Consider the following 130,239-nt stretch of genomic DNA (forward strand, 5'->3'; position numbering starts at 1 on the left):
TTACAGGGACAGTCCCGATTTTTGCATCTTTTTCTCACATAGGCACCTATTATCCCCCTCCCCCCACCTCCTGTCCTGACACTTGCTATTTGGTCAGCCTAAGCATATGTGACCCAGCAGAGATCTCAGGTCTCCCAGTAAATTATAAGAGCTGAGAGGTACACCCAAGAATATTTGCATTTTCCCATTATTTGTTTAGAGATGCGATTTCATGAGGTGCCAGGAGCGACAGTACCTAGTCACTAATAGATCTAGCTCCAGAGAAGAGTAGAAATTGGAAACACCAGAGTACCAGCCCAGGGAATTGAACCCTAAAACCTCCATGCTACTCATCTAAATCCAGTAGGGACCGGAAGTTGCAACAAAGGCTGTGTAGTGACCTAGTGCACAAATCTCCACATTACAATTAGTACCTTTGTTGACAGGCACAGGAGAGGGACCAAACACTGAAGGGGCCACAGAGTTGGACTGATTGATTGGTATTTTCTATTATTTAAATAGCAGCAGCATGTAGAGGCCCCAGCCAGGATAGGAGGGCCCCATTGCTGGGCAAACGCATGGCAAGAGACAGTCTCTGCTCTGGAGAGATTGCAGACTAGACAGACAAGGTGTGGGAGGGGAAACAGAGGCAGAAACAGGGGAAGCAGGAGGTTAGTGGCGCAGCCAAGAATAGAACCCAGTCTGCAGTGCCCTACTCACTAGACAATGCTGCCCTTTATAGCACCTGATTTATCTTCTGACTCATGGAGCCCTCCAGAAAGGCTGCAAGCTCTCTGGGGCAAAGTCCAGTTTTCTGGGAAAGGCCTAGCACACCTGGGCACTATGAGATAATAAATAATGACAGTGGCTAAGATCTTGCCCCCGCAGGTTCACACATGGAGGAGACTCTGCACAGATCTCACCTTCCCAAGTGAAAGGGGCGGGGGCTCGGCTCAATGTGTAATGCCAGTCCACTCCTTGGTAAACTGGGCAAGCAGAGAGGGCTGGAGACTGAGAGAGCCAGGATGGGGACAGACACTAGATTGTGCACACTGTCATCCTTCTAGTCTTGCAGTTCCTAAGGATCCAATGGCACTGCACGACCAGAGAGCTTGGGGACCCACCAGGGATCGGAGCGGATTTTGTGCCACTGCCCCTGGCCTCGCATGGGTCACTGTGAACTTCCAGGCTTGCATTCAGACCCTTGCATCATTATGGAGACCCACTGACGGTCATAGGTCCCCTCCACTGGGGCACACCCAGCTTGTATAATCAGGGCCGTAGAGAGCCATCCTGCAAACCCTTACTCATTTGTGCAGCCTGTGACTGCTCATGTGAGTAAGGGCTACTTGTGTGAGTAACAAGGTTTGCGGCATCAAATCCAAAATCAAACACAAATGATTCACCCATGCAAAGAATACTGCAGCCTTGCACAGCACTGACCGTGACTGCTGGTGTGGTTTTAACGGCAGTGCTTGTTGGCTGTTACACTAGAAAGCAATATAGCTGTGTCATATAAATAAGGGTACTGTAGCTCTTTATACCTACCACTTACAGAGAGGAGAGAAACAGAGGAATATATCTCAGGTGTGGAGTCCCACCCACCCACCCACAGTGTTATTTGGCTGATTTGTTTAAACACACAAGGAAAGTACCCTTGAAAGGAAGAGGCCTGGGGCAGAGTCACTAGTTCAGTTATCTGTAGGTCCCAGGGGAGGGATGGTGGGGACATGCAGCCAAGAAAGCTCCAGAGAAGGTTTTTCACTTACGTGTTTTCAGTGGGAACATCTGGGAGGATAGAGCAACTCGAAACAATCGGCAACGATGCCTTAAAAAGAGACTGTCAGGCTGGCGCAAAGTAAATGTGGATTCAAAGTGATGTGTCTATAAAAACGCACCACAGAATTCTACAGGCATGAGACAAACCTAGTGCTGGGTCCTTGGTTTCTTCATGTCTGCTTTTCAGGAGCCTGGATGCCACTGTGAGAGGCACTGTGGCAATTAGTAAATAATAGTAATAATATGCTTCAGTTTATAATGTTCTTACAGCTCTGCTGGGTCAATCTGTGCAGTCCTTACTCAGACAACACATCTGTTGACTTTAACGAGAGTGAACAAAGCCCTTGTCTAATCTAGACATAGATCTGAACCAGAACCGCAGATCCAAACACCCCTACGCTTTGCTAAAGTGCTGCTTTTGGCACCTTTCCGCAACGTACATGTTATTCCTTCTGCTTTCTTGGCACCAAGTCTTTACATTGCCTCTGTCAGCAGAGAGAAGCAGCCATTTTGAGTTTGGTCCGGTGAAGACAGTCAGCAGAGATACACTTTATGCTGTCTCAAAGAGCCGGCATAAAGTGTATTTTTTAATAAAAATTGATTTTATTGATTTTATTGATTAATAAAGTGATTATTTTTGTTCTTTCTTGTTTTGTTATTCTCTTAAACTAAACTAAACTAAACTAAACTAAAGGTCAATCAGGTTCTCCCTGAAGAAGTTGTTTGCTCTTGGTGTATGGAAAACATAACAGGGAGCATACCTATCTGGACCACAACTGACTATGTTATACTGTATCAGGGGAAATATGTTTCCGGAGCCTATTGGAGCAGGTAAATTACTGATAAGATCCAGTATCATTGCGTCAATGACCAAAAACCTGGATTCAGACTGAGAAGAAAATCATGAGGGATTTATTCATTGTTGTGTCAGGCTCTCTGAGGTACCACCTGGCATTGTAACAGCAACCCCAATAGCTTCCTTATTGCACTATACCATTTCGGTTCCTGTTTCCTGTGCATGTGCACTCTGCATTTGGGATTTTTATTATACCTTCAGGGTGGTCTGAATGCAAGCAACAGCAGGTGAAATTACCCCATCTCCTGGGGATTACTCCAGAAAGTCAAAACCATGGTATTTTCATGGAGCTGCTTTTCCAATGCACGTTTTGACAGCTAGCTGTGAAAATAATGGAGCGAGCGTTTTATGGCTCTTGCTGGCTTAAGAATTTCCTATGCTGGTTAACAGCCAGAGCATTTTCTGGCTTGATCCTGGCAATATCCCTCTGACCAACTGTGGAAGGATCGTTTATACAGTATATCTGAAAATTAGGCCTTTGTGCTCCTATATGGGAGAAAACAGTAGCTGCAACGCATGGAACTTATCTACCTGGCTGGACTGTATTTGCTGATACACACAAATGTCACACAAATGATACACACAAAAGTCATTAATGCTTTTTTGAGTGTTTGAAGTTGTAGATAGGCAAGAGTGTCATTTCCTCTCTTGTCATTAAGAGCTGTTTATTTTTCACCTGTATGCAAACAACCAGGGCAGACAACGGGCCAGATCTGACCTCACATGCCACTCCAGCAGTGCAAGGGAACTGTAGAAACAGCTCAGGATCTGGCCCAACTTTTAAAACAAACCTCTGAGTGGTTTGAAGTTTTCAGCTTGATTGATCTTAACGTTTCCCCCATGGATCGATCCTGCTTTCCAGAGCGTGAATTTCAGCTCCTGAGGGTTTTGCAAAGCTGAATGCAAAAAAAATTGTTTTTCACTCTTTGGTTTGTGCGGCTTTGCTACGCGCACCTTGAGTTTTGCTAGAGTAAGCCCCAAAATATAAAGTGAAACTTGGCCCAAAACAGTGAGTTTTGCCTGGTGGTAGGCCAAAATCGTGCAAATGCACCTGTCCACAGAAATTGTCCCAGTTGTGAAGTTGTGCTATAAAAGCAGGAAACTCGTTTTTCTTCTAACAAGCATTTAATATTTGCTGTTGCAGCGGGACAGATAGAACCACTCTGCTAAGTAATTGGCAACTCTCTGCAGAGTTTTCTAAGGAACAGGAAGTCATACCCTTGGCCCCCAGTCCTGCAGTCTGTTCTGCAAGAGTGCACCCATATACCCATTGGGAGTCTAAGGATACATTTACACAGCCCAGAAAAACAAACGAACGAAACCCCACAGCCGTGAGTCTCAGAGCTCCGTGCAACTGACTTGGGCTCATGCTGTGGGGCTAAAAATAGCAGTGTAGCCATTTGGACTCAGGATGGCACCCAGGCTCCAAGACCCTTCCTCCTTGCCAAGTTTGAGAGCGCAGGCTCCAGCCCGAGCCCAAATGTCTACACAGCTATTTTTCACCCTGCAGTGGGAACCCAAGTCAGTTGACCGGGGCTCTGAGACTTGCTGCTTGCAGGTCATTTTTGGATGTGAAGACATACCCTTAGGTAACAGAACTGGTGCCAACTCTCGTGATTTTATCATGACTCTCATGATATTTGATGCTTTTTTTAAATCCCCAGCTTCTCGATTCATGCAATTTGGCTAGAATCTCAGCTTTCATTTGTTAAGAGTGCATTTCTAGCAGGGCTGTCGATTAATCGCAGTTAACTGACATGATTAACTCAAAAAAATTAACTGCGATTAAAAAAATTAATTGATATTAATCTCACTTATAACAATAGAATACCAATTGAAATGTATTAAGTATTTTTGGATGTTTTTCCTATGCTTTAACCCATGCAGGGCAGGGGTTTAATAATGACATAGCGATGGATCCTGCAAGGTGCCTAGTGCCTCTGAGCACCCTGGGTTGAGGGAGCTCCTTACTTCGTAAGAATGAAATTCTTGCTGCCGTTGTTTCATCAGAGTGGACTGAAAGAAAGATCAATTTGCCAGTGTCGCCAGCTCTTGCAGTTTTATTGCAAGCATCACAATATTTGAAGTTTTTCTGAAAGTCCCTGCTCCTGGAGTCCTGTGATGGCATGAGAAGCGCAGCTTTCCTTAAAAAGTACATTTCTAGACCTCACAGTTATAAAGAAAAGCTTGAAAATGTAACTCACACACACACACCCTACCCCCTACAGCCTCAAGTACTGGAAAGTAAATTACAAGGTCAAAAAAGTATTTAAAAAAAGGTCATGATTTTTAAACTGATCTCATGCTAGATGGGGAGGGCTCTGAATTACTATAGTGAATTCTTTCCCAGGTGTCTGGCTGGTGGGATTTGCTGATATGTTCATGGTCTAACGGATCACCATATTTGGGGTTGGGAAGCAATATTTCCCCAAGTCAGAGGGGCAGAGACCCTGTGTTTTTGTTAGGTTTCAGAGTAGCAGCCGTGTTAGTCTGTATTCGCAAAAAGAAAAGGAGGCACCTTAGAGACTAACAAATTTATTTGAGCATAAGCTTTCGTGAGCTACAGCGTAAATTTGTTAGCCTCTAAGGTGCCACAAGCACTCCTTTTCTTTTTGTGTTTTTGTTGTCAGTTTTTCGTTTTTGATTTTTGCCTTCCTCCGCAGCGTGGGGCACTGGTCACTTGCAGGTTTAAACTAGAGTAAATGGTGGATTCTCTGTAACTTGAAGTCTTTAAACCATGATTGGAGGACTTCAGTAACTCAGCCAGAGGTTGGGGGTCTATAACAGGAGTGGGTGGGTGAGGTTCTGTGGCCTGAACGTGCAGGAGGTCAGACTAGATGATCAAGATGGTCCCTTCTGGCCTTAAAGTCTATGAGTCTATTCTGGGGTCTGACACACGATTTTTGAACACTTGTGCATAGCCATATTGTAATCTTGGATCCCAGATTCTTTAATAAGCCAGCACAGAGGGCAGCAATGGGGGCAGGTAAGGGATATGGCCCTGTGATCTCCATGTATGAGGATACAGTGACCCTCCCACACCATGCAAGGGGTGACAAGGGGTTGCAGCTGTGGAGCTCTGATCTGTGACCCCCACCCCAGCTCCGGGGGGGAGTGATTTCACCCAGCAGTGAATACTTCTTGCTCAAGAGCACTGCTGTGAATTTAGTCTTGTGATTCAAGCACCTGATTAGGTTTACGCAGGGCTCATTAAACAGTAAAAACGTGTGTCTGACTCCTGGCCACCCCCCAGTTGTGTTGACAGAAGTTACCGTGGAAGCAGGAACACTTGGCTCTGACACAAGATGTGCTCTCAGACCAATTCTGGATGAAAATGATAAAAACCCTCTATATTTTCAAGGGCACAGGAGTTGAATCTGCACTCTTGTCTCACTGGCTTCAGTAGGCATTTGGGGTGCTCCAGGAATGCAGTTCATATACAGTAAGAGAAAAGGATAAGAATATCTCATGGTTATTGCAATGGACACATTTTTGAGTCAAACATCTCTTCCTAAAAGAAGAAAATTGAGTATGTAAAATTACATTTACTCTAGTCTAATGTACAAAGTTAAACCAGACTTCACTGATGTAACTAGCACAGGGGATAAGTAGACAGTGGATTCTTCTGTATACAGTATTTAAACTTTTCTGCCTGGTTTGGATGACTAGTAAATATTTCCTTTTTCATGCCTTAGCTCTGGGATACAGACCAAATTAAGGATAGATACAGGTACGTAGTTAAAATTGCTGGGTGGGAACCAGAATTTCGGTCTTACAGAAAATTCCACAGTTTTCAGCTTTTTTTGCCCCACTCTGAAATCAACTGAAAACAAAAAATTCTGAAATTTCCTGCAAAACAAAATTCTGGAAAAAAAATGTCCTTGATCAAAACATTCCATTTCAACAAAAACAAAACAGTTTTCTCCAATTGAGACCTTTTAAAACTTTTTAAAATAATTTATATAAAAAACAATGCATGGCATTTCAAAAAGTTGTTTCAAAATGGAAAATTGAAACGTCCCATTCCAAAAACATCACAAATATTTTTTAAAAAAATATATGTCAATTCTGACAAAAAATGTTATAGAAAAAAACCACAATTTTGGTAATGTTGAAACATCTGGTTTCAATACTTTCAGACTTTTGACATTATTAAAACACTTAACTTCTTTTTTCCAAAATGAAAAATATTTTGATATAGATGAAAATGACATTTTTGTCGAAAAACTGTTTCAGTGAAAAATTTCTAACTAGCTCTGGTAACATGCTTAATGATAAACCCGCGAGAAGGCAAAGTGAATGGGATGGCTCACAGACTCATCTCTCTCTCCAACAGAAGTTGGTCCATTAAGCGATATTACCTCACCCCGCTCACCTTTTCTCTCAGACTTAAATTTCGGCACTTTCTTAATTATCTTCCCCTGACTCAGGGTCTGATGTGGCCTCATCTCCGACTGACCCACCTGGTTACTCTAATGAAGCTTGAGTATCCTAGCCATAAACCACAAGGGCACAGGGATGACTCACCATATGTGCTGAGGTAAATATTTGCGGTTCCAAGAGGTAATCACACAATATTAACCCTGAGATCCAAGAAACTGCAGCCCTTCATCTAAGGCGTTGTCATTTCCTCTGGCTGCAATCCAAAGGGAACCTTAGACAAACCGGTGTTACATTCCTGACCTGGGCTAGTCTGTTTGCATTTGCTAGGGCGGGGTGGCCAAAACGTGACCCATGATGGAGATGCAGGGGAGGGAACAGCTGTACCACCTATAGAATTGGATTGAGACCAGGGTCTGTATTCTCTTTGCATTGCCCTTTTGATCCAGGTTGAAGGGGGATCTCTTCTTGGCAAGGGTGTGTTTATATGCAGTGTGTGGCAGGGCATTGTGGCAGTATACTCACTCATCTAGGAAGACTCAATGTCACAGGACATGGAAATACAGCTCTCCTTTATCCCTGCCTCAGAACAAAGAGAATGACTTTCATCCTGTCCCAAGGCCTCATCACTTCCTCTCTCTGTGGAAAGTGTCCAATGGTCAGATTAGGAGCCGGCACGCAGCAGGAGTATTGTTTGGGGTGTGCTTTCCTAGTATGAGGGTGGGGTTCAGATAGCAGTGAAAGAGGGGGGAATTGATCCAGATTGGAGTCGTGACTTACCCCACCTCCCCTGTGCAGGAAGTTCTCCTCACTCCCTAGACTACCAGAACCACTCACAAAAGCCCTCAAAACCACTAGTTTTGGGGTATCTTCCTCCTGGCACCTGGCCATTTTCTCATGGGTTAACTCTCCTCTTTCCGCCTGGCAGCACAGACAGTTTGTCTGGGACATTCCCAGGTACATCTCAGCCTGCAGATTTGTGCATGGATTATAATTACAGTTCTGCTCCCCAGCCCTTCCATGTAATCAAGTTAAGATCAACTGTGTGTCGAAACATCGAGGAGTACGTGTTGCACGTTAGAAACTAACAAATTTATTTGGGCATAAGCTTTCGTGGGCTAAAACCCACTTCATTAGGTGCATGGAGTGGAAAATACAGTAGGAAGATACATATAACAGTACATGAAAAGATGGGAGTTGCCTTACCAAGTGGGGAGTCGAGACAATTCAATTAAAGTGGGCTATTAACAACAGGACGAAAAATCACTTTTGTAGTGGTAATCAGGGTGGCTCATTCCCAAACAGTTGACAAGAAGGTGTGAGTAACAGTAGGGGGAAATTAGTTTTTAGTTCTTGTAGTGACCCATCCACTCCCAGTCTTTATTCAGGCCTAATTTGATGGTGTCCAGTTTGCAAATTAATTCCAGTTCTGCAGTTTCTCGTTGGAGTCTGTTTTTGAAGTTTTTTTTGTTGAAGAATGGCCACTTTTAAGTCTGTTATTGAGTGTCCAGGGAGGCTGACGTGCTTATGCCCAAATAAATTTGTTGGTCTCTAAGGTGCCACAAGGACTCCTCATTGTTTTTGCTGATTTAGACTAACACGGCTGCCCCTCTGAAACATGTGTGTTGGAAGGGAGGCTGGCAGGCTTCCTGAAGTCTTTACAATGAATCTGGCTGATTTTTCCAGCTGATTTTTAATGAACAGCATCTTAAATCCTAGAATCCAGGAAGGAACTTTGGTCACAGGCCAAACAGAGATGGCTTGGCAACTCCAAGTGTGCAAAGGTCCAGATGACAAAGCAGCCACACCCATGTCCGCAGCTGGAGAGAATGACGGTCCAGTGGTGAGGGTGCAAGTCTGAAATTCTGTCAAACTACGGTTCAATTCCTTGCTTTACTTCATATGTCCTCTGTGACCTTAATAAAGTTACTTAGGGCTTGTCTTCACCTTGCATTTAGCCATGACTCACTGAGGGCCTTTCCCACACCTGAAGCAGAGCTCTATGTAGCTTGCAAACTTGTCTCTTGCACCAACAGAAGTTGGCCCAACAAAAGATACAACCTTACCCAGCTCATCTCTCTAATAGCAGGTCAGTGACAGTGCCCACAATAGAACTCGTGTTTGCTTCCTTCCAGCCCAGCGCCCCCCAGACACTGCCCCACGCTGCTTCTCTACAGCACATGGGCGTTTGCTGGCTTCATTAAATCATGTTTGTAAACCTTAAATGAAAGATGCCACAAGAATACCACTGTTCATCCAGTTGTGAGTCCACTACACTAGATCAAACAACGAACTTCCAGCAGGTTTCAGGGGCGAACGCTCGACTCCCCTATGCCAGCAAATCTGTAATGGCCCATCTTATGCTCCCTGCTGAGCATGAGATAGAAATGATGAGATGGTCTCTAATAATAGGTAAGGCCTCATCTGGAGTACTGTGTCCAGTTTTGGGCCCCACACTACAAGAAGGATGTGGATAAATTGGAGAGAGTCCAGCGAAGGGCAACAAAAATGATTAGGGGTCTGGAACACATGACTTATGAGGAGAGGCTGAGGGAACTGGGATTGTTTAGCCTGCAGAAGAGAAGAATGAGGGGGGATTTGATAGCTGCTTTCAACTACCTGAGAGGTGGTTCCAGAGAGGATGGTTCTAGACTATTCTCAGTGGTAGAAGAAGACAGGACAAGGAGTAATGGTCTCAAGTTGCAGTGGGGGAGGTTTAGGTTGGATATTAGGAAAAACTTTTTCACTAGGAGGGTGGTGAAACACTGGAATGCGTTACCTAGGGAGGTGGTAGAATCTCCTTCCTTAGAAGTTTTTAAGGTCAGGCTCGACAAAGCCCTGGCTGGGATGATTTAACTGGGAATTGGTCCTGCTTTGAGCAGGGGGTTGGACTAGATGACCTCCTGAGGTCCCTTCCAACCCTGATATTCTATGGTTCTATGATTCTATAATAACCTGCATATGTGCTACTGTATACATGGGGAACTATGTCATTTTCATGCCTCTGTTCTGCTGGGAGCCAAGAAGAAACCAAATGCAGAAAGTTCATAACTAGTGAGGGATTTGGGCTCTTCAATGCATCAGGAGGGTGATACTGTGTATGTGAACTGATGTACAATGAGGAAGGGAACTGATGATTGGGACTAGACTATGGACTTATTACTCACAAGAATCCAGAATGGCTGTGTGCATTTCATTCGTTCCTAAGGCAACTAGTGATTAGTAGCTATAGGTTCATAGGTTTTTCCTTTGCTTGCCAAGAAACGCCCCAGAGATGAGAGGGATGGTTAGAGTAGGGCATCTGAGCCTTTAGCGACAAAACCAGACACTGACTCTAGAATTCTAGCTTCCTTGGAATGGGGAGTTATTCACTGGAATTTGGGCATCTGGCAAATATCTCACTTCAGCTCTAAGCTCTAGCTGTCGGTCTAGTGGCTAGGCACTGCACCCCCATGGAGGGGGGGGGGGCAACAGAGTTAGGTTCTAGTCCTGGCTCTGTTATTTATCTATCTGCTGCTTGTTGGGTAAGTCACTTAATAACACCTACATAACACTGTTCATCAGTAGATCCCAAAGTGCTTTAGGAAGAAGATCATTATCCTCATTTATCCCCACGGCTGGAAGCAGCTCCCGTCCCTTCCCTCACGCACAGTGCCGAAAGGCTGCTGCTGGCCACATTCTGGTGTGAACCCTGGCAGAAATCTTGGGGGGAATGACATGTGACCTTGTATGCCCCCACAATGTGTTGTCTCGGGAAGACACAGAACCAGGTACCAGGAGAGGTGGGTCTGTCCTGGAGGCCCAGCCAGACATGGAGGGCAGAGAGTGCCGGGCAGGGAGGGTCAGGTCAGTTGGTCCGTCACCACCCCTGTGTGAGAGCAGTATACAGGCATGTGTGTGTGTCATCTCTCCCTGTGTGTGTGAGGGGGGAGGGGAGGGGTGTGTGTCACCCCTCACTGTGTGAACCCTAAAGGCTTAAAGATAAGAAGATAAATAAAAAAAAATCCAACTACACAATGTTTCTTTTTAACAGAGGCTCAGTCAACTTGATGTTAATTTGAACATTTGTACTGCATAGTTCTGATTGATTGCTGTTGATCTCACTTGAATATGAGTAATTTTACCCGGTGTCCCATATTCCGCATAGGGAAATATGGTCACCCTACACATACCAGTTCCAGAAAGAAGTGCCCATCCCACCATTCAGCAAGGGAATGCTGCTCTTGAGCTATTTTCAGCCCAGCTAGAGGCAGAAAGTGTTGGGAGCCTTATGAGAATGCAGGTTCTTGCAGGGTCTTCTGTGGATTTGGGCAGCTCAGAAGGTTTGACTAAGGCACAGAAAAGCAGCACGGTCAGGGAGGGTGTTATACAAATGAGCGGAGTGGCCATGGCACGGTAATGAATTCAGTTGTGTGGTGGGTTCACTGTCACCATGGCGTTACAGCTTATCATTGCCAACAGGAGCTCCTAATGACATTACTGGGACGAGCATGGGCACAGGAAGTCAGGCAATGGAGATAAGTAAGAAGTTGGCCAGAGACAAATAAACCACCATATCTATAAATAATATTTTGGTTTTAAGCACCACATGGCGGCACTCAGTGAAAGGACCACACCTGCTCCTGGGTATTATTGATCACCATTTTATTTTCATAACACACTGGTGTGCCCAGTGTGTTACAAAAGGAAAGAAGACAATTATTATTGCCTGGAAGCTTAACAAGGGCATCGTAAGAGGCAGTCTAAATAGACAAGACAGACAAATGGTGCAACGGGATGGGGTGTTGCTTAGGGGCTATAGCACTGGTGTGGGACTCAGGAAAACAGGGTTTTATTTCCAGCTCCTCTGGTGACCTTGTGCAAGTCTCATCATCTCTCTGTGCCTCAATTTCCCCATCTGGAAAATGAGGATAATGATCTTCTTCCTAAAGCACTTTGGGATCTACTGATGAACAGTGTTAAGTGACTTACCCAACCGGCAGCAGATAGACAAATAACAGAGCCAGGACTAGAACCTAGCTCTGTTACCCCCCACCCCGGGGTGCAGTGCCTAGCCACTAGACCACACTGCCTCACTCCCCCCCAAGCTTCTTACAGAGCAATCTGGATGAAGAACATGACAAGGGATTACAACAGATAGGGCCCTCTTCTCCCTCCACAGGATACAGAGAACTCCCTTTGACTTCACGCCCCTAGCTGGGTGGAGGAATAGAGGGGGAAAGTAAGACCGGAGAAAACAAGAGGACAGCGACAACACATTTATGGAGAGAGCATTCTTGTCAGAGAATTCAGATGACTGATTGATTATTAGCAGAGAGGTGGTCAAGCCGTGCAGATCAGATCAAATTTTTCCACCAGTTGTGGCTATTTGGATCTGGGCTTTTGGTTTAGGTGTGTTTTGATGTTCAGCATCAGGCAAGACATAGCACCTGGCTGAAGCTGGTACTGATCAAAAGCCAACAACTGTCTATGACTTGCTGCCTGGAAATCATGGAAGCAAAGCAGTTAACTTGACTGCACGGTGTTTCAAAAAATTGGTTTTGCAGTGATGAGTGAACTTGAAAAGTGTCTAAAGTGTCAGATGCTCACCTGAGCCCCTTCAGTACAGGACCTGGGCTGGGGTCTTTGCCACTGTAGCTTAGCCTCTAGTGAGATTTCCCATGCTCCCTAGCTGAGAGAGGGGTGCATTAGGTCAGGGATATGACTGGATGTATTTCTAAAATACATCCTCTAGGTCAAGCACAAGTTATTAGGCTCAATGCAGGAAATGTGGGGTGAAATTTCCTGGCCTGTGCTAGGCAGGAGGACCTGGTATAAGATCCTAACAGCCCTTTCTGGCGTTGGAATCTGTGCATTCTTAGGTGGTAGTATGGTGCGTCTGCTTCTGAACCAAGGCACACAGAACCTGGGAATACAATTTGAATCTACTTTGGGCCTTGTTTTCAAAAGGGCCTCACCCGGTTTTCATTTTTGTGGCCTGGCAGTCTACTTGGAGGGGAGGCAGTGATGCAAAAAACCTGGGATCTGTTCCCAGCTCTACCACTGGCCTGCTGGGCGACCGTGGGTAAGTCACTGTCCCTCCCTAGGCCTCAGTTTCCCATCTGTAAAATGGGGATAATGATACTGGTCTCCGTAAAGCACTTGGAAATCAATGGGAGTTAGGAACCTAAATACTTCTGAGGATATGGACCTTTGAGATCTACTGATGAAAAGTGCTATATAAGACCTGGTTATTGTTTTTACTGTGAGAGCACTTAGACTTCTGACAGCTTGACACCAGGATACAAAGAATAGAGGCCATTTTGCAAAGAAAAAGTGTACCTTTCTTTCTGGCAACAAGATATCAACTATAAACATTTGACACAAATGTAACTTGAACTTTTCTGCACTCCGAGATGTGGTCCAAATTTGCTCTGACCTGTGTTTTATCCAGATAAATTCATCCATCCTCACCAGTAAGTGTTTGACTCTGAGATCAGAAAATCTGCAACCCTGGACTACTGAGGTGGAAATTTCCAAAGCCACCTAAGTGACCCCCAAGGAATGGGATTTGGGTATCCAAATCCTTTATGTGGTTTTGAAATCTTAGCTTAAAATATCCTACCTATTCTTCAGGATGAATTCCATTGAGTAACACTGAGTTCCCGGATAAAAAAATATACTATCTTAGAAGGTAAGAGGAATTTGAAGCTCCAGGACTCTACTGTGGTCTGTCTGTCTGCCTTCCTTATTTATTTATAAAGGACCTATAATTGTGATATCCAGGCACCAAATTAAAAAAATTAGCTTGCCTAAAAGCAGGCAGGGGTAATGCGGCATTCCAGTAATAGCCCTGGAATACTGACGTGACCTGTCTCTCCCCCAAGAGAGAGTCTTCTTTGTTCCTTGTTCTGGCAGCTCGCCGTCAAGGAAAATGTTAATTTTAAGCCAGTGGCCGAATCTTTGTCTTCTGCGGGCACCAAATGTGGGTGTTGGTTTTCTGCAGGTTACTCCAGCTGTTGAGAAACATTCCTATGCTAATCCTAAGGAAACAGGAAATGGAGAGTGACGCTCTAAATAGGGCTGGGTTTATTTAAGTACAACAGAAGCGCTGTGACATCAAGCTGGCTTGTAACCTTAAAGGAAAACTTTGCCCGTTTAGCTTAGTCCCGTCACTTGAAAGCCAGAAAGCAAGAATGAGAATGAAGCACAAGTGAGGGCCGGAAACTGTACTCTTCTAGGGGAATCAGCCAGAGCGTGCCTGAAGGAGGACTGAGGAAAAAATGGAGCAAGGACCTCAGTGTCTAGCCCATTATTAATTTTAGTTAATTAACACAAACTGGAGCATCCCCCACCGCGCACAGCCTGAGTTGTAACCCTCAAATCTAAATCAATATTCTGTCCCACACCACAAGTCTGGGAATGTTTCAAGCTAAGGTTTCATTATGATCCTTTAGACAGATAAAGACCAGAACAAATTTTAGATTCAGGTCTAGGTAACAAATTCATCCTGAAGTTGCAGCCCCAGCCATGTGTCTCCACCACTCCAGGTGCCTTGTCCCAATAGACATCCCCCCCAGCTCTGGCTCTTGTGCCCTCTGCACTTAAATCAGGCGGCTTCCTCCTCCGAGCTGCTGGGAGTCAGAAGGGGGGTGTCATTGAAAACCCAGGATAAATGGCCTCCCTACTTTCAGGTCCGGTACCTGGCCCTGAAGTAGCCCACAGCAGCCCCAGGGTGCAATTGGATAGTGGCTGGCTGGAGCATGCTCTGTGCGCATGGAATCTTCAAATTTTTTAGCTGCAAAGCTCTAGCAAGTCAATTTCTGAGCATGTGTGAACTGCAATTTTTCAAAGGCTTATAACTTAGCCAAATGTGGGCAGATTTTCATGGGGATAGCTAAAGGCACATCCCTGTCACAAAGACCTGTCTGCTAAATGTCAAGTCCCTGCTCCCCAGCATGGGGTTGCTAGAGCTTTTCAAAGACACACACACACACACCCTGAATTTAAAGCAGGCAATGTATTTTCCCCTAGCCTTGTTCTCTGAAACAGCTGAATCAGTTTGGTTGAAATTTTAAAAAAACAAAACCAAATAAAACAAACCCCTTGAGTCAGACACCCAGCATGGAAAATTTCAGCCCCAATGCCTGACGTTTGGCCAAATTATAAGCAACTGAAAGGTCTCCTGAAAAACAGGCGGTGCTCCCAGCCTCATAATAAAATGCTACATGTAATAAAATGGGAAATCTCACTGTTAAAGGCTGCTTCATCCTAGGACTCAGAAAGGTACTTTGGAAGGGCTAATTTTCCCCTCTGGAATGAATCAAGTGTCAGGTATTTAAAAAAAAAAGAGGTGGAGCGGCGGGGCCGGGGAAGTAGAGGTGGCTGCTTCTGGACTTCTGTCAACAAGGTCTTCAGAGAGGTTTAAGAGATGCAAGATGAACACCCTGCAGTCTGATGAGGACACTGGGTATGCTCAGTGTACTTTTTAGGAACAAAGTATAAACTTTTCCAGGCAGCGCACTTCACAGACACTTTGTTTGCCAAGCTGCCTTGCCTCTTTGCTGGTGATGAGTTTGTTTAAACATGGAAACGAACCAATATGTCATCCAGTTCCTCACTCCCCCGCTCTCGGAGAATACGCAGCCTGGGAGATAAGCTAAAGGGGAGAGATTTTTGCAAAATCCCCTTGGTAAAATATCGGCAGCACATCATGTGGCAGAGGCATCTATTGTATTGCAATAGTGCCTCAGAGCCACACTGTTAGATCAGGAGTCCATTGTGCAAGGGGCTGTGCAAACCAAACCAAACCAAACCATAGTCCCTGCCCCAAAGAGAGTGCAGTCTAAGGGCAAGTCAACACGACAAAATTAAGTCAATCTAAGTTACGCTGACATGCAGCCACTGCAGTAATTAAACTGCTTTTGCATGTCTGCACTACGCTTGGTGGCGTGGCAGTTCATAGCCCTGGCACCTCTGGGCTTGCTGAATCAGTTATGAATGTAAAATAATTACTTGTGCCCTGGCACATAATTTCTTGAGCCCCAGCACCTCTTTCATTACAAATTAAACACTGACTACGCTCCTTGGGTCGGCGATGCATGTCCTCACCAGGAGCGCTTGCAGTGTGGGACAGCTTCTGAAAGGCAACAACGGTTGATGTAAGCAACCTAGTGTCTACACTGACACTGCATCAACCTAACTACATCGACCTAAGCGCTACACTTCTCATGGAGGTGGAGTTATTAAGTTGCTGTAACGGGCGAGTTACATTGGTGGGAGCTACATTTTAGTGTAGACACTTCCAGGGTTAGGTTGATGTAAGCTGCCCTATGCTGAATTAACTGTTGTGTAGACTAGGGCTAAGTAAACTGCCTCCTTCAGAAACAAGTTCCTGTCCCGTCCCCCGTCCCCTCTTTTTTTGCCCAAGGAGTGTTCTTCCTCCACCTGAGCACAGATTCTAGACAAACATAAACTTCCAGCGGTAATTTGAACTCAAGAGCATAATTTCCAGGGTGGGTTCTCCCACTCCACCATGGTCTGTCCAGCCAGGACATGAAATGCTGTGATTTTCCTGTTGTCTTTCCATGGGACATCGCCATTGTATTGTCCGCATCTGCCTTTCAGCATACATAACCCTGTACAAGTAGCAGATACAGTGTTCCCTACTGTCCAGCTGAAATAAGTGTTACATCACTGCCTGTTTAAGAAGCAGCTAGGCCCCAACGTCAAAGTGCTCTGAGACCTTGGGTACAAATACGTCTTCGGGGAGTGACGCATGTGTAAAGAAAAACCAGAATGTGCAGGGCTCTCTCTTGATAATCCCACTGCTTACTGAAGGTGGAAAGAGGTCAGCAGATAGCATCCTGCTTGTGTCATTGCTTGCAATACCAGAGAGAATGCTGCAGGAAAAAATGCATACAGTTTCAGAGTGGCGAGATAAGGTAAGAGAAATAATAATCAAGCATAAATAGCAAGAGCAAGTGCACACAGTAGTTTGGAAAACTTATAATGACACATGTTAACTTGATAGTTAGATCTGGAAGCTATATGAAGGGATAGGGTATCCAGCTTAGATAAGATTGTTACAGTAGATAGACAGAGAAGATACATTAGTGAAGAACTGGTGGGAAATGGATTTCCCATCCCACGAAGCTATTGGAGATTTCCAATGTGCTCCCTTTTTGCATTGGGATGAAACCAAGACCTTCTGAAGTTTTTCTGGGGGGCAGGGTGGGGGGGGGGAAGAAAGAGGAAAGAGATCCACCACAGAATAGCCAACAGATTGGTGGCTAAGGTATTCACCTAGTACGTAGGAGAATGGCAAACCAGGGACTTAAATGTGGGTCTCCCACATCCCATGTGTGAGTGCTCTCACTACCAGGCTCCTGGTTGTTCTAGAGTAGCCCTCTCTTTCTCTCTCTCGTTTTGACCAGAAATTTCATCCTGGACCTGAGAAACCTTTCCCCTCGAACCGGGTACATTCCAGTGAAAAGTTTCCATTTCAACCATAAATAAATGCTTCATCAGCAAATTCTCAACCAGCTCTACATTCAAGTGGCAGCAAATACTGCAGCTAGCTTCCCATTATAAATCCTGTTTTCAACCCACCTCCTGAATTTCCCCCGACAGAAATTAGTGTCCTTGAAATCTCACATGCTGTATTTCATGCCAGGATATGTGGAACTCCCCTTGAAGTCAATGGCAATTCACATATTGAGGGCTTGCAGACTCAGTTGCTAATAGAATATTACAAAATATAGACCTAGAGGCAGATCTTCAGCTGAGGATCTATTCCACAGCCATAGGCACAGGATCCACATTGGAAAGCTATCTATGCTTGAAGACAAGGTGGAAAAAATGAAGAGATGGGGGGTTCTCATGACAGCTCCCTCTGCATCTATGCATGTCAAACAAAGAGCCTTATAAACAGAGCAGAGCAAGAAAGGATAAACCTAAGTCCTTTCCCAGCAAAAGTACATTACAAATGTGTGCAGAGCATATGGTGGAAAACAATGGGAGTTTTCATACGGTGGCTGTGAAGAATCAGCACAGAAGAGCCATGTGGTCGGAAAGAAGCATAAGTAGCTTTTGTCCCAGGAGCAATTAGTGCATTCCATCAAAGCCATCAGCCAAACTCAGAAGCCAAGAGGGCTCCCTTGTAACAGCCTCTGTCAGAAAGCTCCAGCAGAGAATTCCAGCCCAGTGGGAGTTTCTACAGACAGAGTCTAGAAAGCAGGCTGCTACAGTGAGGTGTTCTGGATATTTTTTATGCTGGCAAAAGGATGCTGAGATTATTGTTTATAGCCCAGATCCAGAAAAGCACTTACGCACCTGCTTAGCTGCGAGCACAGGAGGAGACCATTGACTTCAGCAGGAGCACTCACACACTTTAAAGTTAAGCCCATGTTGAAGGGTTTTGTTGGTTCGGAGCTTATCTGCACAGATTCCTTCAACTCCATGGCTCTGGGTCTTCTCTGGGCCGCTCATGGGTAAAATGGGGATAATCATGAGGGGAATGTTGGGAGAATGAATGTTTGCAAAGCACGTTGGGGGCTCAGCAATATAGAAAATATTATAGAAATAACAGTGTTATTCCCATCGGAGTGGAAAATTGTATAACACCTGAACTGTATATAGAAGTGAGTGGACTCTGTTAAAAAGACACATATTTGGCTTCTATTGTATCTAGACCACCTGGGAGAAAACATTTATCTTTCCCAGGGAACTGCAAACACTTTCTAACACTTCATCTGCCCCACCAGATGGGGGTGTGATATTCAGCAATGCCCAGCATTAGCCTAATTCAGTTTCTGCTAAAACCAGCAATTATACCTAGTTCTTACACACTACCTTTCATCCGTAGATCGCAAAGCACTTTACAAAGCAGATCTGTACTGTTATCCCCATTGTGCAGGTGGGGAAACTGAGGCACAGAGCATCTGAGGTGATGTCTTCACAATGAGAAAAGGTGCGTTTTACCTGGAGATAGCTAATTTAAGACAGCTATCTTGATGTAAAATCCTGGTCAAGACAATGCACTGGTAGTTTTTAACTTCAATGAAACTAATCCAGGGAAATCCCAGATGAGGGATATAGAGTTGACCTCGACTGGCTACTCTGAGGTAAAAATTTCTTGTGCCTTGTCTCCACCAGGATTTTACATCAAGACAGCTAATGCAAGGTGAAAAAAGCACAGCTCTTCTTGCAGTGAACGCAAAACCTGAGGGATTTGCCCAAGCTCACGTGAAGAGCCTGCGGCTGTCTCCTGAGTATGGTGCTAAGGCTGTCACCACTAGACCACTCTGCTTCACCCGTTTATTGCCTTGGGGCACCAGTGCAGTGCTCTAATTCAACTGCCTTTCCTGCTCCCCTGCCGCTTCTGGGTTAGAGCTGAGCTGCTGCCCCCAACCCAGTTTATCTCATCTCTCCTTTGCTTTTCTAGCGCATTTAATGTGCTGTTTGCCTGTGCCGGTAAGAAGGTAACAACTGAGAAAATAGAGACCGTGCCAACACATTACGGTGACCGCTAAGAAGCAAGAAAAACAATGGCTACTTTGTAGCCAAGATAAATACACCTGTGTGTTTGAGTCTCTGTACAAATCAGTCAGACCTTTATGGATACATTCCCTTCGATAATCTGCTAACGGTGCCCGAGAGTCAGTGGAGATAATGGGTTAGCTTAACATTTCATATGTCACAAACATATTATTTCAACACCTTCTAGGCCACTGGCTCATTTCAGACTCTGTGGAGTCCCATACATGCTAATCCCCTTGCCTGTATCATACTGGGAAAATTATTACAGCTGGGCAGTGAATGGTAATTCAGCTGAGCGGTGAATGGCGGTGTTGCAGAGGGTTTCAATATTTTGAATTTTTGTTTTCATTCCCCAATGTTTTGAAGCTTTCCGTGAAACAGAAATCTGGGGAGAAAAAAACATTTAGAAAAATCACAACATTTCCTTTAGATCGTTTTAAAATGACATCCTGCCTGGAGGAGTCTGGAGGTGCTGAGGATCTTCGGAGTTGGTGAGACCTTGGAGTTCCATGGAGGTGAGCAAGCTGCCAGGACAACAGGAAGGTTTCTGAGGTTCCGTCAGTAGATTTCCACTTGCTCCGGTAACAATATAGAATAATTAATTAATTCTTTAATTGAATTTAGTAAGGCTAGCACATCATGCCTGAATAGCACCTTCCATGAGAGGATCTCAAAACAATTTACAAATAGGATGACAAAATACACCCCCACACGCAGGACCAGCACAAGGCCTAGGCAACCTTTAAACCCATAAGGTGTCATTCTGGCCCTGTTGAAGTCAATGGCAACACTGCCACTGGCTTCATAAGGCCTGAACTTAACCTATAAGGCTTAAGAGGTGCATAGCCCTTAAACTGGCACTCTGCACAGGGGTAAATATTTCCTATTAATGAATTAGAAGCCTCAGAACAACTGTGCAAGGCAGCTAAGTATTCTTATGCCCAGCTGCAATTTGCAAATGTGGGGAAGCTCAGAAGCATACCCACACCCTGCTTTTGGATGCTTGAATCAGCATGTAGGGGATTTATATGGGTAAGTGTGAGTTTGAGTATCTAAATATGGAACTGGACCTTCCTCTTAAGACATTTGAAAAGTGGATTTTCCTACTTAAAATTATGGGGTGGGGAGGAAGGAATTAAAACTGAGCTGCTCCTACAGAATGTAATAGAAATGATTATCCTTCTGCAGGTTTTCTGAATTAATACAGAAATATATCCCTTCTACAGGATTATAGAGGGCGATTTAAAAAAAAATCTATGGAAAGATGATTCTTCTGTATGAAATTCCATAGGTTTGTAGAGTCATTTCTATAGAACACTATTAAATCTCTGTAGTGCCCATAGATTTCATCCCTATAAAATTCTCTAGGAGAATCTGCCCCATAAGGGCAGAGCTGGACCCAAAAGCAAATCCTGGACCGCAACTTTCCTGATCCGGAAGGACATTCATATCCAAACTTGGTGTCTCTGGCCTAGTTCTAAAACAGACCAATTCGTGTGTATTTTATAGTGTGACACCAGGAGAGTAGAAATTAGTAGCATGCTCCCAATTCAATGCCCACTGAAGTCAATGGGAGCATTTCCATTGACTTCAATGGGAGTCGGATCAGGCCTTCTCTATTTTCAATAGCTTTTGCTGACCTAGCCCAGATACAGACTTACTCATCTGTGAGCTAGGTGTTCCAAGCCTGTAAAGAAGAGACTCCACTAATAAGCATAGCCTCAGAGCTGTAGGCTTGCATCCAAAACTGCACTCATGCAAAGCAGATCTAATTGCACCATCTATTGTATTTAATTATCTAACTGCCTGTCCTAATTCACTTACATTTCACTTTGCAATCCATCATGAGCCCATTGCACCTGGCACTGCCCCAGCAAGCAGTAACTTGAGTGCAGTTAGTATCTGAATTGATGCCGCATCAGGGTGGTTGTAGACGAAGGGAGATGGGTTTGTATAGCTAATTAGCAGAGATTTGTGTTCTAAGCCAAAAGGCCTCATGAGCTGCATCTGAGTGAAACACAGTCTGGGACACAGACAACTTTCAAGAGAGAAAGCCTGTGTGTCTGACATATGTCTGAGTGGACAGCAGGCAAGGAAAGGTCCATTTCAATCTGATCTCTTTGGTGCTCTCTGGAAAATCCAAGGGCTGAGATTTGCTCGCTAATTCTGCCTTTCCCACAAAAAAACAGGGGAGTTGGATTAATGCTGTCAGGGCTTGATCCGAAGTCCATGGAAGTAAACGTGTGTCCTTCCATTTCAGATCAGGCCCCAAATTGCAATCTAAGTCTCTGGTCACCTTGTTTTATGGCCAGTGGAATGTTGTTCTAAAGGGAGATGGGGTCAGTAGAACCTTCTCAGTCCATTTCCAAAGCGACAGCTAAAATGCCCCAGTACTGGTCTCAGTCCAGTCCAGAATCCAACCTTCCAGTATGGACGATGACCTTTGCTCTCGGCAGCCACACCCCACGTCCTTACACAACGAGAGCTACTCCACCTATCCACAAAAAGAAAAGGAGTATTTGTGGCACCTTAGAGACTAACAAATTTATCTAAGATGCCACAAGTACTCCTTTTCTTTTTGCAGATACAGACTAACACGGCTTCTACTCTGAATCCACCTATCCACACTCTCATGTTTCAGTCTACATTAAAGAGAGGCTAGATAGCACACAAGCGGACAAGGCTGTAGTAACACTAGGTTAGAGTAAGCACAAATCTGCATCTCTGAAATTAATTGGAGCTTGGCAATTAATTTAAATGGGTGTATGATCTGGCCTTTATGTACCACAGTGAAAGACTCCTTAGAAAAACCTTGTTAGACAGACAGGGAGAAGAGGGATAATTTAGTAGGGCCAGTTTTCAATTTTCCATTGAAGGTTTTTGACTAACAAAATTTTCCATGCAGTGTCCAATTTCCACAGAAATGTTTGGCTTTTCATTGAAAAACCCAAACACCTGAAAACCAAAATATTTCAAATTTGGGTATACCATCATAGTGTTTTATGGGAGATGTAGTTTGGCTTCTGTGTGTCCTCATTCTCCCCTATAAGCTTGTCTCCCCTAGCTGGAATACATTTCCCATGATGCAGCATGGACAGAGCTTCCCATGATGCAACTCCCCTCACTATAAGAGGAGACTGTGGTGCATCATGGGAGATGTAGTCTGACCAAGGAGCCCAGGTGGACATTGGTTTCACTGTGCACAAGGCCATACTCAGCCTGGATTCATCCTAATCTCTGCCAGCATAAACCTGAATATAGAAGTTCCAGGGAAGAAAGTCCAGCAGGCAAAGGGAAGGGCTGCTGTAGAGGAAACCATCCTTTCCACACATCTGGTGGGCTCCATAAAGCCCCAACAATATCTTAAAACTACTCTCACTGCTTATCCTCCTGTGGGGTGAGTTTCCCTTCTATATGGGGGTCAGGGTGGCTGCAGGGAGCTGTAATATAAAAATCTTTGCACCAGCTGCAGTGAATCTGGCCCATAGCTGAACCAGGTTAATACTTTTTGAGGGCTAGTTGAAATTTTTCCCATCAAAACTTAGTTCCAGAAGAAAATTAGCTTTTGACTCCAAGAACATTTTTGTGGACAGTGTCTTTTTTTTTTTTTTTTTTAAAGGCAAGCAAGGTTAGAAAATTGAAACCCAAAAAAATAACTGATTTTATGATAAAAAAAATCAAACACATTTGTTTTTGGCAGTTGCAGCTCCCCTCCCCTCCCCCAGAAAAAAACCAGCAACCCAGGTTTTGCTGAAAAGCTGGAATTTTCAGGAAAAAATACCCATTTTACAACTAGCTGCAATTTTTCCCTTGTTAAAAACAAAGCTCACCATCAAATTATTTATGCCCCAGATACTGCCCTGCAATGCCAGGGTCATCTGAGGGGTCAATCAGTACGAAAGATGGAAACTTCCAGGGTGGGAGCATGTTTGCACAACCTCTCCACTTTGTCATGATAAAACACTGGTTTATTGGGATAACTGAACCGGAGACCAAACTCCAGCCCCTCATGTGCGTCATGCTGCATAAGAAAACTGGCAATGGCGTATGGACGGGGGTTTGTATCACACTGAGATGGAAAGTGATATCCAAGGTGTGACTGTGAAAGGAAGAAGGTCACATATTGACCTGCAGTCATTCAGCATCTCTCAAGCTCCTGGTTTATTACCTGTGACATTAAGTGAAGACCCACCCAGACGCAACAGTTATAGGAACTGAAGTGGTGATAATTCTGTTTACAGGCCTCAGTTCACCAGAAAAATGCCTAATTGCACAAGGCATTGTTTTGCTATGGGCTAATCCACTAAATGGGTGGAAGAGAGGAATGCACCTGTATTTTATCCCTGATTAAAAAATAAAAGAAAACGGCAGTGGTTAAAATATTGCACTGAGACATAAGTGAGGCAAGGAAAATCTTAGTCAGATGGGCTTTGAGAGAGATTCTCACGAACAGACGAGTTTATAAGGAATCCACTTTGAGAAAAGACATTCACTTGTTCCAACAAGAGAGTTGTCTTCTTTACTTCCATGTCCTAAAGTGAAGTGTAGCGATGCAGCGGGCTGTTAAACAGTTGCTGCATTTACCCCAGAGGTGGTTGTAGTTCAGAGGTGACCGAAGTGTCCTTTGAGTCCCCATATGATGAAAGGTTCTGTATTAATGCAAGGTATTATTTTACTGTATTTTATTATTGCTTATCGGTGGACCAAAGTCCCAAGGGATGTAGCAAAAGCTGAGTAACGGAAGACTTTTTTCTTTCATAGAACGCACACACAAAAATGCATATTTCAGAATAGACTAGGTTTCTTTCTACCAGATACTGTTGTCCCTCTTAAGACAGCATATGCTTTGGGAACCTGTTCACACTAGTAGCAGAACCATGCTATTTGAAAACAAGTGTAAATGAAGGACTCTAAGGCAAGAGTGGGGTGGAGTTTTCTCTGAGAACCATGTTCTAAGCCCATTCAATTTGCCCTCCTCTGCCCTGCATATTAAGAGACAATAGTGACAGAAGATTAAAACCAGACTCCATGGACTTTAGCAGATGACTAGAGAGTACCCTACTACCCAGAAGTCCCTCATTTTATTAAGTTCCTTCTACAACGTCCTATGGTCCACTCTGATAGGCGGAAGACCAATAATTCTGTATGTTCAGCCCTACCCCACATCTCCCTTTATTTATATTTTTAAACCTTTTCCTACCTAAGAATATAAACCAATAAACAGCTTGTTATAAAACTCAAATCTTTTCAAATGATTTACATTCATCTCCTTAAATCTCTTTGTGACTCTGCTAATGCTTTTGTTTTGCAATCAACACTGAACTTTTATTCTTACTGAGTTTTTATTTCAGTGTCTTTCTTTTATTTGACTTTAACCTTTCCCTCCTCCTTGGTTTCAGGCTTGGTCTTTCTCTTTTCTTTGAGTTGTTGTTTATCTTTCTTTCTTTGGCTTTGTGCTTAACCTTGGCTGATGTCCTAGAGACGTGTGGTTGTAACCTCCTAAAACAAATTCAGATGTAATCTTCTGTACGTTCGAAAGCATGTCAACCTCAGCAGCTGCACTCCCAATGAGCTCTGGAGATTCACCTGTGATGATGTTAGTCTGTTTGGACAACTGCCACCTACTTGGTGGACATTTCTCCGCTCTGTTTGGCTAGAACACTATAGATCCTTTCTTTTCCCTCATACTGTGTTGGGAATGGGACACCATGTTGTAACACAAGAATGCTGCATTATAACAAGGGCCAGGCAAAATTTTTCAGCTGAAACTTTTATTTGACAAAAAAATACCCAGATTTGGGTATTAACAAATTCATGTCAATTTCACTGAATTGTTTCAGCTGGGGGAGGGGGGGAAGAAGGGGGGACCTTAAAAATGAAATTCCACCAAAATTGAAATGCTTTGATTTTTTTTTATTCTAAACAAGTTTTTGTTTCCAAATTTACTTCAGTTTTATTCATAGAAACATTCTTTTAAAGCTCAAAAATATTTTTTCCCTTTTTCTGTCAAAGGATACATTTTATTTGATCCAAAACTAATTATTTTCTCCATGTTTCGGTTTGGCAAACATTTTGACATTTTTTTTTTATTTTCGAACAAAAATGATGGGTTGGGATGAATTTTTCAGAAATTCCACTGAACTGAAAAATCAGCCCTAGATGGGACACCATGTTGTTACACAACAGTGCTGTATGTCTTATAACATCATGTGTTCTTGACAGCATGGGTGGGACCATGTTACAGATCCATGCTACAAGGTAGTTGGATATTGGACACTATAAAAAAAACCATGTACAGTAATAATAATGCTGAAGATGAATACTAATAAAAAATAGTAATTTTAACTCTAATACATAAAGAGGCCACATAGGCCAAGCAGGTTATAAGTTGGCCCTAGGACTTTAGAACTCCTGCTGCTGCTTCTTTCTTGACACTTCCCTATACAAGGTCAGTGACTTTTGTAGCTTCTTCCGGAACTCATGATTGTAGGCTGTCATGCAAATTGATCTCTCTAAGGTCCATTGATATTTGCTCCATATACCGAGTTTTGGTCTCCCCCAGAGCTTAAACTCTCATAGAGTATTTCCTGGAGCCCCCCACATTCCCTCGCAACACGTTATAAAAACTCTGGGGGGGTTGAAAGTATTTACTGGAGCTCTGCTCTGGACAGCTCCAGCTGAATATAAGCCCTGGTCTCCCTCTTGGTCATCTTCCATCCACAACCAGTGCAAAGGCCATCCTATCTATATAACTCTCAGTTCTCCACTGGACATGTTCCTATGAGCATGTCAATTAGACAAGCTTTAAAGGTCAGCTGTTCACATCCACATCCTGAGTTTGAAATTAGTGTTTCCCTTCTCCGAGGTGAGCTGCCTACTGAGGCTACTGAACCCCCCGTCCCAGCAAGACTTATTTTAAGGCAGCCTGTTTTCACCTCGGCTTTCTCATCATAAGGCCTACACAGCTTTTTGTAGAGGTAGCCATGCCACCAACTACCCCACGATGCTCTGCTGAGAGATGCCACCAGTTGGCTCATGACTGCTTATTGGATATTCACAGCAGTCCCACATTGACAGGACATTCCCCTATCTGCCACCTGGGGGCATACCTGGCGGGAGTTGGTTATTCTTTCACAGAGCCCCAGGGCTTAGAACAGAGGTGGGCAAACTACAGCCCACGGGCCACATCCAGCCTGCCAGACCGTCCTGCCCGGACCCTGAGCTCCAGGCCCGGTAGGCTGTTCCCCCTCCCCCGCAGCCATGCCACCAGCCACCGGTGCTCCAGGCAGCGAGGTAAGGGGGTAGGAACGGGGGGGGGGTCAGGGGTGTGGACGGGGTTTGGGCGGTCAGAGGGCAGGGAACAAGGGTTGAATGGGGGCAGGGATCCTAGGGGGGCAGTCAGGAAGGAGAGGAGGGGTTGGATGGGGCAGCAGGGGGCGGTCAGAGGACAGGGAGCAGGGGGGTGGATGGGACAGGGGTCCTGGGGGGGCAGTTAGGGGTGAGGGGTCCACAGGCGGTCAGGGAGAAGGGGTGGTTGGATGGGATGGCAGGGGGCAGTTAGGGGCAGGGGGTCCAGGAGCAGTCATGGGACTGAGAGCCGGGGGGGCGGGTGGGTGGGGCAGGGGTCCCCAGGGGCCATCAGGGAACAGGGGGGGTTGGATGGGGCAGGAGTCCCGGGGGGGGCATCTGGGGCAAGAAGCGTGGGGGGGGGAGTTGGATAGGGGCCAGGGGCCGGGCCATGCCTAGCTGTTTCGGGAGGCACAGCCTCCCCTAACTGGCCCTCCATCCAGTTGCAGAACCTGTTGAGGCCCTCAGGCCAAAAAATTTGCCCGCCCCTGGCTTAGAACATCTATAAAATTGTTAGAAAAGGGTTTGATCCCATCCACACAGACACCACCAAACTTTGTCATAGAATGGGTGTTATATTACAATATGGTGGCACTACATTATATGTGATGTCAAGGGAGTCGTAGGCTAACTAGCATGGTAAAAGCTATGCCACAGCTTGGCTAGTACATGTCACAGGAAAGAATTCCCTGCTTGCAGTGGTAAGGGGAAATCAAACCAGAGCAGAAGTGTCCATGTGATCATGGCTAGGAGAGGAGATGGGCCACTCACTCAGGTATGAGGTCTGTACAATCAAGAATGGTAGGGGATGTGTCTAATACAAGTTATTGGGCTCAGTGCGATGGTAATGGGGTGAAATTCTCTGGCCTCTCATACAGGAAGTCAGACTAGACAATGGTCTCTTCTAGCCTGAAATGCTGTAAATCAATGGCTGAGCACAGAAGAGGAGATATTCTACATGATGGAGAATGGGTGGGGAGGTGTTTCAGGAGCAGAGCGAGTCAGAAAATGATGAAACATTCTCTCTCTCTCTTTCTCACACACACACACACACACAGAAAAGAATACAAGTTTACCAGGGTTCGGGGTTTTTTTGGAAACTTGGAGATTTTTGACCAGCCTAAAAAGATGATTGAAAAGCAGCAAAACATTTTTTCCACAGCCTTTTGCAAAATAATGCCAAAATGTTCGCAGTTTGAAGATTTCCAACCAGTGCTGTTTATGAGACTCTCTGTTAAGATGTGGTCCATACTATGAACAGTTTTGATGGCTCCTGAATTAACATATTCTCTTCCTGACAACACAGAGAGATGCTGCATTTCTCACCTGAGAAGCGCTGAGAAATCATGAGGTTTTCCTCATTCTCTACCCTGAAAACATCCTATTAAAGCCTCTTGTGAGAGTGGAGATGTGAAGCCACCAAAAGAGCAGAGCCTGGTGCTTTGCTTGTTCTTAGCCTGCCCCTGTAACCACTGTGCCAGGAGAAAGGGCACTTTTGTGGTTGAAGAGGTCTGAGTTCTGGTCTAGGCGCTGCCACAGACTTGCTTGGGTCAGTGACGTCAGGACAAGATCAGTGCCGATGGCATTGTAAAAACTGAGTAGGGACATCCAGATTTGGTTTCTCCATATGAAATACCTCATGGGACGTTGTGAAGCGGGATTCACAACATCCTGTGGGGGTATTCAGCTCTGTAAGCTGTTTGAGACCTCAGGTGTGGCAAAGTCACAGTGTTATTATTTGCAAAAAGAAAAGGAGTACTTGTGGCACCTTAGAGACTAACAAATTTATTTGAGCATGAGCTTTCGTGAGCTACAGCTCACTTCATCGGATGCATTCAGTGGAATATACATAGAAAACATGAAACAATGGGTGTTACCATATAGACTGTAACAAGAGTGATCAGTTAAGGTGAGCTATTACCAGCAGGAGAGCGTGGGGGGGGAGGAAGTTTTGTAGTGATAATCAAGGTGGGCCATTTCCATCAGTTGACAAGAATGTCTGAGGAACAGACCAACTGCTGGAAATGGCCCACCTTGATTAACACTACAAAAGGTTTTTTCCCCCCGCCACTCTCCCACTGGTAATAGCTCACCTTAAGTGATCACTCTTGTTACAATCTGTATGGTAACACCCATTGTTTCAAGTTTTCTATGTATATAAATCTCCCCACTGTATTTTCCACTGAATGCATCCGATGAAGCGAGCTGTAGCTCACGAAAGCTTATGCTCAAATAAATTGGTTAGTCTCTAAGGTGCCACAAGTACTCCTTTTCTTTTTGCGAATACAGAAAAACACGGCTGCTACTCTGAAAAGTGTTAATATTCAAACCCATTTGGGAAAAGGACAAAAAAAAAGTCCAAATATTTTCACCAATTTTGTTTCCATTTTGATCTGGTCTCCCCTGAGACACAAAAAGCTCTTAAACCAACCTTGTTAATGGACAGCTGGACAAAGCCCCCATGGTCTCTTAAATGATACATGCCCTGCCCTTGCTGTTTGCTGAATTTGGGCTGCAGTGAATCACAGATTAGGAGTCAAGGTCTTGATCTGGCCCGAGAGATGTTTAAAAATCAGCTACTCCCAAACAAACTGATTACAGCCAGCCTCCCTGCTCCATGTTCTTTAGGCTAGTTATACTTCTTGGCAGTGTAAAGGAATATTCTCCTGGCTGGGAATGGTTGCAAAGCACCAAAGAGCCATTTCATTTGGTTGTTATTGTTCTGATGGGCGCTAACAACCTGTTTGCTTTGCTCAGGTTAATGATCAGGGCCCTGTTGCCTCTTTGGATTGAGGAGTTCAACTTTTAGTACATCTCTGGAAAGGCTTGAATAACAAACAAGAGCCCACACCCACAAGTGACTGCCAAAACAAATGATTGTCTTAGTTAAAGGGACTCCCCACAGGAGACCTGATTTGTGAAAGAAAATCAAAGCCAAGAAGCCTTGAGCACGAAGTTCTAGTCATATGGTAAAAGGGAATCCCATAAAGTAAACCATAAGAAAGGGATAAAAGCATCTTTGGACACTTTTCTTGGTGTACATGTGTGGTTAAAGACACATGCACTCCCCAAATGAGGTCTCCTTGGGTTTCTTCAGGAGTTTTATTGGGAAGGCTGTAATACATTTGATTCTACAATGGACTCTACCATGGAATGAGAGAGACAAAGTGGGGGTGGTGATATCTTTTATTGGACTCTCCCCTAGACACAACCCTTCCACAACCAGCTGAGACCCCAGCTGTCTTCCTCAGTTCCTGCTGTGTGGATTCTCCCCAGCCAAATTTTAGAACCCCTTTATGTCACGCTGGCTCCTTGATTCAGTGTAGAAGGGCCTGAGCAGGAGAGAGAATCTCACATATAGAATTTAGAGAGGGGAAATCCCCAGTTAATCATTCAACCTGCCTCTCTGAAAACACAGGATTGCTCCCTGCAGTTCATTTTCCAGAGTTCGTGCCTTTCCTCCAAAAAATGGCTTTGCAAAGTACAGCTGTGCTACACAGCAATCACATGCCCCAGAAATAAAATGCAGATGGCTCTGGGGTGGAACGCAGCAGCTGTTTAACCATACACAGCAACCTTCGTTTGGAGCCAGAGGAGAGGGCAGCAGAAAGTTGGCCAGTACAAAAAAGGGAGAGTTAGCATTGGAATTTGGTCAGAAAACTGGGCTTAACAACTCTACTCTTCCAAAAAAGTGTGCTGGAATCTTTAATGGCCACAAGTGGGCAGGACCCGGGTTCTTTATCTCCTCTGAAAGACCATAGCTCTAATAGAATAGCACCCCCTAGCGCCTTGCTGAGGAATTGGTTCAATAAGGAGAGAGAAAAACTGCTGGCTACAGCAGTTCTGGAAGCATCCCAAGTTCTCTCTGGCAATGCCCCCATGCAAGTATTGATCAGGCTCAGCCCTGCCTTTTGCAGACAGCCGAGATCTTCTGAGCTGCCACAGCCCAAGGCAGTTTTTAAAATAAGATAAAAACCATGAGTGGGACACTGGAATTCGTTCCACTGACAACAAAAGGGAAAAACTGGGAATTAAAAAAAAAAAAATTATCTGAAGGTAGCCTGGTCAGAGGGAGCCAAAGCCAAGTCCCTGGAGCATTAAGGGCACTTGTGGTTCAATTTCACAACCCTTTGGCTCTTCTTTCACCAACGCATCATAGGACTATAAGCCTGTTGCTCAGTCAAGACCCCAATGGGTACAGCGTCTGGGGCTGAAACCCAGCATGACGGACAGGAGACAAATGCCTGAGACAGGAAGTGTGAAATGGAGGTGGGATTTCTTTAGCATCAGTGATGTGTTACATGGCCTCAGAATCATTATTCCTCATTTCTGATGCATTGACTGACAACTATCAAATATGAAACCAGACTGGTGGTCTCAATTCTCCCCTGCCCTGCCCTTTGTGTCATCATTTACACCACCGAGGACAGAGTGGGTGCAAAATGCTACCAAATCAGAATCTTCCACTCACTTATTTGCATCCTATGTGCTACCATTGCTTACCAGAGTATTCCAGATGTTGCTATTGTTACCAAGATAGTTGGGTTACCAATATATTCCAGGAGCTATCATTGCTATCAGGGTACGCTGGATGTTACTATTGTTACCAGGGTATTCCAGGTGCTACCAGTATTTCCTGACAATTTAAAGATTCTGTCTGCAAGTATTGCACGTGCTTAAGTTGCCTGAATATCGAGGTACCATCTGTGTTATGTGAATATTTTCAGATGTATGGACTCTGTGCAGGTTCCTCTGTGCTGGAAGAGGCAAGTCAAGAGACACCAGGTCAGCAATTCCCAGGCAGAGGGAGGTATTCACATGTCATGGGAAACACACAAGTATGTGTATGTTAAGAGGATGGTGAAAAATGAGGTCCATTTTAAGGCTTGCTTCCATTCAGGGCACCCCTAGGTAGCAGGGTCCATGCATATCCAGGGCCAGACCGGAGGGTAAGTTACTGCCACAAAATATGTACTGTGGATTTTGTAATATTACCCTTTTCATTAAAAACTGGAGAGGGGAAGAGAGTTCTGTATGTGTCACCACCCTTTACAGCAAGACTCAAGATATGCAGAGCTAGATTTCCCAGATGCAAGCTGAGGTGAAAGATTACAATGCAGCATGTCATTTGTCCTACTCATGGCAGGCAGATAAATCCTAGGCTGCCGGTCATGGGGTTTCACTGCATAGAGCTGTGACAAACAGAGATGCCACAGGCAGGAACAGCCATCGAAAGTGCCAGGGAGGTTAAAGACAGTAAGCACTGTGTGTAACAAAACAGGCCTGTGTCCCCAGTTGTTCTCTGCTCATTCCTTTCTCTGCATGGCGAGCTCCCAGATCTTGGCCATTCTCCCCACCCCACTCCGGAAGGTCACATCTCTAGTGGCACAAGTGGATGACAGTTATGTTCAAACCACACGATCAGCGGGCTGGTATTTTGTGAGGTTCTGACCGAGTGACCGTACTGGCAGGATGCAGCTGCAACAACAGCTGCCAGCAAAGTACAAATTGTGCTCCACAGTCATCCTCAGTAGATCACACTGCAACCACAGAGGGAGCAAAGAGGGTTTGCAATGGCAAAAGGAGAAAATCTGATGCCACAGCACTTCCATTTCCTGCCAGCCCAGGAAGGAGCAAGGGACAGGACCTTGGAATGATGCCGAGGTCTCCCTTCTGGCAAGGCACTAACCACAGGGGAGTTTCAGACTCAAGGAATCCCTCTCACCTCTAGCACAATGGAAGACAGTATGGTGCAGTGGATGGATCACTGCATGGGGACGTGGGAGACTGGGACTCTACTCCTGTCTGGGCCACTCAGGTGCTGTGCAACCTTAAGCAACTTCTTTCACCTTGCCGTGCCTGTTTCCCCTCCCCCATTTCATCCATTTAGGCCATAGGCTCTTTGAGACAGGGGCTCCTTCTTATCAAGCTGAGGTACAGTGCCAACACAATGGGGGCCCGAACTTGCCTGGGCCTCTAGCTGTTCCTGTAATGCCAGTGTGCAGGAATTAAGGATACTGAAGTGTGGCACTTTCACTGCTCTTGGAAGCCGTAACTCAGGTTCCTGTATTCTCCATCAGCAGCTGTAATACACAGAGACACCTCTCCCCCTGGAGGTCATGCTTCCTTCTTAGGTGCCACCACCATCCCTGTTACTGTATCAGCAGCAGATCATTGCCTCTAATCAAATGAGCTCCAAAGCCCACTGGGGATTGCAGAATGCTGATGGGACCAATGGGAGTTCGCAAGGTGGAGGGATTCGAAGGGCTTCATGCTCTCCTCCCCTCCCTCACGGATTCCTTCCTTTAAACCTGCATATGCCCCCCCAGGCTAGGCAAATATCAGCCAACAGTAAGAGGGAAAGACTTTAAAAGTTGTTTGGAAGCTGGTGGGAGAAAACATCTCCTGTAGGCACAGACCTCTTCTGCACAAGGCCAGGCCTCAGGCAGAGCTCTCAGGGGGGTACTGTGGGAAATAGTCACAGAGAAAGGTTGAGGGCCACTAATACATTCTGCCTAAAGATTAGTTTTTAAAATGGCGCACACACAGTCACTCTCAAACACCCCCCCACACACACACACACCCTACCCTAGTCATTCCCTTTGACCCCCACACTGTCACCCTCCTGCAACTCAAACCCACCCCAACGTGTGCATCAAACCCCCTACTTCTCCACCCTGCATTTATGAATGATGTGAAACTCCCTTTTAATGAACTCCAAGAACTTTGGGGGTTGGACTAGATGACCTTCTGGGGTCCCTTCCAACCCTAATATTCTATGAACTAAGCTGTGGTTTCACTGGGTGTCAGGCTTTTTATATTTTCCAGTGAGAATAGACTGATGCTGGGGTGATGCAACCAGAACGTGACGTGTTCAACTCAGCTTCAGTCAGCAGAAAAAATATGTATATTGGATGTGGTCAATCCTACGAGTGAAAACCAGCCATGGACAGGGGCTGGGTTAAGTATTTCCCTGTGGATGGGCCACAAAGATGCAGCCAGCATGACACAGAAGCCAAGCTATGTGCTGTAACGGTGGAGCACTGATGGCAGGTCGTGTTGCAGAAGAGTGCACTTGCCAGGCATATCTCCGGATGGTTGGGCATGGCGTAACAGCTCCTTCCTCTGTAAGGCCCCTGCCGACAGTCCCTCTGGTCCTGCAGTGAACTGCCTCTTCATGCTACCTGGCCCTCCAGCCAGGTCACATTTGAATTTCACCTCTTTTGGAGTAACACAGTCCAACACAATAATAGTCTCAATCCTTACGTCTGATCTTCTGCCTTCAGCCCTGGGGTCCTTATACCCCTCCTCTAAGGGTTTTTCAGCTGTCCATATCCCTTTCTCAGGGGCTTCATTCTACCTTCCCAGCAGCTGGGAGGGGAACCCAGGCCCTTCCTCTCTACAGGGTTCCAGTCCAGGGACCCTGTAATGAGCAACCAAGATCTGCTCCCTCGGACTCCTTGTTACAGCCTTCCTGGACTTCCTCCTACTATCCACAAGCCACCCCTCAGGGCTCCTGCAAGTGGCTCCCTGTACTGGTCCACTCCCTCAGGACCCCCGCATGAGTCCTACCCTTGCTGAACTCCAAAATCACCTTCCACTCGTAGGTTCAGCCTTCCCTGGTGGAGTTGTTTCTTCCCCTGGTCTCGGGTCCTCCACAAAAGCCTTCTTTCTACCTGGCAGGGTTCCCCAGTTCTGCTACAGCCTCTCTACACCCTGAGAGGGGTTGCAAAGTTCCTTTCCCTCTCCTCCTGCTGCCCCCTTCTGCTTCAGACTTCCTGCCTTTATAGCACCACCCAGCTCCTGCCCAGCTGGACTTCTTTAATTAGGCCTGGCCTGCCTTCCAGGTGCCATCAAATGGCCTAACTGGGCTTTCCTCCTCCAATTCACTCTTTCAGAGCAAGGATGGAGTTACACTCCATAACCCATCATCTTTTATTTTAAGGTTATTTAAACCATCCTGGGAACACCTTACTCCCATTGGTGAGCAATTGCTCACTCAGGTAGTCCCCCTTGGTCTACTCCAACCTTGAGTTGATATTTAGCAGCCACTGGGATGACTGTGAGAGTAACTCCTCACCAGTGCAAGTAATGCGCTCACAGTATGGCCCCCATGGTAATATTGTATATTTTAAAGTAGTTGTTCACAGCGTCATTCCTTACATTGGATTAATACAGCGTGTTCATGTTTGCTAAATCAACGTGCATCAATTATGAAGAAAAATAAAGACGGACCCAATCCAAAATATAGTATTACTTCATTCTGGGGAACTTTGGATTTGAAATAAAACTTCCCAGCTTGGGTCCATCTCTGCTTTATCAGGGTTTGCAGTGGAAATCCCGGAGACCTGAGGTCCAGTCCTGCCTGAGTGAAAAAATGAGCTTGGTGGATTTTTATTTGCGCACATCATAAAACGACCACACGGCTGGCAATCTATTCATGAGCAGACCAGGACAGGAATAGCAGGATATGCTGCAGGTCAGGACTGCCATGAATTGGCAGAGCAATGTAAAAGAAACTTGCACAACACCTGCCTGTGCTATGTCTGTCTTATGTCAGCATTCACAGTCATTCCTTTTCATAACTAGTACCTCCATTCACAAAATTAAGAGCCAAAATGTCTTCGCTACTATGACAGGTTTCAGAGTAGCAGCCGTGTTAGTCTGTATTTGCAAAAAGAAAAGGAGTACTTGTGGCACCTTAGAGACTAAGCAATTTATTTGAGCATAAGCTTTCGCGAGCTACAGCTCACTTCATCGGATGCATTCAGTGGAAAATACAGTGAGGAGATTTATATACAGATAGAACATGATAAAATGGGTGTTTATCATGCACACTGTTCGTGCATGGAGCTTTCACCCAGACCACATCACACGATCCATCGTCTACAGCCAAGCTCTCGGACACAACCACATTTGCTCCAACCCCTCAGACAGAGACCAACACCTACAAGATCTCTATCAAGCATTCTTACAACTACAATATCCACCTGCTGAAGTGAAGAAACAGATTGCCAGAGCCAGAAGAGTACCCCGAAGACACCTACTACAGGACAGGCCCAACAAAGAAAATAACAGAACGCCACTAGCCGTCACCTTCAGCCCCCAACTAAAACCTCTCCAACGCATCATCAAGGATCTACAACCCATCCTGAAGGACGACCCATTGCTCTCACAAATCTTACAGACAGCCCCGCAACCTGAAGCAAATACTCACCAGCAACCACACACCAAACAACAGAACCACTAACCCAGGAACCTATCCTTGCAACAAAGCCCGTTGCCAACGGTGCCCACATATCTATTCAGGGGACACCATCATAGGGCCTAATCACATCAGCCACACTGTCAGAGGCTCATTCACCTGCACATCTACCAATGTGATATATGCCATCATGTGCCAGCAATGCCCCTCTGCCATGTACATTGGTCAAACTGAACAGTCTCTACGTAAAAGAATAAATGGACACAAATCAGATGTCAAGAATTATAACATTCATAAACCAGTCGGAGAACACTTCAATCTCTCTGGTCACTCGATTTCTGACCTAAAAGTGGCTATTCTTCAACAAAAAGACTTCAGAAACAGACTCCAAGGAGAGACTGCTGAATTGGAATTAATTTGCAAATTGGATACAATTAACTTAGGCTTGAATAGAGACTGGGAGTGGTTGAGTCATTACACTAAGTAAAACTATTTCCCCTTGTTTATCCCCCCCCCCTTCCTCAGACGTTCTTGTTGACTGCTGGAAATGGCCCACCTTGATTATCACTACAAAGGGTTTTCTCCCCTCCCAGCCCCACTCTCCTGCTGGTAATAGCTCATCTTAAGTGATCACTCTCCTTACAGTGTGCATGATAAACACCCATTTTTTCATGGTCTGTGTGTATATAAATCTCCTCACTGTATTTTCCACTGAATGCATCCGATGAAGTGAGCTGTAGCTCACGAAAGCTTATGCTCAAATAAATTGGTTAGTCTCTAAGGTGCCACAAGTACTCCTTTTCTTTTAGCTACTATGGTGATGGGCAATAGCAGAAAACCAAATCCAGACAGATGGGGGGGAAAAACAACAGAGTGGATGGCTGATGTTTGGTAGCGATATATTGGATATACCTCTTATGTAGTTGTTAACATGTGTCTGTGTGTTTATATAGGACCCTGAAGGCCTTATTCAATAGGCTTTTCACCTCCATAGGGACTTTAGGATTGGAATGTGTTCCATCAACACTTTCTACTTTCTGACACATCTGTGTTGTGATAGGGCCTTATTCATCACACCGGTTGTTGTATGGTCCACAGAGCCCAAACCAAGGACCTTTCCAGATATGGTTCCCGAGTGGCAAGTTGGGAGTTTTGATTTGACTGAAAGATTAAACTGAGATTTATTTTGAGTAATATTTTCAAAAACGCTTAAGTCACTTGGAAGGCTAGGACCCATTTTCAAAAGTGATCTGGGCTCTTAGAAGCTTAAGTCATATTGACTTCCCCGTGTTTACAGAGTGGGTGGGTGGGAGGTGAAAGCGGTCACAGACCTGGCAAAAATATATATATTTTTTAAATTGAGCCAGGTCACCACGGGGTGTACTTTAAGCAATATTTTAGCAAAGTTGCTGCTCCCAGATTATGATAGACCACCACCACCACCACCACTTTTTTCAGACTGCTGTAAGCACTGTGACTAGCAGTTACACTTAGGCTCCGAAGTGCCTATGTCACTTTTGAAAATGGGATGCAAGTCCCTAAATCACATAGACACTTTTGAAAATGGTATCCCTAGCGTACTATAGAAACATGTAATAACTCCTCCTCTCTTTCTTCCATAACAATCCCTCTAGTTCCCTAGTATATATTGACCTGGTGTCAAAACTACATAGGCTTATGGGCTGAGATTTTCAAAGCTGCTTAAGAGATTTAGACACACAATTCATGTTAATTGGAATTGGGCAACCAAAGTCCTTAGGCAACTATGGAAATATCACCTCGTGGAGAGAGGGCCCTGTTGATTTAAGTGAGGGGGGACAAAAAACTGAGTAAGGGCTTCAGGGGGCTCAGCCCCCTTTCTCTTCCGCTCTGATTATCCGTTCCAAAGTTCACTGCAATGAGACAAGGAAAGGAAACAGGCTATGGTTTCAGCTCTGTGACCTCTGGGTTATGGGCCAGCATGCTCCTCATGCTGCTGTGGCTAATAACTAAGGCTACAATTTACTTATGGGTATTTTAAATGAAATCATGGCCAGGTCACGGGCAATAAACAAGAATTCACAGCCAGTGTCCTGTCCATGACTTATACTAAAAATACCTGTGATTAAATCTTGGGGAGGGGACACTGAGGAAGCATGGGGGGCACTTCTGTGGGGAGCACCCAGGGCCAGCAGCACCAGATGCCAGGGGCCAGCGGACTGCAGCTGCTCCTCCCGGCTGCCCAGGGAACCTCACCTCCCAACATACAAACACCCTGCATCCCATCCCAGCTCAGGCCTGGCAAAGGGAAACAACAGACAGGGGATTTTCCTTCGGACCCAAAACACACATAATCCCAGCTCCAGCTAGGGGGAGCAGCGTTTCAGAATTGTTCTTCATCTGGTTTTGATCTACTCTTTGGCCAAGTACGTAGTGGTGAGTTCACAGAGCATCCCCTTTCAGGCGGGGTGTTCTGAACACTGGCAGTGCAGCTTAAATCTTGGCTATCACTGTGCAATACGTTCCCTTTCACGTGGAGACATCAACCTTAATTTCCTGAGGGGCAGATTCCTAGAGGCCGGAATTTGCCCTCATCCTCCCCTTTGGAAAAGGAACTCTACTGGGGCTGAAGGCAAAGGGGTGGAGCTCTGACCCTTTGCATCTGCTCTAACCCTCTGGATGGAAGGGTGGTTGCTTCTCATCCACACCCTGCATGCTACAGGCCATCAGGAAGCAAAGATTCTCTTCCTCAGCCTGTCCCCAGTGCTCCTCTACATAGCAACATATTGCGAGCCAGCACCGCGTCTTACTCCCCTTGCACATAGGGTGTGGAGGCTACCCACAGCTTTTCCACTCTACCAAGGGCTGTCTGTGCAGATGACCTTTGACCCAGGGCTGGGGCAGCAGGGGGGTGCAGGTGGGGGGGGGGGAACTGGTGGAGGGGAAGAGTGGGAACCCAGAGCTGGAGTGGCAGGGGTACGGGTGAGCCCAGGGCTGGGGTGGGGGACAGCCAAAAATTTTTTTGCTTGGGGCAGCAAAAAACCTAGAGCCAGCCCTGCCTGTATCAGGCAAGGTCTGCTACTTTAGAGCTCCAGCTTCTTCCTCTTGTGGCCTGCCTCGAGGCCTTCTTCAGGCCTCAGAGGAACAGTAACAAAGGAAAGGCAGGACACAAAAATAGTCCAAACACATCCCTGGCCTCCCTCCCTTCAGGGACCCCTGACAAACCGTAGCCGGCTCAGTGTCCTGTCATGCAGGGTTCGCAGGAACCATCTGTCAGCATCCTCTTCCACAATGCTCCTCCCTGGGAGCTAGTCTGGAGAGGTCTGACCCCCTCCCAGGTCTGGCCCTTGTAAATTTGGCTTCTCCTTAGTCAGTATCCTTCTGCAAGACTAGTATGCAGTGGGACAGGGCTGCCTGAGCCCAACACTGCTCTGAAACCCTTTCCTGCCTGGTGCGGGGTATGTACACCCCATCACAATGGTGCTTACATTCCATTCAAACCAAAATAAAGTAAGAAGATTTCTTAGGAAGAAAACAGAATAATAGGGAAAGAGTGGAGAGTATGGTCATTTAATATGGAAATTACACCTTTTAAATTATACACATTGCCTAGGTACTATGGGGATAGTAACACGACAGAGAGTTTAATAGAGAACTAAAACGAGGTTCAGTCCCACAAAAGACACAGTTGGATTTCATCTGCAGACAGCTGGATTGCTCCATTCCCAGCTTCTGCAACCAGGAACCCTAGACACCTTAAATTCACCCTGATGAATTCCTCCTCCACTTCTAATGTTTCCACAATGCTCTGTTGTGCTATGAAAACAGGAAAATCCTCCCCTTATCTGATTCCTGCTTGGCTGCTGTTCTAAACCCACATGGAGGGGATCAGTTTCTCTCTGATGAGGATATGGGATTTCTCTGACTGAGCCTTTCCTCTCTGTGTTCTCTAATCTCCTCAAAGTTGCTTTTGGCTTATTAGACACATTTTTCCTCTCACTGAGTTTTAACCCTACATTTTGCATTTCCACCAGGTTCTCCCTACTCCGCCTTCTTCAGAGACGCAAAATCCCTTTACTACTTGAAAGCAAGCAGCAGATCCAACCTACAGGGGGAGGGGGCTTTAGAAATAATTAGGTCTGGATCTCCCATCAGGTCTCTTAACCCTTTGCCCCATCACCCACTCCAGCTCCAACCTAAATTCCCCGAACATTTACTTCTCCCAATCTTGTACCTGTGACTCCACAAGACAGGATCAGAGCAGGATGGAGCCATTTTCATAGGCTTGAATGCAGGCCTGCTGCACTGCCTGTGTCCCTAAGAAAGTCCCTTTATAGTAAAACAAATGGCACCAGTTACAGGGTCAGAAATAGCCATTGCAATTAAGGAGCTTAAACCCCACTCTTGCAATCTGATCCTCTGAGCAGATCTCTGCACCCCTGCAGAGCCTGACTGATTTCAGCAGGACGTCAGGAAGTCACCAGAGCCAGGCTGCAGTAGGAGCAAGGCCTTAATGTTCCAGCACATTTCCCTCAGAGGAGCAAGGGACTATCAGACAGACTGTTAAGTGGAGCAAAAGGGGGCAGGATTTAAAGCCAAACGAAAAGAGGCAGCCGCGCATCCCCTGCTGTACCCTCCTGTAGAGACGTTGAGTTTGCTCATTCATTAATGCTATTGCTGGAGTCCAAGGGCGAAGGGCCCAATTCTGATCACATTTACACTAGTGGGAATCAGGAGAGATGCCACTGAAACCAACAGAATTAACCTGATGTCAATGAAAAAGGCTCTTGTTTCAGAGTAGGTTCATCTCCTGTCTTATTGCGTGTGTTGGCTGCAGAGGACAGGACAGACTGAGTTATAAATGAAAACTCCCCTCCTGCCTCCTTTGAATCCTGATGAACAATCCCTGCCGCCCTGTCTGCTTCAATGGAGGCTGCCTAGCCCACACTGTCTATTCAAATCATCTCCTACAGTCCACCTGCTCATCCAAACTGCATGCGTGCACCTGGGTGGGGTGTGTTTGCAAACAAGGAGAGGTGGAAAGACTGACTCATCCACAGGGGGAAATAATATAAAGAGGATGGGTTATTGATACCAGTGGCAGATGCAGGTCTACTCCATCATTAATACAGCACTTTTCATCCCTAGATCTCAAAACTCATAAGAACATAAGAATGGCCATACTGGGTCAGACCAAAGCTCCATCTAGCCCAGTATCCGGTCTTCCAACAGTGACCAATGCCAGGTGCCCCCAAGGGAATGAACAGAACAGGTAATCACCAAGTGATCCATCCCCGGTCACCCATTTCCAGCTTCTGGCAAACAGAGGCAAGGGACACCATCTCTGCCCATCCTGGCCAATAGCCATTGATGGACTTATCCTCCATGAACTTATCTAGCTCTTTTTTGAACCCTGTTATACTGTTGGCCTTCACAACATCCTCTGGCAAAGATTCCACAGGTTGACTGTGCATTGTGTGAAGAAATACTTCCTTTTGTTTGGTTTTAACCTGCTGCCTATTAATTTCATTTGGTGACCCCTAGTTCTTGTGTTATGAGAAGGAGTAAATAGCACTTCCTTATTTACTTTCTTCACACCAGTCATGATTTTTTAGACCTCAGTCATATCCCCCTTAGTTCTCTCTTTTCCAAGCTGAAAAGTCTCAGTCTGAGTAATCTCTTCTCATACGAAAGCCATTCCATACCCCTAATCAGTAGTGAGCTGGAGCCGGTTTGCACTGGTTCGCTAGAACCGGTTGTTAAATTTAGAAGCCCTTTTAGAACCGGTTGTTCCACGAGGGACAACCGGTTCTAAAAGGGCTTCTAAATTTAACAGGCCAAGAGTGGTGCCTTAGGCGCCGACTCCATGGGTGCTCCAGCCCTGGAGCACCCCAGGGGAAAGTTTGGTGGGTGCAGAGTACCACCCGCAGCTCCCCGCCCCACCCCCGGCCCCAGCTCACCTCCGCTCCGCCTCCACCTCCTCCCCTGAACGCGCTGCCCCGCCCTGCTTCTCCGCCCCCCCAGGCTTCCCGCTCAGGCCCAGGGAGGCGGAAGTGAGCTGGGGCAGGGGGGCGCGAGGAGGGCCGCCTGCGCCGCAGCAGGTAACCCGGGGGGCACGCAGGGGAACCGCTCCCCGCCCCAGCTCACCTCAGCCACCCTCGGCCTGAGTGGGAAGCCGCCACCTGCTTCTCTACCCTCCCCGGCTTCCCGCTGAACAGCTGATTCGCGGGAAGCCGGGGGGTGGGGGTGGGGGGGCACGGAGAAGCAGAGCGGGGTGGTGTGTTCAGGGGAGGAGGAGGAGCGGACGTGATCTGGAGCCAGGCGCAGGGTGGGGAGCTGCCAGTGGGTGCTCTGCACCCACCAAATTTTCCCCGTGGGTGCTCCAGCCCCAGAGCACCCAGGGAGTTGGCACCTAAGGCACCACTTTTGATGTGATCAGTGGGGGAGTGGCCGCTCCCCCTGCTCCCCCACAGCTACACTCCCCCACCCCAAGGAGCCAGAGGGACCTGCCGGATGCTTCCTGGGAGCTGCCCCAGGTAAGCACCTCCGGGACCCCCTACCTCGCCCCCCCAGCAGGTGCCTCTGGCTCTTAGGGGTGGGGTGGGCATCCACTATGGTGGCCCACGAGACCCTCCTGCCTGGTTCTGGGGGCAGTCAGGGGACAGGGCAGGGGTCCTGGGGGCGGGGGGGCATCAAGGAACGCGGGGCGGGGGAGGGGTTGGATGGGGCAGGAGTCCCAGGGGGCGGGGGCAGGCAACGACCCCCTTGTGGGGGGGGAACCCATTGTTAAGATTTTGGCAGCTCATCACTGCCCCTAAGCACTTTTGTTGCCCTTTTCTGAACCTTTTCCAATTCTAATATATCTTTTTTGAGATGAGGAGACCACATCTGCACACAGTAATCAAGATGTGGGCGTACCATGAATTTATATAGAGGCAATATGATATTTTCTGTTTTATTATCGGTCCCTTTCTTAATGATTCCCAACATTCTGTTCACTTTTTTGACTCCTGCTGCACATTGAGTGGATGATTTCAGAGAACCGTCCACAATGACTCCACGATCTCTTTCTTGAGTGGTAACAGCTAATTTAGAGCCAATCATTTTATATGTATAGTTGGGATTATGTTTTACAATGTGCATTACTCTGCATTTATCAACATTGAATTGCATCTGCCATTTTGTTGCCCAGTCACCCAATTCTGAGAGATCCTTTTGTAGCTCTTCGCACTCTGCTTGGGACTTAAATATCTTGAGTAGTTTTGTATCATCTGCAAATTTTGCCACCTCACTGTTTACTCATTTTTCCAGATCATTTATGAATATGTTGAATAGGACTGGGCCCAGTACAGTTCCACTATTTACCTCTCTACATTCTGAAAACTGACCATTTATTCCTACCCTTTGTTTCCTATCTTTTAACCAGTTACCGATCCACAAGAAGACCTTCCCTCTTACCCCATGACAGCTTACTCTGATTAAGAGCCTTTGGTGAGGGACCTTGTCAAAGGCTTTCTGAAAATCTAAATACACTATATCCACAGGATCCCCCTTTTCCACTTGCTTGTTGACCCCTCAAAGAATTCTAGTGGATTGGTGAGGTATTTCTCAGTGAAAACATTTAGGTTCTCATCAAAAGAAAGAAATTCCCAAATTAAAACATTTTCCATGGCCAAAATCTAAACTAAACCAAACCTATTTGGGTTTTCTAATAACAACTGAAATTTTTCCAGAGGGAAAAAAATCATTTCCTGACCAGCTCTACCCGTAAGTCAATGTTTATACCTCTCCTGTGGAGCAGCAGATGGGGAAACCACAGGCTCACGTCTATATCACAGCAACAAGGACAAAACCTTCTGTGATCCTATTGATAAAAGACTGGGACCCAGCAGAGGTGACATGTGTGACCATGGCCAAGCTACTGAACCTCTCTGCACGTCTGTTTTCCTCCCTTCTTCACAGGAGGTTGTGAAGATATGTGCATTACTATCTGCAAAGGACTTGCAGACACTTGCCTGTGATCGAGGCAGTGTGAGGTTGAAGGGGTCACTCACCGCTGGGTCAGATGACCTTTGGAGACTCAGTTTAGATAAGCATCCAAGATAATATCTTATCCTACAAACATGTATGCACTTGCTTAACTTTACCCAGGTAAGTAGTCCCATTGACTTCAATGGAAGCTTAATGCATGTAAAGTTAAACACATGGAGGGATCAGGGCCTTAGTCCCTTTTTATATAAGATTAACTATACCTGCCTAGTTTCAGAGTAGCAGCCGTGTTAGTCTGTAATTCGCAAAAAGGAGTACTTGTGGCACCTTAGAGACTAACCAATTTATTTGAGCATAAGCTTTTGTGAGCTACAGCTCACTTGCATCCGATGAAGTGAGCTGTAGCTCACGAAAGCTTATGCTCAAATATACCTGCCTAGCAGTTGCAAGCACTACATTTGTCTGAGTGGTATTTACATTGGTCAGAAGCCCAAGTGATCAATGGCTCCATGTCTAGTTGGCAGCCGGTATCAAGTGGAGTGCCCCAGGGGTCGGTCCTGGGGCCGGTTTTATTCAATATCTTCATAAATGATCTGGAGGATGGTGTGGATTGCACTCTCAGCAAATTTGCGGATGATACTAAACTGGGAGGAGTGGTAGATACGCTGGAGGGGAGGGATAGGATACAGAAGGACCTAGACCAATTGGAAGATTGGGCCAAAAGGAATCTGATGAGGTTCAATAAGGATAAGTGCAGGGTCCTGCACTTAGGACGGAAGAACCCAATGCACAGCTACAGACTAGGGACCGAATGGCTAGGCAGCAGTTCTGCAGAAAAGGACCTAGGGGTGACAGTGGACGAGAAGCTGGATATGAGTCAGCAGTGTGCCCTTGTTGCCAAGAAGGCCAATGGCATTTTGGGATGTATAAGTAGGGGCATAGCGAGCAGATCGAGGGACGTGATCGTTCCCCTCTATTCGACATTGGTGAGGCCTCATCTGGAGTACTGTGTCCAGTTTTGGGCCCCACACTTCAAGAAGGATGTGGATAAATTGGAGAGAGTCCAGCGAAGGGCAACAAAAATGATTAGGGGACTGGAACACATGAGTTATGAGGAGAGGCTGAGGGAGCTGGGATTGTTTAGCCTGCAGAAGAGAAGAATGAGGGGGGATTTGATAGCTGCTTTCAACTACCTGAAAGGGGGTTCCAAAGAGGATGGCTCTAGACTGTTCTCAATGGTAGCAGATGACAGAACGAGGAGTAATGGTCTCAAGTTGCAGTGGGGGAGGTTTAGATTGGATATTAGGAAAAACTTTTTCACTAAGAGGGTGGTGAAACACTGGAATGCGTTACCTAGGGAGGTGGTAGAATCTCCTTCCTTAGAGGTTTTTAAGGTCAGGCTTGACAAAGCCCTGGCTGGGATGATTTAACTGGGAATTGGTCCTGCTTTGAGCAGGGGGTTGGACTAGATGACCTTCTGGGGTCCCTTCCAACCCTGAGATTCTATGATTCTATGATTCTATGATATGATTCTAAGTCTCCAAAGCAAGAAAACATGAAAGACACATTAAATTTTGAGAAATATGAAATGTTTTTTAAAAACTTCATCATTTTCCAAAATGGTTGAAATGCAAGTAAAACTGCAAGATGTTATGGGTTTCCCCTCCAAATTGTCCTACTGTTCAGCAATAAAAAAAACAAAAAAAAATGCTTTGGGGATGTACATTAATTTGCACTGAAAACCTGGAACATTTGGATTTCGCTCCTTCTTGGCATGAAAATGGATGTTTGATGAGAAATGAAATTTCTCTATCCACACATTGAGCAGAACGAAGTGATGGCAATTATTCACATGAACTGTACTGCGTTTAGCTGATCTGCGGTGGAGTCTATTCAGAGCTGGCATTGATCAGCATGACGTTCAGCTGACCTTTAAGCTTTATAAACAAACACAGGGTGAAATTTGCCCCTGTGCAGTGGTGGGGCCTAGGCAACATTTAACTCTATTCTGAGGACTTGAGTGGGACTGAAGTATTGTTGGCCCAACTGCAGAAGGGAAAGTTTCAGCCATAGAGAATTTTCTCTCTATAGGAAAATATAAATCAAAGAGTAAATGAAACCAAACCTCTGCCTCTTGGCTGATCCAAACATGGGATCAGCTCCTGGCCCCATTGAAGCCAGTGGCAAAATTCCCATTGACATCAAAAGGGCCCGAATTGCACCCCTGGGCTGCCCAACAGCAAATGGAGAAATTAAGTCCACAACAAAGCCAGGACTAGAACCTAGGTATTCAAGTTCCTCCGTAACTGATGCTTTAACCACAGGGCCACAGTGCCTCTTTGGGGGACAAGGAAAGGGGTTCAGATAAAATAGGGAACATGAGCCTTTCCCAGCAACACCTCTCCACGCACACCCTACTCCATCTAACGTTTGAGTGTGGAGAGCGCTCCTATTTATCCATTAGTGTCTGAATCAGCAGTCGGTCGCTCTGCTTGCTATGGATTAGCTCACCATTAGACGTGAGAGCGCTCATTATGCTCATTGTACTTTGCCATTAATCCATTCTAAGGAGGTTGGCTGGCAGCCCAGAATAGCTCCTGAGGCCACAGACAGAGTTTACGTGCTGGGAGCGTATTTCAGCCCAGCCGCTACATGCTCCCAGTGGTCCTAATAAGAGCATCGGCTAAGAGGAAGAGACCACTTCCATATGTAAGAGATCAATGACAATTTGATACATCAAGACAGCTACACTTTTCCAGGAACCAAGCCTGCAGAACCCTTTAACAGTTAGAAACAAGATAGAAAGGAAGCATCAAATGAGGTGAGCATCGGAGATGGCCCTAGGCTACGCAATTCACACCCAGGATCCCATTGAAACAGCTTCACACTCAGGGTGGTTGGAACGGAGGTTTGAGAGAGAAAATTTTGATTCTGGCTCAGGTTCTCAGCCACCAGCACCCCCAAAAGTCAGGGTCTTCAGAGCACGGCTTTTGGCCCAGACCTACGTCTAGATCAACTCAAATCAAGCATTAACCAAGTCCCCCCAAAATACAGAACCTCAGACACTGCAGCAGAGTAGCTGAGAGCAGCCCAGTACCCAGCTGGTTTGCCACTAATCCACTCTTCAACCCCTCTGCATGGTGATGCAAAGATGTCCCAGCATAGCGGGGCTGTGCAATGGGAAAGGTGCCTGTAACCCGATCCATACATTGGCAACCTGCATGGTTCAATTTTCCTGCACAGCTGACATCTGATTGCATCCAGACAAATAACCCTCTGGGTTTCATTAGCTGGGCCGATAGGAAACAAACAACAGTAGAAATAAGGCATTGAGCTTGGTTGTGCCGTGCGTTGAGCACCCTCCTCTTCCCTTGCCTTCAGTGAGAGTGGCCAGCACCTTCTAGGAAGTGCCCAGTACCACTCAGGATAGCCCCACTCCTTAATTTGCAAGAAGTATCATCTGTTTATTCTTTTAATAAATATACATTTTGGAGCTAGGATGTACTCTAAAGTGCACGAAAGAAAGAAAAGAAAACAAAACCAAAACAAAACCAAAACAAAAAAACTGCCTCGGTTGCCAGCCTACCGGACCGGGAAGAAACAAAGCATCTTGCACAAACGTAATGTATTATGTTCCCTTTTCTGCTTTGCAGCAGCAAGTGTAGGATGCAGCACAGCCAGACACACAGCTTATTGACACACTCCGCAGTCCTCTGGCTGTTTTTAGCTGACGGATCATTTCTGTGGGGGGCTGGAATGCCATCCATCTCCTGAGGTTGCAAAAACAGGGTCCAGGGTGCCAATATGGAGGGTGGAATGCTTTTGATAGCTGCAGCAGCGTGGCATTCCATTCACTCCGCTAAAGGGCCCGTTTGTGCCAGTGGTAGGATTGGGTGACAAAACCCACCCTGGAGTTGGAGTCCCTAGTGAACCGTGATTGCAATTCAAAGGCGATTTTGCTCTATGGCTCTGTTCAGCGCCATCGCAAGTCACCCTGGACACCTGCTGATGTCTGGGGGGTTGTTTATAGAAACTAATCTATGAGTATCAATAGCCACTTACTTATGGAGCAATCCTAACCCAGCAGAAAGGGCCATTGGGCCAGATGATCTAGTGGTTATCTAGGCAGAAGGGCTGCTGCATGGATTCCCTTCCTTTCTTGCATGGAATTAATGTCCTCTATGGCATGACTGCCCTCCCCATCCCAGACCACATACAGCTAGAGAGGGGCCTGGCCAGATATAGGAGGGAGATAGCCAGGATGCGGGGCGGGGTTGTAAGGAGAAGGCTTCCATGATCAGTAAGGAACAGGTCCACCATCTCTGTTGATAATGACTGAGAGGTCTTCTGGCATGTTCCTTCTCTCACCTGCTGTTTTAAAATCCAGATCTCGCTGTCACTTAGTGACACCTCTCCGTTTCTGATTCTGCAGGGAGCACAGGAATTCCTCCCCTGATGTAAATCAACCTGATGTCAGTGGACACTGGCTGTCAATCTAGCCCTGGGTAATACATCTCTGTCCCTTTGCTCAGGGAGAGGCAACCTTTCCCAGATTCGAGGCTTGGGCAAGGAACAGTGTATGGACAAAGGACAGTACAGCACGTGCATCTTCTACAACTTCCTCCATTCGGGAGGCCAAAGAATGCGGAGCATGTGACAGCCTGTTCCCCTGCATGCCGCCATGCCCGCTGTAATAGAAACCTTGACATTAGGGCTGTAATCTTCTTCCCTGAGGAATGCCAGGACTGCCTCTGGAGAGATGCAGCTTGCTTTATTTGGATGTACAGTGCTGTGGGTGGCAGCGGTTTGACCTGGCAGCTGCCCTGAGAAGTTACACATCTTTTTACCAAATGAGTCTCATCTTCCCTCGCTTTGCATTGACCCTCCTTTCCCTCGTTCTGGGGGGGGATCAGATGTTATAAGCATAGTAAACAAGAGCGATGCATCAGACAGGCAAGCCCTTTTTTAGCTCTGCCTTGGAAAGCAGCAGAGCGTGCATTCCTCCAAACAAGGAAAGGCTTGCCTCAGCTCCTCGGCTGGGCTGCCTCGGCCATTGCACTCTGCTTCCCAAATACACATAGGTGCTGGAACTAGGAGTGGGGGGGGGGTACTGCCACACCCCCTGGCTTGAAGTGGTTGCCATCATATACAGGGTTTACCGTTTGGTTTAATGGCTCTCAACACTCCCACTATACAAATTTTTCCAGCACCCCTGCAAATACGCTCCTTCCGCGCTCTGCCTGTATGAGTCAGGGGTTACAGCAATGCCAAAGCCTGATTTCACTCTATGAACCCTGATGACAACTGGGCTCCTCTGGGACAATGAAGATCAGAGCACCCAGAACAAAGCATGGGAGAGCTGGGGACAAAGCCTTGTGGGTCAAGAGGACCCAGATATGGGGCAAGCTCCCAGAGGAGATCAGGCTAATCCAGAGTCTGACTGGTGTCAGGAAATGTTGCAAAAAGTCTTCCTCTTTGAGGAAAAACTTTTCCACATAAGTGATGCTCATAATTCAAATACCCCTTTCATTCCCAATTTCCCCTCTAAAAACAAAAAAACCAAACCAACAAACCTCACAAGCAGAATTCTGAACCCATAAAAGGGAGACGTGCCAGAGACTCCATGAAATCCACCAGGGACTTTGCTAATGATTTTACACAGCAGGCACTCAGACTCTATGGTGATGTAGGTGGGTAGATCACAGTTCTTAGTTTACAGATTAATTAAAATAATTGGCCATATTCCAATCACACCAGCTGAGGCTCTGGTCTCATACGTACAGGCACTGAAGGATTTGGGATACACGGACATAAGAAGAAGAAAGATTTCACCAGTGGTGCCTGAGCTGTACCAGTCCAGTGCATGCAGAGAAAATGTCTGTCTGCAGAGATATCTGTTCATCCTCTTTCATCAGCACTGAATCCACATTAAGGTTCATTGTCCCTGTGTAACGACTGCAGCACTGAGATGAGGCATGACAGCTTCAGTAAGGTTATTCAGCTTAGTGACCAAAAGTCACAAATCACACCTTGTGGCCACAATTAAAAAGTCTGTGGCTTTCCGTTCAGATTGTTCTTCCTGATTAGATTGGGCCCACAGGGGCTGCATCTGCTTGTTCGGTACCATGTGCTCTCCAGGGATTGTCAAGATTCACCAAAGTGCCTAGTCACTTTGAGTACCTCCATTTTTGGATACCCAACCTGAGACACCTCAAAGGGGGAAATGCAGAGCTGGTGCTCAGCACCTCGTAGGGTCCAGCCCATAATGAAGCAGCTGATGTGATATTTTTAAAAATGGAGTTTTATGGGTACTCAGAGCTCCAAAGAAGAAGCACCCCTTGCAAAGCAATGCTGTCCAGCCTGCTTTGGGAAGAGGGATCTGCAAAGATTCCTACTCCCAGTGAGGTGAAACGGGCTTAGAGTAGGCCTCAGATTAGAAGACAAGTGTGTGATGGGATAACAGGATAATGTTCTGGCTGAGCGCTGTTCTGGAAAGACATGCAAAATGCCATTGGTAGCGGATGCACAAAGAGAGCTTGTGTTTATGCACAGAACTATAAATATTCCCTTTCAAGCAGGCAGAGCTGGAAAAATGTCTGAATATCTATTTTTGCCTCCTCTGCTTCACCCACTCGAAACATTGACATCATACCAAGCTCCTACTGAGGCAGAGTCAGTCCCGAGATGCGGAACGGCATAGCAGCACTCTGGCAGTCTATGGGGCAGGGGGAAAAAAGATGGCTACTTAGCCTGAGAAGGCCAGAGCCACCAACTTTTGTGTGGGAGGAATTCACGTGTGAAAATGGTGGGTTTGTTCCTGTAAAAAATGCCAAGTGAACCTGAAGAACAGGCATGGCGTGGCTTTTCACAATCTTCCCACACCTCTTCCAAAGCCTAAATTTTCGCTGTCTTGGTCTGCACTGAAAGGTTTCCATGAAACACTAGGTTTAGGCTTCCCAGTTAGAGAACTGGGCATAAAGGAAAGACAACTCTTTTCAACCTTTCCCTCCATTTCATACCCAGGCAGGACCAGCTACACTCTTGCCCTTAAAGATAAAGACCTGGATTAGCTTCAGAGACTAATTCAAAATCCCATGGCCTAGTTTGCTGGTGGAATTACTTATTTCAGTCTACCATGAGCCCATCACCATCACAGAAATTCCTCTACTTCCTTATCCTCTTTCAGAGACCTCTTTCCTCTCTGTCACTGCAAAGAATTTCTCTAACCCAGAGCATGCTGAACTACTCCCTTTGGGGACCTGTAATTCTTGGAGAAAATACTCATGCAGACTGTCACATGAGATATAACCAAATAGCAACCGCACTTGCCTAGCTCACTGTCTCCAGTTGTGTCAATCCACAGATATGGGTTTCTAAGAGATGAGTCCGACTAACCACAGGTCATCTGGCTGAACTCCAGGCTGCTTAAATGGTTTGGAGTTACATTGCCTGGTTCCAGCTAAGTGCAAGCCTTGGTTCCATTCTCAGCGATTTTTCCCATCTTGGATGGCTCTGATTTCCAGCTAGATGGTAAGAAAGCACCATACTCAGTCTTCTCCAGTGAACCCTGCTTCATGCCAAAATTAAAGTTCTTATCACTTGTTGTTAGCATAAAATGCACCTTATTTAACTAAACTGATAATGGTGAATCTATTCCTCCTTCACATTGTAAGCTGAAACCATAGACCTTCAAAGGTGGCATAATCTCCCTTTATCTCTGTGTGGTTGCATTTATTAACTCAAGATAAATATCCTAATGTGGGTTTCATGCTTCTAATCTCACCAATAATTTCTCCAGTCTGGTATAGGAAAAATTGCACTATACATCATTTATCAGACAAGGCACAAGGATGCAGGCTTAGTCTATTTAGTTCTTTGTCTTCTTATATGGCCAATGAGGGATTCACCTTTCCCAGCTGGAAATTTCACAGTTGTGCAGCTAAACTGAGATTCGTCTGGGAATGGCTATGCTTCAGAGACACGCAAGATACCACCCCGACATGGCAAGACATTGAAGCATCTTATTGCCAACCCCTCAATCTTCCCAAGCTAATGAAAGAGGTGGCTCTTCCCTACCCACTAGAAGGAGGCACTCAAGGAGACATACTCATGCTAACTTTGACCAAGCTAGCACTCTAAAAATAGCACAGCCATGGCAGCATGAGTAACAGGAAAGGCTAGCTGCCCCAAGTACGTCTGTGGTCTCAGACTGGTCTGTACCTGGGGCAGCTAGCCCCGCCCGCTGCTCACGCCACTGTGGCTACACTCTGTATTAGTGCAGAATCTAGATCAGAGCAAGGGCAGGGACATCTCTGGGAGCTGGGAATCGCACCCCCAGCTCAAAGTGTAGACACACCCTAAGTCTTGAACCATCTAGTCATGATAACTATCTTCAAAATCTGGAAGAAAAGTACTGCATACACAGCTCCAAAGCCCTCCCCTACACCGTCTCTTAAGCGATCTCCAGGATTTTCACTGGGTCAGGACCACCCTAGCTTTAAAACCTGAAGACATGAGGGGTTACAACACATTGCATGAGAAAACAACGGGGAACATTCAGCATCTTAAATGATCAGATTTCTCTCTAGAGATTTCTATTGGCAAGCGAGATATTTTCTGAGGTCTTTTTCCTAAGGTCTATTCAGAAACTTTTCGGCAAGCTTGAGTCAAGTATCCAGGGAACCTGGGCTGAGTGTAATCTCTCTCCTGGTAGAGAAGAGACAAGACTCACTTGTAATGAATACAACTTGAGATTCTTTATGAGGCTGATGGCCACAGGCAGACCCTGTGGCTCCCTCTAGCCTTCTCCATGCTAGGGACATTTAGCAGAAATGTCCTTCCATTGGTGACACGTATTCAGTTCTATTATTATTATTATTATTTGCATTATGGTAGCACCTAAGAGCCCCAGTCATGGCCCAGGACCCCATTGTGCTAGGTGCTGTAAAAACACAGAACAAAAAGACCATCCCTGCCCCCACAGAGCTGGCAAGCTACTGGTGTGAGCAACACTGGGAGGCCTGGTGGAAGCGGGTGGTCACCATTGTACCGGTTAGATCATTCTCTGCACATAGTTAGATGACACAGCTAGAGCTGGTGGGGAATCTGTCAGCAAAACTCCTCCCCACTCCCTCCAAAAATGGCTTTTCCACAAAACGGGCATTTTTACAAGAACCGGTTTTCACCAAGCAAACTGAAACCCAAAGGTCTGTTACCGCTTGCTTTTGGAGAGGAGGTTTTTGTTTTATTTTTCAGTGAAGCCCCCTCCCATGTCATTAAAACAAAAAAAATGTCATTTATTTTCTGCAGAATCATTTGAAAACATTTCCTGACCAGCTGTAGATGTGGTGTTTGAATCTGCCAGTGGCCCATGGACACTGGGCTCCCAGCATTGCTAACACCAAGTGAATCAGGATTAGCCTAGAGGGAAATTTCCCTACTGTAGACAAGGCTGGGTTGCCATCTGGGACTTCACAGATTTCCTTTGCCATTATGGCATGGATTGCTGATTACACTGCAGGCTGCTTTGTAGTTGAAGCCAGAAACCACACCACATTCAGAGATTCTTCCTGACTTGTACCCCAAGCTAGTCAAAATGTGGCTTTTTTGACTGGCTGATCTTGAAATTTTGGATGGGTTGGGATAAAAAACAGTGAAATGCAGGCCTACAAACCCCACCTGGACCCAAACTGACTGTACATTCTCCATATTCCCTGAGCACCACAGCCACACAAGTGTAATGGTTTGTTACCTTCATCAGACAGACCCGCCGTCCATGGCTCCGCTCTCCAGTTTGTGGGCAACCCCGGAGAGCCTGCATGCACACAAGTGGGTCAGTTGTTTTGGCAAGGGCCTACCAAAGAAAGTGCAAGGGGTATGCTCAGTATCCCAGGGTAATCACGTCTAGCTGAGAGCACAGCAAAGATCCTGCCTCAGCTACGGCAGCCTAGGACAGGAAGCTATAAACTGCTTTCATCTGTGTCCAGCCCTCAGTGCTCCCCAGCTCTCAAAGTAACATTAAAAACCCAAATGGGGTCCTAAATAAAAGCCAGTGGCCATCGTTCTACATCCCTGCTGTTTGCCTGGGTGGGTGTCAATTTGACCACACTCACCTTTATGGGAAATCAGCCCATATTTCACTGAAACAAGGCAGGCAGCACCTGGCTTACATCTGCTTAATGAGATGAGCGTCTGCTTTCAATATACCAGAGCCAGGAGCAGTCACAACATAATGAGGGTCATTTAGAGCAGCAATTAGCTTTGGGGACCCTGATTTTCTATTACAATAACTGACTAGTGTTGCCACATGTATCGACGGCTTCAGGGACTTTTGATTTTTTTTCCATTAAACAGCAACTTTCCTTTTAAATGGCATGTTCTGTCCACGACCCATCCGGCACAGATGGAAAAGCTGGTAGATTGGTATGCCTCCTCTTCCTTTTGTCTAAGTCCAGATTTTCATTCGGCCTATATTTTATGTTATGCCCCAGGTTTTCACTTCTATTTCGTCTTTCACTTGGGGATATCTAAGCACTTTACACACACGAATGAACGAATGAATTCCGCTTTGATTCAGCATGTGCTTAGCACGTGCCAAAGTCCTGTTGACTTCAGTGGGACTTAAGCATATGAGTGAAGTGGGGCACGTACTTAAATGCTTTGCTAATGTGGGGCCTTAAACCTCCCAATCTTCTTGAGATGCAGATTAATTATTAATTATTGTTAGCCCTCTTTCAAAGCTGATTTGCCTCTTTTCACCCAGAGAGGCTGTGGAAGAGCCAGGAATAAAACCCCTGAGTCCTGATTCCTAAGCCCCTGTGCTAACCGGCGGACTACACTTTACTAAATATACACACGCATATGGAATGAGTGAATTACGGACTGTGTGGATTAACACGGAGGCCTGGCTGGAACAGGGGAATGGTAACAGAAACATGGGACTTTTTACCTCAACATCATTAATTCAAAGCCAGCTCAGGCGAGTAGGAACTGGAAGTTGTGATCCGACAGCTGGTCTGTGGCCTTTGTGAAATAAGGCTGAGATGTTCAAAGGAGCCTAAGGCATTTGGTTGCCCAACTCCAGAAGGATTTGGATACAGATGAAAATCCTGGCCTACATTCTCTGTTCGGTAGTTTTCTGTCAGTTCCTGGTGAACTGGTGTCCACTCCACACAGACTGCTATGATAACTGGCTCCAATCAGCACTCTTACTTGCAATCTCAGCAGAGATGCCAAGAACTAAGGAAGCATGGGCAGTGAATTCCCCTCTCTTCTGTGAAAGGTGCCATCTGTCCAGGTCCAAATCTGAGGCAGGTTGGAGAAAGGGTCTGAGGAAGCTTTGCTTCTGTGGGGGCTGAGTCTGGTCTGTAGAGCAAGAGTGAACTACAGCCTGCAGGCCTGTCTGTTTGGAGGCTTTCACCAGAACTAAAGTGTAACAGAGGGGCTGGCTGGCTCAGATAATTGGTAGCAGGATCCAGAGCTTGTATCCAGCTTAGGGTATGGCTGTAAATTAATGGAAAGTTGTCACTATTTAATGGCAGTTCAGTGGCCTCCATAAAAAATGATTAATAGGTCTCAGTCCAGTTGCCAGGGGAGAAGCATCCACAGCACAAAACTCACCAACATAACTGGCCCTAACTGGCATCCTGGTTAACAATCACAACCGTAATCTACCCCCTGTCCACACAGAGGATGGGGCAGCATGGAGGAGCTTACACTGCTGCTGCAGAGCCTTACCAACTCTGGATAACAAATAATAATACCTTGCCCTCTTGTAGCATGTTTCTTTGAAAGATGGAAGGCCCCAATATAAAATCGTTGCAGTCAATGGGAGTCCTTCCATTGACTTCAAAGGGCTTTGGATCAGGCCTTCAAAGTAGTTTAGCAATACTAATTGATAGAGCTGGTTGAAACTCAGAAACTTTGTTCGGTGAGACATTCCAATGTTTCGAAATTTCCCTTCGTCCCAACTCAGAATGAAAAGTCCAAGTTTCCAAATTTCCCGAGACATGAAGTTTCTGAAAAACTGAATTTAGGAAATAATGAAATAGCCTTATTGAAACGTTTCACTCCAACAAGGTTGAAGCGCTTTGGTTCATACTTATCATTTTGACTTTTATATTATATTTATTTAGTTATTTATTTAGGGCTTCTGATTTAAATAAACACAATAAACACAAATAAATCACCCTGGGCACGCACGCGTGCACACACACACACACACAAAGAAAGCAGTGCAGTGTTGATCCAATAAACACTAGAAAAACCCCACAAATGGCTATTTTTATCTTGTCTGCACAGAGAAGTAATGCGGACTACAGGGGTGTGATTTCTATAGTGCACTAATATGCTGCATGTTAATTGGTCTGTGCAGACTCTGCTGGTGGGCACTGAGAGTTCCCTAGTGTGGTTTAATTTAGTGTTGTTTGAAACGGTACCTCGTTAAAGCGCACTAGAAAACGTTACCAAGAGATTATTCATTGCACACAACATATGCAAACAGAAAGCCCCAACACACACTGATTATTGGACAGTTACATAAAACTCAAAAATTGCTAAAAATAGCCCCCAAAACGAAATTGATAAACCCAGAAAAACAAAGCCCTAATTAATTATTATATTAGATTATAAAAACAAAATGCTTCCACCTTATCGAAACAAAAGTTTCAATAATTTTTTGTTGAAAATTTCAACAAAGCCAATACATTCCCATGAAACATTTTGATTTAAATGACTCAGCATTTTCCAACAGAAAACTTCTGTCAGAAAGTTTTCCATCAGTTCCACAACTTCCCGGTAAAGCAGTTAAATATTGTGATCCCCATTTTATAGACAGGGAAACTGCGGCACGGATAATTTAAGTAACCTGCAAATATAACAGAGAATCAACAGCAAAGTAGAGAACAGGTCCGAGACAATCCAGCACTCTAACCACTAGACTACACTTCCTGTCTGAAGAGAACTCAATTGCCATGGATGCCTTGCTATGTCCTTTCAACAGCACTAATTTCACACACACACACACACACACACACACGCATGCACATGTATAAACACATACTCATGCAAAAGGAAAACAAAAGTGTTTTTCAGTCGCCTCGGCCACTATTTCTGGGATTTAGGGATGATTTTAGCCTCCTACTGTATTTTTTCTGCTCACTGAGCTGATTATAAATAGCTTTGGTTTCCTGCATTTGCAGAATTAGCAGCCCATTCCTCCAGGGAAGAAAGGTGATGGAGAAAGTGGTTTAATTCAGTAGTTACAATGAGCCCCAGGCTGTAGGAAGAACTGGGAGGTAGATCTTTTATTAATTTCATTTCCCCTACCACCACGCCAAAATAGTGCAAAATAACCAGCTAGAACCGTGGGGGAGCATTTCAGAGATGAACATCTGTTCTCCGTGACATGGAATGAATACGGGCCTGATCAGCCATTGCCCTGCCCTGCTATAGTGATTTTCACCAGTGCAAAGGGGCTAGGGTTGATTCTCATTTGCACTAAGGCCACTCAACGCCATTTGGTCAGTGTAACCAACCATCACTTTACACTGCCCAAGTGATGTAAAGTGGCCTTAATGTAAATGAGAGTCAGGTTGTTCTGATTAAGTACCATCTTATACCCACTTTGCTCTGGCATAAATGACCACACAAGCTACAGGGCAATGGAGAATCTTTGACTCTTTATAGGATGATATTCACATAAATATATAAATGGGCTGCTGGACTCACTCCATTTTGATTTGCTTTAATGTAGGTTTGCAATATTCACCTAAAGTCAATACCCTAAGAGCCAGTTTATTACACTATTAATTATTAATTATTATCATTATAGTCTGATTCACGGATACCTTGCATAGTCATGTATACCAGTGAAAAGGCATTTACACCAGTCCAATGGGTGTAAAACATTCCTAGATTAGAATGATAGCATCTTACGCTCACTTTGTGGGGATGTAAATGAGGACACATGGTGCAAGGGAGCAGAGAATTAGGTCCAGAACGTGTATATCTGTGTGCACACGCGTAAACATTTGTATGCTGTGTTCTACATTACACCCTGTTGTAGGGCATTTCCTAAGACACTCATGAACAAATAGAGTAGCATTCCATATGTTGTGTACGCATCATTCTACATCCAAACGAGTTCAAGTGGGGCTTTTAAGGATACAATTAAAAACCAAACCAAACCAAACCCTGAACAGTTAGTTGCAGAGTAACTTTAATGCAGTCCAGAGTGTTGAAGCAGAACTCTTGAGATCTATTTTTCTAACTGCAGGCAGTTGATTTCTGCTTGCTGGGAGACATCTGGGAGCCATATGGTAGCACACGGAAGTGGGGTTTACTGGAGAAAATAACCTTATTGCCTTTACTTGGGGGGCCCGCTGAGGATGAATTACTCTGGAAAAACAAGCCCTCAGTGTTTGCTGGAGAGCCCCTGGCAATCCTAAGGGGGCTGCTGTCTTCATTTGGCCTTGACGACTCTTGGGTTGTCCCAGTAAAACCTGCTTCCTGAGACTCATCACTTGGCTTTCGTCCTTGTATGAGGCCCCTGCTGTTCCTGCTGCTGCCCATTCCCTGTCTGCATTCCTCAGATGTTCCTTGGGACCCAGCCTTCCTCAGCTTGTCTTGCTCAAGTAGCATCTTGACCGTCGGAGACGTGAGAGTGGTGTAGGCTGGCCACTGGCGGCCGCGGCGGATCAAAGGGCTGGGGAGGCCGATATTTGCCGAGAACATCCTCTGTTCTGGAACCCAAGAGATAAGGACAAGTTTAGAATGCAGCAAGCACAGCCGGTTACCTTCTGCTTGGCTTTGACTGCCTCGGAGGCAGCAGAGAAAGGCCGGAATTCCCCACAGCACTCACAGAGGTGCAAGGAGGAAAGGCTGGGTTTCCAGTACGGAAACAAATCAGTGCGCTCGTCTGCAACGCCCACACCTGCCAGAGCTCAGAGCCCACCACCCCGAAGAAACCAATCGGAGTGGGCAGAGCTTGGCAGGCAAACAGTGCAACGCCCAGCACCTACTCTGCTGCAAGATTCCCATTGCTGATGCTGCCATCGGTACCTGAGCTGCAGCAGGGTTGACCTTCGCCAGATAACGGCTCCCATGTAGGGCATGGAAGGTTTTTCCTTTGCACCTTTACTGAGGCAGATTCATGTCCCAGTGGGAGCAGCAGAAGGCACAAGATCTGCCAGAGCTGCCCAACATGAAAGGAGAGTGCTCCTGCCTGCAGCACCCCTGGGGGTGAGGGGCAGAAGTTCCCTTTCATCATGGCAAGTTAGCTCTGCCAAGGCCCTACCTCTTCCCCACTCTCTTTGGTTTGTCCAGAAACCTACCAGGCAGTATCAGAGAGCCGGACGTGCACTCAGGAGAGCACAGGGACTGCAGCAGTGCCCTAGGAAACAATCGAGCCGCTGGAGCCTATCACCCCTTGCTCAATTATGTTAAAAAGAAGTTACCTATCTAAGGCACTTATCACTCTACCATCTAAGCAGCGTGACCTAATGGATAGAGCACTGGACTGGGACTCAGAAGACCTGGATTCTATTTCTGGCTCTGCCACTGGCTTTCTAGGTGCCTTTGGGCAAGTCACTGCCCAGCTCTGTACTTCAGTTTCCCCTTCTGTAAAATGGGGATAATGACACTGACCTCCTTTGGAAGGCTCTTTGAGATCTACTGATGACAAGTGCTATGTAAGAGCTAGGTATTATTGTTCACTGAAGGCATGGGTTGTTCTCAATATTCCAGACAGCATTCTCTTGAGGGCAATATGGAACTGAGGTCAAGTTGGAACCCTCACATATAAATTAACAAAAAGAAGAAAGGCAAAGGAAATGAAATAATAACAATACTTAGCATTTCTGCAGAGCTGTACCATGCCCGAGGTCAAACAGAGGATCAGTAGCGGGGCCCATCACTGAATTAAAATCTCCTAACTCCCAAGTTTTCTCTTCTAACCACTAGACACAGTTTCTCCTCTGGTATCTCAGCAAACAAAACAAAAAGCTCTAGAAGCTATAGATATGACCAGAGAGATTAGAGTCAGAGTGTATGTCTATGCTCCAGCTGGAATAGACAGACCTGTGCTAACTTTATCTGCACTAGCATGGGGGCACGCATAGGAATAAAAATTTGGCCTCTTTTGGAGGGGCACTTTCTGTGCCCCCCGTGTCCAGAGGAGCTGCCTCTTTCTGCACACCCTCCCCCATCCCTTGCACTTGGAGGAGCTGTCTCCCCCCTGCAGCCACTGGAACTGGCTCTCCCTTCCTCCCTCCCCCCACAGCCCCAGGGCTGTTGGAGCTCACGCTCCCTGCTCGGGCCCCAGAGGAGTTCTGTGTACCTGCCGATTGGGAGGGGCCCTGCCCCTGCTTCCCCATACCCTGCACATGCCCCTGAAAATAGCTAAAGATAGCCACGTAAATGCAGGAGCCTGGGCTGTACCAGCACGCCGGGGACCCTTGGTACCTATTGGTGTTGCTGAAGCCCACAGTGCTGCATCTACTCTGCTGTTTTTAGCCATGCTAGCATGGGTCAAGCCAGCCCACGTATGCCTACCGGTGCGGCAATCACAGCTTGGAGTGCAGAGGAGACAAATCTAGAGTCTCCGGTGTACGCTCAGCTTCACACAGGAGAGAAAATCCAAAGAAGAAAGTCGCTGAAAAGACCTGAAGGCCCCATCAAACATCAGACTTTTAGTTTCCTTTCTAGTGTTGAATTTAAAGCCTGTCACAAAACCAGCTCATTCTTGCCTGGCAGCAATTATTCATTTAAGAATTGCACAGCCCACGAGCAGCGACAGAATTTCCTGCGTGCATGTAATCGCTTTTATCTTTACTTAGCGCTGCATAATAAATCACCACAATTATGTAATTAGTAATTAAATATTTACAGGAGTAAAGCATGCTCTTGGTTAAACAAGCAGATCATTGAGGATGGAGAACTGGAAAAAGGTCCCATTGACCAGGCCCGCCTTGTGGTATAATCACTCCGCTGAAATGGGGGATGCTTCCAAAGTAGAGGTATTTAAAACTAGATTTGGCCTAAGCATTGGAGAACAGACTGTTGGCAAGAGGAGTGTAATGGGCAAGGGGATGGACGAATAGATCCTTTTCCCATCTCTCTATGATTGTATGACACTCTTTTAGGGCCAGAGTCTGCTCCCGTTAAAGACAATGCGGAGACTCCCAGTGTTTTCAAAAGAGCAAGGGAGAAATCAGTGGTAGTTCAATTTGCAGATGCAGGAAGCCCAGCCCATCAAGTGTTTGTAATTTCTACCCCTGGGACACCTAATGAAATGTTTTATACAGGAAGAATTAGCACCAGTAAATATCTGCACCTCTATAGCTCCATCCATCTGAGAGGCTGAAAATGCTTTGCAGTCAATCTCTCAATGCCCCAAATGGCAGTGAGGCACAAAGAGAAAATATGGTTATGCAACTGAGGAACTGCACTGGAACTCAACAGATCTAGGCTTAGTTCCTGGTTCTGACACAGACTCTCTGCATGACCTCAGGCATGTCACTTAGGGTGGAATTTTCAAAAGCACCTAAGTCATTTAGGAGTGCAAGTCAATGGGACTTGTGCTCTTAAATCCCTTAGGTGTGCTCCTAAATCCTACCCCATCTCTCTGTGGCTCAGTTTCCCATCTGTTAAGTGGGGATACTAAGACTTCTTTTCTCCCTCTGTATTCAGCTAAAGAGAGGAAGTTCTTTCGAGCTAAGCTTTTACTGTGTATTTGTACAGTGCCATACTCAAAGGGCCTTTGTTCTCAGTTAGGGCCTTTACGTGCTACTATAATAGACACAATCCCTGTGTCAGGTAGGGAGGTATTCTTATCCCCATTTTAGAGACAGAGGCTCTGAGAAATGTTACATGACTTTCCCATGGTCACTCAGCAAGTCAATGGCAGAAACAGAACCCAGGAGTTCTGACTCTCAGTCATCTATTCTAACCACTAAGCAACATTGCTATGCCTAATTACTAATGGAAACCATGCTCTGCTCAAGCTTATCTTCTGCTCACTTTGCTGGTGGAATAGCACTGTGCCAGAAAAAAAAAAAACATACGTGTTTATTTTCAGTGCTCTACACCTACCCACGTTCTGTGCATTCCCAGCTCCAAGAATGTCAGAGAATCCAGCAGCAGTTGTACTGTATAATTATTCCTGCAGCCTCTGGACTGCTTGGCTCTGTTGCTCTGCAGCTCCTGGTGACATACTGTCTCATGCAGGGTGCACACAGTCTGGAATTTGTTCTTATGTATGCTGTACTCCTGCCCACCCTGAAGAACATGGAAGTCACTAAGATAACTGGCTGCTGTTCTCTTTTATTTTCTGCTTCCCGCTGCTCCCTTCGGCTCTCTCCACGCTTGTCAGCAATCCCATTCCGACTGGGATCATGTTGACACTAATTTCAGTCACCTGATTAGAATCAGAAGAATCTTTCATTACATCCCAAGGGCAGGCATGTCTTGTAGATTTTCTTCACTTCCCTGCATTACTAAGCTGTCCAAGGTCTAGGGCAGGCCTTTTCCTTAGTGCTTCTGAGTGGAATCCCCATGTAGTTACTGCATGAGCCGAGTTTACCTGGGATGTACAGATGTGGCTCTCGGTAGCACTAGTGAGGCTAATTTAAAATAAGGGGGAGGTATTCAAAAATGACCCAAAACTAAATGATTCCCCACCCCAAAAAAATCACTTGGGGGTCAAACAAACCTTTCTGTTCATCCTGAAACAAAGGGGTCTTTCTTTTTTCATTAAAAAGAAAAGGAGGACTTGTGGCACCTTAGAGACTAACCAATTTATTTGAGCATGAGCTTTCGTGAGCTACATGTTGCATGTTCATGTTGCATCCGATGAAGTGAGCTGTAGCTCACGAAAGCTCATGCTCAAATAAATTGGTTAGTCTCTAAGGTGCCACAAGTCCTCCTTTTCTTTTTGCGAATACAGACTAACGCGGCTGTTACTCTGAAACCTGTCTTTTTTCATTGTTTTGGTTTTGGTGAAAAAAAATCAGTTTTGGTTTGAACTGAACCACTTTGCTTTCCAGTTTGGTCCTGAATCAAAAATCAATTCTTCGCTCAGCTCTAGGATCGAGGAATCTATACTTTACACAACAGGAAGACTTGTGGAACAAATGTTGTGGTTGCTTTGGTCTCCCCACTTGTTCTCTTATTGTTCAGATGCCAGAGTGATGGGCTATTCCAGAGACAGATGGTGTGCAGACAGACAAGCTTCTCCACCCATATATAAGTAGAGGTGATGAAAATTTTTCCCACAGCAAAATTCCTGTCAGAAAACGTGGTTTTGTTGAAATCAAAATTTCCCACAACACAATGTCAATTTTGATGAAAATTTTCAATTTTCTGATCAGGTGAATGAAAACAAAACCTGTTGTCTGAAATCACCTTTTTGAAACGAAGCTACATTTTCTCAGGGTGAGATATCACATTGTTTCATATCGATGAAAAATATCAACATTTTCCGTTCCAATATTTGCAATCTGAAACTTTCCAGCTCAACATTTTGACTTTTTGTTCCTTTTCTGAGCAGAAAGTCATTTCAAAATGTTGAAATTTCCCATGAAAGGCCAATCCCATTCCCCCCCACCCCCGCCAAACAGCTCTATTTATGAGAGTTTTGGCCTGGTACGTAGCCAGGAAAACAACACCAAGCAACTCCCTTCAGCCTTCATTTTGCAAACCAAAAGGCATCTGCTAGCAAGGAGCCTGGCTGCTAATCAGTGGTTGCATGGGATACATTTGCACAACAGAAAATGTGTTTAAACTGTGTGTGTGCAAATATAGTGTTGCATTGACAGTCCTGCAGACTGAGGTCCACTGTGTAACAGAAGGATTGGCACCAAAGGCAACAATGATCATTCTGTGTTTGAAGACTCAAAGAATAAGGGCCTGATCCAAAATGCTTTGGAGTCCGTCCACTGACTTCAATAGGCTAGGGATCAGGTCTTGAAAAAGAAGAACTAACACTCTAGCTGAAAGCTGGGGACCCAGCCACTCAACAACACTGAGCTGTAAATTAAATACAGTAATAACAAAGGCAATGGAAAAGAACTCTGTGCACCAGACAGGCACATCCAAAACTTACAGTCTGTTCCCATACCGCAGGCCCGACTGGCTCTGCTATGAAACATCTGTGAGCTGCATTCCAAGCATCTTGGAGAGAGAGCCACAAACAGTCAATGATATGTACAGTAGTACCAAATCAAAACGTGACACTGTAGGTGTTGTAAAGAGACAGCTGATGGGCCCTTCTTTCAAAAATCTCTGTGGGAGGGTGAGGTAAGGAGAGCAGATTATTTTTTAGTTTATATGTAGAGTCCCCTGAAAATGTGAGAGAGGATTTGAAGAGTGAACAAATAGACATGGTATAGTTCCTGCCTCAGGGAATTTACAATTATCAAATGAAAGCAACGAGCCATAGCAGGGGATGGAATAAGGAAAGACAAGAATTACAGCAACGAGACTTGGCTTTGGCATGTGCATATCTCAATTACATTTATATTGTTTTTTTTTAAAAGGAGTACTTATCTGAGCTTCACTCAACCAAAAACTGTATCCAGCCAAATTCTCTTTTGATGCAAAGGGGATAGATAACTTTATGGTCATGTGTAAGAGTTAGGAATAGGAAGATGTGTGCATATAATAGTTTTGGATCTCATGATATTTAATTAAGGTGGCATGGAATTAGTTTGATCAGAAGGAAAGCATTGCTGTTTGTGTGATATTTATGTTGGCTGAGGTTTTCAAAAGAGCCTATAGTCGAATTGCTAAAATACCTTTTTGTGGAATTGAATATGCTTTGCATAGGAACATAGAATTCAGTCTGTGTGATGAAAGAGCAAGGCATTCACATTTCTGTGCACAGTTAGGAAAGTTATGTGATGGATGGACAGCGTTGGTTTAGATTTTTGTGGGAAAGTTTTGCTACAAAGCAAAGTTAAGGCTATTTGGTGTTGGCCAGTGAGAATGTTTCCATTTCGGGGTGTGTGTGTGTGGGGGGGGGGTGTCTGAATTGCATGTGAAGGTGAAACAAACCTAGGATGAGGCCTCAGGGTCTGATTTCCAAACCTCCCCTCTGTTATGTCACTGGTGGTCCCAGGTGTTTCTCCTCCGACCTTCACCTCCAGTCCTCGCTGCACTGGAACCCACCAAAATGACGCACAAGCTACATTCCAAGACTGGACAGCAGTGAGAACACCACTGACTGCTTGGAACACCACACCCATTCCCCGTCTGACTCCTCAAGGCTTCCATAACTTTTCCTGGCCGTTGGTCTAGGGTGACCACAGGGGCAGCATTGGCCGGGGAGGCTTGCGGGAGCTATAGCCACCCCAAAATTTGCCTTAGTCCCCGCCCCAGCCACCCCTCCCAGTGAAAGGTCAAACATTACAGAGGAGTACGGGTGGCATGGTAGGGCATTGCCACCCTTACTTCTGCGCTGCTGCTGACGGCAGCTCTGCCTTCAGAACTGGGTGCCTGGCCAGCAGCCGCCGCTGTCTGCTCTGCCTTCAGAGCTGGGCAGCTCATACCCTCCCAGAGTACAGTCCATGCCCCCTACTGTTAAAAAAAAGTGTGTGTGCCCACAAGATATAAAGCGCAGCTCTCCCAATTTTCTGTCTAGCCCACCTCAGCCCCCCACTGGGAAGAGGGTGGCACCGCCCCTGGGTGACCAGATAGCAAGTATGAAAAATCAGGATACTTTCTTTTTCAGGGGTGGGAGGGGGTAATATTTGCCTATATAAGATAAAGCCTCTAATATTGAGATGGTTCAAATAATATCGGGATGTCTGGTCACTCTAAGTTGGCCCCTCCATACATTTCCACCATGGACACCAGATAAATGAACCAGGGTGCTAGCGAAGGGATACATTGGTATGGGGCACATTGAGGAGAAACAGGGTCATAGAAGGACTGAGCACTAAGTAGGGGAGGGGTTTATGCTGAGGGTGGGCTGGAGGGATTGCACCTAAGGGAGAAGTGAAGGAGGGTTCTGAAGAACCATCAGTTGGTAACATCTTGGGTTTGGCTACTAGCCTGGGCTGGATTTGAACCCCCAGCCTACAGAGAAAAGGCTGTGATCCACTACAAATCTTGGGAGCCTTCAGGTGTTCCTACTGTGCAAGTGGCTGTTACCAAGGGCTGCCTCTGTGGTGCATCTGGTGATGCATCCCAGAGCTCATTTAGGAGGAGGAGTTTTACCCATGGCATAGACAGGAGTCCCTGTCTGCCACTGAAGTTGGACGGTGCTTAGTAAACCCAGCCTAGGGTTTATCTGTAGCTGCCAGAGAATTAAACAGTTCACAAACTACCCAAAAGGGGCCTGAGCAGCCTAACAGAGCTGTCTTCTGTCTCATGCTAATGCTGGCTTTTCACTGGCAGGAGCTCTCCAGGTATATCCTGATGGGAATTTCACATTCTCTCCTCACAACGGATTCTAGCAACATACCCTTGCCCAGCACAGCATACTCTGCTAATGCAAGCTCAGGCTGGTTCAGCGCTGGGGAAATCCCAGTGGCTGCTGCCAGGATATTCATTTGGGTCATCCCCAGCATTCTCACTGAGCCTCTCTGCCCACTCAGCTGGGGCATACTGCCCATGGGCTAGGTGTGGCCTGTGATCCACTGCACCACACAGCTGAAATAAGGCCCATGTTTTCATGTCCTGTCCTCAAAAACATTTCATTCAGCTGCCTGGTAATCAGCAAGAATCAAACCTCTAAAAAGCCTGGCTGTTGGGATAAACCACAGCCACTGAGTTCAGCTGCTCCCCCCCAGCTTATGTGTCCATTACCTCTTTCTCCATCCGACCCTTCTCTTTCTCTCCTCCAAGCCCCATCTTTCTTCCTCCTCTCCTTCCAACTCCATCCTTCTTTCTCTGCTTCCAATTCACTTTCTTTGCCAACAATCCTTGTCTTCAGCCTCCCCTTGCGTATACCATGCACATACTCAAGTATCCTAATCCCTCGGCTCGATAGGTCCCATGGCCACACCCAGTTCCCTCTCCTGCACGAGATCTGCAGTGTGGGAAGGTGAGGTGTGGTTCTGGGAATCTATCTGTAGGTATCTGGCCAGTTCCTTTAATCAAATCTCACAGGTTAAGAGACGTCCTCGAAAGCATTTATCCCATTTCCTACGTGACCCCAGGAAAGCCCCAGATTTAAAGACAGCAGCGGAACCTGGTTGAACCCACTGAGACCATGAAATGGATGTAAGCAAAGGCGGCAAGGCTTGTTAGCAAGCAGTAGGAGTTAGGCTCCTAAGTCCCTTAGTCCCAGATGCTCAAAGGTATTTGGATGTCTAACTCCCACTGAAATCAATGGGAGTCAGATCTCTAAATACTTTGAGGTTGGGAGCCTTAGGCGCTATTGAAATTTTAGTTTGAAAGCACAAGCCCTGGAAATCAGACCTGAAAACTCCTCCCCATGGGAAGGTTGCAGGGAAGGCTCAGGAGAATATAGTTCCCCAATATTCATACAGAATGGGATTTCAGAAGCACTCAACTTAACTCTGTGCCCACTGCAGTCAAACTCGCAGGAGGCAAAGCTGTTATTGATTTCAGCGGGAGCAGAGTTAGACGAAATGCTCTTCAGTATCCCACCCAATCAGAGGGATCTATCCCTGATGTTTATTATTCTCCTGGGAAGCTCCCCCACCATCCTCCCCTATAAGCTGTATTTAAATTGAATAATTTAGGAAACTGATCGAAACTCTGTGAGCCAGAGCTCAGCACAAGGCACCTCTCCTGAAGCACCCAGCCAATCTGGCAGATGGAGGATATCCAGGCGTAACTTGTCAAAGAAGAATGTGGCATGGAAGGTTTGTGCCTCGCTCTCATGGAACAGCTCTGGTTAGTAACGAGGCCTGGGTAGCATTGCCCTTCAGGGCAGGTAGAAACTCACCAGACTTTTTAACTGGGGATGTGAAGTCCAGGCTTGCAACAAAAATTCAACCTCTGAGCAACCTAAACCTACCTAACTTCATACACACCCTGAAGGGCTTTAGTCAATCCTAGTCCCATCAAAGTTTTGTCCCTGACCCAGGGGGAGCATGATGGGTTCCTAAATGCGTGTGCATGCATTTTGCAAGAATTTAGATTTTATACCCTATCTGGTCTTCCTGGAAACACATCTCCTTCTGGGCGCTGAAGATCCTTTCTCTGTTTAGAAAACAATTTGCCTGAAGGGTTCCTCTTGCCCCCAGCTGAGTCCATTTCACATAGGCACTCAAATCCCAATCTTCTGATCTTTATTCTAGGGGTAAGCCAGAGTTTGAATGCAGGTTGGGGGATCTGCCGCGACTTCCCCACTGTTCACAGACACTTGGATCCAGGTTTTTAATTTGGAACTCTCGCTTCTTTGTTCCAACAAACAGAAACAGACACTGCATTTGAGTGTGCGATGTAAGGACAACTCCTCCTGGTGCTCCATGGCGCCCAAGGGGAGTGCACCACTGGGAGGGCAGGGTATGTGCTCCCCTCCTCAGCAGTGCGCTCTGCTGGCCAGGATAGAGGGGACCATGGAGCATCTTCCACACCCCTTGTGGGATGGCTTGTGTCACAGAGGGTGGTAGCAGAGAGCAGCCTCTGAGCTTAGCATAGTACGGGGATTGCAATTTGTCTCTAATCATCTTCTAAGGATGAAGGTTCCTTATATGCTCTTCACCCACAATTTGACCCTGAGTGTGCAAGAGGCACACAGATATAGCAGAGGAGCTTGTTCATACTTCTGCAGTCTTATCCAATGCAGATTCAAATTCGGAACCAGTTACGGTCTGCCTGTCACTCAACTACTCCAAGGAAGTCACTGATACATGCCAGATTGGATTTTTGGATACAGTGTTACTAAGCTTGCAATTATTAGGCCAGTTTCACTGGTAAACCCCAATTGTTTTGCACTGCTTTGGTAATGCAAAGCAACAAGCAGTCCAGTCGAATCCACTACCAAACCAGGTTTACAGCTGTTTTGTGTCACCTAAGCCCCCAGCATATGTCAGTGAATCTGGCCCATTGTGATCATCTCCACAAAGATCCCCATCAAACCAGTCGCTCCATATGAGCCAGCAAGAATACAGGCTCTTTAGGAATTTTAAAATCAAAGGCACTAAAAGAGAGAAGAAATATTCCCACACCTTGGAATGTGAGCAGTCAATTTCAAGTCCAGACCAAACGCTTCCAGAGTTCACGAGTGCTCTGATTCAAGGCGTGAGATTCAGAGCTCACTCTAATTTTGACAAAAGAAATGAAAACAATGGTAGAGCCTTGTAAAACCAGCAATTGTTGCAGACAAACAGGGAGACCCTTTTCATGAACAGCAGGAGCCAAAAAAAAAAAAAAAAAAAAAAAAGCTAATTTTTGACCGATGCTGAAATTTCACTGAATAAAACCCAGCACTTGACTGCTGTCCATACGTTGCTCTCCATGTTACGGTCCCTGTAGCCAGAAACACCACATTATGTATCATGTCCGTGTTGCTGATTTATTTTACAAGCTGCTTCAGGATACCATTGGATGGGAATAAAGCCCAAGGAACAAAACTGCAGATAAAAAATCCTGGTCAATAAACATTTCCTCTGTAATCTAAAATCTGCATTGCTGGCAGCAGGAACCAGTGCAGTAACACCCATTGATTTGTTTTCCCAGGACATGTTGAGATAGTCAATGTAATCAAAGAGATAAGAGAAACAATTTCCCAAAAGAAAGAGGATTTTGCTTTTTATGAAAAACATTGAAATCATAAAGCTACTGATGCTTTCCTGCATGCTGCAACTGCTGCAAGTTATAATTTGAAGAGGAATTCCTGGCAGTGGAACAATTTTCACACTCTTATATTTAGAGAGAGCTTGCATGAAAAATAGCAAAAGCTGTCAGTTATAAATCAGGCTGTTCTGACAGTGCCCAGAACATGTAGTAAAAGCAAATGAGGGGGAAATGAAATTACATGTTGCAGAGGGAAACTTTGCAAACTAATAAGCTTTTGGTTAAAAAAAACCCCACCTTTGGAATAATTAGAACTCGTTTTCTCTCACTCTTTTGTTTAAGTTACAGTTTTTCTCACTGCTCCCTTCTGACGGACTGCTGGCTCCCAAATGCTGATCTCTTATTTATTTTACTTTTCACCATGTGGTTTCTATATTCTCTTGGTTTGGGTCTGCAAATCTGAAAGAGCTCATGTCTCCAGAGACTGGGACAGAGGAGGGAGAAATACTTTAGTTTTGCTTTGGAATCAGGAATCAGCCTCATGAAAAACATTTGCTTTTTGAGTGGCTTTAATGGATTGTACGAAAGACACACGTTTACACTGCAAAAGTGCACAGATATATGGCTTGATCCACTAAAGGCAGTGGAAAAAAATCTCATTGACTTCAGTGGGCTTTGGATTGGGGCCATTGCGTCTTTCATTGACATTATATTTTAAATCCAATTGATATCTATAATTCCTGTGAATTAATCCATATATGGTGCACACAAATACTGAAACATGCTAGGACGACTCCTCTTGCAATCTTTTCAAAGCTGGAACATGCACAAGAAAGTCTGGATTTCCCCAGGTAATTGCAAGATCAAAGCAACTCAGATAAGCACCCAACCCTCATCCAAACCCACTCAGGGGCCCATTAATTGAATCAGTTTCTTTAGATCAGCCCCTAGGAAAGAAGTTGTTGTATCAAATATTGTAGAGAAGGAGAAATCACTGATGAGTCCTGGCAAATATCAGTCAACTCACAAATGTGATCAAACTTTGTGACAACTGTGGTTTTATTTGCCATCTTTCACTTCACTTCTTTCTTCCTTGTGCTGGTTCCAACCACTTGGCCCTCCTCAGGGATCCTGGAAACATCCCTTGTTTTCCTCAGTGCACCCCAGGGGCGAGAAATTGGGTGAGGCCTTGCAGCAGAACTGACAAAAGAGGCAAGAAACCCTGTGATTCTGTCAATGCTTTCAGTCCTGGAGAAAACCACTCTCTGAAGTGCAGATGCAGCTACCTTGATGATGAACATGGGATGGATAGATTAGATTTTACAGAGGATATAATGGACCCATCTTCCCAGGAGCATTTCTTCATTCTCAATATGAGATTAAATTTATTGGTTCTTGGTTTTTACAGCAACTTTTTAGCTCCTCATCCCCCCCGGTCAAGGTTCCTGAACAAAATATATGAAACTCCAAGAACAAAGCAATGCATTTTCTGCCTCTGTAATTCCACAGGGTACAAAGGGATGTCAGTAATATTTTTCAGGAGCCAACTTAACATCTTACCAACAAGAAATTCCCTGTGCATTCGATCCTGGTCCTATTGAAGTCAATGGTAGTTTGCTATTGACTTTAATGGGATTAATGGGATAAGGCTTCCACCCTTAGTGCCAACCCAGATATAGCGGCATCTGTTAAAAGTACTGCTTGACACTGAATAAAGCTGATGAAGGAATAACAGCAACAAAAAACCCTTTATTCATACATCTGATTTCACCACTTGAAATTCTCCATAAACTGATTCACAGCCAAACTCCTGTCCATGCGAGTGAATTGGGAAGCTGTGTAACAAGGGCAGAAAGTGATCTTCACAAAAGCCGGTGGAGGAGTAGATGACAGACAAGGCAGCACAGGAGAACCTGTGTGTCCATTGCCCAGCATCACATCCCAGTGAAGAGGAAAAGGCTGAACCTGGGGTCTGAGCTCACAGTGAGAAATCAATGTAGGAAGAAAACAGCCTGGCAAATACTTTCTTTCTTTACAGGTTTCCTATCGGAAGGGCTCCAACACCCGCTCAATTCAGTGGGAACCCTTCTCGTCGATTCCAGTGTGCTTTAGATCAGGCCCTTAATGCAAATCAGCCTCTGACTGGTGAAACACAATCACCAGGTGGGCTTGCGGTGATAAAAAACCAAGTTGCTGAGATCCAGCACTAATCTGGCAGATGCTAGTCATGTCACTTAATGCACTACTGGAAGGTGTTCAGCTATTACCATGATGCAGGCGGGATAAGAACCGGAATAGAATAGAGCCCTTCCACAGCTATGCCTCTTTAAATCCAGCAGCTTTAGTGAGCAGACAGACTAGATAATCTGATGGTGGTTTCTGGCCTTAAACTCTATGAAACTATGTATTTCATAGAGTTTAACGACAGAAGCCACCATCAGAAATATCCCATATCAAAATATCCCATATCCAAGCGCTGTTAGGTTTACAAAATTAACACTGGAAAACATCAAGAAATGCAAAAGTTAACGTTCTAACAGCAATGGCAAGTTGGATGCACTGTATCCTCTGTGTTTGATGGGACATATTTTACAATCTACCTGTTAATACATTAGAGGACAAGGAACATTAAAAAATTCACATGTGCAATGCATCTGGATGAACAGTTGCCACGGAACCTTGACTTTTGCATTTCATGGCATCCATTAGTTTTGCGTTGCAGCCATGCCACTGCATGAACTTTGTGGGAGGGGATTGTATCTAATTTCTTTGCTTTAAAAGAAAAGAGAGAGAAAAGAAATGGGGGCAGACATCATGCATGGAAACCTTCCGGAACATTTCAGAAACTTCCGAGCGGGCATAAATAGGAGCTACAATCGAAGGGGCAGACCAGCAGCTGGTGCAAATCAACGTAGCTCCATTGACTTCCTACATTGACTTAAACCAGAGGAAGCTCTGACCCAGTTTTGTTTGGGAACCTTAGCTAGGGTGAGTGCTATCCAATGCCCAATGAATGGTCCAAAGAGATCATGGACATCAGCATCAGCTGGCATCAATTAGAGTAGCTCTCTTGACTTCACTGTAGCTGTGCTGATTCATAGCAGCAGCATATAAAATGAGCATCAGTCCCTTGAATCAAGAAAGAGGTGGTGACCACAGTTCATGTCCCTTGAAAGTGAGCTTGATTCTCACTCCTCCCTGTTTGCTACTAAGTCTTGTTCCCTGGCTGGACCCATATCTTTCCATCTGAAATGTAGGGCAAAATCCTGGCCCCTCTGAAGTCAATGAGGAGTTTGCCGTTGATTCCTATAGGGGCAGGACTTCACCCCTGATGTTTTAAAAACAGAATCAAATAACCCCAAAGGGCATGGCTCCAAAGCCCCCTGGAGCTGACAGGAGCCTTCCCGCTGACTGAATGGGCTTCGGAGAAGACCCTAAAGCGACTTCTCCTACAGCATGGGCCCTGCGAGCACAGCTTTCCAATCCCCACTGGTGACGAGCCAGTGCCCTCCAGGACAGAGCAACGAGAAAAACTTTGGGGAGTGGCCGGGAGTGGTCAGAAATACAGGGGAAAGAGGTTGTTTATCTGAAAATACAAGGAGACAAATAGTTGACATTAAGATTTCAGGCAGGCTGTGGGATTGGACTATTTCTTTCAGTTCTCACACAAAGGGACCTTTTTTCCCCCTCACACTCTAAAAGAGAAGCAAAACAACAGCCACACACAGAAACCATATTGATGGCCAAGGAAGGGTCTGTGGAATTTCTGTGGATTTTCTCTCTCCCCGAGACACAATGTCCTGTGCTGGAAAGCGACAGACAAAGTAGGACGCAAAGGCCAAGATGTTTGCATATGACTCTGTATCTGCCTCTTTTAAGTGCCACCCCCACCAGCCTCCACCCGGGCAAAGCCATTGTTGCTCCAAAGCCCTGAGCTTCTTCTGGAACTCCAGCGAGATTGGCCAACAGCACATTTGGGAGTCTAGAATTGTTTCAGGCAGTGGGGCGTGCTTGCTGAGCACTAACTCCATGGCTAATGTAAAGTCTCAGCAAGGAAGAGAATGAATGCACTGGAGATATTCATTTAGGAGTCAGTCATGTTCCTGACCCTGGAAGAGGAGCGTGTGCAGAGCCCCATTCTCCAGGATCTCTTGCATGGCAGTGCACAAGGCTGGACCAGGGGTGGGCCAAAGATCCAGCAGCTTATGGAATCTCCAGTTGTCCCAGCCGTCTGTCTGTTCTAATGGGCCATCTAGTGTAAGCCAGACCAGACTGCTTCAGAGTTATAGGGTAGCATTTTCAAAAGCAATTTAGTGATTTAGGAACCTAAGTCCCATTTTCAAAAGTGAACTAGATGTTTAGGCGCCTAAGTGTCGTGGAAAGTCAATGGGACTTTAACTCCTCAGTCACTATGGCACTTTTGAAATCTTACCCCTCAACGTTTTGTCTTGTTGCATCTGACGTGGTCTAGTGGTCTGAGAACTGGACTGGGAGCAAGGCATTCCTGCAGTCTCATCACCTGTCTGATTCATCCGCTGGCCTTTGCCAAGTCACATGCACTCTCTGCCTCAGATTACTTCTCTATAAAATGGGGCTTATTTTTCTACTCGCTCCTATTGCATGTTGATCTATCCCAGTGGCTCTCAAACTTTTTTACTGGTGACCCCTTTCACATAGCAAGCCTCTGAGTGCGACCCCCACTTATAAATTAAAAACACTTTTTTATATATTTAACACCATTATAAATGCTGGAGGCAAAGCGGGGTTTGGGGCAGAAGTTGACAGCTCGTGACCCCCCATATAATAACCTTGCGACGCCCTGAGGAGTCCCGACCCCCAGTTTGAGAACCCCTGATCTCTGCTATCTAGATCCATCCTGTTCTATCCCATATCAAACATCTCTCCTATTAGATCCTGCTCCTTAGAGTACAGCCAAACAATCCCTCCCTTCTTCCCTTTGTTCAGTTGGTCTTCTGGAAGTGACGAAAAGTACAGTAGTGTATGTGTGACCCAGGCTATCCCATTAGGTCACTTACAATGGAGGTATAAATAACAACACACGTGTTTGCTGTACAGTAGTAAATGTACAACCACCCATTGGCTTGGAACAGAGAGAACAAGTGTGTTAAGCAAGGAAACGGCACCCAGGAGAAGAGGCTATAAATCACCCAGGAACCCCCACTTCACAGATCAGCTCAGATCAGTACGCAGCGGCCCTGTCCCTGGAGACCTGCGGGTTCTGGGCAGGCAGACTGGAAAAGCTGGCCTCTTCACCTTCTGCCTTCCCACCAGCTCTGGCCTGGTAGGTTGCTAACAGGAAATCCTGCCAGCTCTCCTCCAGATGGAGCAGGGGGATGCCGTTCAAGAAGGAGCTGTGCAGGCTGCAGGAGAGGGAACATGCTGCTTCTGCAGGGGCCCAGCAGGCTGAAAGCCCAAGCTCTGGGCTGAGGGACAGGCCCAGGGAGCAGCCTGAGTGTGGGAATTTCTGAATGCAGGAATCAGCCACTGCCCAAAGAGAACGAGGTGCCTGAATCCAGGACTAAGGGGCTAAGGCTGGAGAGCCTGTCAAGACTGATTGTGGCAGATGGATTTATGCCATGCTCCCGTTAACGGCCCTGTGCACTGACTCGGAGGTTCTGTCCATGCTGATAAGGGCACAGATTGATCTGTGCACTGGAGCGATTCCTGGCTGAGTTCCTGCCTCCCTCAGGGTTGTAAGAGTTTGGAACAAGGTAGCAGAGTGGGGACCCCACCCTGCCACTCATCCTGACGCCTCTTGGAGATCATGACAGGGTGAGCAACTCACCACTAGACAGCACCACATCCTGGCAGTTCTGTTGCTTCCACACTGGACACTTAAAGCAAGGAAAGCTATTAGCAAACAAGGTCAGTTTAGGATAGTGTTTGTATGTGAGGCTGGAAACACGCTGAAAATAAAAACACCATTCTTATAGTAAGGGCTCATTGTGACCCTAGTGCCAGTGAAAAGTTAGTAATTCAGTTACAGCACGATACGAATGGGGACCACAGATGCCAAGGACAATGGACTACGTTGTGTTTGTAGCTGAGTGAATCGCATGATACTGGAGTGATTGGCATGTGGCCACACTATGACCTGATGTTTCACTTTCTCAGTTAAGCCTGGTAGAAGGCAAAAGGAATTAGCGGAATAATACTCTCCAGACTAGCTGTGAGTCTGTGTCTCTTTGAAACACATGGTAATATCTAGCACTTCCTACAGCACTTCCCGTCCAAGGGCCTCGAATCAATTTACAAATACTAATTAAGCCAGTCACAGCCACATATCGATTTTATAATCCCCATTTTACAGACAGGCAAACTGAGTCACTAGCCCAAGGTCAAACAACAAATCACGGTCAGAGCTGGGAGGGGAATCTGGGTTTCATAGAATCATAGAAATGAAAGGCTGGAAGGCATCGTGAGGGGCCATCTAGTCCATTCCCCTGTGCTGAGTCAGAACCAAGTCAACTTAGACCAAGTACACCTGTCTAATCCTAGACTCTGACCAGCAGGCCATGCTCTCTCCTGGTTTTTTGAGGGGTGTAGCCCCTATAGAAAGCTAATGGCACAGTTTGTTGTAAGGGGACAGTCCAAGCAGCACAACAGAGGGAAATGATCACTGAGAGGTGGAAAGCTCCTTCTCCTTCTCTCAGGAGATCAAGGGGCCCCAAAGCTCAGGAAGTGAGTCCTCCTTGGCTTTTCACTGTTGGCACTCCACCACAGTTTATACACCTAGGGGCTATTCTGTTGTGTTACAGAGCCACTAACCTCCCCATCCATCAGGACGTGAGACCACGAAAAATAAGCGACTGCACAATTTCCAGTCACTCTGAAAGAGGAAGTGGTGCTGCAGTCTAAACAATGGGTGCTTTGTGAGCCTGGGGAACAAGCAGGGAAAGCACAACAAGGCTTTAAAAATGACATGCTAGGCGAGCATGGTGGTTCAAACAGATCAGCCTGTTCATCCTTCATTTCCCTGAGGCCCCAGTTAGAAATTCTGGCACTGCCACTTCAGATCAGAGCTTCATTTGAAACAGTTGGGCTCTAAACCTCTGAGAAAACTCTCATACTGGCTGGACGTGGTTCTTCCTCCTAATTCCCAGTTTGATTAGCCTTAATACATCCCAGATTTTCAAGCCTCTATAATACCGGTCTGATTCAGACTGTGATTAACCCTGTTTGTTCCGAAATGAGCAGTCAGTCAATGTCTGATTTTTTTTCATAAATTCATTTTGGTGGTGAATTGCAAACTGGCGACAGGCGCTGAAGGCCATGGGCCCCATTCTGTCTGTCCAATCATTCCAGGTAGCCGTTCCACCAGCACAAAGGGGGTGTAATAGTGCAATAGCTGTGTAGTACAGTCAGCTTTGCTCTCATTTGCTCTGGTGTAAATGATCATGGAAACACAGAGCAATGGAGAATCAGGCTGTGGGAGCCCCAGACTTGGGCCTTTGTCCGCTCTGATGCCATGCCATAGAATACGGGACCTTACTAACCAGAAAGTGGAGCCAGGCGAAATTTTTCATACAAAAATGTCTTGGTCAAAAAATGGGCTTTTTTTCAAAATCAAAGCTATTTGTGAAAAATTATCCACATTATAGAAGTTTTCCTTTAAATTATTTTTCAAAATTTTTGCTCTGCTTACTATTGAAATTTTTCACCTTCTGAAAACTGAATCTTTTTACAGAAAACTGGCGGTTTTTTTTAGGAAAGGAACTGTCTGGTAAAAGATATGGCAGAAATAGTTGTGAAAACACAGAAGATTGGTTAGTTTCAAACCTTGCAACCTGAAACCACAAGTGAAATTTCAGAAATGTTTGCTGAATTGTTTTCTTGGTTGCCGACCAGCTCTCTAAGTTCCAGCACAGTTTTATTCCTCTCTTGGAGAGATTCCAGTGAGTTCTCAGCTAAGGGGGCCATAAGACTTTGTCTTGCCATCCCCAGTTGTCCTTCATTTATGTGAAGTCAGGCACTACGGGAGAGAACAAGATGGTATGGACCACAGCAGGCTCACCGTGCAAGTGACACTCGACTCTGTGACTCTTTATCAGCCCTGTTTCCTTGCTCTCCACTTTTCTGGCAGACGTAGGGACTCAGACAAGACAGAGGTGATGCTGATTGGCAATGCTTGAGATGCTTCCTGTTGCCAGTGTTGATGTCCACTCCATCAGCTGTGGCATTTTGTTCACCCTTTGTTAAAAACCATTCGCAGTCTGGGGAGAATCCTGTGCTTGGATTCTCAGAGGGCAGTGGTGGCCATAAACACATTTGTTGATCTCTGCAGGAATCAGAAAACTGCTCCCTTTCTTCTCTGATTCAGTCTTAACCATAGCCAGCCATTTTCTCATTACTTCTTGGCTGGACTTTACCTGGGGCTGACCACAGAAGCAATCCAAAACCACCACCCAGTGCAGAATGTGACTGCCTTCCTCTTGAGCAAGCTAGACCAGAGGCAGCCTATCACCCCTGTGCGCCAGAATCTGCACTGGAAATCAGGAAACTCCTGGGCAACAGTTCAAGGGAGCTGTTACTATTGAGAAAACTTTAAGTGACTTAGCATCATCCCCTCATTAGTCCAAAAATCTGATTTAGCATGGCAGAATTGCAGCAATGTAGCTGGAACTAGTCACATTACAGGCTGGCTTCCTCTGGTAATCAGAGCACTCTCATTCACCATAATTCAGCATGAAGAATCTTGCAAAATGTTTTTATAACTGCATGTTACAGCAGCATGAGAAATGCGGCCCACAGTAAATATTAGGAAAAGAAGAATATTTCTATAGTAGTGTAAGCAGTGTCAGGATGAGCTCCACCCTGACATCTGGTGGTGAGGTGTGGCAAGTTGTGGAAAAGAACTTCAGGGGCCGATCTCATTTGCATAGGCACACCCACCACGCCTAGAATGAGACCATAGCTGCCCAAATGGTCACTTTGGCTGCTGTGGGATCCCCAGTGTCTCTGTTATTGGGGCAGGAAGAATAAATTGTTATTACCCTGATTATGGGAACTGTGCTTGGAACTGTACGTGGCCTTTTGTTATGATGGAGGGATTCACCATCAACTAAGTAGCACTCGCTAGGCAAGGGTCATGGGTTCCAAAACTGTGTGAATGGAGAGAGGCTGGGGACAAGTAGTAGTACTTGGTGGCATGGGCCCCTTGGTGAGGGCCTTACATGCTGATTGCACTTCCTCCTCTCTCCACTGTGGAATATCAGAGCTAATTTTGATTTCATTAGAAGTCTAGTTATAGGCTGCTGAGCTCACTTTGGGCTGACAGTGCACCAGCACTGGGGCTCCCCTACTATAAGCTGAATTCACCTAAGAGCTGAAATCATTGAGTGTTGTGTTAAGTAGTGGGGGAGCCTGAAGATATATTGTGGAGCAGTTTGCGGGACGGCTGGTGAAGCAGTTCGACGCGGAGCAGTGTGTGGATGGCAGGAGCTGCTTGTGGGCCGTGGAGCTGAGTTCGTGGGGCAGCTGAGCGAAGGAGTTCGTGGGGCGGCTGACGGAGCGGAGCGCAGCGCAGCTGAGCGAAGGAGTTCGTGGGGCGGCTGGCGGAGCGCCGCTATGGAGCTATGGGGCGGTCAGCTTCAGATCACGTAAGGTGCCTCTTACCCCCGTCCCATTTCCACCCAGGTTGGGAGGTAAAGCTCCGCCGATAAACTTTCGAACTCTGGGGCTGCCCTGACCAGGGACAGAGACTTTTGGGGCATTGGACTTTTGGGACTTTGGGTGATTTGGGGTTGCTGGACTCAAGAACCAAAGGGAAAAGGGCATGCCCCAATTTGCCTGGGGTGGGGTTGTTTTTGCTCATGGGTTGTGTTATGAATCCGGTTGGTGGTGTTTCCCCAACATAATGCCACATTGTTTCTCTCTGTTATTAAAAGACTTTTGCTACACTCAGACTATGTGCTTGCGAGAGGGGAAGTATTGCCTCTTGGAGGCGCCCAGCGGGGGTGGTATATATTTGTCCCAGGTCACTGGGTGGGGGCTCGAGCCGGTTTGCATTGTGTTATTGGAATGGAACCCCTAGATATTGAACCCGACCCTTCTGCCCGTCAGAGTTGGCAGCAACAAGGGCTTGTTCTTGAGATATGCAGCCCTCGTGGGCAGAGTTTTCCTTTGAACACATCGAGCGCAAGTCTCACATTTCCTGCGAACATCTTCAGCCATTCGGGGCCAATAGAACCTACTACGAATAAGTTCCAGGGTCCTCTCCATCCCTAAATGCCCAAAGTCATCATGCAGGGCCCTCATGGCCAGGGCTCTGTACTTTTTTGGCAGTACTAGTTGTGCTCGTTGTTTTTGTAAAGGGTCAGTGGTCATTCGGTGTAGCACTCCCTGAATCAGTTTTAGTTTGGTCCATTCTCTCAATAGTAGTTTACCCTCCGGGTTAGGTGGGACAACCGCAGCTGGGCTTCGCCCCTCCCTTTTGGCAAGTAGTGTATCACGAATGTCAATATCTTGCCGCTGGGCTTCTTGCCAGTCAGCCGCATTGAGCATGGGCAAAGGAGATTGGTCTAATGCAATATAGTTCACCGAAGCAGAAGGCATGCATTCAGGGGGCAGGCCCAAAGCTTCTGCAACACATCCCTGAAAGTCTTCACGGGCCTCTGGCTCTCGGCGACTCACACTGCAAATAGCTCTCACTCCATCTGTGGGTATCACAGCAACTTCTGGAGCCTGCGGACGCCTGGACAATGCATCTGCATCTACATTGCTTCTCCCTGATCGGTACTGAATGCTGAACGCATAGCTAGCCAAGGCGGCCACCCATCTCTGCCCTGTAGCATCCAGCTTAGCACTTGTTAACACATAAGTCAGTGGATTGTTGTCTGTCCACACCTGGAACTGAGCACCATACAAGTAGTCTCGAAATTTCTCAGTGATGGCCCATTTCAAGGCCAAAAACTCCAGCTTGTGGGTGGGATAGCGAGTTTCACTATCAGACAATCCTCGGCTGGCAAAGGCTACCGGTTTACATTTGCCTTCCACTTCCTGGTACAGGACTGCTCCCATCATGACAGCTCTCTGAAGCAGTCTCTCCAGTCTCTGTATGTAGGCTGAAGCCTTCTCGCCCTTTTGTTGTCGGGAATTAAGGAACTTACAGTAGCTGTCTTCAGGGCCCTCTACGCTCCCAAAGTTGTGTTCAAGGGCCTCTAGGCAGTCCTTCACACTGACCCCAGGGTCAATGAGCTTCAGGGTGCGAATCACATCTAATGCTGGGCCGCCAAGGCTCTCTATAAGGCATCTTCGCTTTTCTGCATCTGGTACGGCCCACTCTTGCAGCATTTCAGTGGTATGCTCTAACCAGGGTTCAAACTCCTCCTCCCCAGCAAATAATCTTAACTTACGACAAGAGTCTGACTCAGCATGGGGCAGCACAACCTTTTCCAATATTTGCCCCAGAGCTTTTGTCCAATCATCAGCCGCGGCTGCAGCCTCCGAGCTAGAAGCTGCTGAGCCAGGGCCCAACAAACCTGACATATTAGCCATTATACAAACAGTAATTTCCTCAAAATATAAGCACAAACAAAAAAAATATATAAATTGTTTCCCAATGTAGTGGATCACTCAACAGGTGCTTGCGAGGGGTACTGACCCAGGCGATCCCGGACGAGCCCCCAAAAATGTAACCCTTCTGCCCGTCAGAGTTGGCAGCAACAAGGGCCGGGTTCAATATCTAGGGGTTCCATTCCAATAACACAATGCAAACCGGCTCGAGCCCCCACCCAGTGACCTGGGACAAATATATACCACCCCCGCTGGGCGCCTCCAAGAGGCAATACTTCCCCTCTCGCAAGCACATAGTCTGAGTGTAGCAAAAGTCTTTTAATAACAGAGAGAAACAATGTGGCATTATGTTGGGGAAACACCACCAACCGGATTCATAACACAACCCATGAGCAAAAACAACCCCACCCCAGGCAAATTGGGGCATGCCCTTTTCCCTTTGGTTCTTGAGTCCAGCAACCCCAAATCACCCAAAGTCCCAAAAGTCCAATGCCCCAAAAGTCTCTGTCCCTGGTCAGGGCAGCCCCAGAGTTCGAAAGTTTATCGGCGGAGCTTTACCTCCCAACCTGGGTGGAAATGGGACGGGGGTAAGAGGCACCTTACGTGATCTGAAGCTGACCGCCCCATAGCTCCATAGCGGCGCTCCGCCAGCCGCCCCACGAACTCCTTCGCTCAGCTGCGCTGCGCTCCGCTCCGTCAGCCGCCCCACGAACTCCTTCGCTCAGCTGCCCCACGAACTCAGCTCCACGGCCCACAAGCAGCTCCTGCCATCCACACACTGCTCCGCGTCGAACTGCTTCACCAGCCGTCCCGCAAACTGCTCCACAATATATCTTCAGGCTCCCCCACTACTTAACACAACACTCAATGATTTCAGCTCTTAGGTGAATTCAGCTTATAGTAGGGGAGCCCCAGTGCTGGTGCACTGTCAGCCCAAAGTGAGCTCAGCAGCCTATAACTAGACTTCTAATGAAATCAAAATTAGCTCTGATATTCCACAGTGGAGAGAGGAGGAAGTGCAATCAGCATGTAAGGCCCTCACCAAGGGGCCCATGCCACCAAGTACTACTACTTGTCCCCAGCCTCTCTCCATTCACACAGTTTTGGAACCCATGACCCTTGCCTAGCGAGTGCTACTTAGTTGATGGTGAATCCCTCCATCATAACAAAAGGCCACGTACAGTTCCAAGCACAGTTCCCATAATCAGGGTAATAACAATTTATTCTTCCTGCCCCAATAACAGAGACACTGGGGATCCCACAGCAGCCAAAGTGACCATTTGGGCAGCTATGGTCTCATTCTAGGCGTGGTGGGTGTGCCTATGCAAATGAGATCGGCCCCTGAAGTTCTTTTCCACAACTTGCCACACCTCACCACCAGATGTCAGGGTGGAGCTCATCCTGACACTGCTTACAGTAGTATGGCTGTAAAAAGTGACAGCTAAAAAGCTAGCACAGGGCCGCCTTCTCCCTCTCACTTGCTGTGCTACGGTAGAACATAAGAACAGCCATACTGGGTCAGACCAAAGGTCCATCTAGCACAGTATCCTGTCTTCCAACAGTGGCCAATGCCAGGTGCTTCATAGGGAATGACCAGAACGGGTAATCCTCAAATGATCCATCCCCTGTCACCCATTCCCAGCTTCTAGCAAACAGAGCCTACGGAGGGAAACCACCTCTGCCCATCATGGCTAATAGCCACTGATGAACCTATCCTCCATGAATGTATCTAGTTCTTTTTTGATCCCTGTTAGTGTCTTGGCCTTCACAGCATCCTCTGGCAAAGAGTCCATAGGTTGACTGTGCGTTGTGTGAAGAAATATTTCCTTTTGTCTGTTTTAAACCTGCTGCCTATTAATTTCATTTGGTGACCTCTAGTTCTTGTGTTATGAGAAGGAGTAAATAACACTTCCTTATTTACTTTCTTCACACCAGTCATGATTTTATAGACATCTATGATATCCCCCTCAGTTGTCCCTTTTCCAAGCTGAAAAGCCCCAGTCTTATTAGAACCTTAGAGTTATGAACACCTCGGGAGTGGAGGTTGTTTGTAACTCTGAAATGTTTGTAACTCTGAACAACATTATAGTTGTTCTTCCAAAAGTTTACAACTGAACATTGATTTAATATAGCTTTGAAACCTTACTGTGCAGAAGAAAAATGCTGCTTTCCTTTTTTTTTTTTTTTTTTAAGTCGTTTACGTTTAACATGGTAATATACTGTATTTCCTACCTTTTTTTTTTTGGTCTCTGCTGCTGCCTGATTGTGTACTTCCAGTTCCAAATAAGATGTGCGGTTGACGGGTCAGTTCAGAAAAGAACAACCTGAACGTTTTGTTCAGAATTACGAACAACCTCCATTCCCAAGATGTTCACAATCCTGAGGTTCTACTGTAATTGTGGCTGTGAGAAGTTACCAAATCATTGTAAGCTCCTTGGGTCGTGAGTCACCATCTTTTTATGCCATGTTTATAAGGCACAGATCTCTGACAGAGGCCTTATGTACTACCACAAACCAAATAATAAACACAAATAAAAATCAAATAACCCATGTTACTTTTTGCTGTGAACATAATTTTGCTCAGAAGCCGGCCCATTTTCCCTTGAAATTAGGCCCATTTTTCATTGAAAATTGTCTCATTTTAATACAATGTTTTCCACCTCCTCCAAAATAAAGACTTTTTAAAGTTCTGTTGGAGGAGAAGGCATTGGTAGGTATTTGTATTGGTATTTATAGAGGCTGGTAGGGGCAGTGTGCTGGGAGAGAAGCTGAGCCCTGCTTAGGGGGCGGGGCTTCTCTGACTAGAGGTCCTATAAAGGCAGCCAGCCAGTCAGGCAGCAGCACAGACAGCTGCAGAGGAGCCAGCAAACAGAGCTGTAAACAGGGTAGTTTGAGTGGGAGTTTGGGGGAAAGACTGGGAGAGCCAGGCAGAGGAACAGACAGGCTAGTGAACGGAGTGTGTGGTGTTCTGGCAGTGTTTTGGTGGTCGTTGGGGGTTTGTTTTGCTGTGGGTGGTGGTGTTTTGGTTTGGTTTGTGTTTCCCAGACTAACAGGACTTAGGTGAGAAGGCGGTGACAGATACAGAGGCAGCAGTGGTAGTGACCCAAGCAGTGAAAGACACAATGAAGGTGACTGGATGTGGAAGCTGCGGCACGTACATGATCCTGGAGGGGGTACCTGAAAAGAGTTTCGTCTGCATGAAGTGCTGCCTGATAGAGCTGATGGAAGAAAAGATCAGAGGATTGGAGATGCAGGTGGAAACTCTGGTTGAGTTTAGAAGGAGGTTCGAGCGGATGATGGAGCAAAGACATGAAGAGGCTGAAGGGAAAAGCTCAGACTTGCAGATGGAAGCAGGACCAAAGAACTCTGAGGGGAGACTGCTGGGTGACGAGAGTGAACAGTGGAAGCATGAGACTAAGAGAACCAGGCAGAGGAAAAGATGGGCTAATGAAGGAGAAACAGAGCTCAGGAACAGGTTTGCGGGGTTGGAAAATGAAAAAGGGGCACAGCAGATGGTCACTGAAGGTGAGAGGTCAAGGAAGAAGAGAAGAGCAACTTGTCCTATAGAAAGAGGGGAAGAGTCAATGGAGATAACACCACCAAATATGAGCCCCAGGAGGATACAGGATGGGTTGCAGAGGATTGTAAGGGACAATAGGAATTGAGAGGACTTGCAGCCAGAGGGAACAGGGGATAGACTGGAGAATCGCACCATCACCAGGAAAAGGCAGGTCTACATGATTGGGGACTCCTTACTGAGAAGGATAGACAGGCCTGTAACAAGAGCTGATCCAGAGAACAGAAGGGTGTGCTGTATGCCGGGTGCTATGATACGGGATGTGGACCTGAGGCCGAAGAGGATCCTAGCAGGAGCAGGAAAGAATCCATTGATTGTCCTTCATGTGGGAACAAATGATACGGCTAGATTCTCGCTGGAACGTATCAAGGGAAACTATGCCAGGCTGGGGAAGATGCTTAAGGAAATCGAGGCTCAGGTTATCTTCAGTAGGATTCTTCCTGTTCCTAGAGAAGGGCAACAAAGGTGTGACAAGATTATGATGCTCCAAGAAATGGCTCAGGCAGTGGTGCTATAAGGAGGGCTTTGGGATGTATGGCCACTGGGAGGTATTCATGGACAGAGGACTGTTCTCTCGGGATGGACTTCACCTGGGTAAGGAGGGAAATAGACTTCTGGGATGGAGGATGGCACAACTGATCAAGAGAGCTTTAAACTAGGAATCTGGGGGAGATGGTTGGGAGATGTCCAGGTAATCTCCACGCCAGATTTTAACATTGAGAGGGAAGAAAATGAAGTAAGAAAGGATATAGCCATGGGTAGGAGAATGGACATAAGGAGGAAGGGTAGTGTACATACCAGTCTAATAAGTGATATTGGCGGTAGAATGTCTGTGCCTAATCGGGTACAGAATGTGAGCGAAGCCAAACAGCAAAAATTAAGATGTTTGTACACTAATGCGAGGAGCCTAGGTAACAAAATGGAGGAACTAGAGCTACTGGTGCAGGACATGAAACCAGATATTATAGGGATAACAGAAACAGGGTGGAATAGTCGTCATGACTGGAGTACAGGTACTGAAGGGTCTGTGCTGTTTAGGAAAGACAGAAATAAAGGCAAAGGTGGTGGAGTAGCACTGTATATCAATGATGAGGTAGACTGTAAAGAAATAAGAAGTGATGGAATGGATAAGACAGAGTCTGTCTGGGCAAAAAGCTACTACAGCCTCCCCTGTGATAGTGCTTGGGGTGTGCTATAGACCACCAGGATCTGATTTGGAAATGGATAGAGACCCCTTTCATGTTTTAGTGAAGTAAATACTAATGGGAATTGCATGATCATGAGAGACTAACTTCCCAGATATAGACTGGAGGACAAATGCTAGTAATAATAATAAGGCTCAGATTTTCCTGGATGCGATAGCTAATGGATTCCTTCACCAAGTCGTTGCTGAACCGACAAGAGGGGATGCCATTTTAGATTTGGTTTTGGTGAGTAGTGAGGACCTCATAGAAGCAATGGTTGTAGGGGACAACCTTAGTTTGAGCGATCATGAGCTAATTCAGTTCAAACTAAATGGAAGGATAAAACAAAAAAGATCTGGGTCTCCAGTTTTTTATTTCAAAAGGGGTAACTTTAAAAAATTAAGGAAATTAGTTAGGGAAGTGTATTGGACTGAAGAACTTGTGGATCTAAAGGTGGAGGAGGCCTGGAATTACTTCAAGTCAAAGTTGCAGAAACTATCAGAAGCCTGCATCCCAAGAACGGGGGAAAAATTCATAGACAGGAGTTGTAGACCAAGCATCTCAGAGAGGTGATTGAGAGAGCAAAAAGCCTACAAGGAATGGAAGTTGGGAGGGATTAGCAAGGAAAGCTACCTTATTGAGGTCAGAACATATAGGGATAAAGTGAGAGAGGCCAAAAGCCATGTAGAGTTGGACCTTGCAAAGGGAATTAAAACCAACAGTAAAAGGTTCTTTAGCCATATAAATAAGAAGAAAACAAAGAAAGAAGAAGTGGGACCGCTAAACACTGAGGATGGAGAAGAGGTTAAGGATAATCTAGGCATGGCCCAATATCTAAATAAATACTTTGCCTCAGTCTTTAATGAGGAGTTTAGGGGTAATGGTAGGACGACAAATGGGAATGAAGATATGGAGGTAGATATTACCATACCCAAGGTAGAAGCCAAACCTGAACAGTTTAATGGGACTAAATCGGGGGGCCCAGATAATCTTCATCCAAGAATATTAAAGGAACTGGCACATGAAATTGCAAGCCCATTAGCAAACTTTTTTAATGAATCTGTAAATTCAGGGGTTGTACCGTAAGACTGGAGAATCGCTAACATAGTTTCTATTTTTAAGAAAGGGGCGGGGTGTAAGTGGTCCGGGTAACTACATGCCTGTTAGTTTGACATCTATAGTATGCAAAATTTTAGTATGGAAAAAATTTTGAAGGAGGAAGTAGTTAAGGACAGTGAGGTCAATGGTAATTGGGACAAAATACAACATGGTTTTACAAAAGGTAGATCGTGTCAAACCAACCTGATCTCCTTCTTTGAGAGGGTAACAGAATTTTAAGACAAAGGAAATGCAGTGGATCTAATTTACCTCGATTTCAGTAAGGCATTTGATACAGTTCCACATGGGGAATTATTAGCTAAATTGGAAAAGATGAGGATCAATATGAAAATTGAAAGGTGGATAAGGAAATGGTTAAAGAGGAGACTACAATGGGTCACACTGAAAGGTGAACTGTCAGGCTGGAAGGAGGTTACTAGTGGTTCTTCAGGGATTGGTTTTGGGACCAATCTTATTTAATCTTTTTATTACTGACCTTGGCACAAAAAGCGGGAATGTGCTAATAAAGTTTGCGGGATGATACAAAGCTGGGAGGTATTGCCAATACAGAGAAGGACCGGGATATCATACAGGAAGATCTGGATGACCTTGTAAACTGAAGTAATAGGATGAAATTTAATAATGAAAAGTGCAAGGTCATGCATTTAGGGATTAAAAACAAGAATTTTTTTTTATAAAGTGGGGACGCATCACTTGGAAGTAACAGAGGAGGAGAAGGCCCTCAGAGTATTGGTTGATCACAGGATGACTATGAGCCGCCAATGTGATATGGCCATGAAAAAAGCTAATGCGGTCTTGGGATGCATCAGGCGAGGTATTTCCAGTAGAGATAAGGAGGTGTTAGTACTGTTATACAAGGCACTGGTGAGACCTCATCTGGAATATTGTGTGCGGTTCTGGTCTCCCATGTTTAAGAAGGATGAAACTGGAATAGATACAGAGAAGGGCTACTAGGATGATCTGAGGAATGGAAAACCTGTCTTATGAAAGGAGACTCAAAGAGCTTGGCTAGTTTAGCATAACCAAAAGAAGGCTGAGAGGAGATATAATTGCTATCTATAAATATATCAGAGGGATAAATACCATAGAGGGAGAAGAATTATTTAAGCTCAGTACCAATGTGGACACAAGAACAAATGGATATAAACTGGCCTTCAGGAAGTTTAGACTTGAAATTAGATGAAGGTTTCTAACCATTGGAGGAGTGACATTCTGGAACACTGGGGGCAGCCTGTGGGGGCAACAGACGTATCTGGCTTCAAGACTAAGCTTGATAAATTTATGGAAGGGATGATATGATGGGATAGCCTAATTTTGGCAATTAATTGATCTTCAACTATTAGTGGTAGATATGCCCAGTGGCCTGTGATGGGATGTTAGATGGGGTGGGATCAGAGTTACTACAGAGAATTCTTTCCTGGGTGTCTGGCTGGTGAGTCTTGCCCACATGCTTAAGGTTTAGCTGATCGCTCTATTTGCGGTCAGGAAGGAATTTTCCTCCAGGGCAGATTGGCAGAGGCCGTGGGGGGGTTTTCGCCTTCCTCTGCAGCGTGGGGCCCGGGTCGCTTGCTGGAGGATTCTCTGCACCTTGAAGTCTTTAAACCATGATTTGAGGACTTCAATAGCTCAGACATAGGTTAGGGGTTTGTTACAGGAGTGGGTGGGTGAGATTCTGTGGCCTGCGTTGTACAGGAGGTCAGACTAGACAATCATAATGGTCCCTTCTGACCTTAAAGTCTATGATTCTAAGTGTGAGGCAAATCTGGACCACCAAGGCCATGCGGTATCCAGACTGAGAACTGAGTTTTTCCTGATTAATTAAAAGGGTGTATTTTATGCCCACTGAAGCAACCGCTCTTATATGGGGATGAATGCTACAGGAAAACCTCAAACAGATGGCTGTGCAATTACAAGGGACTGCAGTCATAACACAAGCAAGATCAAAGTAGAGCCTTATTGTGCACACAGTGAGAGACATTCCTTACTTCCAGTGAGCCCCATTCTCAACGATGGACAAGTCAGTATTATGATGGACGTATTATGATGCCCATTGTACAGACTGGTAACTAAGGCACAGAGAGTAAGTGACTCTTAGGAGAACCTAAGGTCACACTTGAAGCCTGTAGCAGAGTCGGAAATTGATCCCTGCTCTCTCCAGTCTTAGTCCTGAGATTTAACCATGGGACTATCCAAAAAGGGCTGTGTAAACCATCAGTTTAGCAGTGTGGGTTTCCTCCAGTGGTAGCACAATACATTTGTTTCAGTTCCACGGATGTCAGCTGGTCCCAAGTGCTCAGTGCCAGCAGAATGCCGCAAAGCAGAATGTGAACATAAAGTCCAACCACTAAGGTCCCCTGCCTGCCACAACATGTCAATAGGTGCTTAGGCATGTTCTGTCTGGAAATGATCCTACTGTAATGCCCGGTAATAGGAAGAGGGTAAATCCCAAGGAAGGAGCAGAATTGTTTCAGGAATAATCAACAGTCTTGTGAAACTTTGGAAGAAACGAGGCCAAGAAAATTTGGGCTGAATATCATGAAGAACCTGAATGAGGTGGGAGGTTGTAATAGCTTCCTGGGGAAATCCCTTTGCTGGTGTCTTTTAACCAGGCTGGTTAATTACCTAAAAATGTGGTCCTGGATTTGCAGGACGGTAGCTAAGTCCTAAAAGGCTTTTTCCATTCAGATGTCTACCGGCTATTTCACCCACTCCTTTTCCACAAGGGAGATAAGTGCAGCTTTGTTTCTCCTTTCCTAGGAGTTCATGAAAGGACATGCATGGGAACTTCTTTTGGTTCAGGCTGCAGGATACAGAAAGGGGAAGGGCTGCGGGGTGTGTGGGGAATACCCAGAGTTGTTTTTATTATTATATATTAATTTGTATTGCAATAACACCTAGGAGTAGTTCTGGTTGGGAATTTTCTGACAGCATTTTTTTCGCAGGAAAACACCGAATCTTTGGAAGTGAAACTGTTCACAGGAAGGCTTGGTTTTGAAAAACTTCCCAATTGAGGGGGGGGAAGGGGTTTAAAAAAAAAGTTTTGAAATTGTTAAAAACATCCCATTTCAATATTTTAAAAATGAAAACTTTCATTTTCCCATGGAAATGACTTTCCTTTTTGAAATTTTAGTTAATTTATACTAACAAAAACCAAACAAAATAAATTTTTTTAAAGTTGCAATTGAAATTAAATGTTTTGGTTGACTCAACCCGAAATTCTTTTCAGATTAGCAGTTTGTGAAAATCTGATTTTGACATTTTGCCCTGATTCAAGACAGAAAATTTTTTAAACCCTCAAAAATTCTCATAAGATAGGAGAACCTTTTCCAACTCTGCTCTACCTAGGAGTCCCAGTCCTGGACTAGGACCCAACTGCGCTCTGCGCTGTACAAACACAGAACAAAAAGATAAATTTTTAGCCCCTTGGGGCAGGGACTAAGTACTAATCACAGTCTGCAGCATCATCTGTGCCCCACAACCATCCTTCAGCAGCATACCTCACTTACCAGCTTTCCCCTTCCAGATGGTGGAGCCCCATCCCCAGTTTAAAAGGATCATGGCCAGAGGTCACTGGGGAGTCCTTCCAGGAGCCATACTGCCAGGAGGCTGGATGGGATGGGGGCGGGGAGGATGAGGGAAGACAGGAACCAGTGCAGAAGCACAGGACTTCCATACAGATGGCCCTATGCCTTTGTGGATCCCCAGGAAGCAGTGAATTTCTCCTGGGGTGAGGGAGTAGGCCCTTGTGTTTCTATGGGGGCCCTGACACTGCTCTAGAAAGCTGTTAATGACCATGTTACCTATGAGGCAGTGGCTAGAAGGCTGGTGGTTAGAATGCACTACAATCCTCATGCCACTGTACGGGAATTAGTAAGGGATCATACTTATTATCGATGAGATCATGAAAATGAGGGAAAAAACAAACCAAGCTGGCAGTGCAGGCTGAGAGGGATAACGGCTTAAGTATTAGTCAGAAAGAGTCAAAAGTTCACTCTATTCCCACAGCCAAAAAGCTTGGTAAATGCCGAGCTCAGGTTGAGAAGCATGAAAGAGACAGGAAATTCTCAGCAAGGGTTTCTCCATCACAATCTCCCCCTTGCTGGTCAGCATCACTTGGGGGGCAATGGAAGCCCCAGTGCTCAAGAGATTTAAACTGGACGAAGTTAGACCCAAACATATCTTGGCTCATCCCTTGAATAGAACATGGTCCTTAACCTGTGGCTTCGTTAACTCCTCTCGTTTACCTTTTGGTGCTGGGATCCCAGTCAGTTGCTGCCGTCAAAGCACTGTACCAGGGCTTCTTTGGCTTTTGACATCCAGCAATATACACACAGGGTCAGATCCTGATAATAAGTTAAGATACTCCAGATTTACATCAGTGTAAATGAGTCAGAGTCCATCCCAATGGACTTGGGAAAGCCAAATACCACAAGTCCTAAGGCTTCTGTATTCTGGAGCCTGAGCACAAGACTGATACTGCGGTTGAACGTCATGGAAAGTCCCCAGAGACCCCACTCCTGTTAAGGGGAGAACACAGAGAGCCTACTCCAAAAAGGTGCTTGCGGGCATCTGACTTAAGATTCCCTTGAAGGGTGGAGCTCCAAAGGCAGGTGGGAGATGCCCAGTAATAAAAGCAGGCACCTGAAGTAGAGCCTCGCAAACTGACCCAACCCCAATGAGATCCAACTACAAGCATCGGGCTCAGGTTGGATCATCTCTGATCAGCTCCTTCTGCCAGGTGGTCAGCGCAGCGGCAGCCATGTGCCCCGCTCCTGCCGGCCACCACCACCTCGCTGCGCTGCATGAGCTGCCAACAAGTTGCTGTGTCTCTCGCTCCGCAGCCCACACAGGGCAGCAAGGTGGTGGCAGCCAGCCAGAGAGGGGCACAGAGCCACCACCGCGCTGACCCCATGGGCAGGAGGCAGCCGGAGGTGGATCACAGGCATGGGAAGCAGGAAGCCCCCACCAGGCTGAACCCTGAGGACGAGGCAGCAGCGGTGCTGACATAGGTATGGGGGGGAAGCATTGGGTCAGTTCCAAAAATGACTCAGTGCTCTTGGGTTGGGTTCAGGTTAGCTGTGCTCAGGTCCAGCTTGGGCTTTTAAATTGGAGCCAAGCAGATCTCTAACCCAAGGGGCCTATGGAAGATCATATCATACCTCGAGATGTGACCGCTCCACAAGTCAGGAATACTGCATATGAACGAGGACACTGAGAGCCACGGGGGAGGAAGGGAGCCAGGCAGGGGATAGTAGTGCCCATGAGAGGTGTGCACCCCCCCAGCTCTTCTGATGGCACTTTCCTAGCCTCTGCCAAAATGCTTCCTCCTCTGGGAGCTGCAGCTATGGCCGTGTCACCACCTTCATGTCCCGCTGCAGGCTGCATCGCCAAAGCCACTGAGCAGCCTGCTATGGGAATCCCCCTCCATCGCAATGACTGTGACATCGGGCCACTTCTAGGCGTTAGAAACGGATTGGTCTGACGTACGTTCTCCCCAATCCAATACGGAGAAGGGCCCAGATCTAATCCCCTGGTGGGACTTACTGAAACGCAGAGAAAATCCAGATGTAGATGTGAACGCAATGGCTCAGGCCTGTCTGTGATATACACACAGTACAAATACCATTTGTGGGGTAGGCACCAGGATAAATAGAAAACACACTTCCCTGCTCCCTACAAAAAGGAAAAGAGAACCACATACCCCAGCTATAGGCCTCCCCTCGGCATGTTTACTATTTGGTTTCCATCAGCCAGTATCTTTAATGGATCCTTGAACTGTCTGATTACCATAACATGTGACCTGGAAATATGGGCCAGACCCTCAGCTGCTATAAATCGGCACCATTCTAATGGGGCAATGCTGATACACACTAGCTGGACATCTGGCTCACACTTTGCACATGTAAATAGTCACCATCAGGTTCATAGATTCCAAGGCCAGAAGGGACCACTGTGATCGGCTAGTCTGACCTCCTGTATAGCACAGGTCAGAGAACAGCTGAGATGTAGAATTTGGTCCTATCTGTCCAATTAAATGGACAGTGTCTTTCCTCTGAAAAGGCTCATGCGTGTGATGCCTGTGAAATCTGCAGTTGCTGACAGAATAGTTCTTTGTTGAGTTATTTCAAAACAATGGATGGTGGCGGAATGGGGTAGGGTCTGTTTGATTTTTGGTTGTGTCAAATATTTAACCAAAGAAGGGAAATCTGTGTGCACCTCACTGACCAAAGCAAAGGTGTGAATGTAAAACACCTGAAATTTTTAAAAAAAAATTAGATGTGGTTAAAGTATTCAGGGCCAGATCCACAATCAGTGTAAATCAGCATTGCTTTGCTAGTTTCATTAGCATGAAGCCAATTTACACCAGCTGAGGCTCTGGCCCTGTGGTTTTCCAACTCTACTGATCATTTGATTATTCCTGATGCTCAAGTTCCAGTCATGTCAGAGGGCCACATTCTGCTCTCAGTTATACCATTGTCACCTGCAGTCTTTTGGCCCTGTTGTTATTTTAGAGCCAAGTCTTGCCATCTTTACTCAGTTCTGATCCAGCCGATATTAGGGCAAAACTCCCACTGAGATCAATGACTCCGAAGGGGGACAGGCTATCGTTTGGGGGGGAAGGGGAAACATGAGGAATAACCCTGCTCTTTTCCTCCCCGAGGGTGGGCAGCAGGGTTCCAGTGAGCTCCCCATTCTCTCGATTGGTAGAAGGAATTGTTGTACCCTGGGAAACAATGTGGAAAATTGTGGAACAATATGGAATTCCAACAAAATTAATTAACATTATGAAGGCATGCTACGCCAAATCAAAATGCTGCATTAAAATGGATTGAGTAAGCCATTCAGCATCAAGACATGTGTAAGGCAGGGGTGCGTCCTGTCTCCTTTTTTGTTTATGCTAGTCATCAACTATGGATTAAACAATGCGACAGTGATACATATCGCCTAAAATGGAACAATTCAAGACTATTTGACTGAGACTTTGCTGACATCGCTCTTATCAGTGAAGATGCCAATGGACTACAAAAATGCACAAACCAAGTAAAAGAAGTAATGGAGAAGATAAGTTTGAGATACAATGCAAAGAAATGTAAAGTCAAGTTAATGGGGACTATAGGGACAGAAATCAAAATTGAAGAAGAGAGCTGGAGAAGGTGGACAATTTTAGGTATCCTTGAAGTACCATCAGCCAAGATGGTACTAGTTCTAAAGAAAGAAGAAGAATCAGGAAGGCAAACGCTGCATTTGGAAGACTCAAAAACATCTCCCTCAAGTCAAAACTGAATGTGTACAAAAAGAAAAAGGAGTACTTGTGGCACCTTAGAGACTAACCAATTTATTTGAGCATAAGCTTTCGTGAGCTACAGCTCACTTCATCGGGCATCCAATGAAGTGAGCTGTAGCTCACGAAAGCTTCTGCTCAACTAAATTGGTTAGTCTCTAAGGTGCCACAAGTACTCCTTTTCTTTTTGCGATTACAGACTAACACGGCTGCTACTCTGAAATGTGTACAAAGCAATTCTTATTGTCATCACAACATTTAGCAGTGAGACATGGCAACTTACCAAGAAAGATACGCAAAAGCTGGATGCATTTCATCACAAATGTCTGAGAAGAATATTGGGGATAACATATAGAGATAGGAAGACGAATGACAAAGTCAGAAAAATTACTGGACAAGGTACCCTTCCACAAATAATCTACAAAAGAAAACATCAGTGGCTGGAACATGTGCTGAGAATGGAAAAAGAACGCTTGCCAAATACTGCCCTTGAATGGAAGCCAGAAAATGCAAGAAGAAAGAGAGGAAGACCACAAATAACATGGAAACAAATAGTTCTGAATGACACCCAGCACCTTAACGTGAAATGGGAAGATTTGGAGAGAAGGGCAGTTGACAGGCAAGGATGGCAAATGTGGATAGCCCAATGTGCAGCAAAGCACGGGATAGACTAAGGTCTAAGGTTAGGAAAGAATAACGGTATTGGGTCCCTTCTGCAGAAAGGACATTACTGAAGTGAAATATTTTTATCTTATGAAAACTAAATGATTCAACATTATCACAATGAAATGCTTCAGTGGTCCTGAGTCAAACATTTTGGGGAATTTTCATTTCATGGGAAACAGCAACATTTTGGCTTTCTGTTCTGATTTAGAACAAACTTTTCCCCCCAAAATGTCAGAATTTCTTGTGAACGAAAATTCTGTTTTCCAACCGCTCTGAAGAGATACATAAGTTGGTGGAAAAGCCTACAGAAGAACACACCTAAGGAAGGTCATTTTGGGTGATCTAGGGTGAATAAAATAATTAGACTGCCCTTGTGAAATAATTTTACTGGGTGCTGATAAATGTTTAAATCACGTTTGCTTCAGAAGCATAACTGCCGCTTCAGGGGTGCTGGAACAATTGTTATAGTGGGGGTGCTCTAACCTATTGAACCAAACTGTAAATCTTGTATATAATGGAAGCTACTTCAAGTCAGGGGGTGCTGCAGCATCCCCCACCCCTCTAGTTCCAGCACCTATGTACCACTTACAAAACTACCCTGATATCTTTGACGTATTTATTTTCATGGTATAATGGAACAATAATCCTGTTTTTAGTTGGCAACGTTCTGATATGCTGAGGTTTTGTGTAATCTATCATGGAGAAAGCCAGATAAACAAATACTACTGCTTTTCCTTCCTGCCTAGGCTCCCCACAAGAACTAAGAGGATGTTTTGGAATCTCTTTCTCTGGTTTGATGGCTCCGAACACCAATCATCACAGCACAATTTCCCACCCAAGTAAGTGTGTTATTCAGGGAAATGCCAAATTCTTTTTCAGATGAAGGCAAACAACAACCTACCCCACCCATGCACTAGTAAAAAAAAAAAAAGACAGCATGGGAGTTAATAGCAATCAGTGAATGAGTTTCAGACAGGATGATGTAGAATTCCCAGTGTTAATATGCGGTGGCTAGGACCCAAACTCAGCTTGATAACACTGTCTAAGCTTCCTGTTCTGGCTGAGTTCATTCAAATAGAACTTGCTTAGATGAGCTCAAATCTAGACATGTGCTGAATGGGTTGAGTGATAATTCAGACATTGTACCAGGAAACCTGAGCTAGCTGTCGCCTGCTTAGCAGCTGGAGAAATCCTTCCTAGCCTTCATTTTGTCTGATGTTCCCCTTTTCTGAACTTTCACAGTTTCTTGTTCCGCATGCAAGCTGGGAAGCTGGGGCAGGAGTTCATACGCAGTGCGCCTAGCTCTTCCCTTGCAAGTTTGGTCTGACCCAAACGTGATGGGGATGCCACGGCAATGTGCACATTGGGTATTTATATATTGATTAGGCAGAGAAAGCGAAGAGTGGATGTGATTGGCAGGGCTAATTAGCAACTTCCACTGGTTAGACTAGCACTGCAGACTGCAACGGTGTGTGTGTGTGTGTGTGTGTGTGAGATTGTCCTTAACTTGGCCTCAGCTCCCAGCCTAAAGGGAATGTAGTTGCTAAGCCTCTTATTCTGGCTGGGAATCTTTGGATTTTGAGAGTCCCTGACAATCTGCTGTCCTGTGCTAGGAGACTCTTCTCCCCTGCTTTGTCCTCCAGTCTCTGATAGTCCAACACAATGTATCCAGTGCACAGAGAAAGGGTTTTCTAGACTGGGAACTAATGGCTCAGTCTCAGGGTGGGCTGTCAGGTTGTGGCAGAGGTGGGGGCGGGGAAGAGGGAGGGGGAGGGGAGGCAGGGAAATGTCCTTTAAATAAACCCCAGCAGGCACATTGGGGTCAGTGATACAGTAGCTGGTGGGTGGTGGCAGTTTTGGATTTGTTGTCTGCCAATCAGAAGATGGCACAGAATGCTGCGTGAGAGGCCGTCAGCAAGAGAGAGCCAACGGAGCTATGCAGAGTGCCCTGGGGCAAGACGGGCAGCTGTTCCCAGAGATGTGCTGAGTACGTGCAATGTTCTGTTCTGGCACTTGGCTTGGGGCTGAATTCTGACCAGGCCTTATGCTGGTGCGCTGTGGGCCATGGAGGGGAGGGAGAGCCCAGGGGCCAGGCAGAATTGCAGACCCTGCACTCGGGGTCCAACAAGGGCAGCGCTCCGGTTACCCGTGGGGTGCAAGAGATGGAGAACAGGCAGAGCTGGCTAGTCAAGCAGCCAGAAGCATGCTGTCACCCCTCACATGGGGCTAGCAGTTTGTGCCCTTCCCCATTCACCAGACAGCCCTGTGGAAAGCATTCTAAATATGCGTAATCCTGCCTCAGCAGTTGGGGTTGGACGAGCTGACCGCTTGAGGTCCCTTCCAGCCCAACATTTCTGTGGCTCTCTCATTCTCCCCTGGCTGTGTGCCTCTCCTGTTCCTCCCAAACAGGGCTGTGCCCTCAGGGCACCAACTAGGCCTCAGAGAATGGTCTTGCTGTGAAGGATGGATCCAGAGCTGGGCATCCCCACTATTTTTGGCCCATCTCAAATTACACTATATTGTAGAGAAGGAGGATGGTCTGGTGGTTCAGAACTGGAGCTCCGGAGACCTGGGATAAAGCCCCTGCTTTGCCAGGGACTTCCTGTGTGACACAGGGCAAGTCACCTAATCTCTCCATCTCTGCTCCTACAATGGGGTTAATGAGACTTTCTTTCTTCCATTGTTTGTCTGTCTCATCTCTACAGACCGAGCTCTTTGAGGGAGAGACTGTCTGTGCAGCACCCAGCAAAATGGGCCCCTGATCTCAAAGAGACCCCTGTGTCCTGCCGTAAGACCAATTTTAATAAACACATTACTGTTTTGCAAGGATGGTGGATGACATGTCTACAAGTCATTTTATCTCCCTTGATAGGCCAGGAGGATTTTCACTAAGCAAACCAGTTCCACTTTATCCCACAACTAATTCAAACCCTTGTGTTCCCCAATTTTTCACTTTAAATGTAGCTGTCTTCTTAGGTCAGACCCTAATCTTAAGAAATACAGCCTTATCTGTACCAAGTCTCTCGCTCTCTGAAAAGGAAAGATGCACATGGACCAGGCCATGTCAAACTGTGATGCAGTTCATTATTCATCTACTCATCAGCATTCAGTCATGTAATTCAGAATAGCAACCCCAGCCCCCATTTACCCTTCCCTACTCCAGAAAAAGCCTTGTCCAATCTTCAAATTGTTCTTTACTCTTTGCGTGGACTCAGACTATCAGGATGTGGATGGGACACAACCAAACACTTCAATTTCCCTTAAAGAGCAACGACAAGTGAAATACACACACACACACTTGTTCGTGAGGATGTGCTTCCAAAAGTACAGCGACAACTCTCAGAGTGAAATAAATATTTAACCAAAGAAACATCTTTTAGCCATTATTCATGACTTCAGTTGGAATGAACATTACCCAGCAGCTCATGGAATGCACTCAGTATCGGGACCTATCCTCAGTGAATAATACCAATGTGTAAGGCTGATTAAAAAATTTTATTTGAAGGAAAACTTCAGGGTTTTGACTAAAGAAACATTGTCATGGAAAGTGTCTGGATTCCATAGAAACCTTCAGCTTTTCATCAAAGAAATAACCCCTTGCCCCCAAACTGGAAAAATTCACTTTTTCATCAGCAAAACAAAACCCCAAACCAAGAATGTGAACTTTCCATTTTCATTTAAGGTTTTCATTTTTTGAAGGAAAAGTCAAAATTTTCCATGGAAAAAAGAAACCTTTTTCCGACTAGTTCTGCTGACAAGCAGTCCAACCGAGCCATGTTGGTTTCCATAGCCATGAGCACAACTCCAAATGTGGCTTTTGTCACAAGTTGCTCCTGTTTGTGCCATGTCTGCCTGCATGAGTTCTAATGCTGTGAGAAATGCTAGCAACTAAATCGGAAAAAGAACATTTGTGGGTTTTTACACTTCTTTGGGACTTAATGTAAATGGTCTGAATTAAAAAATTCCTTGCAAAATGTGGCAGAAAGGAAGGATAGGCTTGGGGTTAAGTCACAGTTTGGGTCTCATAGGGCAGTGACTCTCAAGCTTTCCAGAGGACTGTACCCCTTTCAGGAGTTGGATTTGTCTTGCATACCCCAAGTTTCACCTCACTTACAACTACTTGGTTATAAAATCAGACATAAAAATACAAAAAAAGTGTCACAGCCCACTATTACTGAAACATTGTTTACTTTCTCATTTTTACCATATCATTGTAAAATAAATCAATTGGAGTATAAATATTGTACTTACATTTCAGTGTATGGTATATAGAGCGGTCTAAACACATCATTATGAAATGTTAGTTTGTACTAACTTCGTTTGCGCTTTTTATGTAGCTTGTTCTAAAACTAGGCAACAATCTAGATGAGTTGATGTACCCCCTGTAAGACTGCAGTGTACCCCTAGGGGTATGGGTACCCCTCATTAAGAACTACTGTCACAGGGTCTGTCTACAATGCAATACCACCCCTGGGGCTAGCCTATGTCAGCTGACTCCAGCTTGTGGGGCTCAGGCTGCAGAGCTATAAAATTGCCGTGTAGACATTTGGGTTCATGCTGGAGTCCAGGTTCTGGGACCCTCCCCCATTGTGGAGTCTCAGAGCCCGGGCTCCAGCCCAAGCACAAACATCTACACTGCAGTGTTATAGCTCCGCAGCCTGAGTCCGCAGACATGTGCTAGCCATGGGTGTTTTACTGCAGTGTAGGCCCACCCATAGAGTCTAAGGGCAGAAGGGACCAGCAGACCATCTAGTTTGCCCACCTATCACAGACCACCAACATTGCTCAGTAGATCTTGGTTCTATTCCTGGCTTTTCTTGTATGACTTCTAGCAAGACACCTAATTTCTCAGCATCTGGGTTCCCACTGAAGGCCAGATTGTGATGCATCTCTAAGAAGCAGTGAGAGGCCATGTTATGGGGCAGGTACTGGCCATCCTGCTCAATAGTGAGAACCAGGCTGAGGAGGCTGGGAACCAGAGCTGCAGGACAAGGGTCTGAGCCAAAGCTGGAAACCAGAAACCACAGCCAAAGTTCAGAGCTGGAGTCAGTAGCCTGGAAGGGAATCCAGGGCTGGTGCAGGATAGGAACAAGGCAGGGGCAGGGCTGGAGCAGGAAAGATCACAGCTGTGGGCGGAATCATTGAGGAACCAGCAACCAACTGCTGATGCTGAGCTTAAAAGCTGCTGGCTCCCTCCAGCAAATCAGGTGATCCCACCACGACCGCACTGAACTCAATCAGCCTGGAGGCTGGCCTGGCTAGCCCTCAGGCTCAGCTGAAAGTGCTCTACCCTGTCAGACCACTGCTGCTCTGGCTAGCAGTGTGGAAGGAAAGTGGGCCAGAAGGGACAGGGAACAGGCGGAGCAGGAGACTTTCACTTCATCTATGTCTACACAGCAAAAGCTGTGCATGGATTAGCCTACCCAAGCTAGCTTGATCCAGCCAGCGCCGGTAACAATAAAGAGACGACAATGTAGCCCATGTGTCAGAGCAGCCTAGTAAGCTGAGCACGTACCCAGGGTCTGTGCAGGGCTTGTACGGCTATTCTACCCATATTAGCTGGATTCAGACGCGCTTTATTGTGTAGACCTACCCTTAAGGTGTGTACACAGTGTGGCTAGAACAAAGAGGCCTTGATCTGCTTAGGGTGGTAATATGAATAATCATCATTTTTGCTCAGAAATAGGAGAATTTTGGACAAAACTCACGCTTCCTAAATCTGGACTTTCTAATTGTTGTTTGGGCAGAGATAAGACTTCACCCTATCCGTGAAATCCTGGCCCCATGGAAGCCAATGGCAAAGCTCGCATTGACATCAATGGAGCCAGGATTTCACCCTGTTTCTAGATGAAAACCCTGGTGTGTAAAGTTCTATGACAAAGCTTCATCCTGCAAGCCTGAAATCCCCGGCAATAGCCATACAGAATGTCTTGTGAACATGTTGGCACAGTTGGAGGAGACAGTCGATGGTAGAAATCATTGTATGCAGTGTAGTTGTAGCCGTGTCGGTCCCAGGGTATTAGACAGGCAAGGTGTGGGAGGGGATATCTTTTATTGGACCATCTTCTGTTGGTGAGCGAGAGACAAGCTATGGAGTCACACAGAGCTCTGCTTCTAAAGATTTCAAAAGAAATCACTGTCCACCAGGACAGCTGGTTATGATCCCTGCCAGAGATTCCTGCCCCTTAAAGAGAGATGCACTTGCGATGCCACCTCTTTCATTCTGCCTCTGCTCAGGCCCAGAAGCAGCATCCATTGGTGGTCTGACTCAGCTTTCCCAGTAGGAAGGAATTTTTATGGAGGCTTGCACAGGCCGTTGGGTGAGGCAGGTGCACACAATACTACAGTTTGAGCTCCAGAAATAGCTTTGCACAGGAAGTGAAATTTGCACTGTCTATTTTTTTCTGATTAGTTCACAACGAAGAAAAAAAATCCCTCTTGCCAACGTGCTGTGTTGCTTGCTTTCATCACCTGTTGCAACAGAGCTGCTTTTTAAACTACAGCTGTGCGAGGGAGACTGCTGGCAACGTTAACCTGTTACATCTCGGGTGGATCATCCAAGGCAGGACTCAAACCCCAAATCTCGGGGTCTAAATACCTGTGCCTCTACTGCATGAGCTAAAAGCCACACCTCTGTTATCCAAGGCTGTAAGAGCTTCAACCTCTGTATGTGCCCCCTAGCGAGAGACAAACCACTGCACTCAATGGTGTAGGTATCACACCTACCACTCATTCACCCCTGGGGCCTTGAAGCTGGTTTTTGATCTGCTGACGTGGCAGTGAAGGAAGAGCTGTGGTGAGGTCCTTGTGGTGAGATATTACAACGAGGCACCAAGAATGTCAGGATGCGGGTATAGCACTACCAAACACATCAATTTCTATTTCACTAAGGCAGCATCACCAACTCTCTTAAACCCTTGTGTGAACACCCTCATTCAGAATTAAAGCGGCCTTAATTTGATATAGCTTAATTCACTTCCAGAATGAATTAAGATAAAATCAAATTAAAAACCACTTTAATGCTAAATACCAGCGTGTACTCAGGGATTTCATGAAGTTTGCACTTCAAATTCACATCTCTGGTTAATTCAGATTAATTTTCCTGGATGTTCCAGTGTGCAGACAAGCCCTCAGAGGCACCTTGCTTATGGAAAATGTGATTCTAGTTTTCACCCTTGGTTCTGCGATCATTACCTAATTTCCAAAAGAGCATGCATTATTCTAGCTTCCACCCTGCCTGGTGGCCATCAAGGTAATTTCAGAGGGCCCCAGATTCTATTACCCTTACTCACACTGGGAAGTACCTCTCTCTCTGAGAACTTGAAGTCAACAGGACTTTTTACAGACTAAGTTGCTATTCAGTAGGTGAAATCCTGGTGCCACTGAAGCCAGTGGGAGTTTTTCCATTGACTTCACTGGATCCAGGATCTCACCCAATATACATAAGGGTATCAGAAGTTGGCCCAGAGTTAGCAATGGAGGTTTCTGCCAGCTCATTGAAATGACCCATTGGTTATCGGTTATATCATTCCTTAGCTGTCCTTCTGATCACCATCAACGTCCACCTAGGGAAAGTCCACCATACGTCACTGCCATATTCCTTGTGATCCCTAGAGGCGCACTTTGTAAAATCTGTGTGGACAAGCTACTGCGTAAAACAGTGTATCTGGACTGTAGTATGAAATGTGAGCTGTAGGGTTGCGTGTGAGTCTGTTTTTAGGAGGAAGATACTAGGAGGCCATGACACAGGCCTGCCATGCTAAACATGTGAAGTGGGAACGTTCAGTAACCAAACGAATTAGCCTAGAGAACAGAAATGTCAGCTTCGCACTATTAATCTTCCCAAGGGGAAAAGAACATTCCCCTGATCCCGCCTCTGGGAAACATGGTACAACCCGACAAAGTTCTCTCAGCTCCCTCACTCTTAAGCAACAAACAAGAATAGAAAACAACAGCAAGGGCATAAAGGGAAACCATACGTGCGCATGACCCCAAATATAGCCTGGGAAGGGATCTGTGCTGTCTACGTGTCACACATTTCAGTGCTAAGACACCTCCCTTAGGCTGAAGGATTCTGTTCAGTTTATCCAGACGGATTGTCACATTTATTGACTCGAGGGGCTTTTGAGTTCTTGCGTTTGTTTCCATTTTCCCATCTATGCCTCTGCAGGCCCCTCCTTTTTCTTTCCATGCATCTCCATGCCATGCCACTCCAGTCAAGGAGCCAGTCTGTACAAAGAGGATAAATGTTGTTTTAAACTCCTAAGATAGAGAAGAAGCCTGGCCTAAATAGAGCACAGGGAAGCAGCAGTGCATTTTGAAGTGGTGTGCAGGAAGCACAGGCCCCAACAACAAGAGAGGGGTGCACCAAAAAAGGACTCTCCGCTATTATGTTTTAGCAGCTGGTCCATAGCTAAATCCTTCCTTTGTATACCAGGCTTGGGAGTTTGGTTTTGATGCGTCTGGGCATGAACAGCTTGGATTGACGGGGGAAGGGTCAGACCACAAAAACTAACTACTGCTTGGTCCCCTTAATAATTGCTGTCCCAGATTATCCTTGGTCAGACAATAATTTTGCCCCAAGCAGCTAGTTCTCTCCAACTCTGTGCCTGTTTGTGTGAAGATAGGGCTAAGGAAGTTTTTCTTTTTATTCCAGGAGATGACACCGAAGACCCAACAGTGCTTTTTCTCATATATCCAGTGCTCTTCTTGACCTCAGTTGACGGATAAGATTTGGTAACTGAGCACCAAAAGCAACTAAAGCATTGATGGATTTACCATAAATTAATACAGAAACCACGTGTTGTGAAATGGATCCAATATTCCCTTAGATACCAGAAGCTATGAAGCGCTGTATTCCTACTTACAGACTGGTCCAAACCAACAACCCAGAACGTTGGGTAAATTTGAATCCAGGATCCAGCTTTGTGCATCAAGCCAATGGCTATTTCAAAGCTTTGATCATGACAGACAAATTCAGCAAGGCACTTAGGGCTTGATCGTGGCGAAACTTCCATCAACTTCAGTGGATCAAGATCAAGCTTTTCAGCAGATGCTTAACTTCAAGTATGTGGGTAATTCCATCCCTATTCTGCACAGCATTTAACCACAAACTGAACTTTAAGCACATACCCCTCAGATCACTGAAGCATGTTTAACATTAAGCACATGCTTAAATGTTTTGCTGAATCAGGGCCCAAAATACCAGATTTAGGCTATCCCACTGTCCTCCCATCTGGATGGTTATGTGGAATTTAATAAGTGAAGGGTGAGTTAATCAGCTTTGTTCTTGGGAGTCACCAAACTTCCTAACTGGGGTCAGGAGGGACTTTTTCACTGATAGTGCATTTTCTAGATTTGTGTGTGTGTGCACTAAAAGTTTAAACATTTAAAACATTTTAAGGACTGTAGGATGCTGATGGCAGAGATGCCACTGAACCACTACAGATATAACGGGCCAATGGCCCGGTTTGGGATAAGAAACGGTCAAAATAAACTAATTTTTTTACACAATGCATACTTAGCTTGTGGAACTCCCTGCCACAATATATCACAAAGGACAAGAAATTAGTAAAGTTCAAGAAAGGATAAGACATTTATAAAAACAACAAGAACATCCACAGCTATGTTAACAAGAAAACATTTGATAAGGAGTAATTGGGGTCATGAGCCAATTACTGACTGCTAGGAGATAGAAAGAAACTTCCTGTATTCACAGGTTTCTCCTTAGTTATCCATGAAGTGGGGGTTTCTTGCACCTTCCTCTGAAGCAACTGTTAGACACAGGGTACTGAATTAAACAGAATCCTGGTCTGACCTAGTCTGGCAAACTTCTTTATGGGTATGCTATGTGAGAGATGTGGGTTCATTTCCAAATCCCATCTCTCAAGGCTGCATTGATTTGATTGCAGATGGTTTGTAAGAGGCAGCATTTGTCTGATAAGTTATGAGTTGTCGCTGGTTCACTGAAGTCAATCCAAAGACTTCTCTTGAACACAATGGGTTTGGATCAGGCCCTGGGTCTCTGAGATAAAGGGATTGTCTCATACCGCTCATCAGTGTCCCCTGCCAGCTGCTCCACAGAGCTGCGCTGATGGGTTTTTGAAAGATGTGACGTCGACTTCTTGCAGAGAAAGGCAGTGGCTAGGGCACAAGGATCTACAGGCCTGGGGGATTAAAGTGGGGAAGATGGGCGCATCCTTGTGACTCTGCAGAATATCAGATGAGAAGGGAGTGAGGCTGGCTTTGTGGTTAAGGCATGGAGCTGAGAGCAGTGACATTCAAAAAAGTTGTCTAGTGGGGGTGCTGAGAGCTACTGAACAAAATTGTAAACCCTGTATATGATGGAAACCACTTCAAGCCAGGGGCTGCTGCCACACCCCCAGCACCCCTCATTCCAGCCCCCCTAGCTGAGAGGCAGCCACATTTCTGCCACATATTTGCCACAGGACTGTGGGCAACTCTCTGGGCCTCAGTGCTCCCTACCAGTAAAATGGGGCTAATGTTACTTCCCTAGCGCACAATCAGGTAGTGAGATTCCATTCATTAATGTCAGTGGACCCTCAGAAAGGAGTAACTCTAGAAGGAGAAAAGAAAAAGATCAGCAGCCTCCAGAAAGGTGGAGCTTCTTTGGCTGTTTGCCAATCTCTACCTTGCTGCCCACTTATGAGAAATCAATTTTATTGGGAAAGGAAGACAGAGAGGAAGATGGCTAATGAAAGAACCCAGCTTCCCAGGGAAGCTATCGAGAGTCACATTTGTACCCATCGTCCTGTCCACTGGCCCCTGCCCATCTTTCATAATGCTGCAGGAAAAGCCCAGCTTTATATCAGCAGCCCTTGTCTAGTTAGAAGGCAGCTGCTTGCATGCTTCTGTTACTGTATTTTTTCTAGTCTATAGGTGGCAGCAACTCTCTGAAACTTTTTGAACATGTGGATTGAACAAAAAAAGATTTGCTTATACTTTGTGATCCAGTGAAGGATTTAAGGCATCAAAAGTGGGTGTTGAGGACACAGATCACAGCAGAGAAAGGAGGAGACAGGAAAAAGCAAAGCACATGCATGTGTACACACACATACTGTGACAAAGTTCCTCCTCTACCTTGGTGGGTCCTGCTCTTATTGGTGGATTTTGCTCACCTGAGAGCTTCACAGTAGCCCTCAGTTTGGCCACTTTCATGGCTCAAATCTGCCATTCACTCAGATAACCTCATCACTGGCCAGCATGGGGAAAAGGAAGGAGAACAATCCCCACAGTCTCTGCTGGTCCACCTAGTGGGTCAGGGACAGGCCAGGGACCTTCCCCTCTGGTGGGACCCACAGTCCAAGTCAACTCCTCCTGTATCCAATAGGGAGTTGGGGGAATGGGGGGAACCAGGCCCACCCTCTACTCCAGGTTCCAGCCCAGGGCCCTGTGGATCACAGCTGTCTACAGTGTTTTGTGTAACACCTGTGCAACAGCTACAACTCCCTGGGCTACTTCCCCATGGCCTCCTCCCAACACCTTCTGTATCCTCACCTGATGGCAGATAGCATTTGTAGTCCTCCAGCAGCACACTCTCTCACTCTCAGCTCCTTGCACACACCTCACTAACTGGAGTGAGAGCCTTTTTAAACCAGGTGTCCTGATTAGCCTTAATTAATTCTAGCAGCTTCCCAATTGGCTACAGGTGTCTTAATTAGCCTGCCTGCCTTAATTAGTTCTAGAAAGTTCCTGAGTGTTCTGGAATAGTCCCTGTTATTTTACCCAGGGAAAAGGGACCTGCTTAACCTGGAACTAATGTATCTACCGTCAACCACTCCTTTGTAGCCAGCGGGCCTGACCCTGTCACAATACACAAACACATACACCCCTGGAAGGGCTATAGCTAGAGCTCAGCAACAACTCATAATAATTTATCAGACAAATGTTGTCTCTTACAAACCATCTGCAATCTGATCAATGATGGGCTAAGGTGCATTTGCCCTCTTGATACATACTCATTTCCTCAGATGATTCTAGGCCCATATATTGTCCTGTAGCAATTTGTTGTGAGTATTCAATATTCTGAGTCATTCTGGTCAGACACATAGGTCATATTTGAGCGGTTTTGATTGGACATATAGCTCACTTGCTATGTTTCTGTTGCATGACTGAATAAATGTGACTCTCAGATGGAAGCTTCCAGAGTGAATATTTGCCATTCCAAAAGCTAAATTTGCTTTTTGCAAATATTCTAAGATAGTCACTTAAAAATTTGCTGGTCCACCAAACATTTCTGATGGGAAATTTATTTGCCACACAGAGAGGTGAACTGAATTTGTTTACAAATTTGAACTATTGATTTTTATTTTTTGCACTATTGGCCATTTTCCTGGCTGGACCAACAAAGTTCCACTTTGAACTTCCCAGGGCCTTTCCTTAGAGATCTTCTGAGTCTTTTACATACATTTAATTCAGCCTCATGTCATCCTCCATTTGGTACAGAGGTGTTATTATAATTAGTCCCATTTTACAAATGGGGAAACTGAGGCCCAGCATGTTATATGATTTGCCCAAAATCACCCAGCAAGTCGAAGCAGAGCCAGAATCAGAATGCAGGAGTTTTTTCTGCAAGGGCCTTGCTCTAACCACTAGCCTACACTTTCTCCCCTGTTGCTGGATGATAGGGTGTTTGGAATTAAAAGAAGGCCAGCACAATACAATACATTTTCCAACAGCATCTTTATACACAGCACAACAGAGTGCTTCAGAAAAGAGGTGCTGACAAATGAAAATACTGGCTGACATTTCCAAAAGCGACGGGTGATTCTGGGTTGCTCGGCTTGAGTGAGAGCGTTGGCTCAACACTTCCTTAAAATCAGGTCCCTTTAAGGTGTCTGAAGTTGGGCTTCCAAAATCATTGATCACTTTTCTGGAAATCTTGACCAGACTCTTTGTTGATTCCCGCACAAGGACCCAAACCTACGAAGGATGGACACAATATTTGCCTCTAGAGTTCAGACTCCAAAAGTCTAGGGGCCACATTAAGGGGTTGGTGCAGTATATTTTCTTCTCCTTTGGAAAAGACAGATGTGGCTGACTGTAAAACGCAAGACATGAGAAACCACCTCCCAAATACTGCCTTTCGCTACCCAAGAACAATCCTTGTGAGCACCTCTGATCTTTCTTCATCAATGAATTCTACAATAGTGCTTTCTCTACTGGGATTTTTCCATCCTGTTTTCAGCTGTGCACTTCTGATACCCCTTACAAATCTAATGGTAAATGGAGCCTATGAGCATAACAGAATTAAATGAATCCCTTCTCGATTGTGTTTTACTCAAAGAAACATCAGGGAGCAGTAGGCTGAGTAGCTCATACAGAGACCTCCCTATTCTGCAGCAGAACGGTTTCCTTTCCACGTCTGAGTTGCAGCACAGAGCCAGAAATCTGGAAGAATTTAACACCCGGTGGATTCAGACACAGGGAACAGTGTTCAAAGTAAACACTGGAACCCCTCACTCATCATCCAGGAATGCAGAGCCAGCACTACACTGAGCTCAGCAACTTTTGCTAAGAGGGATCCAAGCCGTACGAGAATGGTGCCAGAACCAATGTGAAGGAAATGGGGTCCTCATGTGTTCCAGGATAACTTAACCCTATTTACATGTTTATGGGGAAAAGCTAGCTCACCGAAATTTGTCTGTGTCCCCCTCTGGCCATAGGTTGCAAGTTATATGGGCCTGTGGGGCCTGTGCTCCACCAATACTTAGAAACGTGGGCCCCGCTCCATCAATGTTCGGGCTTACTGTGCTTTGGGGGGCCCCGTGCTTCAGGAGGACACAGGGTCCAGGGTGGCCTGGGAGGCTAGCGGGGGGCCTGGTGCTGGCATCAGCGAGTGACCCGGCCCCAGCCTGCTCTGCCGGCTCCCGGTGTCGCTCAGGGGAGGGAACAGAAGCTGAAAAGAGGCAGGGCGGGAAGGGGTGGAATGGGGGTGGGGAGAGGGTGGAGCAGGGGCAGACTGGGGCCGGGTCGCTCACTGCTGCCGGCACCAGGCCCCCCGCTAATCCCCCAGGCCACCCTGGACCCCATGTCCCCCTGAAGCACAGGGCCTGCCAAAGCGCGGGGCCCAGAGCCATTGCCCCGATCCATCCTATGGATGGGACGGCTCTACGACCCATTCTGGGCACCACCAAAAATTATACAAACCTGGCGTGCGTGCCTCTGGCCACTGACTGCAGTCTGTCCTGACTCTGAGTCTGGGTTTCTTTTAGCTTGTGGGACACTAGCTAGTATGTTTACAGAGTTCAGTGACTACTTATTTTCATTTGCATGGGCTGGTAAGAACTCAGCAAAAACAAGGGACTATTGTAATGTACGTTAGAATGCACACGTAGTATGACATAACCAAGAATGCTTTGTTAATATGAAACAAAGGGGAAGGAACTACATCGTATCTTATGGGGAGCGAAGTCTACTACACCTCCTGAATGGCACTTCATTAGGGCCCAGTTGTGCCATCCTTACTAGTCCCTTAGTGCATACAGTCCATAGGGGCCACTCGTAGTAAGGTACTACTCAGCATGAGCACAGGCAGGACAATGAGACCCTAACGATTAATAATATACGGGCATCTGTGTTTGCACAAATGCATGTGTATGTTCTGTGCCCCCTCTGGGCTAGATTCTCCTCTCACTTCAATGGCTTGCACCAGTGAGAGGCAAAGGAGTTCCATGAAGGAGAGTGGAGTCTGCCCCTCTAGACTTCCAGCTGGGGTAAAGCAGCACAGCTCTATGGACTGCAGCTGAGGATCTGGCCCCTTTCTGTTTGACTTTGAGCCTGGGGTTCAAATGAACCTAAAAACTCAGCCCAAAGCACCAGTTTTGGTTTCGTTTCAAGGTGGAATCAGGCAAAACTGAAGATGGGTCGAAAATGAAACTCAGATGAAACTGGTCAGTTTATAAAACCCAGAGTGTCCCGCTTTCTGATTCCAGGGTAGATGTGCCCCCCAGAACCTGGAAATAAGGGTTCTCACATGATTTTCGCCCCAGATGATGAGATCTTGTGAGACCAGCTGGTTTGGTGAAGTTTCTGCTCCTTGGGGCCAAAATCTCATGAGACTAGCTCCTAAGGTTTCAGCAGCATCAAATCCAGACACTGGACTAAACCTAACTCACATACAACTAGCAGCTTCTCAGTCCATATCTCTTTGCAAGCCACTGAATGTAAACGGTTTCCAGGCAGGACGACGTGCTAAAATAAGCCTAAGGTTAACTCAAACTTCAGGCCAGGATCACCAAAAGCCTATGAAACTCATCAGTGAACCTGCTTTCAAGTTCCAGGCTTGGTTTTGTTACAAAACTTTTGTACAACTCCAGTACACATACATTATTCATGTCTTCAAATGCACTTGTAATAAAACACATTAATCAGAGACATTCATCATACATATATCATGCAATATTATTGAAGCTAATTTTGGGAAAGGGCTCATGAGATTTTTTATATTGAACAGAAAGAAACCCAAGAGACAGCGGGGAAAGGTTAATTTCTGTTATTTGCGGGCAGTGTTGTTCCTCTTAATAAACCTGCTTGCCATGCCACATGCACACAAAAAAAGGATCAGCAGTCAGGACGTTGCTTTACATTGATCTAGTAAACGTATTCTGGGCTGCATACAACTGTCATAAGGACAGGATATTGGTGATGAAACACCAGTTCTGTGGGGCTTAATAGGTCATGACCATAATGGGCCTGGCTGGAAAGAAGACTGGGAAGACTAGTGAGATTGAGAAGACATGACAATTTCTGAGTTCTGGAGAGCTATCTGAGGACATACTGCCCCACCCATATCTGCTTAGCAACGTTCTCAAGAGAAGTTATGCATGAAGCCAGATCCTTCTGCACCTTGAGTGTCTTTGGCAAGTTGAGCTACCTGGCGTGAGAGACTGAACATGAAAAGCCAGGTCAAAGTGTTTCCTGCATAGTCTTGAAATGGAATCATTGCTTAATGATGTTGTCAGATGTTCTGCCTTTGTAATGCACCAGAAAGACCATTTAAAAAAAATAAAGTTTGGCTGCATCCTATTCCAGGGGCATTATTTGATATAGGGCAAGGGGGACAATTACACCCCCCCCCCAGACTTTTCATGGGTATATGTGCCCCACTCGGTCTTCCATTCCCATCGCCTGACTTTGCAGGATAGAACATAATAACATATGACATTGTATACACTGACACAACTCCCCTCCACAGAACTTTTCTCAAATGTGGCCAGTCCTACCCTTGATTTTGTGTTTCCCTGCTCTTCCATGCCTTGTCTCCAAAGGGCTACTCTACAGCTCTCTGAAGATGTGCTGCAAAGGATGAAGTGTGTGGTCTGATGAAGCTGAAACATGCATGCTCACATTGCTATGGACATGTGAATCAGTGGCTCTCACCAATTATGAGGCAACTCTCCAATCTACCAAGCCTCCCCTCTCCAGCTCTTCCTCAGAAGACATGCAGCACTTCCCCAGGAAAGGCTTTTGAAGGGTGCAGCGCAGGTTCTGGTAATGGGATATAAAACCTTTGCCTCAATCCCATCCAGTTAAGTCATGACTAAAAGTTCCTACTAAAGCTGATCTAAATCTTTTGTCTCCCAAAAAATGTTCTGCCGAAAAATGCAATTTTATCCAAAAACATATATATATATATATATATATATATATATATATATATATATATATATATATATATATATATATATATATTTGCAAGAAAGGGACATTTTTGACTAATATTTTCTATAGGAAATTTCTAAACAAAATCTTTGGTTTGGTTTCTAACTGCATTTTTCATTTCAGTTTGGTACTCGAAAAACAACAAGAAACAAACATTTCAATTCGAATCAAAATGAAACAACATTTTTAGTTTTATTTAGTTTCAAAAGACTCCCTGAAGAATCTCAAATAAAAATGTTTCATTCAACATGTTTTGCTGGGGAAATAAAAGACATTTTTTCAGTCAGCTCTGTTTGCCACTGTCCATTTGATGGCCTGTGTGGAATAACGAATCAAGGTCCTGGTCTATTTTCCAACAGACGGATGTCCATCTTGCCAAACCCACCCTCCCATCTAGGTAGTCTCAGCAGTGAGACCAATGACTGAACAGTCATGAAGACTGTACTTTTCTCCTTGAGCTTCTTTCTCCAGGTCAAGGTTGAGGCAGATGAACAGTAGTATGTGGAGAACCTTGCACTGCTGTTGCCTCAAGCTTTATTTATTCTGTTGATAGAGAAATTCTGTCTACAAGCTCCTCAATATTATCACTTTCCAGCACCCACTTAGGGTACATCTATGGAAGCATGTAGAGTTCAGACACTGCCCTCCCAGCTAGCACTGGTATAAATAACTGTGTAGATGGGAAGCATGGCTTAGGTGAGTACAGTAGAAACTTTCCCATTTCATCCAGCCCAGAGAAATCTTGACCCAATCCCAACAAGAAAACTTGATGAAATATCTATTCCAGCAGGAGGTTCCAGTACCTTGCATTTTTGCATAGCGTGTGCTTCAGACACTTAACAAGCACATTGTATGTTGGCAGGTGCTAGAGTCCCAAAGAAAACGTCAGTCATTTCTAATTGAATTCATGTATTCCACCCACTGAAGATAGATACTCAAGAAGCCAGCAGTGATCATGTGAGTGACAATCATCCAGGCATTGTCACCCCTCTGGCATCTGCACCACTTCCTGGAACAAATAAAATGTGAGTTCAAAGACCAGAGAAGATGCTGCTGAACTCACAACGGACGGACGCCATTTATATAAATCTTTATGCTTTTGTAGATGGTTGGAAATTGTATGTTGAAATTGGGGAGGGGTTGCATTTGTGTTTTTGCAGGGAGGCTGATGAAAAGTGGCTTGTCAACAAAATGGAAATTTACACCACTTGTTTTAATGGCTAAAATCTAAAATGTGGGGGTTTTCTTTCAAACATCAACCCCTAAAAAAATTTCTGTTGCCAAAAAACTATAAACTTTTCAGTTTTTTAAATAAACCTCCAAAAATTGAGATGGAAACATTTAGAAGAAAACTAAAAGGTTTCATTTCTGTCAGGATTTGAGTGGGGGGGGGGGGTTCAGGGGGAAATACAAGCCCCAACCAGCTGTAGTCTGAGATACCAAAGACATCATTAATTAATACAAGACAAAATGGACACTCAACTAAAGGAACCAACAGCCTCCTCCCAAACAGCCATCTTTCCTTTTGAAAAGGTCTGATTAGATACACCACAAACTCAGAGCTTGGCTACCCCATGTGTTAGTGCACACCACCTGGGCTGTGAGTTCTAATGTACAATAGTGTGCCATGATCTAATTGTCCGTGCGGACCTTGCTGGTGCAGTATATGATCCCTAGTGCACAATGACGTAATACTGTGAAACTGGACTACGTCAGCACACGCTAGGGAACTTTTACTGCACACCAGCAAGGTCTACACGGACAGTTAGTGGGCAACATGCTGATGTGCACTGGAATCTACGCCCCAGCTGGTTCTCACTCATGCACCTCAGACTGCTCGAGCAGCTGTGGAAGCAAGTTCAAGAACTGAGGATCCTTCACTGAACATGCTTCCTCATTGCAGCCCCTAACGCAGGTGGGACAGGTGCAAAGAGGGGCTACTAGGATCGTCCGAGGAATGGAAAATCTGCCTTATGAGAGGAGACTCAAAGAGCTTGGCTTGTTTAGCCTAACAAAACAAAGACTGAGGGGTCATAGGATTGCTTTCTATAAATACATGAGAGGGATAATTACCAGCGTGGGAGGGGGGTTATTTAAGTTAAGCGCTAGCGTGGACACAAGAACAAATGGATATAAACTGGCCATCAACAAGTTTAGGCCTGAAATTAGATGACGGCTTCTAACCATCAGACGAGTGAAGTCCTGGAACAGCCTCCCAAGGGGAGCAGTGGGGGCCAAAAACCTAACTGGCTTCAAGACTGAGCTTGATAAGTTTATGGAGGGGAGGTATGATGAGATTGCGTATAACGGCATGTGGCCCATCTGCGACTGCTAGCAGCAAATATCTCCAATGACTGGTGATGGGACACTAGAGGGGAAGGGCTCTGAGTTACTACAGAGAATTCTTTCCCAGGTGTCTGGCTGGTGGGTCTCACCCACATGACTGCCATATTTGGGGTCCGGAAGAAATTTTCCCCTGAGTAGGATTGGCAGAGCTACCCTGGGGTTTTTCGCCTTCCTCTGCAGCATGGGTCACTTGCAAGTTTAAACTAGTGTAAATGGTGGATTTTTTAAATCAGGATTTGAGGACTTCGGTAACTCAGCCAGAAGTTAGGGGTCTATTACAGGAATGGATGAGTGAGGTTCTGTGGCCTGCAATATGCAGGAGGTTAGACTAGATGATCCTGGTGGTCCTGTCTGACCTTAAAGTCGATGAGTCTATGGTGTGTCGGGTGGAATGTATGGGAGGTGACCAGAAGAGCACACTGCACTCCAGCCTGGTGTATGGTCCCCAGCTGGTATAACAGAGCGGCCCCCAGGCTATTGGGGCAAAGAATGAGGGAGTATTAACCAGTTCCTTGATAGCACCTGGCTCTGCATGCAGCAGAGAACCTGGCCTAACAGTTCTGCTAGATGAGGCATAAACCTTTAGCTGAACTGACTGGAGCTGTGGTAAACGTGCCTCAGTTTACTAGCTACAGCCTTGTGGCCTCTGTAACAGGCCAAGAGCCAGACTGCTTAGGCCCTCCCATGTAAGAAGGAAACTGATGTCAGGGGGCTGCCAGTGAAGGCCTATAGCTTAGCTGCAAGGTCACAATTCTAGCACCATCTGTTTTCTGTGTCCCCCTGGGCAGGAGTCCAAGCTTATAACAACATATGCATATATCTGTCTCCATACAGTACATGTTATTTGCCTCCTCCAGCACTCTGATGGCCAGCGGTTGCCAGCAAGTCTTTGGAGATGGACTCTCTGTTGTGTCCTGCCAACTATGCACACCTTGCCTTGAGGGAGAAACTGCAGGCCTCATGGCAAGCAGACCAGCCACTGTTTTTGCCTGTCAAATGAAGCCGTAAAGTTTGGCCCTGCTAAGTGAATGCTAATGGTTTTGCTGGCTTTATAAGAGCATCCTTTTCTCTAAGGTGGTGTTCCGCAGCCCACGGTCACTAAGCCTGAGGGTTCAGACAGTGTTATTATAACCCCTACCGCGTGGGTGGCAACAGAAACATCTGCAGGCTGATGGACGCGTACAGTACCACGTGAGCTAAGAAAAATAAGTGGTCGAAAGGAAACTCGCCCCACCCACCTCAAGATGTCCAGAGCGTGACTGCTCCGCTGCGTGTTGTTTGCATTTTGGAGACAGCCTGTCTTTCATTAGGGAAGGGGGCTGGGTTCTGCCTTCCTCAGCCAGCTGGTCCCACAATTGTAAAGAGTCACACTCGCTCCCCACAGGAGGTTAAATGCAATTGCCCAACTCCTGCTCCCTTCTGCAGCAGGGGAGGGGGAGCAAACCCTGCAGATCTGCTACGTCTGTGCACGGCTAGATTGCAGGAACTGCCAGGGAGGCATGCTTCCTGTGTGCCACAGGGCCCAGCTCCAGGGGGGCTCATGCACAGCAGTTCTCTGGGGGCAGGCATGGGGAACAGGCTATTATGTGGATCCCCCCTTCCTTCCCCATGCCACAGAGAGGGGCTGCTAAGGCTGCAGTGACTAGTCCAGATCTTCAGCTGAAGTATTTGCTGCAGAGTGGTGTGGTGGCTTCCAGCTTGACCCACACAGTGGGATTGAACCGGGAACCTCCATGACTACAAGTATAAGCTGCTACAGCTAAAGAGCCAAGACTCCCAGCTAGACTCATATCCCCTGCAGATCTGGGACAGAGGGGGACCTGTCACACACTCACCGATGGGTTACTGGGCATGGCTTCCTGGGAGGAAAGATTCCTCCCCCCTGTAGTCCATGAGCATGCAGCCAAGTGAGTTGGGCTTGGGGGAGAGGATTTAGACCAAAGTGCCTATGGACAGTACAATGGCTGTGACCTTCTTTCTGGGTGTGACTCCTAGATATACCTCTAGGATATGTGCTTGCCTTGCTGAAGCTGTGGTTAATTGCTGCATGGTGCATGCATGCGTGTGTGTGTACACACACACACACGACATCCAGGCACTGTTGCAATGTGCACTCGCTAAAAGAAAGCGGCCGCAGGTGGGGTGCTTTAAATCATGTATGGAAATTAATGGGTAAGGGTTAATGATTAACCAATTAATGATTGGTACTGAAGCTAATTGCCTTGAGCAGCAGCCCCTGTTAGCCCAGTGGCTCAGGGTCACGTCTTGTGCTGTTAGTGGTCTCCTGAGTGAGAGTTCCTCCTGTTTCAATTGTCCCTTCCTAGGGCCCACAAGGGGCTCCCGACCTATCTATCCAATTTCTGACGAGCATCTCTTGGAGAAAGTACTATACGCCTTCTCGCTCTTCTTCCCTTTGCTCTTTGTTCCCCTCGTCTCAGCTGCCCTCCTTGGAGTTTTCCTTTCATTCTAATTCCACCAACACAAACTGGACTAAGCTCTCCGTTTTTTTGAAGCTGTTGGTGAAAATGTGGCCAAATCTCATTGAAGACCAATGGGAGCTGGGTGCCAGACAGCCTTTGAAAAATCGCAGCCCTAGCACAGGAGAAAGGTGTCACGCTGACGGCTCTGCGGGATGCCATTTTCCATCTGTCCACAGCACAGATATTAGCAACCCTCATCTTACTGCCCAGTCTCCATCGGCACCAGGGCTGGCTGGTCACCACCAGCCCTTGCCCTCTGTGCTGAGACTAAGGGTATTAATTAGTGCCAGCCGTGGAAGTGGGCTCTATGATGCATATACCCACGCACCATGAAGGTCAAGTTCATCCCTGTTGTAATCCACACCCACTCTGGGTGGCGCTCGGGTCACAGAGAACAGCTGAGCTGGCTGCAGCCTGGGTTAACACAGCAGGCTCTTTCACCAGTGGGTGTAGAGCTTCGTGCATTTAGATCTAGAAGTCCCAGGTTCAATCCCCCCAGCTGCCAGCCTGCTCTGGAGCATACAGTAACATTAGCCAGCGGGTGTAACTCCTCCTGATGATGACTTAAGCGAGGGCTGAATTTGTTTCACAGACTCATTTCATACTGAACAGTAACTACTTTTAGTCCCCACCAAGTAAGTGTGTTCACACTAGTGACCGAGAGACTGTAGACCATTACCCAGCCCCCAGACCATTTGGTCTCTTTCTCAGCCTCTCACAAATGGCTATTTTACACAGCACCTCTGCAGCACCCAGAGGATGCCCCACCACGGGAGAAATTCTCAAGGGACCATTACGTTGGCTTTAGAGCTGCTGTGAGCTTCCAGGGCTGAAGTTCTGACCCTCTATCAGTCACTGGCAGTACTACCACCCATGCTTCATTGCTGTAGAGTCTGAGAGCCTCAGAATCTTTGATTAATTTGTCTTCACAACACACAGGTGGAGAAATACTATTATGCCCATTTGAGAGACAGGAAACCGAGGCACAGAGAGGCGATGCTCAGCCACCTCCCAAGTGTGTGAGGCAGCATGGGAGAAAGCAGAAAGGTGCTTGATTTAACATCGAACAAGGGGGCAGTGAAGGCTGGCATCATGACCGGGTGATCAGAGGCGGGAGTCGACCTTTCAGTAACCAATGAGAGATGATAGGCAGGTGGAGATAGGTCTGATGCAATAGAGAAAGGGGAACCCATTGAGGGATGCTAAGAGAGGGATGACATGGTCCAAGCAATGGGCAAGGGAAATGACTGTTGGAGCAGCCTTCTAAATGGATATGAACAGGGCATGACTACCTTTGTCAAGGCCGCAGAGAACAATGCTGCAATAATGAAAAAGCGAGCTGAGAGCCAGGAGGAGAGAGTGTTGGCTGTGTGGATGGACAGAAAAGGCCAGATCTTAGAAGTTCTGCTGAAGAATCTCCAAGACTCAGACAGTCTGGCTGTGAGGACCTAAAGAGAAGTCCGAGTCGAAGATGACACCCAGGTTACGAGCCTGAGTGACAAGTGGAATGGCGGTGTTATCCACAGTAGGAAGTAGTAGGCCGGCTTGGAGTGGGGAGAGGGAGTGCAATCTTAGCCATTCTGAGCTCCAGCTGACAGCTAGACATCCACAAGGAGATGCCAGAGAGACAGGCTGAGACTGTAGTTTGGACAGAAGACAGGTCTGGAGTAGAGATGTCCAAACATCACAGATTGTATGGCTGTATTTGCACACATTTAAATTAAAACAATAAGTCACACATCCATATTTTGCTATGCTGTGCTCTTCCACCTTTAGAATACCAGTACTCTCTGTGAAATATCACCTCTCTTTAGGACGGAAAGCTTCATGACATTAATGCCCAAATATAACAGATTAACCCTCTCCCCACTCCACCCCGCAGCCATTCCTCTAAAAGCTGCTACCAACAGCTGACTTCAAAATCCTGTGCCCAGCAGACCGTGCAGAGATGCTGCTGCTGTTTCTGTAGCGCAGGGAGACTTGGCATGTATGTATGTAACCACATAATGGCCGTACAAGGCCTTCGGTGGGAATGGAAGCCAGGCTGCATCTGTCCTTCCATGAAATCAATCCTAGCACATGGCAGTCATATAGTGGGTGACTTGCCAGCTCAATGCTCTGCTTTGAGATTCTGGCATCACTCCTACTGCCAATTTCACTGAGAGCCAACAGAGCAGAATCCCAGTAAAGAACAATTGCACCTATTCATACAGCATGCAATAAACAAATAACGTGTTGATATTTGACTCCCTGGACTGAATCAACTACAAAACAGTGCACTCAGCTAGGGAAACAGTAAGCCTGCCTTGTGAAAATAAGTTTAACCACGACTGTGTTAATACTAAACCTGCTTAGAGAGAGGACTAATCAATGTTAGACAACTTTGGGCTAGGTTCTCATTTGAGCCATACTCATTTACACTGAGAATCCTCTTCATGCTATCTGCTGAAAGTTACACACCTTGTGATCCTAACTGGCAAGACCCTGTAGAATAAGCTAATACTTAAATTCCTGGGACCAATTTTCTCCACTCAGGTACGTCACTCAGTGGGGACTTCAGAGAGCAGAATTTACAGGTGGGCAAATGATTTGTGACAAGCCACTTATCTGATCAGTATCACCTCTTTCTGTTTAATTGTCCATGAACAAATTCCAATATTCTCCAGTATATTGGAAATGAATCACAGAGTTCGTCAGTGAATAATGATAGGTCTGCAGATAATTTCCAAATAGCTTTTAGTGCATATTCAAATTTCCTGCTGAGTTCCGTAAGAAACATGGCATTGATTTAATTTCCTGATTGATTGAATGAACTAACCAACAAGAGCACAACTTTCAAACTGCATAGTCAAGGGAAAAATTCACAGAGAACAATTCTCACTGTCCCTCGTTGGCTCCATATTTTGCAATTTGGTTTTGGTGAATATTTGAGCAGTTGAGCTTAAGGGCTGGTCCATCCCAGAACTTAATCCCCCTCCCCCCAGCATAAAGCAAGCACACAAGGGGAGTGAGCACAGTCAAAGTGACTTTATTTAAGTTTGACTGTATTTTAGAGGGCTTGTTTTTTTTCCAATATTTGCTCAGCTGTAGATGAATTTAACCTTTGAGCTTGCATGGCCACTCCTGTTCCAACAGATCTCAGAGGGAGCTTTGCCATCGACTTCAATGGCAGCAGAATTAAACCCGGGGAGGTACAAGCTACATCACCCACAGTGCAGTCATCTTACCTTTCACTGAGTTCTTAAAGGCGCAAGCAGTGGCCGTTTCCATCTGTGTCAGGTGATTGAACGCATCCCGTTGAGAAGGCTCCAAGATTTCCTTTAAAAAAACATCCATTTCTGTCTCTCACTAAGCAGGAGGGGTGCAAAACATTGATCACAGACGGCTACGCAACCAAAAACATTTCCAGCTATTTTCCTCTCTCAGAGGCCTGCAAGCCGAGAGCAGATTGAAGGAAGTTGTACAAGTGCCAGTAAACAATTTGTGTTACTATAGGGATGTCACATTACTACCATTCATGGGGAATTGTGGTAGTTACTTTGTATACCACCAGGCACAAAGCCTTAACAAATGCTCATCAGAGTCATTCCCCTGACTGTAGTGGGTATTGGATCAGACCTTAAATACACATTATACAAGGGGGGAACCCACCCCATTATTAATGTTGCAAAGTCAAGCACTCAAAAACTAGGAAATGCCAGAATGAAGATTGCCTGTGCAACTTTAATTCAGACCCCTTATGTGTATGCATGATAGTCTTTAATTACACAATCACATAATATTTCTTCCACAGGACCCTTGCCTCCTTCAGTGCTCTTCCATTGACCTAGCTACCACCTCTCGAGGAGGTGGCTCTTCACAGTAACTGGAGAACCACCCCTTTCACAGTCGTGTCTACACTGCCGCACTACAGCTGTGCCACTGTACCATTTTAAGTGCAGACCCAGCCTATGACTCATCACTACAGTATCCAAGTGCTTCACAAATATTAACTGATTTTTTCTTACAACCTCCTGTGAGCTGTGGGGATGGTATTGTTCCCATTTTACAGATGGAGAACTGAGGCACAGAAAGATTAAAGTCAAAACTATCCGCTAATTTTGGTGTCTGGCTGGAGACAATTAGTATAGGATTTTTTCAGAGTACTTAGCGTTATACAGCACTTTATACATTCAAAGCATAGCTCCCACTGATATCAGTTGTAGCTGTGAGTGCTCAGCAGGGGCGTGCGCAAGTGGGGGCAAGCAGGGACATGCCCCCCGCATCAGCCTGGCCCCGGGCCAGGGCAGGAGATGACAGCCCCACCAGCCCCGGGGCCATGGAGGAGGGAGAGGAAGAGACAGCTCCTCTGGCCATAGGGGGCACAGAAAGTGCCCCTCCAAAAGCGGCCAAATTTTTATTCCTATGCATGACCCTCAGCACTTTTGCAAATCAGACCCCCCTACTCTCAGTCCCAGTCTCCTTCCCCAGCCAGTCTCAGTTCACCCCTTCCAGCTCCTTGTCCAATCTGTCTCACTCATCCCCCACTGACTCCCCATCCTAGTCTCCCTCCCTGAGCTCCTCATTCAGTCTCCATCTCTGTCTCCTTGCCACAGGCTCCCCCCTCCCTGGCTCCTTCTCCCAGTCTGTTTGCCCAGGTCCCTCCCCGCACCCCGGCTCCTTGTCAGTTCTGTCTCCCCTTGTTCCCATTCCCCCATTCCCATTTCCCCCCGCACCAGTCTCCTTGCCCGGGCAGTCCCACTGTCCCCCCTCCAGCTCCTTGTCTGATCTCACTGTTGTTCCCCCGTCCCGCATCCAACTGGCTCCCGGTAAATCCCTTTTCCCTCACCAGCTCCCAATCCCAGTCTCCATCCAGCTCCCAATTTCCTTGTCCAATCTGTCCTATCCTCCCCGCTCTCCACAGTTCCTACTCCCAGGCTCTTCGCCCAGCCAGTCCCAGACCCAATTTCTCTCCCCATCTCCCTCCAGTCCCAGTCTCACCAGACTTCATCTCAGTCTCCTCCTTTCCCTCCCCCAGTCTGGCTTTTGTCCCCGCTGCACAGGCATCCACTGGCTTCTCCGCCACACCACTTATGTGCCAGCAGGAGGCCATGGAGAGCACAGGAGAGACAAAAAGAACAGGAGGACTTGTGGCACCTTAGAGACTAACCAATTTATTTGAGCATAAGCTTTCGTGAGCTACAGCTCACTTCATCAGATGCATTCAGTGGAAAATACAGTGGGGAGATTTATATACACAGAGAACATGAAACAATGGGTGTTACCATGCACAGTGTAACCAGAGTGATCTGGTAAGGTGAGCTATTACCAGCAGGAGAGTGGGGGGGGGGGGGAACCTTTTGTAGTGATAAGCAAGGTGGGCCATTTCCAGCCATTGACAAGAACATGTGAGGAACAGTAGTGGCGGGGGGGGGGAGGAGAGGGAATAAACATGGGGAAATAGTTTTACTTTGTGTAATGACCCATCCACTCCCAGTCTCTATTCAAGCCTAAATTAATTGTATCCAGTTTGCAAATTAATTCCAATTCAGCAGTCTCTCGTTGGAATTATAACATTCAAAAACCAGTCAGAGAACACTTCAATCTCTTTGGTCACTTGATTACAGACCTAAAAATGGCAATTCTTCAACAAAAAAACTTCAAAAGCAGACTCCAACGAGAGACTGCTGAATTGGAATTAATTTGCAAACTGGATACAATTAACGGCTGCTACACTGAAACAAGAGAGACAGGCTCCCAGCTGCCAGTTGAGGTGCCCAGCCGCACCCTGGCCCAGAGCAGCCATTACGAGAAAAGTCCAGCTTTGTCCCATAGCCCTGGGCTGCTTGAATTTTTTTTTTTTTTTTTGCCCCAGACATCCAATATGCCTGTGTCAGTGACTGGGACTGGGTCATGGGCAACAGGTATAATAGGCCAGGGGAGGCTAAGCCTCCCCTATCCCAGGCCCTGGCCCCACTCACATTCCAACCTCTCCGCTGATGCCGGCAGGAGCTCCGCTGGAGGCCAGCTGGTGCCAGCCGGTGGCCTGGAGCTGGGGCTGACACTGGGGTCAGCAGTCGACCCAGAGCTGGGCCGGCCAGCAACCTGGGATGGTTCGGCCGGCAGCCAGGGGCAGTTTGGCGTGGGGCTTTTCCGGCTGTGGCGGGGAGGAGAAGGTTCGGGACTCCGGCAGACAGGGGGCGGGGTAGGAGCAGCAGGAGCGGGGGCTGCATGGCTAGCCTCCCCAAAGGGGGAGCTCATGCACCGCCCATGACATGGATGGTCATGCTTGGTGCTTCGAGCAGGAGTCATGAGTCAGGAATTGGAGCCCCAGGTCAGAGCCAGATTCAGCGTATGTCTACACTGTAATTAGACACCCAAGGTTGGCCCATGCCAGCTGGCTCAGGCTCCCAGGGCTCAGGTTAAGGGGCTGATTAATTACAGTGTAGACATTTGGGCTCAGGCTGCAGCCTGAGCTTCGGGATCCTCCCACATCTCAGGGCCTAATACAAGCCAGCTGTGCTCGTTAGGTGGCCCAGAGACTGGCTCTGCTGCAGGCCCTGATTCCTGGCAGGTTGGCACTTTTCTGATACCACTGCCTTGGATCCTCCCAGCTCCTGTGTGCACTTTGGCGACAGGGTGGACACGGCTCTCCCTTTCCCAGACCCCCACACGCGCGGCCAAGCACCTTCACAGCCGCCGCTGAACGCTGGCGTTCCACGGAATCTGGCAGCGGTTATGCCCACTTAGAAGCGCTGTGCAGTTTCTGTCAGTGTTATGGCCGCCAGGCCCCAACACTGTGAACAGTCCCACTGACCCAGGGGCTGAAGGACCAGATCCCAAGCAGTTCAGCAGAGACACAAATCCTACATCCTACGTGCTGTGAGTGACGCATTGTGAAGGCCTTGGGTAAGTCACACTTCCCTGTGCCTGTTTCTCAGATATATAACAGATATAATATGCAGAGGCAATGTGATTCAGTGGCTAGGACACTGGACTAGAAGTCAGAGCAGGGGTTCCCAGCTATGCCACTGACTGGCGCGATGATGGTGTCCAAGACACGTCACCCGCTGCTCCTTTGTCTGTTTAGATTTCAAGCTTCTTGGGACAGAGGCTGTCTTTCCACTCTATGGGTGTACAGTACCTAGCACAATGCGGCCTTCATATTGATTGAGGCTGCTAGGTTCTACTATAATACAAATAATTAGAGACCTACTTCACTGACAGGTTGTGAAACAATCCATATTGGTAAAGGGCTTTGAACTCCTCCGATCAGAGGAATCGTGTAATTTGCATGTTAAATTAAAAATTCCGGGGGGGAGGGAGGGGGTGATCTTTCAGCCAAGTGTGCTTTGCACAAAGCCTGCAGTGTTGCTGAATTGGCTTGGGACTCAGGTTTCCCAGGAGGCTGGCTGAACTTTTCCAGACATATTCAGCCCAAGATAGACACCCAGCATGGAAAATTTCAGCCCAATGAGGCTGAAATCTTTGTTTGCCTCACATGGGGCTGTCCCATGCATTTCTAAGGGATTTCCATTACAATCCACCGCTGATCCATGTTTGCTTATTAGAAACCAGAATGGGGGGAAAAAATGGCTTAGATCCTTTATGACTCTCAAGGTGAGGAGGTCAGGCTGGATGGATATTTTATGGCCTTTAATAAGAACAGAACCAATTTATTTGAGCATGAGCTTTCGTGAGCTCGTGAAAGCTCATGCTCAAATAAATTGGTTAGTCTCTAAGGTGCCACAAGTCCTCCTTTTCTTTTTGCGAATACAGACTAACACGGCTGTTACTCTGAAACTTCTACCAATGTGATCTATGCCATCATGGGCCAGCAATGCCCCTCTGCCATGTACATTGACCAAACCGAACAGTCTCTACACAAAAAAATAAATGGACACAAATCGGACATCAGGAATGGTAACACACAGAAGCCAGTGGGAGAACGCTTCAACCTCCCTGGACATTCGATAACAGATTTAAAAGTGGCTATACTTGAACAAAAAACTTCAGAAACAGAAATTCATTTGTAAACGTAACACCATCAGTTTGGGCTGGAACAGGGCCTGGGCGTGGCTGGCTCACTACAAAAGCAATTTCCCCTCTCTTGGTCTCGACACCTCCTCATCCATTATTGGGAGTGGACCACATCCACCCTGACCGATTGGCCCTGTCAACACTGGTTCTCCACTTGTGAGGTAACTCCCTTCCCTTCATGTGTCAGTATATAATGCCTGCATCTGTCATTTTCACTCCATGCATCTGAATAAGTGGGGTTTTACCCACGAAAGCTTATGCTCAAATAAATTGGTTAGTCTCTAAGGTGCCACAAGTACTCCTTTTCTTTTTGCGAATACAGACTAACACGGCTGCTCCTCAGAAACCTGTCATTATTCCTTTACCTTACTCCTATAGAGGGGTGTACACGGTACCTTTGCTGCTGTTGTAACCATCCTCTTCTTTGCCTTGGCACGAGAAAGATGGCTAGTCCTATCAGAGGGCACAGCAGGGATCCTAAAGTCCTCCTTGCAAAATCTCTCCCAGGTGTTAGTCCACTAGCTGGATTGAATCACAGGGTTTGGCATGATGGGTGCTCTTCTGAAAGAAGCCCCAGCCTTTGTCTATTCCATGCAACATCTGCTGTTGTTCTACCCCGCTGCTTCACTCCAGGTGCCCTCCTGGACCACAGCTCCTGCCTCTGTCTGGATATTTCTCAAGAGGGGCAGCAGGTCACTGCTGAGAGCAGGCATTGTGACCTAAGAGGTCACTTAGTCTGTTATTACACACTACAGCTGGCTTTAATATATTTGCATAATGCAATCCTGCAAGCTAAACAACCTTAATAGTTTTAATGTATTAGTAACATGCTCTGAATGATCAGCAATGAAACAGTTAACAGAGTAAATTCTGTAGCTACAGGGGACACAGAGCACAGACAAGGGAATAATTTTGCTCTGGCAGTAGGGTGGAGTCAACCAGTCTTTTCTATATCTTAAATCTATTCGCTTATGAGTCCTCCTGGAACTTCCATTTAGCAGCTCATAGTCAACTTCAGGTGAGGGCAAGGTATTTGTTAGGATCAGTGTCTGCCTGGGAGCAGCTTGGCCAGGAAAAATGCTATTACACTAAAATGGAGAGCAATTCTATTTGCAGAGAAATTATACTTCACCTTCAGTGAGTGGGTGAAGATTTGATGCTGGAGGCTGGGTGTGGTTCAGTATACGAATACACACGGGAAAGACTCAACCACATGGTATGCCTGGATTAAGTAATACATTTGTCAGGATCCCCGCCCCAGCTCAGGAACTGTGTGTGTGATGCTGCATCTCACACAAAAGGGCTGACAGCACATGAGGGCGAGCTGTAGATTAAGAAACCACAATGGCACAGCTGTGTGCTCAGTTCCCCAGCTCTCCCTCCTGTGCTGGGGTATGTTCCCTTGAAGTCCAGTAAAGGCTCTGAGTAAGCTTGATCATCATTGGGGCGGAACCTATCAGTGAACTCCTGCTTCCTGTTCCAGCACACAGGGCTATTTTCTCTCTTCCTGCGAGCCCCCCTCCCTCAGCGAGTGACCCAATGTCCTCTGCTTTCTGAGGAAGCTAAAAGGAAGGATAAACAAAAATAGGTTTGAAACTAGGTCCTTGATTTCAAACGGGCAACTTTAAAATATTAAGGGAATTAGACTAGACTGAAGAACTCACCGGTTTGATTGTGGAGAAGGATTGGAATTACTTTAAGTCAAAGTTGCAGAAGCTATCTGAAGCCTGCATTCCAAGCAAAGAGGAAAAAATCATAGGGAAGGTTTACAGAACAAGCATCTCAAAGAGGTTATTCAGAGAAAGCAAAACGCTTACAAGGAACGGAAGATGGGTAGAGCTGGACCTTGCAAAGAAAATTAAAACCAATAATGCAAGGTCCATTTGTTTGACCTCAATTGTATGCATGGTCTTAGAACAAGTTTTGAAAGCGAGAGTAGTTAAGGACATAGAGGTAAACAGTAATTGGGATAAAATACAACATGGTTTTACAAAAGGTAGATTGTGCCAGACCCTCCTGATTTCTTTCTTTGAGAAGATAAGTGATTTTCGAGACAGAGGAAGTGCTGTAGATCTAATCTACCTGGATTTCAGTAAGATATTCGAAGCAGTTCCACATGATAAATTATTAAATTGGAGAAGATGAGGATTAATATGAGAATAGAAAGGTGAATAAGTATGGCAGGGACCACTCATTCCTCTCTCTGCTCAAGTCCACAAACCGCTCAGAGACCTTTATGCTGGTAAAACACCCGGTGCAGTTTATTTACAATGCGGATTTCTACCACCCTTCTGCACTATACAGTCTTACTCCTACATGCCCGCCTCTCAGGCCTTCCTCAAGCGGGTCCTGTGGAAGGATGCTCCCTGATCCCCCTTACCCCTGGCCCTTCGGACATTGCCATCAAACCTCCGCCCCGCGAACCATCCCCCAGCCGCTCACTTTACAATACCTAAGCCAGCTGTGTGACTTGCAGCTGGGCCGTCTCCAAACTGGGCCTGGGTAACAACTGTACACACTCATGCTCCATACCCTTCCTCACCCTTGTGTCCTGCCCTGACACCAAGTGGCGGGATCACCCATGGAAGGTGAGGAGTCCCGGTGGGTCAGTTTGTATTCCACCCTAATCCTGCGGCCTACCGGGGATATTAGTTGGTGCTCCTTCACAAAGTTGTGAGCACAGCCATGTATTTGGTGTGGTTCACCTCCCTCCCTGATATTTGCCCCTTTTGCAGCATGAGGGAGACCCTGGTGCACATCTATCTTGAGTACACCAGGCTGCAGCCCCTTTTCCAGCTCCTCCAGAACCTTCTCCTCAGGGGCTCCACATGCAGTTGTGCTGAGTGATCACAGCGCCTGGAGGGGTTTGCTGCTGGTCACTGAAAAGGCATGGTGAGAGATGGCTCAGGCTGGAGAGAGTTAAGGGGGCACAGCGGTCCCATGGTCCCAGGCTGCACCCCAGGGATCCCGTCACAAGAATCATAGAAGATTAGAGTTGGAAGAGACCTCAGGAGGTCATCTAGTCCAGAGGTTCTCAAACTGTGGTCCACGGACCACCAGTGGTCCGCGAGCTCCATTCAGGTGGTTCGCGGATAGTTCCCTCTAAGGTGTGTGCCTGGGTGGCAGCACACAAGAGAATGAAGGGCCACCCACCTAATTAGTGGAGCCGCACAGACGTGGCTCCACTAATTAGGTGCCTGGACCCTGGAGAAGACACACCTGTAAGGTGAGGTGGTGGCCTTGGGGGGAATAGGGTAGGTGGGAGGGGGCAATGGGCTGAGAAGAGGGAGAGGTGCGGGGAATTTGGGATGTGCAGGGCTGTGGCGGCTGGAGAAAGAGGCGACTTTCCCCAGCTCCAGGGCTGCGGCTGGCAGGGAGAGACAGCCCTCCTTCCCAGCCTCAGCTCTGCAGCTGCTGTGGCGGGGGAGAAACTCCCCTCCTTCCCAGCCCCACCTTGGGGGCTGCCATGGTGGGGGAGAGAGGGAGAGACCCCCCTCCTTCCCAGCCCCAGCTTGGGGGCTGCCACAGCAGGGGAGAGAGGGCACATCCATCACATTAGAAAGGTAAGACTACTGATATTAAAATATGAGTTGTGTGCTTTTATTTGTAGAACAAAAAAATATTAATTATTATTATTATTAAGGGTTTTTTTATATAGCGCTTTTATCCAAAGCACTTTACAGTACTTAGCTAATGGTACAAACAACATTTGAAAAGATCATTAAGTGTTCCACCGAGACCCTCACCAATTTTCAAGTGGTCCGTGGAAAAAAAGTTTGAGAACCAGTGATCTAGTCCAACCCCCTGCTCAGAGCAGGCCCAACCCCAGCTAAATCATCCCAGCCAGGGCTTTGTCAAGACAGGCCTTAAAAACCTCTAAGGATGGAAATTCCACCATCTCCCTAGGTAACCCATTCCAGTGCTTCACCACCCTCCTCGTGAAATCGTGTTTCCTAATATTCAACCTAGACCTCCCCCACTGCAAGTTGTAACCATTGCTCCTTGTTCTGTCATCTGCCACCACTGAGAACAGCCAAGCTCCATCCTCTTTGGAACCCCCCTTCAGATAGTTGGTAAGGGTAGGGCAGAAGTAAGGGTGTGCAGTTGGAGGAGATTATATTTCCATATTAAAGCAGCTTCTCTTGGGGTATTTGGGTGGCCTGTTCCATGATGCGATCTACTTCACTGGTGGAGTGCCCTTGTTTGGTGAAGGCAGTTTTAAGTGTGTTAAGGTGTATATCCCAGACACTCTCTTTGGAGCGTATTCTGTGGTAGCTGAGTGCCTGGCTGCAGTTAGCAGATTTCCTGGTGTGTTTGGGGTGGTTACTGGATCTGTGAAGCTAGATGTGGTGATCCATCATCTCGGGAAACTCATTGTCACCAGAAACTTCAGAGCTGCCAAGAGTTCTCTAGAGTTCAGATATTCCTGGGAGTGAATCATCTCTTCCTCTCCTGATTTCCCAGAATCTTAGAGAGACATTCCCTGCTTTGTTCAGGACTTACAAAAAGAAAGGACAGGACAATATGACATGTCACCATTAAGCACTGGCCTTCAGTTAGGCAAGAAATCAAGTATATTTGCAAGCCGGGAGAGGGGAATGCTGCTGAGTGCTAGGCTCTTTGGCACAGATCTTGTATGTTCTGATACACCATTGAATCATTTGTTCTGAGAACACCCCCTGAAGAGTCACATTAACCTTTCAACCAGACGTCAGAGTTTGGCCAGTCTCTGAGCCTCCCGTCCCGGGCAGGGTTCCCTTTCCGAATGCCTGTGTGATGTGTACCTTAGCAGTGACAGTTGCCTTCAGTAATTGACATTAGTCAGTGACACTGATTGTTTGCATAGTGACTAGGTTCCGTGTTCCTCCTGGGGAACTTCCTAGATATGGAGCATGGAGGGTGGGGGTATGTTTCACTCGCTTGATACTCAGGCTAAGTCCATGCCCTGAAATGATTTGCACTTGCCCATGTGATAAAATGCCAAGTGTTAAGGTGTAAAACATATTCCCGGCATTGCACAAACATTAGCCCCCGAACACCCATGTGAGGTAGGTCACTTATTATCCCCATTTGATAATGGGGAAAGTGAGGCAGAGAGCGGAAGTAACGTGCTCAAGGCCACAGAAAGAGTCAGTATCGGAGCCAGAATTCGAATGCAGAACTTTCTAACTCACAATCACAAATCTCCCACATTACACTGTTTCCAATCAGACTAAACCCATGGCACTTACCGTTGCTGCCGCTTTAAGCACCAGGGTGAAGGATGAGCAATTTTGCAGCTATTAGAAAGCCCTGGGCCAAATTCTATGCTGGTGTAAACTGGTCCAGCTCCATTCAGTGGTCTCTGGGCAATTCATACCAACAGTGAATTTGGCTCCATGTTGAAAATGATGGTGGCATTACACTTCATTTATATTGCAGCTATACCCAGCATGTGCCAGGCACTGTACAGACATGAGAAAACACGGTCCCTGCTCCCACAGCCTTATGGCTGAATTCCCAACTCGCCCATTGACTGGGATTGTGTGCAGTTGTTTAATCCAGTTGTGAGTAACCACAGTCCCCAGCCACTGTAATTGGAGATAGCCAAATAATATCTTGGCCT

General features: G+C 46.2%; 1 protein-coding gene across 1 annotated transcript; it reads right to left on the reverse strand.

Annotated features, from left to right (window-relative positions):
• Positions 1 to 57,869: 57,869 nt before the first annotated feature.
• Positions 57,870 to 120,129, reverse strand: CDRT4 (CMT1A duplicated region transcript 4). The gene is made up of 2 exons (XM_073311109.1): positions 119,843 to 120,129; positions 57,870 to 58,774 (listed from the first exon to the last, which is right to left on the reverse strand). Exons 1-2 carry the CDS (start codon positions 119,949 to 119,951, stop codon positions 58,299 to 58,301), a joined length of 585 nt encoding a protein of 194 aa, XP_073167210.1. The 5' UTR covers positions 119,952 to 120,129; the 3' UTR covers positions 57,870 to 58,298.
• Positions 120,130 to 130,239: the final 10,110 nt, after the last annotated feature.

This window comes from Lepidochelys kempii, chromosome 14 (genome assembly GCF_965140265.1).
Source record: "Lepidochelys kempii isolate rLepKem1 chromosome 14, rLepKem1.hap2, whole genome shotgun sequence".
Lineage (NCBI taxonomy): Eukaryota > Metazoa > Chordata > Testudines > Cheloniidae > Lepidochelys > Lepidochelys kempii.

Coding starts and splice junctions, on each gene's coding strand:
- CDRT4 (XM_073311109.1), bottom strand. CDS start 119,951: ATGGATGTTTTTTTAAAGGAAATCTTGGAGCCTTCTCAACGGGATGCG. Junction 58,775..119,842: donor CTTTAAGAACTCAGTGAAAG/GTAAGATGACTG, acceptor CTTGGGTTCCAG/AACAGAGGATGTTCTCGGCA.